Raw genomic sequence first — 144,179 nt, 5'->3', positions numbered from 1 at the left:
CTATTATAATATCACAGTTTGGCTTTCTTTCCGATCTATTTTTCCCTTGGTATACTCATTTTATTTTTTTATATGAACTTTAGTGCCTTTTGTTCAATTCAAGCAAGATAGTCTTGTCCCAGATTTATTTTTTAAAGGAAAATAAGTACCTTTACAAACTTATCTTCCCATCTTACATAATGGAACCTCCATTAAAAACCTAAACAAAGGGGTTGGAGAGCTTCCAGGTTGGTGAACACATGGAGGTGCTGGGAAGGTCATGTGTCCAGAGAGGTCATGGAAGGTCCACACTCCTTCCCCATACCTTGCCCTTTGTACCTCTTTATCCAGCTATTTATTTACATCTCTTATTATATCCTTTATAATAAACTGGCAAAGGTAAGCGAATGTTTCCTTGAGTTTTGTGTGCTATTCTAGCAAATTACTAGACCTAAGGAGGGGTCATGGGAAACCCCGATTTATAGCCAGTTGATCAAAAGCACAGGAGGCCCAAATTGGCAGTAGGGGGAGGTCTTGTGGGACTGAGCACTTACCCCATGGGGTATTTGCTAACTCTGGGTAGTTAGTATCAGAACTGAATTACATTATAGGACACCCAGTTGGTGTCCACAGAAAAGTGATAATTGCTTGATGTGGAAAACTAACACATTTGGTGTCAGAGAAGCATTAGTGTAAATAGAAGAAAAACTTTGCTTTGACTCTGACTCTGGGGTTGAATGAGCTCCAGAGCTGACCCCTTCTGCAGCAGCCTTGACCTGTGTTCATTTTGGTTACATTTTCCTCCACCAATATGAATGTATCTGCATTTTTTTGTCAGGATCCCTGACTGCACTCATTCATGTTTTCCAGGATGATTATAAATTTATTTTTCGTATATATTTCATGAGATTTTGAATAGGAGGAGAAATAGGTATATATCCTCCTTTCCTACTATCTTGATCCATTCTCTGGGAATTGATAAAATAAGGACACCAAATCATTCCCAGTCCCTCCACTTTTACATAAGTATTTTTATTTTCACATACTCCCTTATGGTCTTTGTCCACATACATAGTTTCATATTGTTGTAATCAAAGTGTACTTAAAATTTTGCATTCTTTTCCACTTAATATGCCTTAAACATTTTTCCATGTAATCACCATAATTGCCATTTTAATGGTTGCATAATTGTATGTTAAGGTGGTCTGGTATCATTTGCTTAAGTACTCCCCAGTTTTTCACTATTACAAACAAGTGGAAATGAGCATTTTCAAACATACACTTTCTTTTCTTCTGATGGACTATTTCCATAGGATATATACCCAGGGATGAGCTTACAGGTAAGAGGATAGGAATAGTTTTAAAGCTTAAGTGCTATTGTGTCATATTGCATTTCAAAAGGATTTTACCAATGTACTCTTTTAATTATAATTTTTTTTGCTATCATTAATGTACAATTACATGAACAACATTATGGTTACTAGACTCCCCCTATTATCAAGTCCCCACCACATACCCCATAACAGTCACTGTCCATCAGCGTAATAAGATGCTATAGAATCACTACTCGTCTTCTCTGTGTTATACTGCCTTCCCCATGTTCCCTCCACTACATTATACGTGCTAACTTTAACTATTTTATCAGCACTGGACACTATCATTTTTCTTCATTAAAAAGTATAAAAATTTACCGTGTTCTAATGATAGTTTAGTTTTCATTTCTTTAATGAATAGACAGATTGAACATTTTGTTAAATAGTTATTGGCTCTCCTTCATCTACAAATTGTTACATATCTCATAAATTAAATGAGCTCTTTATTCCTAATATTTGAATAAGTTTTTAAATAAAGTATAGGTATTCATTAAAGCCTGACTCATAATAAATTCAAATATCTTCCTCAATCTATTGAATGTCATTTTTAATAATTTTTATTTTTTCATTATCTAAAAGTCTTACATTTTAATAGTAGCAAATCTACCAAGCTTTTCCTTTGTAACTTATTTTCTTTTCAAAATTAAGAAAACCATCATTTGTACAAATTCTTCAGGTAAATATTTTAATTTTTTTAGATTATATGTAGTCGATTTTGTACAGGTAGCCCACCCCATATACTTTGGAAATACATCCTGAGGTACAGAATTGAACTCAGGCAGTGCCACTTTTCAAAGGGGGAAGAAAATTCGGTGGTGTCCACTACAGTGACCACCAGAAACATGTGGCTGCTGATCTTAGAATGCAGCTAGTCTGAATTGAGATGCACTGACAAGGTAAAATATACATCAGATTTTGAAGACCAGGTATGAAAAGAAGAATGTAAAATATCTCATCAATAGTGTTCATACTGATTACATATACTGGGTTAACAAAATACATGTTAAAATAATTTCATCAGATTTGTTTTTACTTTTTAAATGTGGCTGAAGTTGCAGATGTGGCTTGCATACATGGCTTACCTTGTGTTACTATGGGACAGCACTGCTCTAGCAGATACTCCTTCTGTCCAAGTTCCTGCAAGGAGCAGAGCTGAGCCCAGAGGATGCCGGCAATTATCACAGACCTTTTGAAAGGCAGACTACTCGCCTTACAATTTAATGAGACTGAGAGGGGAGCAAAGTTTCATTGTCCGCTGCTGACATCTCCTGTGTCAACACTACGATTGAACTCATTTTTAGTTAAGATCCCACTTGATTCATTGTTGAAAACTCCTTGGGGGCCCAGAGGAAGGGCAAGGATACAGCACTTTTAGACCAGCCCAACTTTTAGAACAATACATTTCCAGGCACCATCTTTGACTAGTTTCTCAAAACACTATGAGACCTGGAATCTGTCTTACTGTTCCTCCCACTTAAATTCCTCCAATTCTTTAAGGTCTTCATGTAGCTCCCTGATTACTCCACTCCTCGCTGATTGCCCCACATCACTGGGTTCCTATGCACTTGGTATCTGTAACACAATTAGGCAATTGTGCTCTTTGCTAATTATTTCAGGTGAAACCAGAATCCAAATGAGGCATTGTGAGGCCTATCCTAACTTTAAGACTGATTTATCTGGCAATATTTCCAACATATGTGGCTAATAGTGTCCATTGCATTCTTTGTCCTAAATTATCTAAAAATTTAAAGTAATAATAATTTCATATTTCACCGGTATTCTCCCAAATTATTTTCATTCTAATGATCTCATTTAAGCCCAAATAGGATCCCAGTCTAGCTTACCAATTTTATGCCTCTATGTTCCACAACATGTAATAATCTAAGAACAACGGGGTTCCAATCACTGCTTCTCTACAAGGTATATGCCACAAGGAGTCTTGGTTCAATCATGGAACTGTCTGGAATGGCGCTCTCCCTTTACAGGAGACGACCATCATTATACAATTGCCATTTTATGCCATTACTAACTTTTCATCACTTTGCATGGGAATACATACTTGTATGACAGTAAAAGTGATTAAATAACTAAGCAGACCTTGTAGTAAATGAGTTATTTCTTTGCTGCCATTATGTCTAATTCATCCTACATTATTCAGCCTGAAGGCTTTTCAGAATCTTAAGTAACCAAGATCATTTTTTACCTCATCATCCCATTATCCAAAATGAGAAAATAATTCTAAATGTGAAGATTACTCTTTCCGAAGATCTTTGGTGAACACTCCTATAGACATCAGTGAAATCTATTAACTGTTTTTTTTCATAGCAGAAAGAAGATGCTGAGAGGTGCCCATGTGGTCCTTCCAGCAACTCCCAAAAGTCAGGTTCCTTCAAGACTATAAATGGGCTCTTCAGGATGATCTGACTGAGGTGGTGACTAGCCACTTCATCACCTCTAATTGCATGAGACATCATTATCTGGCTTTGGATTCATAGCCAAGGTTTTCCAGAGTAAGGCAAGCCTAGATCTAGCATGAAATTTCCTAGGGAATGTCTGTGATCTAATCATACTCGGTTTGATTCCACAGCTCCAGTAACTTCTCCATGTGCTGTACAGTTTATAAAGGGCTTCCAAACATACTGTCCCATTTAACCCAATACAACCTAAAAGGTATTATTATCCACATTTTTCAGATGGTGAAATGAGTTTCAGTGACAATCAGTGATTTGCCCAAGATCACAGAGGCAGTTAATGATCGAGCCAGACCCAGGCCCAAGTCTTCTGAATTCAGGTGCCAGGGGAAAAGGAACTCAGAGAACAGCTCAGGGGGAAAAGACTCTAACATCTGCTTGGCCAGTAGCAGTTTTGCGACTTTGGTTAAATCACCTCACCAGATTATCACCAGATAATCTCTACAATTCCATGCTACCTAATATTCTAAAGGTTCGAGGGACCTAAATGTAATTTCTACTTATATTGTATCTGCTCATCCTGTTGACACTGGTTCCAAAGTTGGGTAGCTTCTTTGGGTTTCTGTCTCATTTTCTCCTACATTCAGCAGGATCCCAGAACCTTCATTTGCCCCAACCCTACCAAAAGTTTCCATACAGGCCAAAAATCCACTCATAGCAAAGAGTCTCTGTGTCTGAGGGGAGGGAGTAGCGGAAGAAGAGCTCTTCTTCTGCTGGGGAATTTCCAGAGCCCTGTGGTTAAAAGGTAAAGCCAAGTTCATTCTGCCTTATTTCATAAATTAGATTTGGAAGAGATTGAAGTTGCTTCAGTAATAATCTTTATTGTTATAGATTTAATAAGTAATTATAGAGATTATTTAATAATTCATAATTATAGAGATTTCATTAAATACTTGCACGGTGGGAAGTTCATGCCTTCTTTTGGAAACTAAGCTCAGGAATATCGCAGTCCTGCATCAGATGATGTAAGATGGGTATCTAAGCACCTCCACTTGTGTTGAAAAGTGAATGCTCGGGTCAAGATAGATGTCTGTCCTTGGTTATTTTGAACACAATAAATTTATTTGTTATAGAGTTTAAAAAGTCTTTATCCTCATTTGTCTCTGCAAAACTGTAACCAATAATTCAAGGAATTGCTTGTCTCCCAAAAACATACTATATCACCTTAAATACAAACTCATAAAAAATTTAGGTGATAGATAAACACCAGTGGCAATATCCTTCCTCTCTCTCCAAGCTGAAGAGAAGTTTTAGTATCTTGAATGCAGTCTGAAAAAGAACAAACGGCTTTGTGGTACTGAATCTACACCTGCTTGCTTTGTTGACTTTTCTTCTGTAGCACTCCAGGCGCAAGAAGGAAGCCAAATGTGCTCAGAATTCTGAGTTGAGTTTAGATACCATTCCAGGCACTAGAATTAGCGTGAAAATTTTTAATTGTACCCTTAAAAATGAATGCAACCCAGAACTTGAGGCAAAACATTTTTTTTGAATAATCATTTGGTATGGCCCTATGCCTCTAAACAAAATGGAGCAGTCTTCCTAAAAGAGATGAATATATCTCTTGTGCCAAGGGATGGTACACTTATTTTTCTGCTGATTAATAATGCAATGTCTGGAAAGGCAACATGCTACAGAAAGCATATAGGACTTGATTTTATAAAACACAGGTTCCAGGTCTGCCTACAACTTTTACTAACAAGCTGTGTTATTTTAGAAAAGTCACTTAACCTCTCTGAGCTTCATTTTGCTTATTTTCATTACAGAACCTTCATTACAGATTTTTACTATAATCTTCATTACAGTAAAAAAAAAAGGGAAGGGGTGTTTTAAAAAGTCCTAGTGAACTAATAGAGCTAGGAAGTGAACATCAATGACTGATAACATCACACACACAAAAAGAAATATCCAGATTATGAATTATCAAGAAAAATAAATGTGATTCTGATAAAGCCTCAAGATCTAACTGTCAATTTATAGGAAACATGAGGAACAGAGGACCATATTAAATCATGCCACAGGAATGCAATCAGCAAAATTCAGACTGTGAGAAACTCTATATGATAGACAATCCCAGTGTCTGACAACAATAACAGAAAAAAATTAACAAGGGAAAACAAAAAGACAGAAAAAGAGGAAGAAAATATAGATCAAAAGAGACTTAAGGGACATAAACTTCAACTTCATGTTGTATAAATCTGATTTGGATTCTGACTCAAACAAATAATTGTGGGGGAAAAAATTGTGGAGGCTCCAGTTTCCACTCAGGGATATATAGAGAGCTGGACAAAGCATTGCTGTTACCCTAAAAACAACCAAAAAAAAATACAGACAACTGCAACTGCAAAGCTCATGACTTTTTTTCAAACCTATTTGAGAACTAAGGTCTCAGGGCAATCAACTGGTCCAAAATATAAGGAGAGACAGACACTGTAGGGAGAGAAAAGGTTTGACAATTCACTTACCTGGCATGGAGACCATTGGATAGACTCCTGTAGGAAGAGTTCTGCTAGAATAGTTAACATTAACAAATCAAATCAAGCTTTATATAAAAAGTGTGATTCTCACCAAGTGGGGTTTATCCCAAGATGTTGATTTAAAAATCAATCAATGTAATTCACAATGTTAACAGAAAAAAGAAGAAAAAAATCATACTTAATGGTAAAAGATCGAATGTTTTCCCATTAAGATCAAGCCAGGAATGTCCTCTCTTACGGCTCCTATTTAACATCATTCTAGATGCATCATAGTGGGTACATTGTAGCCAATGCAGCAAGACAAGAAAAAGGAATCAAAGGCATATGGATTGGAGAGGAAGGAATGAAATGGTCTCCATTCATAGATGACATGATTGTCTACACAGAAAATCCCAAAATATATGCCAGAAATACCTCTTAGAACTAGTATGTGAGCTTGGCAAATTTTCAGGATACAAAGTCAATTTTTCTACATGTGATAGTAACAAATTAGAATTCAAAAAAATTTTAAGTGCCATTTACAATAGCACTCCAAAATTGAAATTTAGTTTCATATATGTTGTATATAGAGCAGAACATGTGAAAAATGTGCATGGTGAAAACTGTAAAACAATGAAGAAAGAAACTGAAGAAGACCCAAAGTCATGTTCATGGATTGGAACTGTCAGTATTACTAAGATGTCAGTTCTTCCTAATATGATCTATAGATTTAACAGAACCCTCTGTCATAACCCTCTGCATTGCTTTTGAAATTTTTCTGTAAGCCTAAAATTATCTCAAGACAAAAAGCATTTAAAAATGTAAGATGATTTGGACAATTACAAAATCATTGTTGCTTTTAGGGAGATGAAGGTATGTACTGGGGTTATGTTTTTTAAATCCTGCCTCATAGAGGCATAAATGAAGATTTTAAATAATTAGAAAATCATTAAATGGCAACCACCATAGAATTACTTGTTTCTGGAAAGATTCATGGATGTTAAAACTAGGGAGTGAAAGTATTATGAGAAACAAGACACTTGTATTGTCTCAAAATATCACCCCACAAGATATTTATTAACTATAAAGGAAATGATAGTAACTTTACAGTGAAATAAACTGGTAAATGTTACCTTAAACAAGTGCCTCCTGATATGATGCCCAGAGAAGGACACAGCACCATTTCTATGTGTTTCTGCCAAAAATGCATAACCTGAATCTTAATCACACAGAAGTATTACACAAACCCAAACTGAGGGACATTCTATAAAATGAGCTGTATTCTTTTAAAATGTGGGGATCATGAAAGACAGAGACAGACTGAACTACTGCTCCAGATTAAAGGAGACAAATGATATGCGATCCAAATGCAACGTAATCCTGGGTTAGACCCTGCATCAGAAAAAAATGCTCTCTTTGCTGGAAAGCACACTAATGGGACAATTGGCAATATTTATTATTATAGGCCTTTAGAGTGGCTAATGGTATTGGGTCATTTTTAATTTCCTATTTTTGATCATTGTACTATGGCTATGTTTTTTTAAGAATCATACAATTGAGTATTTGTGGGAAAAGAGGCATCATACCTGCAGTTTACTCCCACAGTTCAAAAAGAAAATTATATATACATACATAATACATAAGCATACATATATTGCATGTGTATATATATATACATATATTTATAGACATGCATGCAGAGTGAAATATATGAGCTATAATATTTATATGTTATAATACTATATATCATATTTATAAAATCTATTTACAGAGAGAAAATATAAAGCAAATGCATTAAAATGTTAACATTTACCCCCATGTGAAGGGTACACAGGAATTCTTTGCTCTATTTTTGTAACTTTTCTAAAACTCTGAAATTATCCCAAAATAAAATTTTTCTTTAATCAACAAGAGAGAGGTAATGATAATACCTTGAGCCCCTGGCTCCCCCAATTCCACCTAGTTCTGTCTATCCCAGAATCAGACCAGCTCTGTGTCTATTATTCGTTAGATCATCCCAGCCACTGCTTTGCTTCCTGTGGCTGCTGTAACATATTACCACAGATTTAGTGGCTTAAACAACACAAATTCATTATACTACAGTTCTGAGGGTCAGAGCCCAAAATGACTCTTCCTGGGTTAGCCAAGGTGTCAGGAGAGCTGGAGCCTTCCTTTCTGCAGCTCCAGGGGAAATCTCCTCGCCGTTTCCCATCCCTAGAGACTGCCTGCTTTCCTTGGTTCACGGTCTCTACCTTCATCTTGAAAACTAGCTGCACAGTACCTCCAAATCTTTCTCTGACTTCTACCTTCTTCCACTTTAAAAAGTCCTTATGATTTAAAATGAGGCCCATCGGGATAACCCAGAATAATCTCCCTATGTTAAAGTCAACTGATTAACAAACTTAATTTCATCTGCAACCTAAATTCTTCCTTGCCATGTAACATAATATTCTCACAGGATCTGAGAATCAGGATGTGGACATCTTTGAGGAGCCATTATTCTGACTACCACAGCTACCATCTGTCAGGAACGCATGGAAAGTGTGCCCTATCCACAAACACTTCTGGCTAATCAGATAACCAAATCATAACTGCCCTAGAAACATGTCCATAGCTTGTTGGACATGTTATGGTGGTTGCTCCAGATGTAACTTCCTCAACTCTCCCATCCCCAGTAAACCCACCGATTTCACTTATTTCTGGTTTTTATTTGTTTATTGCAGACTTCCTTTCTTTAACTGTTATTATCATTGTCAGACTGAGCCTGTAAAATGGAAGGCTGATGAAGACGAGTAAGACGAATGTTGCTGATAAGAAAACACTTCCTAACACCCAATTTAAATTGCCTTTATTGAAATATAATCATATTTCTTCCTGTCCTCTCTTTGAAAGTAGCAGAAAGCAACTAGTCAATATTCACCTTATAAAAACCTTTTAGACTTAGAGTCCTTCTTTCTAATGTCAAAAACAAAAATAAAAAACAGATAATATGTCAACCAACCGGCCAATCCAGTATAAAAGCCAGTCAAGTCCGTTTTTGAAGTGATAGAGTGGTACAGCGAAGCCCTGAAATAAACAGCCATCCAGAGATGTGACCTGTGTGGTACCTCCAGCTTTCCCCCCTCGGCCAGCATACCTCGCTCAGTCCTGGCCTATTTCTGACTTCTCACAGGTCAGGTCGCCCTCCTTCAGTTCTGATTCCTGCCTGGATCTCTTATGCAAGTTCAGTTTGGACCTGGAACTTTATCCTTCTCCAATGGGCAAGATCTTGTTCATCTTTCAAGACTCTCCTCACATAATCCCTCTCACCACAAGAATAGTTAGCCATTCTCCTCTGCATACCCCCTTATACCTGTGGATGTGCGGGGGGTCATACCTCTAATACAACACTTAACTCGTGGGGTCAGAGTTATCTACATCACCATCAGCTTTGAACTCAGGTCTGGTCACCAGACTGTGAATTTCAAGGAGGCAGCTATTGTGAGCCACATTTGATTGTTTATTAAATGAGTCCTCCAGGATTTCTTCCTACGTCTCTGGCTACTCCTTCTTCTACCTTCAGATTAATTCTCCTTTCCCTAGAATTCCAACTCCATATTGGAAGCCCTCAGTACTTGATGCTTGGTCCTTTTCTCTTCTCAGTGTATATTCCTCTCCCTACTTTATCTGTGCCCTCAGTTTCAGTGGCTACTTTTATGCAAATTACTCCCAAGATACACCCAGCCCAGAACTCTCCTCTGAGATTAAACTCATTCATCTACTGTCTCTTGAAGTTCTTAGAGGCACCTCAAACACATGTTCAAAACAAAACTCAGGAACTTTCTTCCTGGTAATGAAAGCTTTCAGTTACTTTTCCAGAACCCGTTTCCCCTTCTCACAGCGGCAATACCCTAATTTTCTTCAAGGACTTCACTCCTCCCACTCCTGGCCAATCTCATTTCCGAGAGGCTGACCCAACCCTCATCCACAACTCTAGGGGTAGGCAGTGATTAACCTGAACCACTCTATATATCCCATCCCCCTAGGCAGGGCAGCTCTTGGACTGTGGGCATGTAACGCAATCCAGGGCTCCTGGAGAGAAAAGCCCTCCTCTTGAACTTGGTGGTATTAGTATGTGGCCATCTTGCTACCCAAAGTGGGCAAATGTACCGGAGGAAAACAGAACGAAAAGACTGATCCTTGTCACATTTTTGGCCCCTAAACAATTCATACCTAATGCCAAGTTAGCTACATATTGTGTGTGTGTGTGTGTGTGTGTGTGTGTGTGTGTGTGTGTGTGTGTGTGTGTGTGTGTGTGTGGTGTGTGGCAGGGGGCAAGGGGGGCTCATTTGTCGTAGCCAAAAAATTCCTCTTCGCTTAGGCCAGCTCATATTGGTGTTTCTATCATCTGGATCATAAGGAGCCCTGATACCCTCCATCCCTACACCCAACCCTCCAGAGTCCCCCAGCTCAGTGAAGAGCAGCAGCATCCATCCAGCTAATGAAGTCAGATACTTAAGGACCATTTCAAATATCTCCTTCTCCGTTGCCTGCCGTATCCAATCTATCACCAAGTCCTGTCAATTAGAGGCCCCAAATATGTCTCCATTATTATTGTTCCCACTCTAGCCCAAATATTTGCCTGGACTACTACAACCAATGAACTGCTCTACACTCACCTACCCTGTCTTCCTCCATTCTGTCTTCCACATTGTACCCAAATCATCTCTTTGACATGCTAACACGCTAATTTCACCATCTTGTTTAAAACAATCATTTTCCATTAATTTTAAGACAAAGACAAAACTCCAAACTCCTTAGCATGGTGTCTCTACCTGGCTTCCCCCAAAACAGCAGTACACAAAAGCTTGCCTGCATACAGTTTCATTTGGGAAGTGGCCCCCGGGAAAAGACATTTTGGATTAGGGAATGTGAGTGAAATCAGAGAAGGGGGAAGCAAATGAGAAGTCGACCACCTGGTATGTCAAGCAACTGTCATTAATCCCGTGGTGGACTCCTGAAGGACTGTGGGAATGCATTTCAGAACTGTTGACCCAACACAAAGGGGAGAAGCATAGTCTCATAAACATTCATCTACCATGCTTGAGAATTGTCCTGTTGATGCTAACTCCATAGCACTTCTGAGTTGCTGACATGTGACCATCAGTGGTCTCCTGCAAGGGCTCCAGGCCTGAGACCCAGAGAAACTCAGGCACACTTGGAATAGTGTCAGCACAGAATCAGCGGAAGCTGGTACGGCACCGTCCACCACAGTTTTGGCTGGAATCAGACTGATGTAGTACAGGCGTCTGATGCCATACGTGGTCAGGCCTCTACCTTCCAACTTCCTCTCACCCTCTGGCTTCATTCAAAACACACTGGTCTTACAGCCCCTGGATTCTACACGTTCCTGCCCACCACAGGGCCTTTGAGCATGTTCTTTCCTCTGTCTAGAATGTTCTTTCCTTCTGTCTTTCTCTAGTTCCCTCTACTTATTCACCAGAATTCAACTCAAGCATCTTTTTCTCTGGGAAGCCTTCCCTGACTGTGCTTCTCCTTTAAGGCACAAATAAAAGTTGCAAGTGTCTGCATGTGTGATTACTTCAGATTGGCTGACTCCCCTTAACTATAAGCAACATGAGGAAAACTACAGAATCCCCAGAATCACCATGGTATTGGGCACATTTCAGGCACTCAGTAAATCCTTCTGGTATGTGGAACAAATAGGTGCTCAAATATTTTCAACATCAATTAACTAATGGACGTAATACTTTAAGAAACAGAAGTGTTACTTCCTGGTGTGATTTATTTAACTTCCGCTGAATTGCATTCTATTTCTTAAAATTGCTATAGTGAGACTCTTCTCTCAGACACCCTAGGAAAAACATTGTATTATATTTTAATGTGTAATACCTGTAAACAGCAACTGAATTCCCCTAGAGAGAATAGTTGAGAAAGAGAAAAGAGAAATCATCAATGTAGATAAGAAAGCTCCTTTGTGGACTAAGACAAGGATGCTATCTAAAACAAATGGCTATAGGTTATTGACCACAGGAAGAATAAAATTCATTGGTATGTGAAGACAAACTCCCCAGAATCTCTCTGAGCTCTCCCTTTCAGCCAGCACCATCCATTATGATTATTAAGTGCCTGCTCTGCTGCTGTGCAGTGCAAGAGGCAGGGAGGTTTGGTAGCTAGGCAACGGCCTGGGAACTCACATGGTAGGAGTTGTGATTCTGGTCCTCGGTAAAAGTGATAAGTGGCCTTGGGTAAACTTCCCCTGCCTTCTTTTCTTCATCTGAAAAGTAGCATCACCAGTCTGCCTTTCTGCACTGAGGGGGGAAAAACAGAGGGAGCAGTACATTGCAATTGTAGAAAAGTGAGCTCATGGGACCGGGGGTGTGAAGAACTCATCAAGGGATCAACTTTTCAACTGAAATCACCACTTTATTATTAATGGTTTGAGCCTAAGTAATCTGTGCCTCAGTTTATCTATCTGCAATGATTCAGATAACTGTCAGGCCCTGACTTAAAACACAAATTAACATGTATGGTCTTTATTTTTGTAGGATCTAGGGTACCCTCTCCACCAAAGTGCCCTCAGAATTTCTCAAGTGCCCCTAGACTACAAGCACCTCAAAGGCAATGGTCACATCTGCCTGATTCACTACACAAGCCCCAGCACCTGGCCCAATGTCCAGTACACAGTTGGTGCTCAATTTTGTTTACTGTATGAGTACATTAATTATTTAAATAATATCTCCTCTTTAAATAGGGACAAGACAATATGTAGCCTTAAGAGAAGCATAACTAGTCTTAGGAAAAAAAGTCCACTAAACAACTTTGGAGGAAGTGGCTTTAATCTATACTCCATAAAGGTAAGTCCATGACAGGTCAGGAATAGCACTGAAATAACATCACCCTTTGACTGATTCTCTTTTATTATTCTTACTATTATTTAGAACAGTCCCCAAAAATATAGTTATGGCCCAAGAGCATTCCTCTTTCCAATATAACTGTCATTCTGTAGAGTAAGTTTCAAAAATGTTTATGTATTATCAAAATTAAGTTTCAAAATGAGCTACAGTATCTGGAAAAAGGGGATAATAATATTTCACAGAAACTAATTGGAAACTTGTTTTGAAATAAAGTAGTTATTATTTCCATCATGGAGAGATGAAAGTACAGAGATTTCCTTTTATTTCACCCAGCCTAGTATCTTACATTATTTATTCAAACTAAAATTAAAACCTGGCCAAATCCTACTGAGGCATTGCATATCAGTTAGAGATTATTCTCCTGGAAATGAACTTTTGTTCACAAATTTCATTATGCAGTTTCAAATGGCCATTATTAAAATGTAACGTGTAAAACTAAATTGTCTTTTTTTCCTATAGCCATGCACAAGGTTCACTTTCCCATACCATATTGTGCTTTTTCTGGACTTAGCAACATGCTGTCCCTCTTCCCATTGCCTCAGCAACCAGACACTCTCACAGCACCCACTCCACCTGCCTGGAGCCCCTCCAATACCACTTCTTATTGCTCATCCCTTGCACCTAGGAACAGAAACCAAGGGACATTTTCCACCTGGTAACCTTGCCAAGGGCCATTTAATTTTTCCTGCAGACTCATACCTCGGGCAGAGTGACTACCCGAAGAGCTGACCCACTTGCAGGTTTCTGAATGCCAAGTTCTGAAGCTTCTCCCTGTCTGTCCCCAGGCCTTGCCACAGCCTCCTCCACATGACCTGGGTGCTCTTCCTTGCTTGCTTAACCCTGACTTAGCCTTCAGGTCTCAGCTTAGGCAGAGCTTCCTCCAGAAAGATTTCCCTGACCTATCTCCCAACTACTGGGCCAGGCACAGCCTCTGGGTTGCCATGGCACCCTGCACCATGTAGCACTGGCAACTTTTCCTTTTTAATTGGCTTTACCTCTCACTAGATTATAAGCCCAATGAAAGCAAGAATTACATTATATTAGCTCACCATCTCTCACTACTGCCCAGCACAGTGACAAACATAACAACTGACCGATAAATATTTCACGAATTTTGAATTCAGCTTCAACTCTGTTATCAGACCCTAGGAAACCAACCTCCCATCCAAATACCAAAGAATACTCCCTATATTCGGGCTTGCCTGGCATTGACTTGGTGGTTCACCAAGGTTCTCCTTGGCTCTTCATCTTGAGAACTCAAATTTCTCCTCTGCTCATTTCCTTCCACTCCCGGAAGGTCCTGCCTAATGCGTCCTAGGTCTTCTTTTCTGTTTAATCTGTTCAAATCATGCTTATCAACTATAAACATGGTCCTACTTCTTGGGTTCTTCACATTCATGTTCCATCTCCCGTCTATCCAGGCCACCTTTGACTTCCTTTCCACCCTCTAGTCTACTCTTTAGCTGTCTCGGCAAGGATGAAGATGATAAGCAATTGTTAAGGGAGACACTGAAAATGTATCCAGAAATTGCATTGTACAAAACAATAACTTAAAGAAATTTCAAATCTTAGTTTCTGTGTCTCTACATGACCTCAGCTCTTAATCCTACTCAAACTTTCCCTTTTCCCCTGGGGTGGTCACACTCCTCCACCTCCTATTCTAAAAGAACAGCCTCCTACCCTACCCCGGAAAGTCATTTTCCAAGCAGCTCAATCTAGCTTTTCCCTCTGCCTATGTACTGCCAGGAGCTCCTTTTTCATCATGCTTTTCTAGAATTATTCATTTGACCCTGATGAAAGAAATAAGAATAGGCTTTTTGAGGGGAAAGTCAAACAGGCCATTTTTTCATAGGTTGCCTAAAGGTTGTCTTGGTTCACATCTTGGTTACACATAAAGAAAGGAGCGAATGAATATTGCTTACATTCACTTTTATTGTTCACATCATTTGAGGTATAAAAGGATATAAACAACATCCTTCTCTCCCCTTCTCAAGTTAAGAATCCATTGAGAAACAAGATGTAAGAGACAGACAAATAGCGATCAAAACATCAGCTTTATTATTATTACTGATAAAAATGCTTTGAGAAACTGACTTGGGGTTTGGGCACAAACGTACTTGTAATGTTGCTTCTCAAAATGGCAGACTTTTGCACCAGACATAGATAGGCATCAGTTCACCGCTGTAGGACCCTCGTCACCCAGGCAGTGGCTGCTTCTGCCAGTTTCCAACCTGTGTCAGTATCTTGTAGAAAGGAGAGCTCCAAGAGAGAAGCATCTAAATGTAGGTCTGGTTCTTTCTCCAGTCAGAGAAGGCCAGGAATGTGACGTTTGTTATGCAAAAGAATTCATCGCGAAAACATAAAGGCAGGGGGCTGGAGAGTCCCTCCATACAGAAACCAGTTAAATCCTATCAAAGTTTCCACCAGCAGCCCTAATATGGTCCAAAGATCTGATAGGCCCAGGATTCCCTTGAGAATTTTTATTTTTTCATACATTATGAAACAGTATTTGAGGATTCCCATGAGTGTTACGGATTTGTCTGCCCTCATGTAGGACCAAGGTAAGTTTTTCTTTTGCACTCAAACTAAGCCAGACCTCTTGGAAATGGGTACACTGATTAGTTGGATTCTCTAGTTAAGAAGAAAGTCCTTTTTTAATTTCAAACCAGACTCAAATGAAAGTCTTTATAAAAATGTATCCATTTACTTTGATGCTGTCATGAGCACACTGAATGTAATATAATCTTCCCTTTTTGATCCATGGTCTTTGAAAGCCTCACAGCATTATTTATATCAACTCTCACTGTTTGGAAATGGATACACAGAGATACAGGACACATAAAATTGGATTGGATGTGCCCTAACCACAAGACAAACTGTGGCTGACCAGGAAGCTCTCTGATGAGGTCAGACTTTTAAAAATATATTTGAAAGATGATAAGAATACATTCGGAACCCTGACAGTAGTAATGGTAATAAGGACTGACTTCGCGCCGGACACTATTTTAAGCCCTGTATGTATACCAAATCATTTACTCTCAAATCCTAGGAGGTAAGCATTATTATCTCCATTTTACACACAAGGCAACTCAGGTTCAGAGAAGTTAACCGACCTGTCCATGGTCTCACTGCTATAGGAAGTGGAACAGTCAGGATTTGCCCTTGGACTGTTTGGTTCCAGAGCCCTCACTCATATGTGCTGATACAAGAGAAAATGTGCATAGAGTATTGAACTGAAAGAATATGATAGGAGGGCCAATTCCTCAATGTGTTGTAGTAGTGAAATAATACATGCTACAGAAAGTATGCTTAAGCCTTTCGTCCACAAACTCAGAAACATACAATATACCCCTTAACAGCTACAATCAAAGTAAAAAAGATGAACCTGAAAAACACACTCACTGCTGGCAGCAGATGGTCTGACATCAACAAACCACAAGGGGAAAGTCATACATCACAACTTCTGTTGTAGTTCCATCGTCTTTATCAAGGAGAATGATCTTTAAACTCGGGGTGGAGGGGGAGGGGTGGAATAAATGTAATTTAGAAGGAATCGAAGTATGAGATAAGTAAGGTGATAGCGGGAAACCATCTCCCTGTTTTGAATGAGTTCAAGTCTCCAGGCCTACACAGATTACATCCCTGGGTATGGACAGACCTGCAGATGTGATCTAAGAGTCGCTGTCAGTAATCTGTAAGGGATCACAAGGAATAGAAAAGGTACCAGCGCAATGGAGCTAGAAAAATAGTACTTTAATTTATCAACATGGAGGGAAAAAAAAGTATAGTCTATGATCTACAGATCAACAAGCTTGATTTTGAAACATAGTAATAGTCTAAAATAATTAGATAATTTCTGAGCCCTTAGAAAAGGAAGTGATGATCACCAGGAAACAGGAAGGATTCACTGGAGGGAAATAATAAAGGTCCTGCGTGCCTCTTTTTTGCAGGATTAAGGACTGGTGGAAGTGAGGATGCCATGTACACAGTGAGGGATGTGAGAGCAACCTGGCTGAGGCTCCTGCCACCCTGTGGTTCAGAGTTGATTCAGAAGAGCTGGCTGGCTGATGGGGATCCCCTTTGCTTTATGCCCCATGAAGTTACACATTTGCTCAGAGAGAAAAAGCCTTTGATGCCTGAAGGAATACAAATGCTGTACCTCCCCAAAGCCCCCAAACAACCTCAGATCCATCTGAGGTTTATGTTAATTAAGGCAAGCGTATTTAAAAGTCTCCCAATATTCTTGGGACCTGCTGGATAAGTAAGACAGTGTTTTTCAGAGAATACATTTCTGGTTGACAATTCAAACCAAAAAATGCTCTGTGAATATCCTTCTAAGCAGAACCTTTACCTTCAGAGTTGCCTAGCTCACTTCTTCCTGTGTCAAGACTCTCCCCGCCTCCTCAAAGAGGTTCGTGCTAACCCATAGGATATAAGATAGCATCTGCCCCACCATATTCTGAGTACCTTGTTTCATTTTTCTAAACAATTGATGCCATTATATGACATATAGACTAGCTTTTACCACTGACACTGTATCATATACACTGAGACCTGTCTGTCTATCCATGTGAGCCTCTGTATGCACATATGTATGTATGTCTTCTCCTCTTGCAAAGCTCACAAATTCTATGTGAATGATGTCCCTACATTATGAAGCAGCCCTGCTTTTTGAATGTCAGCTCCGTGAAAGCAGGGACTTTGCTGTCTTTTACCACTGTGACCCTAATCTCTAGAATAATACTGAAACACAATTGTCCTCAGTAATATTTATTGCTCAATAACATTTGTCTAATTAATGGCTGCCAACCTGGAGAATGGTCTCTAGAGGCTACATGGTTTTTGTCCTTGGCCCTATCCAAAATATTAACCAAGACCCAAATGAGGAGAAAGAAAATAAGATAATTGATTCTGAATCCATGTCAATAAAACATTTATTATTACCATCACCATCAGCTACTGTGCAATAGGCACTTATATTAATGTGAATGCTCACACAAACCTAAGAGGTAGAAATTATCATTTTCATTTTCATATGTACAAAATGGGCTTAGGGAGTTTAAACAACATGCCAGCATCAGACAGCAGATACATGGAGTTGGAATTCAAAACCAAGACCTGTCTCATTGCAAGTGCATGCTTTTTTACAATACTATGATGACACTTATAAAAACATGGAAAACCTACTTAAATTTGCAGTTGACAGGAAAACCAGTACATTAGATAAAGAATCAAGATTTTACAAAAATTTGACAGATTGAATGGCCAGTCAGAATTCAAAAAACATATATATAAAGCATAAAGGTAAAGTCCCATATGCCAATTTTAAGAATCAAATGCACATGAGAACATGAGAGTGGGAGAAAGGGATAGGAGGGGGGAAAGTTATTTATTTGAAATAGAGGTATCAACTGACCACACAAGCTCAGTATTAACCAACATTAAAATGTGGTTGTCAAATGAACTAAAATGACGTTAAGCTGCATTTTAAAAGGGAGAGTAGATCCAGTTCTATTCTGCAGAAGCTAGCAGGAAACCACAGCCTAAATACAGTGTGAATTCTCCTATAATGGTGAAAATCTTGTTATGAATGATATGATTAAAATGCTTAATAAAGTTTGGTCTGGAAGAGAGGAGATTTGACAGATTTGAATGGCAGGGCAGAATTCAAAAAACATATATATAAAATATAAAGGTAAAGTCCCATATGCCAATTTTAAGAATCAAATGCACAGGAACATGAGCATGCATTGGGTGCTCACTGCACTGGGTACATACTAAAGTATCTGGGTCAGGTTGTCATGCAGCCTCTGCTTGAACATCACCCCTGATAAATAGGGAGCTCACACCTCAGAAGGCATTTAATCATTAGTAAGCTTCATGTCTTTAGGCAAACCTGTTTCCTAAAGTTTCATCAGGAGCAGCAGAGAATGTCCTCCACTTTGTTGTGATGGTCATCTCTTCTCTTCCAGACCAAAATTCAAAAAACATTTATAAAAAGTATAAAGGTAAAAGATGCAGTGAGAAACTAGGGTGATTTTGTGTATTTTTTTTCAGTCCAACTTCCTTCTGCATACAGTGACCTTACTTTCTGAACCCCAAACCAAGACCTGTGGCCCTAAAAAAGACCTTTGTATTGCTTCTGGGTTTGAAAGACTAGCAGATACAGTGCTACTAGCCACCAAAATATTGCATTTCTGGGAGGTGTCAATGATTGAAAAAATGGGGAAAGCATTTTCAGTTGGGACTCCCCTGTAAAGGGGAAGATGCGAAACCACTCTACAGCAGTGATTTCTCTCTCTGAGTACTAGTGTTTTAACCAAATAGACAGAAACTCCTGGTTAAAGTCCACTTGTTCTTTTATAGCACAGCAAGTTTACTTGAACTATGGCTCTCTTCCTCCAAGAGCTAGTACCAAAATATAAGTACCTATGCCTGTTCTTTGGATTGAGAAAAATCAAGAAGCCCTTGGAAAAGTGTTTGGGAGCACAGAAAAATTCCAGGCCCTCCTGCAGAAGCTGTGCCAAGCGTTCTCTCATGACATCACATCCATCTCTGTGTGAATGCTCCAGTCTTCTGCAGTTTATCAAAGTCCCAAACTACCCTCGTTCCTCCAGCCTGGGCCAGAGTGCCTCCCCAACAGCTCCCCACCTTGGGGACCTTGCACCAAGAAGTGGGTGAGGCAAAAAACCCCTTTCACCCTTGGCCAAGCCTAGATGCTCTCCTTGGTCCATATGAAGCAATCAGAATGATTGAGATATGGTAATTCCAGATCATCATTCATATCAGCTGTTCCCTAGTAGACACAATGTTCTTTTCAATAGACTACTTTGTTTCACACTGACACTCATTTTTCACCAAGCATGGCAGAATTTCAAAGCCAAGAATCCTGTATTACACAGTAAAGAAACAAAATTAGACTCAAAATTGCCTTTTTTTGATTTTGATATATCAATCAACTGTTCAGGAAAACTTCTAAACATTTTCAATTACATTACAGGCTGGCAACATTTTCTAACTTCAAAAAAAAACCAGGCTTAGTTAAAAGTTTGTTATCTATTCTACTGATACTCTATATTACATATTTGCAATTGTTGCTGTTTTAAGACAGATTGATTAATAGCATCAGTTCTAAAATCTCAGCATGTCCACAAGAGAAAAAAAGGTTTTCCATCTGTGATTTTCATTAACCAAGGCAGATCTATCTATTTTGGTGTGTTTGCTTGTTCCCTCAGCTGCAGCCTTCGGTCCCTACATACCTCTGAGACTGTGGGCCTCACGGCTGCCATGAAATCTAATTGTAGGTCAGGCGTGCACTCTAGAGACAGAAGGCGTATCATGATCAAATGAACCAAGAGGAAAGAAAAGTCTCAACACCCCAAAGACCCAGCCTCCCTTTTGTACTTTACATCTTACTTGACTGGGTAGGAAAAGTGGCATTTAACTAAAAATGAAGATACTGGAAAACTGAAGAAGAAGTAAGGTATGGTTGACAGGGGTGTAGAAGAAACATATACACTGGAAATTACGTGCTTAGTAGATTAGATGGTGACAGTAGCTCAAGTGCTTAAATTATGTCTATTGTCACATTCTTTAAGAAGTGGAAATCATAGGAAGAATGCTATCAAGAAAACTTAAATATTTATACATCCTTTCCTAAATGGGTTCCTTAAGAAAAGAGGTTAAGACTGCTCCTGCTTCTGTTAAAGTTTTTTATAAGCTTTAAAGAACTATCTGATTTACTAGTTAAAATTGGCAAGTTATCAGAATTTACTGAATCCCTGCAATTTGCAGTATGTGTCATGTGCAAGAATACAAAAGAATTAGAATACAAAAAATCTCATGCAAAGGTTTACAATAAATGGTACAAATCAGACAAAAACACTTGGAAAACATTTGAGAATACTCTGAAATATGAAAATAAATGTGACCTATTATATAATCAGATGAGGCTGTATGAGTCACTATATTGGAATTCCACCTCACTTATTAAAATAAAACACAGAACTTGAAAGCTTTCAGTACGTGACAGAGCTTCTTCTGAAGGACAGAGAGGCTGACCAAGTGACCATAGCTCTGCCCGACCCTATTATTTTCACAAACACACACACACACACACAATTTTCTTAGCATTCTTTAATGCAAATAAGACATACTAAAATTTTCAAAAACACTTATTTCATTTTGTATAGGATGAATAAAAGCAGTCAAGCTTACAGAGTCCAGCACAATAGCTACATAAGCCCCTTGGCCCTCACAAAATATTCACATTTTTATTCCACAAAGAAGCTAGTAGTTCAACACTAATCTGAACTGTAGGCCTCGTGGATGCCATTAAAGACAGAATTTTTAGGGCCTGTCTTAGGATTCTCTGAAGTGAGGGATGCCTCTCATCTCCAGCATAAAGTGTACTTTAATTCTTTATATCATGATGGGGAGGAAATTTCAGGATGCCAGAAGATAAAGACTCATAAAAGGACCTCACACACTTTTAATTTCCTACCAAATGCAATACCAAACAATATCTCATTATTATTCGTACTGATTTCAGCATCTGCCTGAAAATGAGAATTTTTTATCATCCAAACCTGGCATTGCTCGGTTAGAGAGTGGAGAGTAGAAAGGAGTTTGCCCTCTACATGTGAGTTTCTGTAGGGACTGAGCTGGAGAAAGGTTTCCCAGAAAGTAGGTAAGAGTCCTGCAAAAGGTTTTACTTGTCTATAGCAGAAACTGAAAAGCCATAGTGACATCGGTCACACCTTTGTTGTGCCTTCTATGGGACAGGAAAGAACGGGTTTGTTCCCAATCTCTCTCTACAGACATACCTACTAGAAAGTGCTAGCAGGAAAGTATTCTAAATTAATACGATTTAAGTGGGTACTTCTTAAGCTTTAGGCAGATACACCTTACTTTCCAACTCAGTGTAGATAATACTGCAGCCTGTTTACCACAAAAGTGAATGGGGTCTTGTTCTTTGATTAAGAACAATGATCATTGTCTTTAGTTTATTCACTACCAAGAGAGGAAGAAATCACTACATAGCAATGCTCAGCCTTACCTGGGGATCCAAAGGGTCTCTCTGAACAGGCCCCATCTGTTCAGTTCACTCACAGTTTGCTTTGCCTGGATGACTGATTAAAAGTACCTGACTGCAGTGTCACCTTTTTTTGAGACCCCAACCCCTACAGTCATGGTTTGGTCCCTAAAGGGTCTGATAACAAATCTCTTGGTGAAACCACAACATTCAAAGTAGAGTTACTCACATAGTACAGAGGGATACTATTCTGTCAGTAGCTGAGCACGGTAAGAGCATATCAAGGGGTGGTAGCCAAGATAGAACAATTTATCTGGAGGGATATTTTCTAAAGATCATTAAGACCTCCCTATAGACTTGATCTTTAGCCAATTGCATTTATTTTATAAGGCTCCCATAAAACTATAACTCTGGTGATTTACATGAATCAGTTAACATCTTTGTCTAGTAATCATCCAGCAGAAAAGTTAAATATATCCAAAATTTATGTGAAATTAATTTTTTGTTTCATTTATCACAACACTAATCCCAATTCACATATGCTCAGTCTTCTGAGTCTACAGCTGCTATTGCATGATTCTGAGCTCATGACTTAAAAAAAATAAGAAGGAAAGTTGGTTTTAAGACATCAAAATTAACCATTATTATTAGGAAATCAGTATGTCAGCTCAAAGGCTGTGCTAATGTAACAAAAGATCTACAGTAGTCCTTGCACTGAGGTAATCTCCCACTCAGGTTGGCCTCCTTACGTGTGCTGTGCTCCGGAATGATGATACCTGAGGAGCTTAAAAGAAGTAAAAGAAACTGCAACAAAAATGGGACCCTATGAAAATAATTTCATAGTTTGATATTTACATGTTCGTACCTGAAACACTAACTCAAGGTATAAAGAAATGTCACTGGTTAAAATGAGTTTAAATACTTACAATTATCAAGACAGTGCTCATTGGCAAATGACATCATCCGACTGAAGAGGCACGTGCTATGCCTGGTCCTACTGAGCAGTTTTCAGACTTCAGCTCATTCTGGCAACTACAATAAAAGATTACAAAGAGACCAGAATTATAATACGTGAGTTTACATTTATCAGTTAGCGTGTTTCTGTTGAAAACAGAAGGCTGAGTAAAACCAGCTTGAGCAATTATTTTTATTATATCACAAAAGAGGTCCAGAGGTATAGCAGCTCCAGGGTGAGTTCACTTGGCAATTCACCAATATCAGGAAGGATCTAGGTCCTTCCCGTCTGCCTGCTCTGCCAACGTAAGCATGTTGGCTTGCCCCTTGAGGCTGGCGCTCCTCCAGCTCCTAAGATGGCTTCTGCTCTTGCAATTGCAGGCACCATATAAAGATGACAACAGTCAGAGGCAAAAGTGTTCCCTTCTACACATAAATTGGTCCCACAAACACCCTGCTCCCCAGAGTCCCCCTCAGTTCTCATTGGCCAAAATTATGTCATATATACCCATGCCTAAATCAATCACTCTCAAGGTAATAATTAGAATTAGAATGTCTGGTTTAGATATTCAAGATTCACCTCCACTCAAAACTGAACGAAACCCCAATTTCTGCTAAAGCACATGGCCACCCAATATTTGAGGAAAGTTAGGGTTTGACTAGCAAGAAACAACACTAGTGAGAATGACAGTGGAGTAGGCTAGTTCCTAAAGTGTCTGTCACAATATCTAATAAGAATAGAAATAGAGCTTAACTCACTACACATGGCTCAATGCATAGAGCTGACACTAACAGTTTAACTGGTGGACAGTATCACATATCTAAGATAGCCACTGTTGCTATAGCACTCCATCTTCACAGAGAGCTGCAAAGACATGAATCTCTCTTTAAAAGGCAGTAAGTGATTATAATTGAAGAACAAATCATTGCCAAATCCATACCATCTACATAGGCCCAAAACAGATATTTCTTCTTTTATTGAAAAATCAAGGGTTCCCTTTACTGGAAATTTCAGTTCCAGTGAGTTTCCAGTAACAGTTTCACATTCCAGATGTACATTTGTTTTGGTTACTGGGGCTCAATTTATCTAATGAGCCACTAGAGTGGACAATTGTTTATACAAATTAGGAATTGTGGCTGTATTAAAAAATAATTTATTATATGACACATTACCTGAATATATTCAAACATATATCATTTAATTTTTTCATTTCATTCCATATTTTTCATTTATTACATGGCCATTTCTCATGTGAAAAAAATGGGTGGATATTTGTTAAATGATTGCTCTTTTCTTAAATATTTAATCACTTCAATGAGAAATGTTACTGAAATATTTTACTATATTTAAGGTAGGTCAAGACAGACAATGCAATACAACTATAAAGCAATCCACCGAGGTAGGAGACATGTATTCTAATTCTACCTGCATTTACTCAGCATTCACTATGTACCAGGCACTGTGCTAAGTGTTTAACTTATATTCATTTATTTAATCCTCAAAATAGCTCAGTAAACTATGTACGATGATCATGCCATTTTCAAATGCAGAAACTTAGGCACAGTGAAGTGATGTAACTTGTACAACCTCACACAAGTGATATATGGCAGGAGCAGGATTTAAACCCAGACTATGGGACTTCCGACCCAAAGCACTTAACCACTGGTACACCACAACCTCTCTAGTTCTGGAATTGTCACACTTAACCTTGTTGGAGTCACAGTTGTCTATTAAGTTAACTAAATAGTTAAGTTGAGATCTTTCAGAAAATTTCCATCCCAAATACTTAAAATGTCATGAAAGCCATGACTTTAAAGACATTCTCGTCTGCCAGAGGTTATATTAAGGTTCCATTTATCACACAACCAAACACTCACATCTGGACACTTGCTTTGTAATAACAACAACCGCAAGATGATTCAAAAGAAGAAATAACTAAAAAGCCAACCATGGTGTATAAGTTACAGGAAAAATACATCTTGGAGGAACAGGGTTGCAAATCAACTACATTAATGAAGTGCCCTAGACTCCAGTGTGAGACCTACCTAGAAACCAATTTACCCAATTTACCCAAAGAAACAAAACCGCTAATTCAAAAATATATATGCACTTCTATGTTTATCACATTATTTTCAATAGCCAAAATATGGAAACAACCTAAATGTCTATCAATAAACGAATGGGTGAAGATGTGGTACATATATACAATGAATATTAGGCATAAAAAAGAACCAAATCTTGCCATTTGCAACAATATGGATGGGCCTAGAGGGTATTATTCTAAGTGAAATAAGTCAGAAAGAAACAAATACCATGACTTCACTTACATGTGAAATCTAAAGAACAAAACAAACAAAAAAGAAAGACTCATAAACAAAGACAACAAATTATTGGTTACCATAGGGAGACAAGGTGATGGGTGAAACAGATGACGGAGAAACAAGGAGGTACAAACTTCAAATTGAAAAATAAATTAGTCACAGTAATGGAAGTACAGCATAGGGAATAGAGCCAATAATACTGTAATATTTTCATATAATGACAGAGGATAACTGCCCTTACTGTGGTGAGCATTTAGTAATGTACCTAATTGTCAAATCACTATGTTGTACATATGAAACCAATATAATATTGTATATCAACTATATTACAATTTTTAAAAAATTTCTTTGGGGTATCTAAACTCAGAGGTACAGGGTAAAGCTATACATTTGTAATTAATATTTAGTTTATTACTCCAAACACTGTGAATTACCCACTAGAGTGACTACTACTCAACTTATCTGAAGGGCAAGATTTTTAATCTAAGTAATTAAAGCCTCAAATCTTATTTTAATACAGGCAAGATTGGACAGTATCTTCCTGTGGTCTGTGCAGTTCATACTTGCTGTACTTTTTCATTGTGTGTAAAGAGGGACATCAAGTGGCCTAAGTTCCCGAAGACTCTCTCATCAGGGCCATTTTCTCAATCCAGGCTGTGAAGCTCCTATGACCCTGCTGGGATGGCCAGAGCAAGAGTGCAAAGGATGGAAAACTTCAAACTACTCATCTCTTAAGGAATCACTTAATTTCTGCAAATTTTTGTAGGAATCAATTTTCTTTGGGTTAAAGACAGTTTTCTTTTGGGTACACAGTAATATCTCAATTACCCCCAATAAATGAGAGATATAATGTTTTAAATACAAAGACAATTTATGTATATTACAGTGTTTGTGTGTAGGTATATTGTTTATAGACTAATTTGCTTTCCTGTTGCATTATTTGTTAAATAATAAAGTTATATTAAGCAACAAAAATGACCCCAAAAAGCCCAAAATATAGTGATGCTAAGGTGAAGTTGAAAAAACAAACTTGCTACAGTGAGCAAGGACTAATCCATGAAGACTTTAGAAAAAAGTAGGTACAGCTGGTTTACGTCTATGATTTGGAATGTAGTCCAGATAAAAGTGCTGGAAACTTGTATTCTCAAACATTTGTAATCTTTGCACTGTACTTATGAAATAGATAAATTAAGAATGCTGTATGACATTTTCCGCCCCCCAAAAAAAGGTTAGGCAGGTGGAGAACTGCACCAAAACCCGCTAATGTGAGGAACCATTTGCCTGTTATTTAAATGTTTCTCAAATCAGAAAAGCATTAAGTTTTGGGGGAATTGTTTCTCTCCTTATTCCTTTAGGACAGTCAGATTCTAGGAACAAGGGGTAAAATGAGAGGAATTATACTTTGTTTTGCCTAAGTCATTGAGTTTATAGCAAAATAGTTAAAGCTAATTTGAAAGTTAAACAACAAGAGTCAAACAAGGACAAACAGACATACAAACTTTATTCTGTAACAGTGACACTGTCAGAAGAGGGAAGGGGAATGACCAGTGAAGTGAGTACAGCATGGTAAGGGGGTCCAGCACCTTAGTTCCGAAGTCCTGGCAAGTTATTTAACTATGGTAGGTTGTGTGTCTTCATCTGTGAAATGGGAATACCCATGTCAAAGGGTTATGGTGAGAAATCATCAGATCGAAAGCACCTGTCAAAGTGCCTGGCACACAGCCGACACTCTAGACAAGCCAAGTGCTACCCTTATTAACCTGGGAGTAATATTATCCAACTGAGGGACTACTCTTGGACAGGATATCCTGATCTGAGAAGGTCTCTCATTTCACATGTTGCCATGGTTTCTTTAAGTTCTCCTTTCATGAATTCTTTTTTGAAAATTGAATTCCAAAACTAATATACATATTTTTAAAATAAAAAATACTGAAAAATATGTTAAAAAGTGAGTCCTTTCTGCAGCCCAATACCAGCAGTGATTATTCTCACTGTAACAACTATTCTTGGTTTAACATATCTTTCTAGTCTTTTTACATGGTTAAACAAAAATATATGTAGATATTTATAACTTTTAAGAGAGAAATTGAACCATGTTATAAAACTTATTCTACTAATTGCTCTTTCACTTAACGACATATCCTGGATATCTTTCAGGGTATGTATGTGTAGATTTATATTGTTGACATAAATTTAATATTAAATTTTAAATGAGACAAGATAAATGAAGAAAATAAAGACAGTGTTCCTTCATCATGAACTTGTAAATGTAATTACAGTTCTACCAAATGGTTATGATTGTTATTTTTTTTTAAGTCCTTACCATTTAGAGATATATACTGAAATATTTACAAATAAATTATGTGATGCATAGGATTGGCTTCAAAATAACTGGAGAGAGAGAAACTAGGAGACATACGTTAAACAAGATTGGCCATGAATTGATAATTACACTGGTTGCCAAGTATATGGGTGTTAGATAATTCTTCTCTATACTTTTGAATTTTTTTGAAAATTTCCATAATAAAAAATTTAAAAAATTTTTAATCCTTAAATTTTATCTACTAAATGCCAGTTATACATTTAACTTACAGCAACTAATTTCTGATTAATCAACAGAATTAATCATTCCTAACACCCATCCTCTAAGCAGCACAAATAAACAAAAAGCAATTTAGCTTCCTTCTAGTTTAAATATTGCTATAAAAATTCAAATAACCAGTCCAGAGAAGCAATGTTCACTAATGTTAGAAGAGGTGTTTTATCAATAAATGTAAATTATAAACTATTATAATTATTGCTTTTTAGAATTAACGAAGTGTTTTCCTTTTTCTCTTATATTGGAATTTGTCTTGTCAATGGTTTTCAGCTCTGGGCAAGTTCACTATGGATTCAGTGTGACCAAAGAAATTACAGTAAAACGTTCTTGGGGTGAAAGGGTTATACCCAACTTTATTTCCATGGTAGCAGGTCAATCACTAGAATCCCATCCACTCAGAGTGAGTCTGCACGCAGCAAGCTGGTCTCTGCCTCTGGGCCTCTCCACCCACACAGCCGTCCCAGTCTCTGTCCTCGGTGCTGCCACCACTCCAGCCTCCGCTCTGCTCTCCTGCAACCTTGCAGCCATGCCACCATGTCACCCAGAGCACTGGGCAGAGCTCTTTATATAGAGTCAGTAACGAAGTATTGCCCACATGTGTGTAGTAAGCAACCCGACCAGAGCCAGGTGAGAATCCTGGCCACAGGAACTTTCATTTTATCTACAAATTATTGCAGCTCAATGAAAAAAAGAACAGTTCTTTAGACTATGTATGGTCAAGAAATCAGAAGATAATGTGCTTTTTTCACCCAGAGAGATCACACACGACCTGGAATGCCCTCACCAATACACTCTGCCCTGCTGAAACCAAGAGGCGGCCTTTGTTATGCCATTCAAGCAGAATAGTTTCTTGAGTCTTCGGTTTGTGTTTTGTTCTATGTACACCTCAACAGTTCCAGAAGGCGGCCAAGCCCTTAGCATGTTACAGGGAACAGAGCAGAAGCTGCTTGGGATCTGCAGCTCTTTCTGACTCCTGTCAAATCCTATGCTCACTGAAGAGGTATGTCCATGCGGCCTGGAGGCAGATGGGACTGTCATTGTACCTCCCAGGACAGCCAAAAGGAAGAGGAAGTTTTTCTCGATATGGAAAGAAATCAGGATTCAGAAGGTCTAGTGAAATAGAGAATCTGGCAAGACAACAGAGTATCTGCGGGGCTCACCCAAAGAGGTCGGATACCTGGCCCTGAGTCCTTTCAAAGATTCCTGAACACCAAGCATGGACTAGAAGCAGTGGAGGAGCAGAATCAGCAAGGACCAAGCTAGCTGCACAATGGCCATCTCCACAGCATCCGGTGAGAGCTGCAGATCAGTCGCCAGAGGGGTCTTCCCCTTGGCACCGTGTAAGATCCCGAACCTTCGTGCAATGTTTGGAACAGGAGAGCACTAATAAATATTTAGACTTAATTACTGCCAGACCAGAAGTACGATGAGATCTTAGATATGGGTTTAGGTGAGTTTAAAGAAAATAAAGATGTGCAATCTGGGTTTGTGTTCGTTAATTCACACAGACTACTCCATTTAAAAAGCAACCGTGCCAATAAAAGTGGCTATGAAAGCACCCTGCTTCCATGCTGTAATACCCATCCTTCACAGCCACACAGCTCTGTACATTTGGTAAGGTGTTTTCACATATGTTATCCCATTTGATCTTCACGGAGCCAGGAGGACTCAGTGGCTCTCTAGCTATTCAGAGTAGACGGGCAGGGGCAAAATGGCTCAATGGAAGAGAAGATTTTCTCCCAGACATCTGTCTACTCACTAGGAATTTCCTTTGCTTGGTTGTGTTCTCTCTTTCTCTCTCTCTCCCTCTGCCTCTTTCCTTCTCTCTCCCTCATTCTTGTTAGGAACAAGAGGAAAATTTTATTCAATACTTCATTTTTAAAAATCTGTGCAAAGTTGTCATTTGTAAGATGAATTTCACAAAATAGAACCCAATGCCCAGGATAAATTCACTTCTTAGGGGGTTGCAATTTGGGCTGCCACCCAATGGTGGTATTACGTCATGGCCAAACCTTCTCATGAGACAGAAAAACAAAAGAAACAGACAAACACCTGTGGGCATATTTGAGAAAAAAGAGATCATAACACTTTGTGATGCCTTCTTACTATCAGAAACAGGTATCTTTCTTAAAACAACTCAATAGACATATAGTTTTCTGAAAGAGTTTTTGTTTACCACAGACTTTTAAAGCCAGAGGATTTAACAGATGTTGCCCCTGAGGAACAGAAGCTGGGGAAGTGAAGTATAGGTAAGACTTTGATTTTTTACCTAGTACATTTCTATATTTTTAACTGGTTACAATGAAATGCATTACTTTTATAACACACTGTAATTTGAAAATCTAGTAATTGTTTTAATCAAACAAATCGAACACCTAACTAGATTTGTTTCCTCTTTATCACAAAACATCACCGCTAGTTCTCTTTCACTTTTATACCTTACAGGGAGGAAGTCGACAAGAGAACTTCATTTAATCGTTCACTTGCTTCCTGGAAGCCCCTGTCCTGGCTGGCTGGTCAGCATCCTCTAGGTCAGGAATTTCCGACTGTGGCAGGAACACCGGAGAACTCAGAAACAGAATCAGAATTAGGAATCCACTCTCCATCAGCCTACACCACCCGGCGAGTGTGCAGGGCTGAACGCACATGCCACTGATTTTTCAGGCACACTCAGAGCAAGCAGGCAGTGATCTAGGAGAGTAGTTTTGCATTTCTTTCTTGTAGTTGTAATAGGAAATATTTCTCCAAAAGACAAAATGCATTTTTATGTCTACAAAACATACTACTAACGTAACTGTCCTTGTAAAAAAAAAGGGGGGGAGGCTTTTTATTTTTGTAATGGTGGGACTCATATGCATAAGACTGATGGTAGAAGGATATAAAACAGCGAGTGCTACTGCTGTACGCTTGGTTCAAAGTCACAAGGCCTCCTTTTCAACTATTAGGCTTTGACTTCTATGACCTGATCTCTACTTTTTTGAGTAAAAACTTGTCATAGGTAAAGAGAAGACTGTTTAGTCTCTCTAGCCCTCTGATGTGAAAACATTTCTTTTGTTCCTCCTTATTAGTAGTAAACATACAATTTCCTCTTGGGGAAAATAAACACCCATCTTAGCTGTGGCTTGACTTGCACCATCATAACACATGCCTAACACTTCATTTCCACATTCTTTTTCTTTCTGAGAACCTCCTCCATCCCTCATCAACGTCTTCCAGGTTTAGACATGGTGGCTTCATTTGTATAAATTGGCCGTACTTTTTAATTTTTTCATTTCATAATCCCCATAGCAACTCACTTCTTTAGAAATTTCCACAGAAATTCCAAAGATATTGTATCTTTTTAACTGAAAGAACATTTTGAATAGAATCAGTAAAGGAAAATAAGTGGTTTTCATTACCATGTCCTTGGCCTTTAATTTTTTTCACTGTAAGATTAAAAAAATGTTTAAATACCAATTCAACTAGATAGAATTGGCTAGGTATTCTGGGGCTTATAAATTATCTTAAAATACACATAATTTTAAAAGATGCTGCCTCAACCACTTTAAGAAGAAGTTTTTCACTTATTCATTCAACAAGTATTTATTGAGTATATGAAAAAATGCTTGAAGCTGTGTAAGATTCAGGTAATGAGAAAATTCAGGACTGCCCTTCTGCACCTGCAACATTAGGTAAAAATAAAAGGCAGTGTGTAATTAAACACTGAAACTATAAAACAACACTACCAGCATATAAAAAAATTATTTTCAGAGATGTAAAAGAAAGATAAAATTTGAATTGGATTCTGAAAGATAGGCAGGAATTGAAAAATTGGAAAAAGAGGAAACATTCCAGGCATCATTCCGGAAATAGAAGGCAGTATGAATATTTACAGGGAAGGCAAATCTGGAATGTTTGGAGGAGTCTAAATTGAAGCATACAAGACAAGATAAAAAAGCTAGGAGATTAAGACAGGTATGGAAAACTCTGACCATCAACCTTGATTTTATCTCACAGGTGGTGATAGGATTAATTGGTTAGAATAGAAAAGTAATCTAAAAGAAATTAGTAAGAGTATTCTAAAAGAATGCTTGAGATGACTTGAGAGTTAGCCTTTCTCTCTGCCTTCTTCTGTTTTTCTTTCCTCTATTTTCCTACTCTACTTTCAGACAGTGATCTTAAGAATGAAACAATTCTAGTCTGCAATTTTTAAATATCATTCTCTCACTTAAAGCATTTCAGTAGCTTTTCAGCATCTTTCAAAATCCTACCAACCTAACCAACCTAACATACGGCCTTTGAGATCTAGCCTTACTTGTCTCTCCAGACTTGTCACTTACACAATAGGCGTCATTCAAACCCCTTTGCATCTGAGTGAAACATGCCTTCACTCCTCCTGGCCCTTTCCCTTTTTTATCTGGCATACCCTTCACTCATCGTGAAGTCTCTGCTTAGATGTCACTTGCCCAAGAAAGGCTCCAAGCTCCTCAAATCCCTATTAGGTTCTCTGCTGTAACTCTCACCTCTATAACAGCACTTAGGATCTCTATCTTTGTCTGTGGCATATTCTCAAGGGAAGGGTAATTTCCCTAGCATCTACCAATGGACCAGGAACATAAGAGATGCCCAAAAATATTTGTTAAAGAATGAAAAGGGCAGGATGCAGGAAAAAAGTCTTTGGCTGTCAGACAGTCATAAAGTAGTAAAATTTAGTCATTAAATTCAGGAACAGTCTTACAGTAACGGAAAAGAAACAATGAATGGGGACACAATAAAAAGAAAGCTAAATGGAAGGTTCACAAATCTGAATTCTGATTGAGTTGATGCAACTTGGATTATATCATCATTTACCTCAGTAGTTTCCAAATCCCGGCTGATCATCAGAATCATCCAGAAATCAGGAATTATTTTTGTTTTTGATGTGCTTTTATTTCCCCTGGTCATGCTGTTATAACCACTGTCTGATGTTTTAGGAATTATTTACCTGGTTGTCCTGTAAGGACACCTCCAGCACTAAGCTCTAATTTAACCAAGATCACCATGAACAAGTAACTGGAAGGACTTGATAGATTACTGAATGTAAGAGCAGAAGGGATGTACTAACACTTTCAGGTTTTTTAGGCTGGTTGACCTAGTCACATTTGCATATAACAAGCAGTCAATAAATGCTTGCTTATTGAATGAAGCAGAGAACAGGAAAAAGGAGCACGTTTTCTAAGAGAGGGTAGATTTGATGTTGGATGTGACTTTCCCAGCTGACACTAATTATTTGTCCTTCAGGGCTCTGTCAACAGAACTGTCTTCCTCCCTGGAAGAGGTATTTGTTCTTGGGGTTGCTATTTCAGCTAGTATAAAGGCATACATTGGAGACACTGTGGACTGAGTTCCAGACTACCGCAGTGAAGCAATATCTCAATAAAGTGAGTCAAATTACTTTACTGGTCTCCCAGAGCATACAGAAGTTATGTTTACAATATACAGTAGTCTATTAAGTGTGCAATAGCATGACTCAAAAAATGTAGTTCATTAATTTAAAATACTTTATTGCTACAGTATTTATCATCTGAGCTTTCAGTGAATCATAATCTTTTAACTGGCAGAGGGTCTTCCCTTGATGTTGATGGCTGTTGACTCATCAGGGTGGTGGTTGCTGAAGGTTGGGGTGGCTGGAGCAATTTCTTAAAATAACACAATGAGTTTGCAGCAACAGTTGACACTCCACAAAATTGAAGTTAATCCTCTCAAAGAGTGCTGCTTTATCAAGTAATTCTTAAGAGCCCTGGGATTTTCTGAGTAGTAAAGTAACACTGGCTTCAACTTAAAGTCACCAGATGCATTAGCCCCTCCCAAGAGAATCAGCCTGTCCATTAAAGCTTTGAAGCTATGCATTGCCTTCTCCTCTCTAGCTATGAGAAGTCCTAGATGGCATCTTCTTCCACTGTAAGGCCATTCATCTACATTGACGATCTGTTGTTTAGTGCAGCCTTCATTAATTACCTTCAGATCTGCTGGGCAACTTGCTGCAGCATCTCCATCAGCACTTGCTACCACCTGCACTTTTACATCACAGAGACGGCTTCTTTCCTTAAATCTCATGAACCAAGCTCTGCCAGCTTCAGACTTTTCTGCAGCTTCCTCACCTCTGCCAGCCTCCATTGAACTGAAGAGTTAGGGCCTTACTCTCAATTAGGCCTTGGCTTAAGGGAATATTGTGGCTGGCTTGATCTTCTATCTGGACCATTAAAACTTTATCCCTGTGAGCAATAAGGCGGTTTTGCTTTCCTATCATTAGTGTTCACTGAAGTAGCACTTTTAATTTCCTTCAAAAATGTTTCCTTTGCATTCACATCTTGGCTGTTTAAACCCCTAGCTTTCAGTGCATCTTGGCTTTGACAGGCCTTCCTTACTAAGTTTAATCATTTCTAGCTTTTGATTTAAAGTGAGAAATGTAGGACACTTCCTTTCACTTGAACATTTAGAGGCCATTGTAGAGTTACTAATTGGCCTAATTTCAGTATTGTTTCTCATGAAATAGGGAGGCCTGAGGAGAGGGAGACAGGGTAATGGCCAGTAGACGGAGTGTCAGAACACATACACTTATCAATTAAGTTTGCTGTCTAATACGGGCAGTTTGTGGCACTCCAAAACAATCACAATAGTAACATCAAAACATCACTATCACAAATCACCACAAAAAATAATGAAAAAGTATCAAGTACTGCAAGAATTACCAAAATGTAACAAAGTGAGCAAATGCTGTTGGAAAAATGGCCTGACTTGCTTGACACAGAGTTGTCATAAATCTTCAATCTGTAAAAATCACAGTATCTGCGAAGCACCTTAAAGCAAAGCACAATAAAACAAGATGTGCCTGTGATTCCCTTCTCTGTGGGTTAAGCATCAGAGAATTACCCTCCCCCATTCTGTACAGTCCTACAGGGACTCTGAAGGCCGAAGGCTCAAGGAGACTCTCTCCCAAACAAATTTGAGTAGTGTCCTAAGAGCAGAGAAATCAGTTGGCGCCCATCATTCTTGCAGTGGCACTGTTAATTCCTGCTTCCTAGATCCCTGGGCTGCGCTGCTTTCTATCATCTTACCTTGGCCTTGTTCTCAGGTCTTTTTATTATTTCTATGAACTACTCAGAATCCTTCTACTAAACCCCCACTTCATTTAATAAGCCATGGTAAATTTTTGGTACTTGCAAAACAAGCAAAAGAAAAAAAGCTAACAGAGAAAAGGAAGGAGGGAGGGAGGGAAGGAGGGAGGGAAGGAAGGAAGGAAGGAGGGAGGGAAGGAGGGAGGGAGGAGGGAGGGAGGAGGGAGGGAAGGAGGGAAGGAAGGAAGGAGGGAGGGAGGGAAGGAGGGAGGGAAGGAGGGATGAAGGAGGGAGGGAGGAGGGAGGGAGGGAGGAAGGAGGGAGGGAGGAGGGAGGGAAGGAGGGAGGGAAGGAGGGAGGAAGGAGGGAGGGAGGAGGGAGGGAGGGAGGGAGGAAGGAAGGAGGGAAGGAGGGAAGGAGGGAGGGAGGGAGGAGGGAGGGAAGGAGGGAGGAAGGAGGAAGGAGGGAGGGAGAAGGGAGGGAAGGAGGGAGGGAGGGGGAAGAAATGCAAGGCATATACGTAATTTTTAGTTTTCTAGGAGCCTCACGGAAGTAAAAAGAAACAGATGAAATCAGTTTTAATGCTAGGCTTTAAACCAATACATCCACACTACCATTATTTAAGTATGCAATCAATATGAAAAAAGAGATATCTTACTTTTCTCATTCTGAGACTTTAAAATATGGTATTTTACACTTACAGCCCATCTCAGCTCAGACACTAAGTTCACTAAAATGTGAAATGTGGTCCTTACAAAAGAATAAAATGTGGATAATGGGAAATGTTTTACACTGCCTTTTTAGGTTTAACTAAAATTAAGTATTTAGTTCCTCAGTCACATCAGCTGCCCTTCAAGCGCCCAGCAGTGCGTGCGAGCAGGCTGACTGTGCTGGCCGGGCAGCCTTAGAAGTGACTGGCTGCAAGACTGACACGACGCAGGAGACTTTTTCTTGATGGATCTAGTAATCGGAAGGAATTGGAGGTTTTCATACTTCCAACAAATTCCATTACAGAAGGATTCAAAACTGTGTAAAGACCTATAAAAATATGTCTTCCCCAAAATGTGTCCTTGGCTGTGTAACTGAAACAGGTCAACACTTCATTGAGTGTGAGATCTATCCTCTGTGTTCCACAATTTAGTAGCATAGAGATCAAGGAGTTGTCTCCCCTGTCAGGGAGTTTAATTCAAAATCAAAATTACTATTACTCTTAAATCACTTCTCATTTATTGCATTTTTGAAGGGTGGGAAGAGACTTTCGGGATGTTTTAACTTTATTTTACTGTCAAATAAAAATGTAGGAATCTGAGGAGCAGGCCGAGGAAGCCGACCTTTACCCCTCAGACACCAACAAGCGCTGTAAGTTTTGGAATAGAAGAGTGACGCAACGAAGCCGGTGTTTCAGGAAAACGGATCCGAATCCAGTGTGCAAGCGGACTGGTTGCAACAGTCCCGCAGGAAAGGTGTGGAGCTTCTAGCATCCTCAGCTGGCACGCGTGAGCTCTTTTTTTCTGCCAGGAATTGTTTTCCTCTTAATCAGACAAGACCTAGCTCATAGTCAACTCTGTTTCCTGGACGCAGATGGCAGCTGGGTCACTCCACCCACCTCTGCTCCCACAGAACTTCAAAATCCTGAGCGGAAGTCAAGTTCATAGACAGAAAATAGACTAGTGCTTTTCTGGTAGGAGGGAATGGGGAGTTACTGTTTCATAAGTACAGTTTCTGTTTTGCAAGATGGAACGTGTTCTGGGGTGCATGGGAGAGATGGTAGAACAAAACTGGATGACTGGAGGCCGTTTCCACAGGCTGATTCCTCCCTGGTGACAGTACCGTCAGATTTCAACTTAAACGCCACACCTTTCAGTGCCCTTCCCTCCGCCGGGCCAGAAGGTACCCTCGGGAACTCCATGCTTGTCTTACAGGGTTCTTCTTTCTTCCATGGCACCCGCCAGACTGTCAACTCCAGGACACGGTGATCACGCATTTCTATGCCCCTCCGTGGCCCGGCGATCAGTCCAGTGTCACATTCGCTAGTGTCTCACATAGTTAGGAAGGAGTTTTTTTTATAACTACTGACCATTTTAGACTGACTTCATCTTCTCCACTGAAAACGAGTGCGGGGACAGGGCCACGTTTCTATCCAGTTTCCCAGATCTCAGCTCTAACACTGACTAGCTGTGTGAACTCTGCCAAGTCCTCGGCCTCTCTGGGCCTCAGATTCCCTGACTACATGCTGACAGTACTTTCAGAGTTTCGATGAGGATTCAATAATACACTTTTTTGCTTTTCAGGAAAAAAAATAAGTAATTACTATTATTTAATACACGAAAAGATTATTAATACACATAAATATTAATTATTAAATACTAATACACATAAGGTACCCAGCATCAGAATTGGGCATTTAGTGCACCGCTGTCAGGTGAAACGCTACTCCGTTGGGGGTCTTCCAAAGCGGAGCCCCTGTGAATAACGTCTTTAGGTGGCACACGGGGCACCGAAGCCATCATCTTTTCAATTCTTTGGATTAAAATGAGGTTGTCTTCTCCTCCTTAGGTATCTTTGCCTAATGACAGCACCGCCCCATGACGTCATGCAACGCGGAGTAACGACAGCACCGCCCCCATGACGTCATCCTGACCAGAAAACCGTCATCGCACGTACAGTGACGCAGGACACAGGAAGCCCGCCATCCACCTTAGAAGCGTGAAACGGTCCGGGCGGGAGGGTGCAGCAACCTTCTCAAAGGTCTCACCGGGACTCCCGGGTCCGCCATGCGCGACAGGCCCGGGTCCGCGAGGCTGGGCGGCCCTGCCCGGCGCGCGACCTGAGGGGGCCGGGACGCCCTCGGGGAAGGCGGCCAGGGCGCGGGCCTCCCGACGGCGGCCTCTTCGGGGTCTCCCTCCCGGCGTTAGGTGACTCTCGCTTCGGCCGCCGAGCCCTTACCTCGTGAGGGGAGCGCTCCCTGGAGGCGACGTGCGCGCCGAGCCCGGCACGCTTTCCCGCGCGAGACACGGAGGCGGAGCCACCAAGCACTAGGCGACGAGCTGCGTAAGGCGACGCCGCCACGTACGCAGCAGCGCGCATGCGCTACGAGACTAGCGGTGGAACGCGGACCCAAGGAGAGCCAGCATGGCGGCGGAGCGCAAGACTAAGTTGTCCAAGAACCTTCTGCGCATGAAGGTGCGGGGACGCGGGGAGGGCAGGCTGAGCGGCAGAGATTCCTGGTCTCCCTGACCTGTCCGGAGCCGAGGCAGCGGGAGTGCGAGGGCACTGGAGAGGCCGCCGGGGGCCTCCAGCTCTTGCAGCCATTCATTCACTTAGCGCCTGCTCTGCGTTAGGCACCGGGAACCGGATTACAAATCCGACAGATTCTCCCTTAAAGCCCGCGGTCGTGTAGGAGAGACACACGTAAGCAAGCGTTAGAAGTCAGCGTACTGAGTGTGGCGATGCTACAAGCGCCGGGAGTCCTGGGAACTTACTTGGGCTTCTGCGGGAAGTGACCCTTAAGTAGGTCGGAGCGGGGGGCGGGGGGCTTGCGACATCAATTGAGGGAAAAGTTAGTTCAGAAGTCTGAGGGACAAAAGCCAAAATTTAGTTGAGATTTCTAAAAACTAAAGACAATTCAAAATATCCAAAAGGTAAGTAGGAAGAAATGGATCTGGGAAAGTAGCCAGTGGTCACGACATGCAAGGAATTTTAGACCAGATTTAAGGATTTTCATTTTTCTCTGTTTTGTGAGCATTGGAAAGCTGTTGAGCACAGGGAACAGTAATCATTATTTCTGCTTTTTACTTTCCAAGTTATTGTAACCACCCTGCGGTGAATACATTGGTGACAGACTCCACAGGGGAGAAAATTGCAGTCAGAAAGACCAACTAGAAGTTCTGATGATCTGGTGAGGGCTGCAATGGCAGCAGGAAGAGAGAAAATTATAGCATTTAAAGTGACAGTTATGTCACCCAAGTTTAAGAAAAATTGATTTTTTGAAGTGAAATTAAATCAGTTTAGATTGGGAAGTTTAAAGGGGGACAAAAAAAGTTTGATAAAATGAATACAGGAATTAAAACGGAAATACCAAAGCCTTAAAACTTAAATAATAACAGTAGCTAACATTTATCTTTCTTGTATGTGTCAGGTTCTGTTCTAAGAGCTTTGCATATGTTAACCTGTGAAATCCATAAAATAATCTTTTGAGGTGGGTATGGTTATTCTTTTTCATTTGCAGCCACCGAAACAGTATCTTACCCACAGTTAGACAACTAATATGTAGTGTAGACAGGAATCAAACTCAGGCAGTCTGGCTCCAAAGCCCCTGATCTTAATTAGTACCCTGTACTACTTGTCAGTAAACACTACTTATAGGTAAGTAGTTAGATATCATGTTTAGAGTATAGTGGAATTTCCAGGAAAGGACATAAATAATGTTTTGAAAGATTGGAAAATAAACGTTGCTTGTACAAGATCTGAATGGAGTTGAGCTAGATTGTAACTGGGGATGAATAGGGTGAATGAGGGCAGAGAGTAAATGTAGCATGATTTACAAAGTACTTCTTTCATACATATTAGCAAAGTTTGAGTCTTCACTGAGCAGAGTTTTCTTTGGCTTACAGTTTGTGATGTAGATTTCAGAGTGGAGTGGATTGGCAAAGCAGACATTGAAAAGACTTTAGCAGTGCTTTTTACTCTTGGAATAAGTCAAGTGAAGATGTGCTGGGTGATTAGGGGTCAGACCAAAGATCTGACTCGAGTTAGGAAGGAAAAAGTTAGCTTTAAAAATATATCTCCCCATACCCAAGTGATTGTTGGAAACTAAACTGGACATTGGAAACAAAGGAGGAGGGGAGGATTACTCAGATTCTCTAGTTGGGTTAGCAACTTCAGTTGTTAGTGAGAAAGAACTTACTGGCAGGATAGCAGGAGACACTATGCGCATAGAATGACATGTCCAGTCCGGTGAAAAGGAATGGAGCAGCGGCATTAGGTCGTAGTACCCAGTGCAGCTGTCACCCAGAGCTAAGTACAGAACAGGAAGGAATGGGCTGATTGACGACCTAATACTGACTCACATGTTTTCAAATATACTTGAAAGTCTCTGACTTAGCTATTGAAGCCTAGAGGGTAATACTGATGGCACGTAGAAAGTGAAGGATGTAGGTGGAAGGCCTGTCAGTGCAATGAAATTGTTGTAGAGAGGGCACTTATCCATGAATTTAGCTCTTTTGGACACTTAGACAGGAGTTGAAGAACTTTTCCTGTAAAGGGACAGATACATAGGCTTGTGGGCCAGTCACTATTGCAACTACTCCCCTCTGCCACTGTGGCTCAGAACTAAATGAGCATGGCTTTATTTCAATAAAACTTTATTAAACAGTGGAAGTCCAGCCTCGGGACTGTAGTTTGTCATACCTGCTTTAGGCCCTTAGTTGTGAGTAAAGCTAATCACTAGCTTTAGAGTGTGTTCTTAGATGTTGTAGAATCAGGAGAATTGGTTTGCAACTCAAATCTGGAGTTTTTTATTCATATTCACAGGATGTTCTATCCTTTCCATGTGTACAGAATATATATATATATAGAGAGAGAGAGAGAGAGAAAGAGAGAGAATTATTTTGTATACCACAGATAATATCTACTTGACTAAAAATGGCAGATTAAAAGGCAGTTGGGCAAGATTAGTGAATTTCACAAAAAAAAAAATCTATAAGTGATGAAATGAGGCATCTGGGTTTAAAGACAACCATCCAAGAAAGGGAGTCTGGGAAAAATAAGACAAGTCTGGACTCACATTCAGAGAACTTTATTATTGAACTCGTGTACCGGGTGCAGCCTGGGTGCCAATGTTCAAAGATGAACACGAGCCATGGTCTGCTGTACAGAATCACTCTCTTTCCTCTGCTGGCCTGTTTTGAATTGAGCCTCTGCACGTTTTAGAATAAAGAGTAGCCATAGAGGCGATCAGCATTTCAGAGGATAAATGTTAAGTGGGGAGCGGGCTTACAGATACAGCTTTGCGTCAGTCTGTGTTTATAGGGCCCTTATACGCATTCATTATCATACTGGTACTGGTGAGGGAGATAACCCAGATACAGGCCCTACCCTGAAGGTCTCCAGAAATGCTTAAGATAGTCAGCAAATTAAAAGTGTGGTGAGACTATTTGAAGGGGCCATGTGAAGCATCCAAGAGAGATACCAATCTTGCTTGCAGTTGTCAGAAATTCTTTCAATGAGGTGGAGCAGGTTTACCTGTGTCACGAGGGCCAGGAGTTGGCCGAGTGGAAGAGGGTAAGCAGGACATTGCAGACCACGGTCAGCAGGTGCAGAGAATCCCTGGGCTCCGCGGGGCAGGGACAGAGTCAGGAAGTCCTGCCTCTCGTCCTCTTACTGCCCCTCGCACTCTCTCTCTCGGCCTGACTGTCCTGATTTTAGTCTTGTCTCGGCTCTTCTTCACTGGCGATTACGCCAAACTGGAATATTTACTGTGATACTTACTGAATAGTTTTTTGTGTCCTGCTTCATTAAATCAGACAAACTAAAATGTGGTAAAGATCTTTTTGAAGTCTTCTAAAAGAAGTACACATGTCACTTTTTTGTGTCATCTGGCAGGCTCGCTGCTATTCTAGTGTGATGCTGAGCTGTTTGGTCGCTCCCCCCGCCCCCTGCGGCCTCACCCATGAGGTGGGATCCCTGGAGAAATGAGGGAGAACAAGTGGAAGAGTAAAGTTATTTGAGTTTTACTCAAGTCTACGTTGGGGAAATTAGTTGCTGACACTGATTTTGGTTTTTGTTTTGTTTTGACAGTTCATGCAAAGGGGACTGGACTCGGAAACCAAGAAACGGCTAGAAGAGGAAGAAAAGAAAATCATTAGTGAAGAGCATTGGTACTTGGATCTGCCAGAGCTGAAAGAGAAAGAGTAGGTTTATTAGACATTATATTGGTGATGCTTTGGGCACTCAGAGGGAAATTACTGTAAATGTGACATCATTCCAGTGACTTAAAGCCTGTAAAATAGTATCTGTTCAGTTTCTGGAGTCAGCTTTACAAATAGTTTTCTAAAATTATTAAACCTGTAAGAGTTCTACTTGGATCTATACATTTTTAGTGGCCCAGCCATTTTTTATGACACTGTTCTTTTTTTACATTGAATAAAGGATTCTAGTAATAACTGGGGACTTTGATGAGAATCTAGAATGCGATCCTTGTCATATGAAGTCCCACAGATCAGCCCTACCCAGTTTTGTTTGAGTAACAGAGTTCTTCCTGAGGCTAAGCTTTAAATGCAGGTCAAGAGTTTTTTGTTTCTTTCTTTTTTAAAAAAAAAATTTTACTACTTTTAGTACTAGTCATGTTAGCTATTTATTGAGTCTGCAGTATGTGTGCCAGGAACTGGGCCAAGTGCATCCCATCTCAATTATTTAATCCTCTTAGCAGTTTTCAGAGCTGACTGCTACCATTCCATCGATTTTATAGTTGAGAAAACTGAGGCCTAAGAGAAAGTAGCTAGCACAGAGCCATTGCTGAAGCTGGGATGACGCAGCAGACCATTCCTCTCCCGCCTCTGAGCTTGGTTGGTACCTGATAATGTCGTTTTGAATGAAAGAGTAATGGATTCACATCATCCATTAATATATCTAAATTCTTCAGGAAGCTGTTTATCATTTTCCCTTGATGTGTTCTTTCATAAGCTCTGTGGTGTGGTAGTTTTACTTAAACGTCAAATGGCTGAAGAGGCTGCTTATTATCTTCAGGCACATTTACATTTTTCCTTTTTGTACCTTAGAATTTATTTCTTGTTTTTAACATGTTATATGCCTGTGTTGATTTGGTGGACTTTCTCTGGATCTTTCTGGAAGGTCAGATATCCTCTAAAGACAGCAAGTATGTCTCACCAGGAGGGGTGGGGGAAGGCACTTCATGCGTTTGCTCCTCTCCTTGCTTTTCTCTGCTGCTTCTCAGAAGCACGATGTCGGCAAGGAAGGGGAAGGTAATGCCCGAAATGGCGTGGATTTGGGAGCAGGGTGGTGTGGGAAGGGACCACTGATTGCTGACTGGTAAGAAGCTATAAATTAGCTTTATGCCTTGACTAAACTTGCTCAAAATATTGTTACTTTTATTGAAGGCAAGACAGTTTCTATCTTCTTTTCAGTATTTTTCTTTCCCCCTCCCAGGAAAATGTCCTTTGGGTTCTTTTCCTAGGAGGTAAATATCTCAGTCCATTTGAGCTGCTATGCAAAATACCACAAACTGGGTAACTTAGAAACAACAGAAATTTGCTTCTCACAGTTCCGGGGGCTGGAAGTCTGAGAGCAAGGTGCCGGCATGGTCCTGTTTGGTGAGGGCCCTCTTCTGGGTTCACAGCCAGCACCGCGCTGTGTCCTCAGCTGGTGGAAGGGGCTTAGGGGTCTCTGTGAGGACCCTTATGAGGCCCTAGCCCCATTGGTGAAGGCCCCACCCTCCGTACTGAGGCCGCCTCCCAGAGACCTCCTCACCTAATACCGTCATATCTCTGGAGCTTAGGATTTCAACATTCGAATTTTGTGGAGGGCACAGCATTCGGGCATAGCAGTAAGTAATCATCTTCAGTCATTCAGCATATTTTTTCGTATGGGTATGTGTATCAGTTTAGGGTGTTTGCAGGAAAAGATGACACCGTCATAGTGGGTAATTTGAGGAGAGTGTGACAGAGACCACCAAGTTGTGGGTAGGGCACAGGGGGGCCACGAGGGAGAGTGCATACCTCGTGGCTTGTGTGGTGAGAGGAATGACCACTCCAGGCTCAGAGGGTCAAGGGGATAGAGTGGTTCCTGAATCTGAAGATGGGCTGTGTGGAGAGAGCATCTTACAAGAGCTGCTGCCTTCATTGAGGACACAGCCGGCCTAAGGTGATCCTGCCAGGAGGGAGCCAGGCTCAGAGAGCAGAAGAGCCCCTCCGTGTATTACCCTGAAGTCAGCCTCCCAGGGCACGGAGTGGGGGAGACGATGGGCGGGATGATCTGGGAAGGTAGACAGGTATGTCTTGGGTTTTTTTTTTATAATCCCAACAGGGAGCCAGTGGATTGAATTAGTTGATCAAGCAGATGGGCTCTGGAGTCCGGCAGGCCTGGGATTGATGCCCATTTCTGCCACTTGATTACAGTTGTGACACTAGGCAAGTTGTTTAACCCATCTTTTGTCGTTTGTATATTGGGTATGATACCTGTCACGTAATACATTATGAGGAATAAATGAGGTAATATATGTGAAGCAGTCACCACAGTGTCAGGCATAAAGCACATTAAATGTTGGCAATACGTGTATTTCCTTATACTTGAATATTATAAAATTCACTCATTCTTTTTTGCTCATTTGTGTTTGTGCATCTTCCCTGGGTTATGTCGTCTGAATTATTCCAAAAGGTCACTGCGCTCTGTGCAATTGGAGATGTCACTGGGTGTACGCTCTGGCAGTCTAGCGGTTGCCATTTATAATGTCAGTTGTACCAGGCTATGAATCAGTGATGACGATTAGGGCTACTCAGTGTTCACACCTCCCCTTGGGGCCACCCCTAGCCAGTGACCAGTCTGTGTAGGGGAATGAGGATCTGACTGCTTTGCCTCAACTTGGAACAACTTCCTGGTTCTGCAGCTCCTCACAGGGGCTGAGGCCTTAGCGTGGCCACAGCTCAGGTCAGTTTCTCCCTCTGCCCAGTCATGCTGTCCTCACACCCTTACAGGGGCATCTCCCAGACAGCACTGCCCAATAAAACTTCTGCACGTAACTCAGGGAAACAGCCTGCTACAAGATGCTTAGTATACATTCCTGGGGGTAGAATTTACCAGGTGGAAAGTTGTGCTTTGTTGCTGCTGTGTGGTTTTCCTGCAGAGGACAAGCCCCACTGTAGAGGATGTGATAGAGCCGGTGTAACGACGCCTTTGCCATAGGATGTTTAGAAAATGTTTTTGCTGTTGTGCTTCCTATGCTCATGACCTATGTCCTGGTGATGTTAGGAGCTGTGAGATCCAAGGCTGTATCCTACTTGCAGACTAACAACTCAGCCTGCCACAGTTCCATGGATGCTGGTAGAAGGTACAAGGCTCCCGGGTCGAAGTCAGAGGACTTTATTACTCACAGCACAGCAAGAGCATCATATTTGTGTCATATCCCCTTTTTTGGAGTGATGCTATCACAAGCCAAGGCAGGCCTGCTGCCAGCAGAAGCTAGAGAGACAAGGAATGAGTTCTCCCCTGCAGCCTCTGGAGGGAGCACAGCCCTGCCAGTACCTTGACTTTGGTGCAGCAGAATTGATTTCAGACTTGCAGAATATAAGGTCATAAATTTCTGTTGCTTTACCCCACCAATTTTGTAGTTATTTCTTACAGCAGCCCAGCAAACTAATGCACCAAGTAATTGTTTTCCTACTGGAAGCTGATATTTACCCCTGACACCATGTACAGCCTAGTATTTGGCCAGAGAGTCAAGGGGACTCAATATGCAGATTCCAGAATTCCTTTCTGTATCTCCCTTTCTCTGGTATCTTGACCCACATAGTTCAGCCACCTCTGTAGCCCCAGATTTCAGTTTGTGGCTGCAGTGAAAATGCTCTGGGCTTCTGCTCCCTGCTCCAAAGTCACGAAGTCACCTCCAGTCCGAGGGTGGGCGTTCATAGAGCTCACTTCATTTGGCTTTCTTCTTGCAAGCATCACAGCCCTGTGCTTTGCTCATTCATTGTTTCCTATTTTGTCTTGTTTTATAACTGGTTATAGTAGGAATACTAGTTTGGTACCAGTTACAGCCAGGAGTAGAATGACCTGTTTCATTCTTATCCATTGTATGATATAAGCCTCTTTTTTATTATCTGGCACCTCTGAAGTGTATCCTCCATGAGAGCAGAGACTCTTTTACTCATTCTTGCAGCTTCTAGAATAGTGCCTAGACCACAGTTTGGTTTAGTAAGTGTTTGTTGAGTGAGTGAATGAGTGTGCCTTAACAAGAAGCAGGGAGTACTTCCTGCCAAAGAACCCATGGAGGCCAAGTATTTGCTCTCCTAGCATGCTTTATGGCTGATAGCCGGAATGTAGTCAGATATGCTCCCCTGGGATTGGGGTCATCAGCTGGTGACTCGGAGGAGAATCCCTTTTGGAGACTGAAGCACCCATTCCTCCCTCCTGTTTCCAGGGCAACAGTGGCCTCCCTGGTGCCTTCCGTGATGTCCAGTGTTTACACATAAGCGACATTTTTACTAGGGTAGTTTTGAAGGATGATTTAGGTTTTGGGTTGATCACCCAGCTACCCTTATTTCTGTGCATTTTCTAGTTCTGCTCATCTGGCTTTCCCATTGATGCTGTGACATACCCAGTGTGCTTACTCCAAATTCTCTCCTTAAGTCACCCAGGATCAGTCACTGTTGTTCACAGCTAAGAGGTCCAACTAATACACTCTCTTTAAAGCTGCCCAGGACCCTGATTTCTGGGTATTTAATAAGGGGTGTAAATGTCAAGGAAGTGTTGCTTCAAATTTGGAAAATTCAGGTTTATTGCAAACACTGTAGGTCTCTACATTATGTAGGTATTTATGCAAATTAAATGTAGTGTTTACAAGAGGCTGTGCCTCCAGCCTGCAGCTCTCATCTCTTCAATTTTTTCTTTCCTGGCCAGATTCATCAGTTTTTATTTCAAGCCCTATGTTAAAGTCTTACTGTATTTTTCCTTGATTCTGCTGAGAGCCAAAAGATCAGTTTTTCATTTGAAACCTTGACTTTTATTTGCTGTGCTTTGTTATAAGTAGACATGCTATTAATACAGGTTTATTTCCTGTTTAGGAGTTTCATAATAGAAGAGCAGAGTTTCTTGTTATGTGAAGATCTTCTCTATGGAAGAATGTCATTCAGAGGATTTAATCCTGAGGTTGAGGTATTAAATATAATTGCTTCAAATTTTTAAATTTTCCAATTGAATTCTTTTCTGCTAATAATTGGGTTTAGGTCTTTCCCCGGCAGGTACCATTTCTCCTCATTATATAGAAAATAATAAGTCTTGAAATCTCGCCATAGCTATTTAAAGAAATTGCAGGCGTTGCAGTCTATTTTATGGTAGAATTGAGTAGATAATTTAATATAGCAGTATACATTGCCACTGTGAATGTTAGAATTTCAGCTCAAGTCTTTTACAGGAAAGTCAAGATTTTATTCAAATGGTGCTATTATGAAAAATTATTTTCTGCCATCTATAAATGTATTTTTTCTAATGGAAAATGTTACTTAAAAATTGAATAATTGGACGTTTTAATGGATAGGTTTTAATCCAAGCTTATAAATAGATTTTTTAATGAATCCTTTGGAAAGTTTGTTTGAAAAGTAAATATTCACCTTATATAAATGAGGTATTCATTTGAATTTTCCTGCCTCAGGTTTGTAGAGAAGCACAGACCTTCATTCAACAAATATTTATTAGAACTCTGGCTGGTGCGTTAAAAACCATCCTCTCAGGTACTCAGCCAACCAAGTGGAGGTTTGTGATATGAAGCTTTAGTAGTGTAACTATCACTTGCAGAAGGGTTTCTTGGTGCTGGCACTCCTGACGTTTGGAGATAGATCATTCTCATCGTCGGCACCCTCCCATGGGTCGTGGAGTGTTTCAGCATCCCTGGTCCCTACCCGCTAGGTGCCGGCAGTGTGCGCACCCACATACCCCGGTTATGACAACCAAAAATGCATCCAGATATTCCAGGCATTGCCAAAGGTCTCTTCCTGAGCCTTGGAGGGACCAAGGTTGAAAAGCACATGTGTAAGGATGTGTGGAGAGGACCGCAGTTACCAAGCTAATTGCCAGTTTATTTAAAGATGACAGGTTGGGTTTTTTTCCCCCCTTTTTTTAAGGGAATATGATGACTAAGGTGTTCTATTAATTTATACAAAATCAGCACCAAAAAGTGTTTGTTTTTAATATATACTTCCCTTGTTTTGGCTGCTTAAAGCTTTAGATTAGGAAGGCGGTGAGGTAAAGGGATGGGGGGGAGCCGAGATTTTAAGTGTGTGATGCCCAGAGGCTAAGGTTGTGGGTAGACAGGCACTCCATGCTGATCGGGTTATGACGGGGAACAAGTTGATCCTGACCTCCGAGCCTGATGTGGGGGTTATCAGAAGACAACTTTAATCACTGGCACTCCATAGCACAGAGTACTCTCTCTGGGAAAAGGTTGTGAATTGTTTGGTTTGGAGATCTGAGCTGTCATGAAATGTGAGAAAAAAGGTCACTATACCTGCTTATGAAAAGGATGATAACAATTTGAGAACACTTATTTCATTATAAAAAGGATGTACTTAGAACACATTTTTAATATTGTGTGTGTCTCTAGGGCCTCCTAGCATGGAATTTACTTATTCAGTAAGTATTTCCTCTGTACCTGTGGTGCATCAGCCCTCTGGAAGCACTTAGAGGCAGTAGGGAACCAAAGTCTGCCCTCACAGAGCTCCTAATCCCCAAATTATTTTCTTTTCGGTCCTTTAAACCTCAGAAAAGCTAGTTGAAACAGATTTCTCTTCTTTCCCATCTTTGTCCTGCCTTTGCTATAAAGAAGGGATTGTACTTTTTTTTTAATCTGTCAGAGGGTAACTGTCAAAAAAACGTGGAAGAAAGAGGTGGAGGAGAGACTCAGGCCTAAGGACAGCACGTGGGAAGCGTCATCCACCCTCATGTCTGGGGGCTGGGCAAGTCCTCCCCGTTGTACCAGCGCCAGCCTTCCCGCTCTTCCATCCAGTAATTTGCTGCCCCCACCACCAACTGCACCTAAAATTACTCTTGACTGTGGCATGTCTTACATTTGGCTCAGAGGTGGAAGTTTGAAGGAAACCTGAAAGTTTACTTCTTATTTTCCCCTGCTCTCTGGAGTGTGTTAGCAGTGTGCCCCCAGTAAGTGTAAGTAATTAATGAGATTTATAATGTGAAATACAATTTCAGTTCATTAACAGTAAGTCTGATCTAGTTCGGCTTTGTCTTAATTCAGAGCTGGCTTCTCTTGGCACCTGGTAGAATCAAGTTTCACAGAAAAATCCCTTATAAGTTTTGGCGAGTCCTGTAGATTCTGCAACTTCTGCTCGCTACCTTCAAGTACATGTGGTACCAGTTCCCTTAACAAGCCTTTCCCAGCCCCTATAGTCAGCATTGTATTTTTTCAGAAATTAATGCTTCAGATGAATGCTAAGAACAAAGCAGAGGAAGCTGAAGATGAAACAGTGGAGCTTGACGTGTCAGATGAAGAAATGGCTAGAAGGTAACCGTTACCTTGGGGCACGTTGTAATCTGGGCCCAGCAGTCACTGGCTGGCTCCTGGACCCCCCTCTTCCCCCCGGGCACCATAGCTTTGAAGGGTGTGCGCCTGCCGGAAGGCGATCCCTGCACTCTAACAGGGCCAGGACGGCTTCAGACCTGTCACAGGCTGGCCATTGAAGACCCATGTCCAACACCTCTCCTAATACACATTTTAAAATGCACGTCTCAATTTATTTAGGATAATGCAAAAACAAAAAATAGCAAGAACTTAGTTATTTGTAGAGAAGTTCATAAATGTTTAAATCAGATTGTTTCTTTTGGTCAGTTTTGGGTTTCTTATTTGTTGCATATTTGGTTTGATATTCTTGACAAGACTTGATTCCTGTCTTTTTTATTTGAAATTAAACTTAGACTCTGTGTCATCTTAACAGATATGAGACCTTGGTGGGGACAATTGGAAAAAAGTTCACCAGAAAAAGAGACCGTGCCAATTATGAAGAAGATGAAAACGGAGACATAAAACCAGTTACAGCAAAGAAGATGTTCTTAAAGCCCCAAGATTAAAATGGGTGGCCTTACAGTGTGGCTCAGGGACTCTTTGTGAGAGTTAGCACATTTTGAAATGCCTTCTGATGCTTTCTCTATAGTTGCTAATATTATAATGTTTATTTGTACAGAAATGTATAATATTGGAAACATGCTGTTTTGAAACAGATATGTAATGGATGTTATACATCCTTTCCTTTAGTATTCATCAAGAATGGATTTTTAGCCCTGATCTTCAAATGTAGATAGGCACCTGATTGCTTCCTAAAGATTTTTTTTATCTCAAATTTTTTTTAATAGAGCTCTGCAGTCACTAACCTTGAATTGATGCATAAATATGAAGAGCTATTATTTAAGTTGCCCTTATGTGTATAGTTTATTTTCAATTATTTATCATGTCTAGCCAATTTATACATATGTTTGGGAATAAAATGTCAGAAGAATTTATTATATGTAAATTCATCAAGAACAAACATGCCTGTCCAGCCTGAAGTTTTAGCATGCTAGCAAGTCATTGTCCATTGTGGAATTAGGGCTTTTTGTTTAAAGACTTTAATTTTGTTTTAATTTCCTTAATAAACATGTTTTCATATACTTTTCCTATTCTCTTTTACTTTAAAATAACAATTCTGCTCTAATTCACTTTTGGAAGTCTTACCCAAATAGTAACTTTTAAAAACCCAGCCATTAATTTAGAATATTGTGATATAATTGGTTGAAACATAAGAAATTATCTCTTGTGGGTCAAAACAACCATCAGTCTCTTCTGGTACAGCCCCGTAGGGTACACCTAGGCCCACCATCTAGTCTGAACCTTGGTCTAAATAGTGCAGAAGTGTGTATATGTGTGTCTGTCTGGGGAAAGTACCTAGAACTTCTAAAAATAATGATTTTGTTTAATTTGTTCTAGCAACTATATGATGTGCATGTCTCCTCTCTCTCTGAATCTCCGTAGATTTTGATTGCTCTGTGACCTCAGCTCTTTGGTGAGTTAATGAGAAAAATTGTGAATTTGACGTTAATCTGGCACCTATCTTCGTGAAGGTAGGAGCAGTTGATCTTCCAGTTCTGCATCCTGGGGCAGGAGCCCCAGTTCTTCCCAGAGCGTTACCAGCACTGCAGTCCATAGATTTGTGGTATGGCTGTCCACCCTCACACTCTGCGCAATAATACTTCTGGTAGGAAAACCTATTTCACAGTAAAAGAAGTGGGGTGGTGGGCTTGTGGCTCTGGAATTCACTGCTCTTAGCACATAGCCCATCACCCAGGATTATCAGACAAAACAGAATGGTGGAATGGTCTACTGAGGACTCAGTTTTGGCCCTAGGTGGGGTACAACACTCCATCTTACAAAGTGTAACTTATGCTTGAGTCGGTGACCACTCAGTCGGGCTGTTGCTCTCATCACAGTCAGAACGTGTGGTCTAGAATCACACAGGTAGGCAGGGCAGCTCCTCTCCATCACCGCCGGTCGCCCACTGGGACACTTTGCCCCCTGCCCCTCAGCTCTGACCTCTGCAGGTCTGGGTTTTCAAGGAAGGAGTGCTTCACCAGGGAACACAGCAGTGGTTCCATTATGACAGAAACTGGAACAGTCTGGTCACTTTACCGCAAAACCAACGGTTTACTCTCCTGGCTGATGCACATGTTCTTGGGCACAAAGAGGCGTTTGTGTTACTGCCACACAAAGGGTGTTGGAGAAGAGTGCCTGGGAGCCAGAGCATTCTGTAGGGCTTCTTTCATGTCCAAAGACAAATAGCAATGGGAAACTATAGCCACAGAGGTGGGTATGACTTCAAGCCTTTAGGCAGTGAAGTTTGGGTCACCCTACCAGGTGTCACCCCCGAGCAGTTGAGATGCAGCTGGGTTAAAAGGAAACGTGGAATGTGTAGGGAAAGAATGAAGTTTATGAACTATGGCCTTGTGACCAATCGGAGAAACACATTACCGAGAGGTTAGGCGTGTTGTCCTCCTCGGTTGCGTGTGTCCTAAGTTCCCTCACATCCTTCCTCTTTATTATCGTGCACATTTTTAGAGGATTAAGTCTGCTGTTGAGTCACGAGGTAACTAACAGGAGATGAGATGAATAGTGGGACTGCCTCCTAGAAACTGACACAGTGCGCTGGGATTCTACCTCCTCGTTTTGGAGAGTGAGTGAGAATGTCTGTGCAAATGGAGGCCGGCCCGCAGCACAGGCAGCTCTGCTAATGGCTGGAGCCACAAACATCCCCGGCTCCGTTCTTAAAATGGGGGCCACTGCGGACTCTTTGCTTCCTAGTCCTTCATCACCCCCAGAACACCTCTTCACCATAGCAAAGGCTGGTGTTTCAGTCACAGTCGTTGATACCCCCGCCCCTGGCCCACAGGGCCCCCCACTCAGCTCAGAGACACTGGTTTTAATTAAGCAGCAACTTATTAGAGGTCTTGAGTTAGCCCTCCCTGGTGCCCTCCCTGCTTTTAAAATTGAATGATTTCAGCCTCTTCCCTCAGAGCAGCTTCCTGCACGATCCCTTTAGTGTTCCCTTTTCACCTCTGTACTTGTCCCATCCCAATTAGCAGTTCTTTATATGAATTTCCCCTCTTAAAATAAGGGTAGCTTTTATCTCCTGACTAGTTTTTGACTAAGACAGACTCATCCTAAAGCGGTAATACCTGTGAAATCATAGGTTTGGTGGGCTTGAAATGCTTCCTCTTCTGATGTGCAGTCAGGTTTAGAGCTAGTAAAGTAAAAATGTTCAGCCATTTACCATCCTGGAAGTTACCTCACATGCCCAGTAGCTAGCATACCCCTTTCTGGGAAACACTGCCCCGGCGCAGTGATGCCCATCAGCGTGGTTGCTGAGGCGTTCACGTTCATCTTGGCTGTCCAGCTGCTGTCCTCTGGGGTAGGGACTATATCTTAACCTTTTTTTTTTTAACTTGCCCTGCACCTAGCAAGGGATGTGGCTCATATTAAAGCTTTTAGTAAATGTCTCTTCAGTGAATGGAAAAATGAGTAAATATTAGATGGATTATGTGGAAGCTAATTGGCCTACAAATCCTATCTAGACCACAGTGCTATGGAAATCAACCAAGTGAGAAGACAAAGACCGTTTATTCTGTACTTGCTATATGGCAAGGGATTCAGCCACCATCATAGGTGTTTGGGCAAGACTCAAAGGCAGGGAGAGGAGTGGGAAGGCTTCATAATGGAAAAAGGAATGGCTTCAAGCATGCCCAGATTGGAAGCTGTTGGCACAGGGAAGCTGTAGGCTGCTAACCAGAAGGGGGGCATCCTGTGTGATTGGGTAGGAATGCATATTCTGACTTTTCTCTAGTTGGTACTAAATTGGAAGCCGGGACAAAAATTAGGGAAGCTGTCAGTTATTAATCAGGTCCTGACCATTCTGGACCGGTTGTTATGGAAGTTTACGGTTCAGCCTCCTGGACTGTCCCTGCGGACAACCGTCTGGCCTCCTGCCAGGTCTGCCTTCTCACAGGCTGGCTTCCTCAGTTCACTGTGAATAAAGGATTTATTTGGGGATCAGGCTGCTGTAGATTCTGGATCACAGTCCTGTTTGTGTGTGTGGTCTGGCCATGGTAGAGTCAGTCTCAGGGCTTAGGTTTATTTCTGATCATACTATAACACACGTTCGATCATGGTGTTGTGGAAATGGGCACCTGTTTTAAGAATCGAGCCGGGCATGTTTGTGGCTCCAGCCATTAGCAGAGCTGCCTGTGCTGCAGGCCGGCCTTCAGCAGTGAGTATCGCAGAGACAAGGCCACCAAGTCAGGCAATTGAGACCTTTGCCATCCCAGATCTTGGAGAAGAAAATTGAATACAATTGGCTAGTGCATATAAAATTCAATTAAAAAAATAATCTTCATTTCAGTCATGGATATACTTGATCAAAGTAGACTCTTTGGGGACAGCATGTGGATACAGTTGCAATAGTAGTTTCAAGAAAATCCCTAGAGAATTTCACTTTTTAATAGGCCTTTTATGAAGATACCCATTTCCCCACTTGCTTGGGGGTAAGTTTTCTCAAACCTGGCTTTAGAGAGCACACGCGTATCTTATTTGAGTACAGGGTGTGTTGGCAGCTTCACAGAGAGTCTGTGGTCTGACCTGCCCTCTCCCTGTAGGAATAGCCTGACATAAACAGTTTATTAGAATTACTTAATGGCTCTGTAAGCTCTTGTAGAACAATAAGCTCACAACACAGTAATTTAGCATTTTAATTTCAATATGCGTTACATTCAACCCACACATGTACTCTCCTGAGCTGTTTGGACAAAGAGGATTCCACAAACCAACAGCTCAATTTTATATCCTACCGTTGCCTTCCAACATACTTGGCTTGTTTTCCATGTGGCCCTGTGTTTTCATTTTCCCCAGGAAAAAAGATTCACTGGGTTTCAGGATATTTGTTGTAAAGATGAGGAGTCCCTCGACCAGCTTATACAAAATCACACTGTTCTCCTTAAGGAATATTTAACCTGGATGAAGTCTCTTGCTAATATCTATTCCATCAACATTGGATGGATGGGAGAGAATTCTGCCTGCACGTGAGTAGCAGTGCTAACACTGTTACTGCAAAATTGAAGCAAGATCAAACAAGACCACTGAGGTAATGATGATGACAGTCTGAGAAACATTGGCAGACCCTGGCTTCCAGGCTTCTCTCCCTCTTCTCCCGTGGCAGGTACAGCCACATCCGCCTCAGACCTCTGCCCTGATCATGGTCCCTGATGGTCACTTCGCCATGTTATACACCTGCATCAAATGGATTCTGTCCTTGAACCTGACCCTTCCCTGCTCCCACCTCGGATTCTTATATAACCTCACTGGGAGGGCCACAAGTCAAAAATGGGGAATAACATAAGAACAAATCTGCAGTTCGAACAGATACCACAGTAACACAAAACCTGAGCCACACCAGGAGTGTGGGCCACAAACCCACACTTTATCATTGGAGATCCTATCAGGTGTTTAATCTAGAAGGGGGCTAATAAGTGTGGGAACAAGATGTTAGCTGGAGGAAAACAGCAATCATTGTTTGCTCTGATGATTGTTCCCCAAAAGAATAACAACTGTGATGTCCCTGTGAATGAATCGGTCTGTCATCAAATGCCAACCGTGTGTCAGAAACAATTCTGACATTCATTTGTTTAACAAATACTGAGTTCTGACACTTGGCCAGGCACTGACCTATGGGCTGGGGATGCAGTAAATTATCTCTGTTTTCCCATGAAGATACTGAGGAACAGAGACATTGAGTAACTTGCCCAATGTCACACAACTTTGAAGGGCTATGTCAGGGTTTGAACCCAGATCTGACCTCAAAGCCCACACTCTTTTTCATATGTTACGCTGTAGGGGAAAGCAAAAGAATAAAATTGGGAAACAGACGAAATAGCCTGGCCCTATAAGACCCTAAGTTTTTTCTAAACAGTCTGTCAGAAACATACTATACTCCCTGGCATTTTTAATTCTCCTTTTTTTATAAACATACTTTTTATAGATGATGGCAATTAAATTCACACCAACAGCCAGTTTTCAATACAAGTGATGATTGATTTTGTAAGTAGGGTATTCTCCATATTAGTGATCCCATATTAAGAAAATTTGTATATGTGCATCTATGGTAACAAAAAATAAATAGGAACACAATGATTCGATGAGTACTCACTTGAAGTACAGCCATATGTCCTCACATACTCCTGTGGGTCATATTCTGTAAAATATCCAGTGAGGGATTATGCCTCACTCTTTGTCTGGTTCCAACCCCAACTCCTCATGCAGGGATTTGTAAAGAGTGTATGTATAGTAGATAATAGTGAACTGAATGAAATTTTTTTCCTATTTACCCAACTTTACATAAATATTGTTAGTCACTCTCGTCTGAGAATTCACCTAACAAATATTGCACTACCCAGAGATTTTGCATACTTCACTGTGTTGCAAGATATTTCTATAGGCAGGCATATATTCACAACTCAAACTCAAAACTGAACTCCTCAGCTGTTACAGCCTCAAGAGTAATGGAGTAGAAGTCAGTCTTTTCCCCAAAAGGTCAGAATGATAAATTACTAGTCTGGAATGGACCGTTCACTTCTAATTTAATCCAGGAACCAAACTGTACTCTCTTCTGTCAAGTGGAAGATGCAGGGAGGACATCTGAGAGTGCTGCTTCCTAGACATTAACTCCAGGTCCAGCAGCAACCGGTAAGGATGAGCCGGCGAAAGTCCCGGGCAGAATGTTAAAAGTGACAGTTGTCTTCCTCTAACTGCATTTGGTAAAATACAAGATACATAGACTCCAGAAGGAACTGTCTTAGTTTTGCAGCAGATTTAGAGAAAATTTGAGGGCCCAAGCTGGTCCTAGTAAGCAGAAGCTTTCAAAGTAAGAAAAGGCAAAGATCAAACATGGAGTGTTGTCAATAAAATTGGTCTTAGGATAAATTTTGAGGTAAATCCTCAAAGTCAAGTATACCTGGCTTTTGCTCAACATAATATATTGGAATTGATCCATGTTGCATGTTTCTGTAGTTTGATCCTTTTTGTGCTGAACAGTATTCTATACTATGACTATACCAACATTTATTTTATCCATCTGTTAAGACCATTTTCTGATTTTGAGATGTCAGAAAGATTTAAGGGTTTCTCTCCTAGACCCTCTTCATTCCACAAGAGAGATTCTAAGGATCTTAAGGGCACTGTCAGTCCTGGGGGTAGTTTGTTATGTAGCAATATGTAATAGAAATATCAACTTTAAAACGTTTGCCAATCTTACATGTACAAGGTGTGACATCTCAGTAGGGCTTCTTTTATGTGCATTTCTCTGGCTACTATGAGTTTGAAAAGCTTTATTTGAATCCCTATGAATCCCTCATGGCCCAGGTAAATTGGATGACAAGGTTTGGAAGGAGGAGAGAAAAATATATTTCTCTGAATCATCCAGGAGAAATCACCTGTATGGGATAAACTATGGTGCAGATACTGCTGAGAGAAATTTCAAGGAAGAAAATAAACCGAGAATGTTAAGTTGCAGGCTGGAGTTCTTCCACTGGACTGTGGTAACACCATAGCTGCTTTCAGAAGAATCGCCTGGCACATTACAGCTTTTCTCTCTTTGATTCTGGGCAAATTGGCATCTGGATTTTTAGAAATTACAATCCGCATGGTCAAATGTGTGATTCTGACATTGCTCCCGTCATCTGTAGCAGAAGTGGCCGAAGCATCAAAGAGCCCACGTCAGGAATCGAGCAGGAAACCACTGGATTAGAACCCTCTAATGGGAAGAGAAAGGCTGAAATCATTTATCCTTCTGTTGAGGCGGAGACAGCTGGACGATGGCAGAGGGCTTCAGTACACCCTCCAGCACCCGTGGGTTGGAAGGTAACAATTTGCAAATCAGAAATTGGGTATTTCCTTTGGGTATACCAGGGAGCAGAAGAGCAAAATTAACGAACACCTGAAGTCGTCCTGAGCTTACTTCTCAAAAGTGAAGAGATTACAAAAAACAAGCCCACTAAGTAGATGCCACTGATTGCAGAGGAGGGAGAAAGTAGTCATTAGGAACTCAGAAAAGCTCTCTGGGGAATGAATTACGCACACTTGGAGTTTATGGACTTTCATACTTAAAAGTGTTAGAATTAGTGCTGACTTATTCCAGAAAGTCATGTTTATGTAAATTCTGATTATTAAAAACCCAAATATAAACTCTAAGTAAAAAATTATTAGTTTCCTTCATGAAGAACATGCACCTTCATTCTTAAGAAAGAAAGAAAGGGAGGGAGGAAGAAAAACGGAAAAGCTCTTTCTTCATCAAACTTCCCTGAGATGGGTTCAAGGAAAAAGTTAAGATTAGCTTCAAGTTGAAGATTAAATTTTTAAAAAACCCCTTTAAAAGGTTGGGACCAAATCTTCAGCTTGTAGGTGGTTTATTTTGATGCTCTGTCAACTGGTAAAATGAACTGTTATTAGTAAACCTTAAAGGACAGCCGTCCCCCTTATCCATGGTTTTAGTTTTCACAGTTTCAATTACCCCAAAGAAGATGATCGTCCCATAGGACATGATGACTACGCCATTCCCCTCCCTCAACTCATCACGCTGGCATTTTTCATCCTACGTCATCACAGGAAGGGTAAGTACGGTGCAATAAGATTTTGAGAGAGACCCCACATAACTTCTATTACAGTATATTGTTACAATTCTATTTTTAGTTACTGTTAGTCTCCCATTATGTCTAGTTTATAAATTAAACTCTGTCATAGGCATGTATATATAGCAAAAGCAGAATATATGGGGTTTGCTACTATGTGGTTTGAGCATCCAATGGAGTCTTGGAATACATCCCTTGTGGATAAGGGGGACTGCTGTATAATGTACATACAATAAGATGCACCCATTTTAAGTGTAATTTTGATGAGTTTTGACAAGTATATTCACCTAGGTAACCATTGCCACCCTAGAAAGTTCCCTCCTGCCTGTCCTGAGTCAATTTCCAGTCCCCTATCTTCAGCAACCACTGATCTGTTTCTGTCATATTAGTTTCCTGTTCTGAAATATCCTAAAAATGAAATCTTAACAGTCTGTATTTTTTATACCTGACTTCACTTGCTCAACGTAATGTTTTGAAATTTATCCATGTTGCATGTTTCTGTAGTTTGATCCTTTTTGTGCTGACTTAGTATTCTATACTATGACTATACCAACATTTATTTTATACATCTGTTAATGGTCTTGTGGCTCTCAAGTTTTTGTGCTATCGTAAATAAAGATGTTATAAACATTTGTGTAAGTGTTTGTGAAAATATATTTCCATTTATCTTGGCTTAATGCCTAGAATGCAATTGCTGGATCTTGTAGGGTGTGCTTCTTTTGATAAAGAAGGTTTTCCAAAGTGAGTATGCCATTTTAGCTTCTATCTTCAAATGAGAGGTCCATTTGCCCCTTATCTTCATCATGACTTGTTATTGTCAGTCTTTTTGTTGTTAGCTATTCAGCTATTTCAGTGGGTGTATGGTGGTGCCTCAGCAGTAATTTAATTTGTACTTCCCAGCTGAGCAATACTGTTGCACATGTCCTCACGTGCTCATTGGTTACTCTCTCTTCTATTGTGAAGTCTGTTCAACAATTTTGCTCCTTTTAAAAATCTGATTGTCTTCTTACTGAGTAGCAAATACTTAAATATTTTGGATACAGGTCCTCTGCCAGACATGTGTTTCCAGTAGATCTTTCTAGGTTTTATTTCTCATAATCTCAATGCTGTTTTTTTTTTTTCAAAGAGCAGATGGTTTTAGTAGAAGTCCTACTAATTAAATTCTCTTCTTGGTGTGTTTGTGTTTTATCCTTGCCTACCTGAACATTAAGATGATTTTCTTCTTAAAAGTATATAGTCTTAACTATTATGTCTGTAATTCATTTTGCAGTTGTTTGTGTTTATTGTATAAGGAAGGGGCTGAGATTCTTTTCTCTTTCTTTCCCAAACAGATGTCCAGTTTCTCCACCACTCCTTGTTAAAAGATTGTCCTTTCCCCTACTGAAATCCTTGGCACTAATGCTGTTATTATAGGGTGTTGGGTTTTTGGGTCTTTTTGTTCTCTGTTCTTTGCCATGTATCCATATGCTTATCTTATTGGCCCTTCTTCATGACTACAGCTTTAAGTCTTGAAGTCCTGTAGTGTGTTTGTCCATCTTTGTTCTTCCTTTTCAAATTGTTTTGGCTCTTCTAGGCCTTTACAATTATATTAAGCTTCAGAGTCAATATGTCAGTTTCTACAAGCAAAGCCTTTTGTGAATTTCTTTGAGATACCATTGACTCTGTAGGTCAATATGGAGAATTGACATTGTAAAAATTATTGAGTGTTCCAATCCATGAACCTGGTATTTTTCTCCATTTGTTTAATTCTTTAATTTCTCTGAGCAAATTTTCTTGTAGTTTTTCGTGTATGTTGTTATTGATCTTTCACATGTTAAATTTATTCTTATGTACCTCAAAATTTGGGGTGCTTTTGTAAGTAACAATTAAAATTTAGTTTTTTAATTGTTTATTACTAGTATTCAGAAATACAATAGATATTTGTAATACTGTATCTTACAATTTTGCTAAATACACTTAATAGTACTTGTGGGTTTGAATTTGGGGGATTTTTTTGTAGATTATTTGGATTTCCTGTGAGCATCATCATGTTTCTATGAATAGGCAATTTTACTTATTTCCAATCTGTATGCCTTTTATTTCCTTTTCTTGCTTTATTGAACTTGTTAGTTCTTCCAGTTCAATGTTAAATGGAAGTGGTAGGAGTGGACATTCTTGCCTTAGTTTCAGTCTTAGAAACCTTTCTTCTGAAATAGCTAGGACATGTCATCAATGAGGGTTGGATAAACCAGAGAACAAACAGAAAATTTCAGGAAACAAAGTCATGCCAGAATGTTGGGTTAGTCGCTGCACCATTCCTGCCAGAACTGCAACAGCTTTGGGGTTGGTGACCGGAGAGATGTCGGTCAAGGGTTTATGGCTCCTTGCCCTTTATTCTGGGGACATTGACATCAAGATTTTTTGAACTGCCAAATTTAAAAGTCTGAAGTTGCTTCTCTCATTCCAAACCAGTGTGGACATAGGCACCTGAGGTGTCCAGCATTGAACTCAGAAAGCTTGTTGGTGAAATTTGTCCTGATGATAGAGGCAGAGACACCTGGGATGTTAGCAGCGCAGATGACAGATGGCCTGAAAACCAGCACCCATTCATCACTGGCAGACAGCAACTTTCAAATCAGAAATTGGATCATTTCTGAGTTTTAATACATAGCAGCTGGAGAGCAAAATTGAGGAAAGCTGGAAGTCTCCCTGACTTACTCCTCCTCAGAGGTAATCAGATCCAGAAGTTTTTTGGTTATTTTTTTAATCATTAAATAGATTCCAGTGGTTTCAAATACACAAGATGATAATTATAAAGCAAAGAAGAACTTTGTTGAATATGAATTATGTAGGTCGGCAACATATTGACTTAAAAGTTAAATTGCTAGAATTAGTACGATCTTCATTCAGAAATTCTAATTCTAAAGTACTTTCAGTTCACAGAATCTAGTGTAGCCTAGCTTACTCTTGCTCTCTTGTTAAAGAGTAAACGAAAATAACGGAAAGTGAGGGGAGGAAGGAAGGAGAGAGGAGAGAAGGGGGAATAAAGGAAGTAAATAAGGAAACAAGAAAAGGAAGCAAGGGAGGAGGGGGCCATCGAGAGGACAAAGAGCTTTCAGTCCTTCTGTGCTTTGTCTAAATATCTGATCCACACGGTCGTAAGAAATACTGCAGTTCTAAGGTTTAGGGCAGTTTGTAAGCAGGCAACAAATATCTGAGAAAGTAGACAAACTGGGAAATGGGCCTACAAACGTAGTAGTACTGATTAACTTTCCATCAGCTGTTTTCCGTCAAACAACTGCTGATTTAGTTGCTGCACATTGAAGTTTCAGTCCCAACCACTGCTTCCGGGGGACTCAGATTGAGATGGCAACCCTGAACCAGGCACTTGAACAGTCGTTATTGATACTATAAGGACAGATAGACAGATGATAGACAAGAATGAGAGGTACACTGATAGACAAAAGGATGAGTGGATGGATAGGTGGGTGGATAGTTAATATATAAAATGAACAGGAGAAAGGAGCACAGAAATTTTTATCTGGAAAGTTCATATTGATTAAGTTCATATTTTCTTGACGAATGTATAAAAATTGCAGATTGCTTTTATTTTCTTTAAAAGATCTTTAATGTGAAAAATTTCAAACCTGTGCAAAAGGAGACAGAATAGTATCATAAATTTCCATGTGCCCATTTTTTATCTTCAACAGTTATCTATTTATAACTGCCTTATGACATTTCCACCCACTTATCCTACTCTATATTAATTGGATCTCAAATGTGATACCATTTCATGAAAATATTTTAGTATATATGTCTAAAAGATAAGGGCTTTTAAAATAACCATTATCACATGTAAAGTAATTAACAATTTCTTAATATCATAAAATATCCAGTGTTTAATTTTCCAAGTGTCTAATAAATGTCATTTTTTATAGTTTGTTTACTTAAATTGAGATTAAAATAAGGTTTCTACATTGTGACACATTAATGTTTCTTTTAATTATCTTCTTACCTGTAGTTTCCATATTGTTTCCCTCTTTTCCTTGCAGTGTATTTGTTGCAATAATTACTTGATATATTTTAATTTAAAAGTACTTGGCCAAATCTAATGCAAATTATATTTTGCTTCCTATGAATCATGCAATTTATAGCCTGGAGTTAAGCCAGTGCTTTGATATGATTTATTCTTTTCTGCAGAGCAGTGTCAGAAACTTTCACTTATATTGTGGAAGGCATTCTCAAAATATAAATACTTGGAGGCTATGGAAACAGGCATACGTATATGAAAGTAAAATCAAGACCTCTCAGAAGCTGGATAAGCAAAGAGAATGAGAAAGGCAGCAATAAATGCCAAGTTAATGTTTAAATGTGGAAATTGATCATGTTTGAATTGAAAATGCTTCTATGGTTTTCCATCACAGAGAATAACCCCCAGACTCCTTACCCTGGCCCTGTGTGACCTCGACCTGCCTTTGCATCTCACCTTACAAGCTTTCCCTCACCCTTACAAGGCTGCAGTCCCAGGGCCTTCCCTCCAAACCTTTCACCACAGTAGGTTTCTGCAAATGCTCTTTTCTCTGCCTAGCTAGTGTTCCTGACTAAACATGTCTGCTCAAGGTAGAGGCCTACCTAGATACAGGACTACTCCCCAAACCAAAACACAAACAACGAAATGTTCAGTGGCCACCAAGGACACTTAGCCACAGTAATAAGCAGAAATCAAAACTCTGTGTGGCCTGGGAACACAACATGGCACAGCCACATGGAAGACAGTTTGGCAATTTTTTACAAAATTAAACATGCTCTTATCATATGACCCAGCAATTAATTGCCCTCCTTGATATTTCCCAAAGGAGCTGAAAACTTATGTTCAACATGAAAACCTGCACATGCTGTTCACAGCAATTTATTCATAATTGCCAAATCTCAGAAGCAACTTCAACAGGTGAATGGATAAATAGACGGTGGTATGTGTAGACACTGGAATACTATTCAGCACTAAAAAGGAATGAGCTGTCAAGCCATAAAAAGACATGGAGGAAACTTAAATGCATACTACTAAGTAAAAGAAGGCTACTGATTCCAACTTCATGACATTCTGGAAAAGGCAAAATCATGTAAACAGTTAAAAGATCAATGGTTTCCAGAAGTTGGGGGAAGGGAAATGAAGCAGAAGGGATTTAGGGGGCAGTAAATATACTCAGTAATGATGCTGTGACACTACTATATGCTATTATATATTTGTATAATGTATAGAGTGTACAACACCAAGAGTGAAGCCTAAGGTAAACTGTGGACTTTAGGTGATGGTGTTGTGTCAGTGTAGGTTCATCAACTGTAGTGAACTTCAGCATGTGGGGGGGATGCTGATAACGTGGGAGGCTCTGCATGTGTTGGGGAGGGGCCATATGGGGAATCTCTACTTTCCCCTCATTTTTGCTCTAAACCAAAAACTGCTCTATAAAAAATTGCCTAAAAACAAAAAACTGCTTCATGTGTGGATCTAGACAAGATAAATTCTTTGGGAGCTAGACCTTGAATTCATGTTTAAAATGGAATCACTTTTGATGATAGTTCATTTGAGTGCAGAATTCTGGAAGGAAATTTGTGTTCACAGATCCAGAAATCAACAAGAGCTATTCTTCACAGACCCTCCCTGAAAAAAATATTAAAGAATGGACTTAGGAAAATGCAGAGTTGTGTCATGCAAGAGTTAGTGGGCATCTGTGGGCTTCTCTCCCTAAGCCCCTGCCTGTCTGCCAGCCTCCAGCTTTCCTGACACCAACTTACTACCTGAAACTGTATTGCACCATGTTGGTTTGGGGCAGGATGGGGGCCTGCCCTGGATATAGGGGCTCTGTTGAACAGTGCCTGACCCCAGGCACCTGTTGCCTGACCAGATCCCCCCAGTGCTGCTGCTCACCCCACACCACCCAGGCCTCCAAAAGCCTTGACCCTGTACCCCCACCTCCAAATGAACCATTCTCAAGCCTTGCAAATACTGCCCATGAAAGGTCCAGCCTGCTGGTGAGGGACAGGAGAGAGCCCAGAGGGGTTTCTGCAAGAACTGAGGCCCCTGTCAGCTCTGCTTATTCCTACGTCCCCAGGACAGAGCTGGATCTGGAGCCCCGCCATAGCTGCTTAGGCTGGGCCTGACCTGCTTACCCATTTGGCCTTACTTCCTGTCCCTCTGTTTGTCTGTTGGTCTATTCCTGGGAAGCTCATCTGGGCCCTGCCACCTTCCCAGTTTTTCCCATGCTATTATCCATAAACTGATCTCTTATTTTTTTTAAAAAATCAAAGATTAGAACTAGGGGAAAAAGGTAGCATCAAAGCTGGATGACTGCCTTCTCCAGTTGCTACTTGCTTATCCCCTTGAATCTGCTGCTAACAGGACATTGCAGTATGCATCCTAAGAAGGGGATGACAAAGTGTACTTGGAGATCACAGAACTGGGCAAGCCTGACATGCATCGTTGTACAGGTTGTGCATTTCACAGCATACCCTGCTGAGGCAGTAAGAGGCCTGAAATCCTGCCTTTAGTCCCCTTACCAAGCCATGCATTCTTGTGACTGTATCCATCTGGCAGACTATTGGTTAAACTGTTTACTGATTTGCAGAAGGTGCCATCAAGGATAGCATCTATGCTAAAACTTGGCCTCGGGAAGATCAGAGGGGACATTGACTTTGGATGGACTCAGAAGCCCTACAGTGTTCAGGACCTTGAAGTCCCAGAAGGCCAGAGTGAAGCATTTCACAGGCTTCTCTAAGTAGGTATGAAAGAAGGCAGCCTCCAGGCACGAGCCAGCTTTCACTAAGGCCCGCTTCTGAAGTTCAGCCAGCTAAATGGCATAAAATCAGCTATAACCCCCGCCTGGCAAGTTCCATCTATCCATTCAGCTTTGGCCTGAGATATTCCCTCTCAGTCCTCTGCTACCTGGCTTGGATTCAGGTATTTCAAAACAAATTATCAGATCAAACTGATTCTGTGACTTGTCATCTCAGACCAGAACACATGCTCCAACTTGTGGTCCAGGGCCTGTGGACCTGGGTGCTGAGCCCTAGGTTAGGGCTGACTTTATGATCAGGTCTGGTCAGAACTGTGTGTCCCCCACAGATGTCAGATGGGGGATTAGAGTCACTTCTTTTGAGAGCCTAGGATTAAAATAACTTGAGCAGCCTGAAGTGTCAAGCAGTGACGTTCAGAGGAGAGCTGTCACCCTCATGACAGCTCCTGGGGCCGGTTGCCAAGGGTTTCATCCTTCATTGGCTTCTTTTCAGAAGAACCAGTGGCCGTTGGCTTGGTGGTTGTAGACCTGGTGTGAAACAGCTAAAATTAAGAACCCCTTGTTATGGGCAAATAAGTCTCCCTCGAACTTAATAGCACTGAGGAAATTTCCATCAAACGTTTCCACCAAACAACTATTTATTTAGTGGCTGCATGTTTATCTTCCCCGGTATACTGTCGATTCCCAGGAGAGCAGGGATCCATCTGACTTGTTCCCAGATATGCCCCCAGTGCCTAGCACCACACCTGGCACTTGGTAGGAACTCAAGAAAAACTTGTTCGGGCGGAGGAGTTGCTAATGCAGTGGCTGTGCAGGGAAAGAAAACCTAAGGTGTGGGGTTGAAGCAGGCCTACTTCCTTTGAACAGTGTGGGTTGGGTGGGCAAAGGGGACAGCCATGATCTAGTTTGGCATTTGTACCCCCAGGGCAGATCAGAGAGAGCGGAGTGGCCAGGAATCACAGAGCAGAAACATCCAGGCTCCAGTTGGGGTGTGTGAGGTACACACTGTACAAAATGCTGTTTCTTGCCTTACAGTTGACTTTGTCCGGCATTGGTAGGGCCATACCAACTTCCTTATGAATAGTGTTTGCATAGTATCTCTTTTTTATCTTCTCACTTTCGATCTTAGGATGTTTTACTTGATGACATTCTCATTTTCAAAGTCTTTGTGGACAAAGGCCGTCAGAAGTCTGAGGAAGGGAAGGTCTTGGTACAGCTCTGTGTCCTACATGGTGAGTCCTGGAGGGACAGGGGCTTCTTTATGTCGGCCCCACTCCTGCCTCCCACAGCTTCTCTTCAGAGGCTCCCAAGGTGGGGTTGTCTCCCATCTCTCAACAAGGCAGGAATTTCACCCCCAGTTAACAGTGAAGCAGAAGCCACAGAACACAAGACAGAAATGGGCTGCATCTTCCGCTTTCCCTCTGCTGCGTATGCATCCCGGTGTCGAGCGCTACCCGCTCGGCTTCCAGCCTCTGCCTCCTTGTGCTTTCGGGTGTCCATTCACAGCTGCCCCAAGAGGGAGAATGTTCTGTCCCCTCTTATCATTTCATTCAAGACAGAAACGAACACCCATGTAACACTGGATTAGTGTTCTTTTACCTTCTCTGAAACATTGATGCACCATCTCTTCCCCAGTCTTGCATAGAAATATAATTGTCAAGTGCAGTTTTTAAGCAGGAAATGTTGATGATTTAAACCCTTCATAATTATAATAAAGAACATTTCAACAAAGGACATTGACACACTGCTTAAGTCTCTCTTATTGCAGAAGGATATGCCTTTATTGGATGAGGCCCATAGGCTTTGGTGTAGCTCGCTTAGGAAACTTGTAACAGTGATACCAGAAGGTCTCATGATCCTTCTAGAGGAGAGACTGTCTGGCAGCTTCCAATGGGCTTCTGCAAAACTGAACATACAATAGATGACAATGGATACCTGGGAATGAATGAAGGATGATTGCCTCCCCTCCTGGGTCCTAATCTTACCATTTCTGTTGATCACAACAATTCCATTTCCTGAATGGGTAGACCATACACCTAAGGGCACTAAGGGCGTTAGCAGCACCCAACATAACTAAGAACCAATCTCCACCCCTTCTAAGCTCCTTACCCATTTAACACAACTTTTGACCCTTCAGTTCCATCACATGCTAGCCATGTGACTTTGGGAAAGTTAACTTTCTAAGCCAGGCTTCTTATCTAAAAATGGAGATGATTATAGTACCCACAGGATGGAGTCATTGTAAGGACTGAATTGGTTAATCCAAGTAAATTGCCCAGTGTAGTTTCCTAGCATGTAGGAAGCCTTAAATAATTGTTAGTTTTAGTGGGGGAAAAGCAGTAGTGTTTCTTATCAGGACGAGTAGGAGATGTAAACGTTGTTTGTCCATGATAAAATCCCCATGTGCTCGTGAGTGTGAGAGCACTAGCCAATCAGCAGTGAACACCCCCAGTTGAATCCAGGAGTTCCTCAAGTCCTGGCTGCAAAAATTCAGAATGGCACTGGCCTTCCCACCATCTGACCTCAACCTAGAAAAGACACCAAATGTGACTTCTCTCCACAGTAAGCGTGCTCAGATACAGAAGAAGAAAATAACTATTACTCTATGTTTATGGGCCCTTACTAAGTTCTGGCAGTAGCTGAATCCTTTGCATTATTACCCTGTTTAATCATTACAACAACTTTATGAGACTAGCATTACCACTGCCCCTGTTTTTAGAGGAAAAAGAAAAAAGATGCAGAGACATTAAACAACTTGCTTAAGGTCACCCAACTGTTGAACAGCTGACTCAAGATTTGAGCCCAAGTCTATGTGTCTTAAGTCAGTTCCAACTGCTTTAACAAATTACCGTAGATTGGACAGCTTAAACAACAAACATTTATTTCTCACAATTCTGGAGGCTGAGGAGTCTAAGGTCAAGTTGCTGGCAGATTCAGTGTCTAGAGAAGACTGCCTCCTGGTTTGTGTATGCTCATCTCCTCATGTCCTTACATGATAGAGAAAAGCAAGCTCTCCTTTCTCTTCTTATAAAGGCACAGATCACATTATGAGGGGCCAACCCTCGTGACCTGATCACCTCCCAAATGCTCCACCTCCTAATGATATCACACTGTGGTTAGGATGTCAGCATATGAATTTGGCAGGGACACATTCAGTCCATAACACTGTGTATCTTCAAAATGCCCACAGCGTTACCACCTTGCTGTTCTGCCACCAAGACTGTGACGTCTTTGGAGCAATATTAACCAGAATTCAAACCCAAAATGGAAACAAATCACTGTCAGAGGAGAGGAGGGTGGTCCTTTGCCCTTAAAGCAGGGAGAGACTAGTAGAGTCCCATTCTTCTGTAGAAGCCTCCCTGGAAAGGTGCTCCCTCAAACCTTCTTTCTTTTCTCATGCTGCCCAGGTCAAACCTAAGTCTCACCCCTTATAGCCCAAAGCCTTCTGTCTGGGGGACACCACTTCAGGACTTGGGGTTCTGAAGAAGTGTCTCAGCAGAAACCAGAAAGAAAAGAGAGGAATGCAGGGCCTGCCTGGGGCCCCATCCTATTGTGTCCCTGCAGGTGGGTCGGGGCCCGAGAGAGCAGGAGAGGAGGAGAGGGCTACTGGGATGGTGCACAAGGGCAAATGCACACACCACCCCTCTTTGTAAAAGGACCCGTTCACCCTGAGGATCCATGAAGGTGTGGGCTCTGTGCTGGGAGCGAGCCTTTGAAAACACTGGTGGTGGTGATGATGAAAAGGAAGAGACGTCAGTTAGAATGCTTGTGGTTGCAAGTGACAGAAACTGAGTTCTGACTGTCTTTTAACAAAATGGGAGTTATTTGAACATATAGACACACGTGTGTGTGTGTGTGTGTGTGTGTGTGTGTGTCAAGGCAAGTCTGGAAGACCAGGATCAACAGGAGGAAATGCCTCTGAAGAGCCCAGCAACAGGAAACACAGCTGTCATTGTGAGAGACTGCCACCATCATTCTTCATATTGCTCGACTGACACTCCAGGCCCCAGGAGGATCCTAAGTGTGCTCATTATGCTCAAGCTCTAGAGGCTACGATGCTGGGAAAGGCAGCATTAACCCTCTGAGGATTTTTCAGACCTGTTCACTACTCACCACGGGGTAAGTTTCATGTTTATCAATGAAAATTTCTTGTGCAAACATGTAAGTCTTACCTAAAAATCACACCCAGACCAAAGAATAGTATGGTTCAAGTTAGGACCCGCTCTACATAGAATTAGTTCTTCTTGGATAGTCAGGAGAGTGCCAAAGAGAGAAGTTACATTATATCCGGCAGTGAATCATTTCCTATTATCAACATAGAAGAAGAGCAAGTGGAACTAAACAAAATTATCTGTATGGTGAAATTCCCAGGGCAATTACCCCCAGATAGATGGAACAACCTGAGAAGAGCAAATAATTTAGGACAAAAGCCTTGGGTTTGCTTGTCTCCCTTCCTGTTTCCCATGGTAAGTTTGGCTTCTCACTTTAGTCATCTCCACATTTTGCAATATGGTAAATAAGTTTTGTGATGATTGAGAGCAGGATATCTTCTCATGCCAGACAGAGTGTACCTTACACTGTTGTCCTAACCAAGCGTGATTCCAACAGGCTAGAATTACCAGTAACCTGCTGAAATCTTTGGTTTCCACCATAGGGTTTTGTTGCAGCAAGGATTTTGTTTCACTTTGTTCCAGAGGGACCATGCTTGCAGACTTTGAGGCTAAAATTCCAAAAGAAATTTTAACAAAAGAATTGTTTTTCTGTGGGAGAGGGCCACTGAATAGTAATGTCACCCGCCATAACCTCTCTTTCTTTAGTCTCGTCTCTTTTCTTTCTCCCCAAGGACATTGCAGCCTTCCCTGTTTTCTCTGTCAAGAATTATTTTATTCCTCATTCTTCACCAAACCCTTCCCTAGAGTGTGTATTTGTCAGAAATTAATTCTGTTGCAAAAGACAGAAGCCTAACTTGAAATCATTTCAAGGAAATGCATTAGCTCATACAACTTGGAAATCAACCCAAATTGTGGATCTGCAGGTACAACTAGATCAAGGGACTCAAAACTATGTCATCACACCTTGGTTTTTCTTCATCATTCTGCTCTGTTCTTCTCTATCTTGGCATCATTCTGTACTGGACGCTCCTCTTGGTGGGCTCTAGAAGCTTCAGTCTAATGTGGGCAACACAGTAGAAAAGGATACCCTTTTTCTCGCAGCATCCACTAGCAGTCCTTCCATCAATGGGAACCGTGACTGGCTCTTCTTGATTGGCCAGCCTGGGTCACATGCCCACCCCATTGGTGAGGAGCTGGGGTCCCTTCAGTGTCAGTCTCACTAAAAATCCCCCCAAAAAAGGAATGCTGGGCAGGCAAAAGAGTAAACAACTTCAGACTACAAACATATTGAGGTCTCCCTATCTTCAGACTTCAAATTCGTTCCTAATATCTCTTCCTTCCCGTTGTTTGTTGTTTCTTGATGTGGAATTCTGAGCAGGGTATTGAGCTGGGACTCAGAAACACCCATCTAGTCCCGCCATGGCCACCCCTACACTTGAGATCCTGGAGGGAAATATTGGCTTGCTGATCAGTAGAGAAACACTTGGAGACACTCCAGAGCAGGTGTGCAGGGGGTCCCAAGCCGTTGAGTGAACCACTATGTGTGAGCTGGGCTGGAGGCACCCCCACCCCCATCAGAGCTGTTTGCATGGAATTACTCCTAGAGTTACATCATCCAGAGTAGCATTCCAAAACGTGGTCTTTATCACCAGTATAATGAAACTGATGAAAATTCATGTTCCATTCAAATAATGTAGTAAATTTTATTTGTAGGATTTTATCAGCTCTCTATGTAATAAAAGAAATCATTGAAACCAATATAATGTTCTATATCAACTACACTTTAATTTTTTTTGTTTTAAATCATATTTTCCCTGGAAGCTTTTCCTAATTCCTCCTTCTTATCCTGGCTCTGCTGTGAGAATGACCCACTTTCCTGCTGCCAACACTGGGGAGAGAAAGAAAGAGGGGAGACAGAGGGCACGAAGGTGTCTAGTCTGCAATACTTGTCCCTCTCGTTTTCTGAGAAACTATAGGTTTTGTGCTACAAATGAAACGCTGAACACCTTTTGGAAAGATAGTCTCTTCTGGTTTAAAATGGGGTTTTCCAGATAAATGTGCAGTGGAATTCAAGATTCTCCCCACTTCTCTTTTCCTGGCCCTTTTCCTGAGAATGTGGGCTCCTGAGGGCCGGCTGGTGTATTTCCCGGAACGGGGAGGCAGCACTGGCTCAGGGCTGCCCGCCCTTCGGCCTCTGCTCCCGGCTCCTCCTGGCCACCCGGGACACCCTGGTTCTTCATGCCCAGCTCCGTGCCCTCCAGGAGCCCCCATGACTTGTCCAGACCTCCCCACTCCCACCCAGCCCACGGGAGCTGTGAAGGGAGTGCCCGTGAGAGGTTGTCATTCTTCCTCCTGCTAAACAGGCAGAGAAAGGTGTCCCTAAGTAGGTTTCCCTCCCAGGTTACCCCTGGGCAGGGTGGAAGCCCTCCTGCGGGAGACCAGTCAGGAGCTTCTCTGATCCGGGGTTCTCGGACACATCTGCGTCTCTATTCAGCACCTTCCCACTGTGCCTTCTGGGGTGTTCAACTGTCCCAGTGGAGCTTTCTGTGGCCTGTCCACATGTCCCACAGCCTGCTTACTTTATGGCTTCCAGCAGTGGTCCTTGAACTCAGGTGTGCATCACCTAGAGGTCTCATTACAAGTTGCCGGGCCCACCCCTAGAAGTTCTGATGCAGTAGGTGTGGTCGCTCAAGTAATGGTCCCAGTAATGATAATGGCACCCAAATCCCCAGAACCCGTGAATATGTGACCTCTTGTGGCAAAAGGGAGTTTGCAGAAGTGATTAAGTTACGGATCTTGACTTGAAATGATCAAGAAATGTGACCACACCTTCCCACGATCTAACATTGCCCCTCCAGCAGGCTTTTCCATCCTGGAATGCTCGGGTGGAGGTGACACGGATGGTTGCCGTGGACACAGAACCTACCAGTCACATGCCCCGGGGCTGCATAAAGGCCTGTGGGGCCCTGCTTGAGATGGGACACCTTGTCCTATCATCTCCAGGGCCCCTGGTAGGGGAAGGGAAAGGAGGTACATGGAGAGCTGATTACATATGAGGAATCCAGTACTTTGGATGCAGTTGCGGTGGGATATCAAGCCCCAGTGAGCAACTCAGCCTGAATGTGGTCCTTGCCATTTATTCCTCCCCTTCTCCTTTCTTCTCCCTTCCCTCTCTCCTTTTTTTCTCTTCATCTCATTCTCTCCCTCCTCTCTTGGCAGGCAGTGGAATCCAAACTGGACTTCAATCCTATTTCTGCCTTTTGGTACTTGTGTGACAGTGAACTAGGAACTTAACCTCTCTGATCCTTAATTCCCTTACCTGCTAAATAGGGGTGAAGATACCTAACAGAGGTAGGTCTCTGATGAGAACGAGGAGAGAGGGTATCAGTGCAGAGAAGTCGCTCGATCAGTGCCCTCCATGGTGGTCATCTATCCTCCAGCCTTCTCACCACTAAATCCTATTCAATCAGCAGAGCGCACAGGGAATGCAAGGTAGGAAACTACAACTTTAATGAAAAGCTCAAGTTTCCCTTTCATTCCAAGACTGACATTTCCCATTTATTTAACTACATGGCCTTATTCTTCAGTTACGCATGCTTAGTGCTCTGGGTACAGCCTTTTGAGAGAAAAGGAATTTTTTGCTAAAATAATCAAATATGCCAGTAGGGCTAATAGCAAAAAAAAAGAGCTCCAGATAAACCAATTTCCCTGGTGTGTAAAAAGCGAAGGGTCTTTTAGCAGAGACAGCGTGCCGGAGGTCCGAAAGCACAGGAGTGACATCTGGGGAGGAATACTTGTCCGCTGACTCGAGAAAAACCCTTTGCATACTGATATAGTGCTCGCCGTAGTCCTCCTGCACATGACCGGGGAGGTTGTCCAGGAGGTTCTTCTCCAGCCGGGCCCTCATTTCAGTTGTGCCTGTGATATCTGGGCGGGAGAGCAAAAGGGGAGGTTCAGAAGCTGGGAAGGCCAGATCAGGCATGCCCGACCCCGAACAGGGGAGCAGGCCCTTGTGAACTGGCTACTGTTGGGAAGGGTAGGCATTCCCAAATGCCTCTTTAAAACGTGCCTTATGAGTTACATTTTCTAAACATACAGACAGAGGAGTGTACAGAGGACTGCTTCTCCACAAACTGAATAGCCCACACAACCAGCAGCCAGATTAAGAGAAGGGTAAATTAAATTGGCCTCAAAGTCCTCTCCCAAACCCCCTTTCCAAGAGCCACTGTCCTAATTAACAGAACAGTTTTCCCTGGCTTTGGACATATAAATGGAATCATACATTATATTGTGAGATTCATCCACATATTTATTGTGTAGTCTCTTTTATTGCTGCATAGTTTTCCATTGTGAAAATATGCCATAAATTATTCATCTATTATACTGCAATGAGCATTTGGGTTGTTTTCAATTTGGGGCTCTCACAAATAGTGCTGTCACCAACATTCTATTACATACCTTTTCATGACTATTATATCCAATGTAAAATATAATGTATACAATATATAAAATCTATAATACATACATAAATACACATATAATTTTTTTACTTAAAAGTAATGCCTGCTTCTATGTATAAAGTTAAAAAATACATAATGTTGAATATCATTTATCTAGTTATAATTTTAATTAAATTTTAAACAACATAAAACATTTAAATTTAATATGTAAATTATATCTGATTAAGTACACAAATACATATTTAATATAAAAGTAATGCTTATTACATAAAATTTAATTAGATGTATATTTACTTTAAAATATAGTAGCAATGTCTGCTCATTATATCAAGTGAACATTAAGGAGATGTATGTCTTTTAAATTAATCTCCTCTGGAAAAACTTAAAAGTATTGTGCATCTTTCTACATTCCCTCCTTGTTCATATGAATATGTGTACACATAGAAGGCTTCGGTTTAATTTTATTTTACCAAGAACAAACAAAACCCAAAAAAGGATCATGCCATATGTATTTTCCAGGAATTTGCTTTTTTGCTTGTTCATCCATTTTGCTGAGTAATAAACCATGAATGTGCCTCCTGGTCGGTGGCTATAGATTTGAACCAGAGCAGCAGAAATCCCCACTGAACAGCTTTTGGTCAACCACTTTTCTATCAAAGGACTTTCTAGTTGTTTCTTAAGTTTTACAATTTCAGGTGATAAACAGCCTTGCACAATATATCCTTTCATCTTCAGCATTTACTTCTGTCACCTACACTCCCTAATCTGTGTCTGCCTGGTCAAAAGGCACATGCATTTTGAATTTCAATAGCTACTGCCAGATTACTTTCCAGAAAGGTTGCAGCAACCCACACATTCCCCCTGCAAAGGCGTGACTGCTCAGGGATTTTAGTGGGGAGTAGTCTTTGTCTGCTAACTTGGGCTGCTGCTGGATACAGGGTCTGCAGGGAGCTTCACTGAGAAGGACATAAGCCAGTCACATCCAATAACAGTCATGGATATGCAAATGGCCTTTCAGCTGCTCGTTTCTTTTCAAGAAGGCCCAGCAGCCTACCTACATGATTACCCTGACAATTCCTCTGGAGGCTTCTGGGCCTTGAAAAATATGTTTGCATGCACTCTACCACTTCTTCCCCAGTCTCTGCTTTCACAGGCTGGGGATTCCATTTCCTCTCCACTTCCTCCCTCTTTAAACACCTCCTAGACCTTCTAACCACTCTTGTGGGTACCCTGTCCAGAGTTCCCGAAGGTCTTTTTGTTGGTGAGAAAGCCACGGGCATTTTGACACACCCACCCATCCCCTGCCACTTTGGGACTACACACTAAGAAACTGTTAAAATGACCTGGATCTAAATTCCATCTCTGCCTCATACCAGCTCCATGGTTTGGGAAATTCCTTAACTTCTCTGAGCCTTAGCTTTCTCCCTACAAGATGGGAATTTTATGATGCCTACTTCACACGTGACGATTGAGATTGTGCATGTAAAGTGCTTAAAATCTGCTAACCATGCAATACATTTTAGCTATTTGTTTTCAGGGCACTAGAAAATATGATGTGTCTCCATGAATGTCTTCAGAAGCCCTTTGTGTCCCTGAAGATTTCTTTTCTTGTCCTCCCTTCAAGCATCATTCTCCAAACTTGAGATCTTGGCCCTCCACTGTCTAGCCTCTCATCTTCAGAAAGCCCATCAAATATTACCTTTAAACCGAGGGCAGTCAAGTATAAAATAAATAACTGGTCCCTGTGCCTAGGAATTGGGTTTGAGATTCCCCACCATCATTGTGTGCCAGACACCCACACTGGGGTGTATTACTCACACCACCTTAGTGTCCTCACCTGGCAAAAAATGTCAATTAAACTTACCCATCAGGGCTGCAGTTAATTAAGAACTGGGACCAGGTGGGAATATAAATTGGGACAATAGTTTAGAAAACAGTTCAGCATTGTCCAGTAAAGTTGGAGGTAATTAAACTGTATGATCTAGTCATCCCACTCTAGGGTGTGTGTCCTAGAAAGAATTCACATACATATATACACCACAGCTGAATTGTTCATAGTTGTCCAAAAGTGACCCAAATAGCCCACCAATAGTAGAAAAAGTACGGCATATTTGCAGAATACTATACAGCAATGAAAATGAAATGATCTGCAGCTACATACAACGCAGATGAATTGTGCAAACATGATGTGAGTGAAAGATGCCAGATGCAAAAGAAAACGTGAATGTTGATTCCATTCAAAGTCCAAAAGCTGGTAAAGCCAAACTCTGTAGTTTGGGGTTTCAAATATGGATGAGACACTGTAAGGAAAAACAAACAATTGTCACAAAACATAAGTGAGTGGTTCTGTGTTGGGGATGGCAGAGGGCTGACTGGAGAGGGTCACATGAGGGCTTTGGGAGCTGACAATGTTTTATTTTTTGATCGTGATGTTAAGTGCATGAGTTTTTATAATTGTTAAAGTATGTGTGTATATATTTCTCAATTTAAAAAAGACTGTCAGCAACATTAGAAAAGAATGTATGGGTGGGTATTGGCCAGTGCCTGATAAGAGCAGCTCCCCAACATGTTAGCTGAAACAACTTCAGTGAATCCTCAGAACTGTAACTTAACTGCATGCAGGGTTGCTGTCCGGTCCAATGGAGTCTGTGCATTGGAAGTTTTCTTTAGCTGTGTCACAAAATCCTTAATCCTTCTGCCAGGTTCAAAATATCAAATTCATCATTTCCCCACACTAGCTGTCAGCCAGGTTTCCCCTCTCTGTGTTGCGCCTTCTCCCCAAGTCTCTCGGTCTGTCACATGTGGCATCATCTTTGACCCACACGCTTCATCAACTCGCCTCAATTCTCCTCCCCACCCAGGGGAGGGGTCCCCAGGTGGAAAGCTCCTCTCAAGACTTCACTTCACTCCCTTCCTCCTGTCCTGGTCTGGCCTCCCAGCCTGGGTGACCCTCATCTCTCTCTCTCTCAGTCGCCCTTCCGGAAGAGCCCTTGCCGGGAGTGGGGCCTCCAGGACGACTCAGTGAGACCCACCCCCCGACCCGCCAAGTGCTTCAAGACAAAAGTTCAGTTTTTCTTCTTATATCTTAGCTTTGAGCTTTGTTAATATCCAAACCTCCAAAATTTGTTTCCAGTATGTTAGCAGTCCCTCCCAGTTTGTGGTCTTTTATTAGGCGTGCATTTTAATATTTTCGCTTAAATCACCAATTATATGTGTGATGGCCCAAACTAAGGCCTGAGCTATGGGGGTGGTCTCCGTCTTCCCAGAGTTCAGAAATTCAGGGAAGGGAGGGGAGAAGAGAGGATGGCCATCACCTACCAGGGTAGAAGGGAAGTGGGTCATATTCTTCAGAGGCGGGGAGGTGGTGTTTGAAAAATACGTGACATCCAAACTTAATCCCCTCACGGGAGGATGCAGGAGAGCAGCCATACATTGAAGAACCCGGCAACTGCCCCTCTATTCTTAAAAGAGGCCCACCCCTTCCAGCCCCTCTTTGATCAAACACTGATGGAGGGTCAGTCTGAGCTCTGTCAGAACAAAGGGCCCTCAGCATCTCTTGAAGGATGAACACTGCAGGGCCATGAGCTCAGATACCTACTCGTTTGGAAGCCTCCGGGCTGGATGGTAGAGACTTTAACTCCCCATTTGGAAAGCTCTTGTCTCATAATTGCTGAAAACATGGTCAGAGCCGCCTTCGATGAGCCGTAGGACGCCAGGTGTACCATTGGGAGTCCTCCTATGGGAATAGTTGGGGAAAAAAATCAGGCCTGATGTTTTGCTTTTTCATCCATTAAGTATTTAAACAGCGCGGCGTACTGCATGCCAGGAGCTGGTATTAGGGGTAATACCACCAGGGCGGGCGAAGGCAGACAAGGGCCCCCCGTATGCAGGTGAGTCTGTCACAGCCACCATCGCGGCTTCCCTTCTTTGCCTTCAACAGCTGCTCCATCGCAGCCGGTCCAATAACAAACCAAGGGTAAGGTTCACTCTCTGCAAGCTTCTGAGCTATGATTTCGGTGGGATAAAGAGCACATGCCCCTGCCTCTGATCTACATCCTGAGGTTCCAGGTGGATGTATCTTTGGGGAAGGGGCACTGTTCAGCCCATTTCAGCACATGCAAAGAGACTGGGTTTAATAATTGTTGCAATAATGAGTAATTCCCACCATGGGGAGCTGTGGGACATCTCCCATAAGAAGAAGTGAGAAAGGACTTGTTGCAGGAGGGCTAACCAGGGCTGGGCGCAGATGCTCTGTATCCCACGTTAATCCACATGTAGTTTAGAAGGCAGGGGAGACTGAGCCTTGAGCTGGGCCTATGTTCGGATGAGGAGATATGGAGGAGCTATGGGAGGCAGAAGCAAGCGAAGCCAGAAAAGCAAAGTCACCGTCTTTGGAAGAAGGGTCTCTGCAGATGTCATCAAAGTACAAATGTCAAGATGAGACCATCCCCGACTGGGATGGGCCTAAATCCAAGGATGGATATCCTTGTAAGAGACAAAAACAGGAGAAGACACGCAGAAAGACAGGGACCAGCTCACGTGAAGACAGAGGTAGGGCTGGGAGTGACACTGGCACGAGCCAAGCAATACCTGAAGCTGGGAAGGTCAAGAAGGCATTCTCCTGGGGAGCCTTCAGAGGGAGGTGGTCCTGCCAACGCCTTGATTTCAGACTTCTGGCCTCCAGAGCCATGACAGAACCAACTCCTGTTGTATTAACACCGTACTTTGTCACAGCAGCCCTAGGAGACGGATGCAGGGATGCTCTGCCTCTCTACGTGGAAGACACTGAGGCCGTGAAGGGCTGAAGACAGTGAAGGCTCACGGCACCCAGGGGGGCTCATGGGGAGACAGGATGACTGGACCCATGACATTAGGGCCCCCAGCATTGCCAAAGATTCCCCTGGTCAGAGAAGCATCCACTGGTGAGTGGGTGAACTTGTGATACAGTCATATGATGGAATACAACTCAGCCGTTAAAGGGAATGAACTTGATACACGCAATGGCATGGTGGAGTCCTAAAATAGTCACGGTAAATGAGCCAGATGAAAATGAGTGCATACCGTATGATTCCATTTATTAAAAATTCTGGAAAACACAAACAGATCCATAGTGATGGAATCACAGTGGTCACCTGCTGTTGGGGAGGGAAAGAGGTGAGAAGGGGAGTAAAGGGGATTTTGGAGATAGTGGACACAGTCAGTATCCTGATTGTGGTGATGGTTTCCTGGGTACATCATATGTCAAAATTGTGTGCTTTAAATAGGAGCAGTTTATGGTATGTCAATTTTATCTAAATTATTGTTAAAATTTCCTTTAAAAAGGAAAAGCTACCACCTGGCTTCAAAAGACCATAGACGTTTCAGCAAATGCTAGAGATGACTTCATGGGCATTTCTCTGCCTAAAACCCCCAGGACATTTGCACCACTACTACCTGGGTGGTAGGGGTTGGGGAAGGAGGATCTCCAGCGTTCCCCGGTCTTACCTTACCATGCACCCTGGTTCCACCAGCTTTCCCGCTTCAGTGATTCTCACCAAACAAACATGGGTCTAGTTTTAAACATGTGTTTGTCTTTGTTCTCCTCGCTTCAGAATTTTGCGGGTAATTCCTTTTCCCTGCCAAAGTCTCTTTTATTCTTCTGGTTGGGCATGCTTCATCCATGGGAGAACATCTTGCTAACCCTTAGTTCTCTTGTCTGAGTCCTACCTCTATCCAATAAAGTTTTCAGCATATTTGAGACCATAAAACATAGCTTATGTCTGCACCTAACAAGTATTAAGGATCATTTTTGGAGGGATACTTAAGTCATCACATTACTGTGGTGCATAGGAAAAACCCTTGTTTCTAGACAGGCTTTCTGCCACCTCTTCCTGGGCTGCCGTGAAGCCCTGGGCTAATTTCTGCACACAGAGAAAACAGGACAGCAATGACCATTTTCCTTAAATGATTTCTTAAAGGGCAATCTCAGTAGAGACATTGGCCATTTCCAGCCACATAATGAAACCATGGCTTGAATTTCATTATCTAACCTCCATCTGAAAGCCATCCAATGCAATCAAAAAGAAAATGAAATAATAAACTGTATGAAAACAAACACACACCCAAGTACTGGTAAAACTGGGGAGTCTGAATACAATTGGTAGATTATATCATGATCAGTATGCTGGCCATAATACTGCACTATAGTTCTGCAACATTTTAGCATTGGAGGAAACTGGGTGTGGAGACAAGTGCTGCCCGCTTGTAGGCTTTTGTCCCAGAATAACCCTGTGTCCACATGGCCCCCTCCTCCAACATACCATGCTGGTAGGTATATACTGTGTTGATGGCCTGAAGTTCGCCAAATCCAGGCCCACCTTATCTATGGAAACGTCTTGTTGGAATGCAGACCCCTTTGAGGAAGGTTTCATTCCTTGGGGCGCTGGTTGCACCAGACTGATACCTTCTTGTGAAATAAACATAGTATGGTCATAAATCACCTTCTTTGGCACGCATGTAGTCTCGGTCCCTCTACCCTAACACACACGCAGTCTTTGTCTCCTCACCTTGCATAAGCAGTTCCGTCTTTGTCCACAATAGCAGTACACAGCCTAGTCCAGCTGCTCCTGGACTCCCCATAACTCCCAATAAAATGTCATGTTTCCTACCCTCTCTCCAGGACTTTTCCTCAGTCTCTCAAGCACTTTGCTGTAACTACTCACCCAGTTGGGTTACAACTGGACTTGTGACCATACATCCGGTAAAGGTAAACACAATCTTTATTCTTCCTTACGACTTTAGGTAAATATACAATGATGTCCATAAAAATTTCAATTTGAAAAAGAGTATAGTATATGTGCCTCCATGCTCATTGCAACATTATTCACAATAGCCAAGACATAGAAACAGCCTTAGTGTCCATCAACAGAGGAATGGATAAAGCAAATGTGAGCTATATATATGAATATAAAATATATATATGAATATAAAATATATATATGAATATATAAAAAAGAAGGATCATTTCATTTGTGACTATGTGGATAGATGTTCAGGCAAGCCTTGAGGGCATAATGCCAAGTGATACAAGTCAGAGAGCAAAATACAAACACTGTATGATCTCACTTATATGTGGAATCTAGAAAAACTGAACTCATAGATACAGAGAACAGATTGGTGGTTACCAGAGGTGGCAGGGTGGGGGTGTGTGTGGGTGAAATAGATAAAACTGTTCAAAAGGCACTAACTTTCAGTTATAAGATAAATAAACCCTGGGTATATAATGTGTAGCAGGGTAACAGGTTAATAATACTTTCAAAGTATATTGGAAAGTTGCTAAGAGAGTAACTCTTGAAAGTTTTCATCACAAAAATAAAAAGATTGTAATTACGTGAGGTAGTCATATTAACTAACCTTGTGGTAATCCATTTTGTAATATATACATATATTACATTATTAGTTACATTATTATGATAACTAACACAATGTTAAATGTCAATTGTATCTCAATAAAACAGAGTGAGAACATAGGCATTGAAGTATAGATACCTAGAATAGTTAATGCCAATTATCATCATTCTTCTTACATTATTATTAAAGCTTTGGTCTGGCTCAAATAATCTCCTTGGGAAACACTCATCTTTACTTCCCTCTCTTTGTAAGAAGGCTGTCAGTCAATGGTTCTGTCCCGGCAGAACCGGCCGATCAAAATACCCCAGTCCCTGGACCTGGAGATTGGGCTGGGGCTGGGTGCGTGAGCCACAGAGTCCTGATACAGCCCATGGAAGAGAGATGGTTTTTACTGGTTATTCCTGGACACTTGAGTGTGACGGTGGAGAAACACAGGACTTCTCAGGGGCCATTTTTGCTACCTTCTCCTGAAGGTAAGCAAAGGAAAGCAGAGACTCGCAAGGGGAGAGGGGACACTTGGAAATGGGGGTTGAGGAGGGAAATGGGAGAGGAGGTGGGGGAGAGTTGCGGTGATCCCAAGTTACAGCGTGGTTCCAGCCAGTTGGTGAACGAACACATTCCTTTTCTCTCCTTTGTTTGAGCTAGTTTGAGGTGTGGCTGTCTCTTAAAAGGAAAAGTCCTGAGGCTTAACTGGAAATTTCAATACAGCATCTGGCAGCAAACATTAAACAATTCTCGTTCCTGTCTTGCCAGCTGATTTTTGTTAAGAGATTTTTAGCTTCACGGATTCTTGGAGGAGTTTGAAATCCAACTCTTTCCTTTTACTGGTGAAAAATGACAAACAAGTTAAAGCAACTTGCTTGGAGTTGCAACCCCGTGTGCAGGGTAAAACCCTTCTCCTTTCTCGAGGTGAGCTTGGCCAGCAAAGGAGCAGATGAGTAGAGGGCAGCGGTGATGAGCTGGGTTTTGGAGCCAGCACTGCCTGGGTTCAAATCTAACGCTAATTAGTAAAGTCAGTTAAAATCAGCAAAGTCATTTTGTGTGTATGTACCTCTGTCTTTTCTTCAGGAAACTAACAATAATGATAGTCCATGCATCACAGGGTCGTTGTGAAAGTTAAAGGAATTAATCTGTTAGAACAGATTCTACATATTAGAGCTTTCTATTATTGCTACTCAGGGTTTTCACATTATCTCAATAGCCCAAAAGGCTCTGTGTGTTCAGTGTTTTTTAAGAGTAATTAGTGCACCTGCCTCAGGATCTTCCCCAATACTTGTTTATTTGTGGATTATTAGGACCCACCCCAGACATACCGAATCAGAATCTGCCTTCAAAACCAATCTGAGCGATTTCTTGAATACTAAACCCTGAACTATTACATTAGGGTTTTTTCTCACATATTTCTGAATGTGTGTTTTCATGGTGATATGTTGCCCTGTGGATATAAGAGGTGGGGAGAATTTATCACATCCCACATTGTCAATCTAAACTGAAAACATGCTTTGCACTAAACATTTAAGACACATTTGTCTTTTGTATTAATGTGGGAGAAATTGCAGATATGTTACCATTTTTTATCTACAAAATGGCAGTTCTGTAGGGTTCAACTTCATAGGTTCAACCTCGTGTTAGTATTTCATATTAGTGTCTAAGATCCCTGGTGGCATTAGATGAAATAAATGCAGGCATCCAAGGCTCACTGACCAAGAGCACAAGGTCTCAGGGCCTTCTCCCTTGCTGACCATATGGACCCTTCATCAGCTGTCCCGTAAGGGTCTCTGATTTCTACCTTTATTCAACTCAGGTTAAAATGGTATTGCCAGAAGGCACCAAGGCCAAAGGCTGCCAGAAATGTGGTAAGTTTATTTCCATTTCTACCATGAAAACGTGACACCTCTAAACTAAAGGGCTCATCTACTAGATAACTCACTGGACAACTGGTAAGGGATGCACAACCCTGGGCACAAATGCGGGTTGTAATCTGAATAACCATATAGCATGCTGATGTAATTCCAAAGAGGCTGTCTGGAAAATTTACATGTTTATCCACTAGCTGACATGAAATGAAACCAGAATGCCCAGAGAGAGGTATATGCACTGTGTCTGTTTTTAAATTCCGGATCAGTGGTACATAACTCAGTAGGCATAGTAGAATCACCTTGGTAATATTAACAAAAACAAATAGCTAAAAGAAAAATGTCTGGCCCTAGACCAATGAGATTAAAAAAAAAAAAAACTGACTCTAGCAATGGTACCAGAACATCAGTATGTCAATAAAACTCCGCAGGTGATTTTAATGTGAAAATACCATTCCGGTTCAGTAGTCCGCACACCTGAATGAGTTTCAGAATCACCTCGGGAACTAATGAAGCGCCCAGAGATCCCAGGCTGTCACAGAGGACAGAGCCTGGGCTTTTAGTAGTGTTACCAAATTCCCCAGTGAATCTGATTATCCCCCCACCCTGTGACCCAAAGTTTGAGAATCTCTGTTATAGCTAATTGTTTTAGAACAGTAGTTTCAAACTTGGAAGCTTATTGGAATTCTCTGGGAGCTGTTAAAAAGTCAATTCCTGTCCCCCACCCCATATGATTTAATTGGCTAAGGGTTCATCACAAGCAATGTGATGTTTAAAAGCTTCTACAGGTGATTCTAATGAGCATGTGGGTTTGTTAAACACTCCTAGAGAATGTCTCTGAAATTTTTCCATATATTTCTGTCCTCCAGACATGTCAAGCTTGGAATCTGGAAAACTGAGATCTCTATTTTGACTATAGAAGGGCTTACATGATCCCAGAAATTACATAGCAACCTGGCAGTGACATATTTTTCTTCATTTAATTCTTAACAGATGTAAGGGATAAGTTATGTTCTATTTCAGGAGACTGAAATTAAAGAAACTTTCTAATGCTGGGCTAGAAGGGGTTTTTGTGAGTTGCATAAGCCTGAGTCACAATATATTCCCTTCAAATTATGTTGCATGAAAGCCAGTATCAAAAGGTGGCATACTGTACCATTCCATTGACATAACATTCTTGAAATAAAATTGTAAGGATGGAGAACAGTCATGGTTGCCCAGGGGGTAGGGATGCAGGGTGCCGAGAGGGTGTGGAATATAAAGGGTTATCTTGGGGTTGGGGGGTAGATCCTTGTGGTGTTGGAACAGTTGTGTATCTTGACTATGTTAGCCATTGATGTGATAAAATTGCACAGAACTATAAACACACACACACAAATGATGTAAGTAGTGAAATGAGTAATCTCTGCATTGTCTTGACTTCCATTACATGGTTTTGATATTGTATTATAGTTACACAAGATGTTATCATTAGGGGAGGCTGGTGTAGGGGAAATGGGACTTCCTGGTGCATGTCCTTGCAACTTCCTGTGAATCTATATGTATTTCCAAATAAAAAAGTTAAAAAAAAATAACATGCTCCCTTTGAGCTTGTTATTGCTTAAGGGAGAATAGCCTAGCTCCTAGGTAGGTTTCTCATATACGAAGTCATAAGCTCTCCTAAAGTTTTAGTAAATAAAACCAAAAACGTAAGCTCTTTTGAAATTTGGTATGAAAGGCCAAACAAGGCCTGACATACTTGAAATTTTATAAGATGACACAAGCTACCTGGACAAGCTAGAGCTTTAGGAATGTCTTCTGCCAAGGCTGCAGCCAAATTTAAAGTGAGGCTATACCTCCTTCCCACTCCATCCCACACATACCCCATCACAGGTGTGGCTCATATTATAGCAGAACTTTGCACTTAGCACAGTACTTGCTCAGGGAGATGTCAAAATTGAATGTTGGGTTTCCCCACAATAGATGTTAAATAGCCAATGCTGGTAAACGGCTGGGAACTTGGGGTGACCTGTTAGTGGCGACTCAACAGAACACGTAGTCAACAATGGGACTTGTTTTAAGCAACCATGTATAGACTTATGGACTCTTTCCACCCTTCCTAACTGCAGATTTTCCGTCCTTACTTCGTGTAGCCACGATGAATATGGCATCCTAGCCCCCTGCTAGAAGATACCAGCTTCCCCTGCCCAGCTTTCCTGTCTCAGGGAACTCCTTGGTGACTTCATTCCCTGGCAAGCGAATCAGCTCCCCATCCACTGTTGATCCCTCTGGTGGTCCCTGGCTTTCCTTTAATGTTACAGTATACTGTTGGCCATGGAATAAAACTGAGGGAGAGTTGAAGTTACAATTTTGGAACTTACAAGGGAATTGTGGAGACCCCCTTTCTTCCCTGAATGGGCTCAGACACAGTCTTTGCCTGACTCCCTTGGTGTAGCATAAGCAGTAAACTAGCAACATTTCCTGAGCTTCAACCAACCAACTGGTCTTGATGTCCTTTCAGGTTAAGGACCTCAAAAACTCATCACCATCCTTTCTCTCCCGGAAATCTAATCTCTAGCTACATAGGAATTATGGAAGGCAAAGGGCTTTGCAAGTGAATGTCCTATCAACACAGCAGGGGGAAGGCGGGCAATATTGCAATGTGATATTGTGATTTATAATAAGAAATAAATATTTAGTGTTTGTCCCCTTTTCTGGCACAGAGCTTCTAAAACGCTTGGAATTTCCTAAATGATGAGAGGAAAGGTGTCTTTTATTATGTTAATGAGGCAACTGGGGAACAACCTCAGATTGGAGGGTGGGAGCTTCTGGGTTGACCCATCCCCCTACCTCAGGGGAAGGGAGAGAGGCTGGGGATTGAGATCTCTCACCTGGAGCCAGTGATTTGATCAGTCATGTCTGTGTAAAGAAGCCACCCTAAAAAACCAAAAGAAGGAAGTGTGGAGAGCTCCCGGGTTGGTGAACATGTGCAGATTCGGGGAGAACAGCGCACTCAGAGAGCATGGAAGCTCCAGGGCCTGTGCCCATGCCTTGCCCTTTGTATCCCTGCATCTGGCTCACGATTTGTATCCTTTAATGTCTTCTGTAAAAAATTGTTAACCCAGTGAGCAAACAGGTTTCCTGAGTTCTGAGGGCCACCCTAGCAACTTAATCAAACCCGAGGAGAGGGTGGTTGGAACCTCCGATCTATAGCGGGTTGGCCACAGCACAGATGATGACCTGGGTTTGCGACTGGCATCTGAAGTGGGAGTGGGAAGGACAGTCGTGTAGGACTGAACCCTTAACCTGTGGGGTTTGCTGCCATCACCAGGTAGTGTCAGAATTGAGTTAAATTGGAAGACACCCCTTGCTGGAATTGAGTGTAGGACACTTTCATAGGGGTGCCAAGGTCCCATGCCCACAGCCGCTTTCTCCTTCTCTACTACCTTCCCAAACCAGAACCCAATTTGTCTTAGAGGAATGTGACAAGGTCTCCCAGCCAGTTTGTACTTCCCCCAAGGTCAACTGGGGTCAACTCAGGTAACAAAGTCCATTCCATTACTGTACATTCCTAAACTGAAAACAGACCAACCACATGCACCCAGGAGAGGTAAATTTGCTAATCTCCTTTAGGCATGGTTAGAAGAAATATGGGACTGATTTAATCTATTCCCTTGTAATCTCGCAATCTCTGGAGATGCCACAAACTGTTGAGTATCGAAATCAAAGTCTTGGACCTTGTTACTCAAAGTGTGGTTGATAACCAGCAGCAGCTGAGAATCTGTTAGAAGTGCAAATCCTCAGGTGCTACTCCCAGACCTGTTGAATCAGATATTCCGGGGATGGGTGCAGATTTTTTTTCTTATTGTGGTAAAATATATAATAACATTGAAATTCACCATTTAACTATTTTAAGGTATAGAATTCAGTGGCATTTAGTACATTCACAACATTGTGCAACCATGTCTTATGTGAGGGTTTCAGCCCCTGGCAAGTGGATTCAGTGAGACTGAGAAATGACAATGGAACAATCTTAGGGTAAAAGGGTTTAATACCCAGCTTTATTCTCCTGGCAATAAGTGGAGCACTAGAATCACATCTGCATCCAGCAGTCTGCAGGTCTATAATCCACCTCCATCTCTGCCTCTGCCCAGAGCCCTGGGCAGAGCTCTTTATATGGTAACTCAGTCAATAATAGCTTATGCCTATGGCAGTGGAAGCAGTAGCCTAGCAGTAGGCCAATTACATCAACAAGTAGTTTATGGTCTGGTGAGGATTCTGGACACAGGAACTTCTATTTTCCCCACACTCCACCCCTCCAAGATTCTCACCTTACAGTCTACATGCCCTTAATCTCCCATGATGAACCCTGCATGAGAAATCTGGAGCATTGTAACCAGATTGCACAACAGCAACGGAGGATAACAACAACATACAGATAATAACAAAAATTGATGCAACAATGATACAGGTAACAAAAATTGTAATAATCCTCAAGACTGAAGAGGTTATTCCAGCTGTATTCAAAACCAATTCTACTCAGATGAGTTCATGACTCACACTTTCCATGGGAAGCCAGTAGCGGTACTGATAGAGAGCTCCTTGAACCCCAGCAAGTAGAAGTTATTTGCTAGGGTGTGTGCCCAATCCAAAAAGCCGTTAGAGGAGATTAACCTTAAAGGCAATAAGACACATGTTTTAATGCTACCAACATAGGCAAATGTTGTCCATCAGGTAGAATGCATGCAAGAGAGTGGACCTATGATAGGACCATAGCAGGAAGGGAGTCTCATCAGGGTCTAATATATCATATCTTTACCCCTCTCCCTGTGGGGGGTTACTGAGGGGTCTGTATATAGTGCTACAGGAGGTGCATGCACTGGCCCTAATGATAAAACAAAACTCCCTGGTAAGATGCTCCCACCTTCTGGCCGTTTAGGATATACTACTGAGATCTTTGGAAGCTACTCTGCTGTTACTCTAGGAATTCACAAGAGGATAGCTTTCCCATTTCTGAATCAGACAGAGCAATTCCACCCCACCTACATCTCAAAGATTCAGGAGACAAACTGATATTGACTCCTGGGGTTTCTGCCAAAACCATGAATCCAAATCCGCCAGCTCAGCCTGAGTATAGGAGCAGAGCATAGAGTGCTCCATGACCTGGGGAGGGGCCTGTACCTCTCCCAGAGAAACCCACAGTTTATGTGTCTTTATTTTCTTTACTACAACTGGACAGGCTTTCAATAGAGGAGCAGTTTTGATGCCTCTGGCACCACCCCTTCGTCCATCCCCAGCTCCTCCTCCATTTCTGGGGCTGATGGCACCTTTCTCTCCACTCCCCTGAGTGCCTCCTGTGCTACAGCCCTTACCTTTTCCACAGTGCCTCACAGCAATGCTAGCTCAGTCTTTAACAGCTCTCTTACCTTCACCTCAATACCTCACAGCTGGCATTCTCATGCGGCCTCTTCCTGTGCTTTCTTGCAGGAATACAACCTTCTCCTCCATGGCCTTTGTGTCCTTCAAAGCACCTTGCAGCACCACTATCTCATTCTGCAAAGAATCTTTTACCTTCTCCCCAGCACCTTGCAGTTTGCATTCTCATAGTGCCTCTCCTGTGCTTTTCACAGGGGTTCTTCTCCTTCATGGCCTTTAGTTCTTCCACAGTGCCTCACAGAAATGCCATCTCATTTTTTAACAAATCTTTAATTTTCTCCATAGCACCTCACAGTGTGCTTTCTCATGTGGCCTCCTCTTATATCAATGCCATTTCATTCTTCAACGAATCCACAGCACTTCACAACTCATGTTCTCATGCTGCCATTTCTCATGTCTCTCACAGGAGCAAGTTCTACTCGTCTGTAGACTTTTTTAATTCTGTAAGAAACAGCCAATCCACCGTTCCCACTGCCTCATGGGCAGTCTCTTTCTCAAAGGATCTCCTTATAATGCCGAGGGCCACCTCTACTGCTCAGGTGTCACCTCCACCTGCCTCCAGTCCTGGGATGGGACCCAGCCCTCTAGGAGGCAAGCCGCCTCAGACCACATGCCCACTGAGGGGTACTCGAATGTCTCCCCATTCATAGGGGCAGCCCACTGAAGCACCCCTCCCATGAGGACAGCCTGTTCCAGTCTTTGGTCTACGATGAATCCTGCTGGCTATGCCAGTTGTCTTGCCTGAGAGTTTCAGCCCCAAGCAAGTTCACTGTGGATTCGTGAGACCGAGAAATGACAATAGAACATTCTTTGGGTAAAAGGGCTTTTACCCAGCTTTATTCTCCTGACAATAGGTCAAGCACTGGAATTATATCTGCATCCAACAGGCTGCAGGTCCGTAATCCTCCTCCATCTCTGCCTCCGCCCAGAGTACTGGGCAGAACTCTTTATATAGTGACTCTGTCAATAATAGCTTATTGCCATGGGTGTGGAAGCAGTAACCTAGCAACAGGCCAATTACATCATCAAGTAGTCTAGGGTCAGGGGAGGATAATGGCCATAGGAACTTCCATTTTCCCCACATACAGGTTTGCCTTTTTTGGGCTTTTCATATAAACAGAATGCTCCAATGTGTGACCTTTTGTGTCTGGCTTCTATTATTGTGATCTTTTCAAGATCCATCCATTCTATACATGTTATACCATGTGTCAGTGCTTCATTTCTTTTTATGGGTTAATAATATTTTCGTGTGGCTAGACTACATTTTGATTATCATTTCATTAATTGATGGACATTTGGGTTGTTTCCACTTGTGGCTATAATGAATAATGATGCAAACATCCATGTACAAGCTTCTGTTTGAACACCTGTTTTCTGTTCTCGTGAGTATATACTTAGGAGTGGAATTGCTAGGTCATATGGTAACTTTATGTTTGACTTATTGAAAAACCACCCAATGTTTTCCAAAGAGGCTGTGCTGTTTTATATTCCAACAGTTCATGAGGGTTCTGATTTCTCTACACCATGGCCATCAAATGGTGTTTCCTGGTTTTTTGATTCCAGCCATTCCAGTGGGTGTGAAATGTTATTTCATCATAGTTTTGGTTTCCTACAGTAATGTTTAAGTAGCCCTGTTGGTGATTCCAATGCATATGAAGTTCAAAAAAGTTGTTCAGGAACCAGTAGCGTCCATTTTAGAAACTAGTTAAAGAAATGCAGAATATTAGGCCAATCAGGCCACCTCAGTCCAATTCTACATTTTAATAAGATCCTGGGTGCTCGTTACACACTCCAGTGTTTGAGAAGTGCTGGTGTAGGAGGCATCCCTCAGCGCTAGCACTTCCTAATTATCATCCAGACATCCTAGAGTCAGCGTCTGTGACTGATACCCCTGTTTGTCTGGTACGTTCTTGTTTGACAGTCTGGAAAAGTGAGAGGAACAAAGAATGTGAAGTCAAATAAACCCAGTTTGCAAGCCTGACTCCTTCACTTATCAGCTAGATGATGCTGGGCTAGAGTATCCTCGCTTAGAAAGATTGACCTCTGCATTCTGCAGACATGAGAATTAAATGACGTAGGGGGATAAGCGTTCAGTACCACTCGGCATGGGCAAGTGTACTGACTCTTGCTCTACCTTCTTCCCCTTAGCCCTGGACGTTGTTGAGAGCTTTAGGGAGGCAGGTCTCAGCTTGGCTTCCTCGCACATCGCTGAGCAGCTGAGGGACTAGCTGAATGATTTGACAGATGGTTCCCTCAAGGCAGCCAAGTCAGCAAGACAAAGCCCAGTAATGATCTCACACAGTTAACTTCTCTGGACAAAGTAAGACTAAGCGTAAGGCTGGAACCATGAACTCTGTCATTTGTAGACTTGGAAGAACATCTAAGGCTGCTTACTTTGACGTGAAGTAATTTCAATGCATATTAAAGTAGCTTCATGTGGTGGGTAGCTATTACTGTCTCTCAGTAGAGAGGCCCCTTTTACTAGGGCATTTTCTGTGTACCATTAACTGTGCTAAGTATTCAGAAGCACAGTCATTTAAAATCTACAGCAGAGACCAGAGGTTCTCAACCAGGGGCAATTTTAACCCCCCACTCCCTCCCAGCGGATGTGTAGCAGTGTCTGAAGACTTGTCAGCACTGGGGGTGGGTGCTATTTTCCTCCAGGGGGTCAAGAACACAGGTACACTGAAATATCCTGCAGTGCATCAGACAGCCCCCAAAAGGGAGAATTAGCCTCCCAGCAAATATCGATAATGCTGAGGTTGCGAAACGCTACCCTGGACTCAGGCACTGTACCACCGTGTCACTGACAGATGATCAAACGGGCAGGCAGACAAGTGAGGTGCGGTGCGTTGCCCAGGTTACCTGGCTAATAAAGGAAGAGCGGGTGCAAACCACACCTGGCTCAGAACCCTCGAGGCCTGAGTTGTTTCCTAAGGTTTGTTTTCAGTGTTCTCCCTCAAATACAGCTTGCAACTGTACACAGGTGCTTACTCTGTGATTTCTTAAGAGGAAACCGGCCAGAAAAGGCTTTTAGACCTTTCAAACAAAGATTTTTCAACTGTCCTTTGTACAGTCAGAGTCACCTCCCAATTCCATCATTAATCAGTCAACTTCCCTACTGGGATTTGGGTTAAAGAGCCAATTTTCATTTGTTGGAAGGGACAATAAAGGTGATGAAAGGGGGAAAAGTTCTCCTGGAGAAGGTGTGGTCCAGTCTGGAAGTAGTGACATGTTTTGCGGTTATCTGCCCAGGGGCGGGTGCATATTTGATGAAACAGCAGGATGTAGGGTCACTCAGTGTCACGGACAGAGGTGGTGATGCCAGGCAGGATAAAAAGTCACTGGTATAGTTACAGTCAGCCTCTTCCACAGAGTTCATGGCAGATGGCTTTTGAGTCTCTAACTCTGCGGCATGCCAGGTGTGAAGCTGATGGTTAAACACGTGTCATTTCATCTCATTTCAAGGCCCTAAGAAAAAGTAACTATTATCCCCATCGTAAAATGAAAAAGCAACAGTTCAGAGGCCCAGGACTTTGCCTGAGGTCACCCAGTTGCCAGCGGTAAACACAGGATCAAAGCCTGTGCAGTTTATCTCCACTTCACTTGACTGCTTCCTCTCCTTTTTGAGACCTGATTAGACCTGTATAGCTACACGATGTCTCTCTCACTCTTTCTGTTCCTTGTTCCTTTCTTTAGGGATGGGAGATACAGGAGGGAGGGGTGTATTCATAATGTGGTTGACTGTTCTGTGCATCTCCTAGAGAAGAAATTAAGCAATGTCTCTTCTGTGCCCCCAACCCTGGGCCTCCCCATCCATATGAGTGGATTTAGATGTGGATTATGTTGACCCTATTCCCACCTGGGAACAGTAAGAGCAGAGCAAGTATCTCACAGTTGAGCCTTGATATGGGTAGACAGTGTTGGGTATTGGAAAGGAAGCCAGGCCTACAAGTTTTTTTGTGGGATTTTTTTGGGAGGGGGGCTAGGGGAGGAGCTTAGGGGAGGCAAGGAGGAAGGGCAGACACACCATCCATCCACCTTTAAAGGAACCGGGATGGATCCAGCAGTATTTGACTGGATGTCCAGGTCAACCCAGGTATATTTTGCTTTCCTATGGCTGCTGTGACAAATTACCACAAACTTAGTGGCGTAAACAACACAGACTTATTGTCTTACAGTTCTGAAGATCAGAGGTCTCCCCAGGCTGAAATCAAGTTGTCAGCAGGGCTACATTCCTTCTGGGGTCTCCAAGGGAGGATCCAGTCCCCTGACTTTTCCGCATTTTAGAGCTGCCCGCAGTCCTTGGCTCATGGCCCCTTCCCCTGTCTTCCAACTTCCCTGTGACTCTGACCCTCCTGCCAGACCAGCCTAGACATCCCAGGATAAGCTCTGCATCTCAAGATGTTTACCTCAATCACATCTGCAAAGTCCCTTTTGCCAGGCAAGGTCACACATTCCAGGGTCCAGGGATTAGATCATGTACATATTGGAGGGACCCCTATTCTGTCTCCCAGAACAGTAAGCTACTTATAACTGCCTGAGACAGCTTATTTGGCATTATTTGCTATGCAGCAGTGGATAACTAGAATAGAAATTACTGGTTGCAGCTTAGCTTCTCCTGGCTGATGCCAACTTCCATGATCAATCGATACCACTGAAATTCTTGTCATGCAGAGGATGGCAGGGGTGCCAGGCTCAAGATAACCTGGTGAGTCAGGGTAATCATAGGCTGCTTTTGAGAACACTTACTAGTGACTGCCTGCCTGTCTCTCTTTCCATGCCTACTGCTTCAGAATGAGAAGGGCAGCCTGGGACAACCCCATGGGCATTACCCAAAGCTGAGTACGGCTCTGAGGAACCCCAGTTTGAAAATGCCTGTCCTAGAAGATATACATGGGCATTGTTATGGAAGGGAGATTGTTGAACCCTTGACCCAAGTGCTGACTCTCTGTTCTTTGAAATGCAGAGAGATGAGTCCTCACACATCACACTGTGAACTAGAGGCCTTGAGATTTGGAAAAACAATGGCAATAATCTTACAGAAATCACTAGTAGGCAGCCCTTTGAGTCATGGGGCTCTCTGATAGCGCCATGGAGCGAAGACAATTGCCTTCTCTTCATACAGGAAACCACAGCGTGTGCTGACTTTAAGGAGGGTCGAAAGCAGGTTACCTGTAATGCAGGTAATTAATTGTATGCAGGATTTCCTGTCCAAACAGAGGATTGCATTTGGCAGTCACGTGAAGATATGTAAGAACCCTAAATCCCTAGTGATGAATAGATGAGTGAGAAGGTAGGTAAAAGTCTGTACAGGAAAGGATTTAGGAGAGAAAGGTATTATTGTCTTAAGATCAACAGTAAACATGCCATTTGACTAATCTTGCCTGTGCCCTGCACGAGCGTGTCCTGCCCTCTCGCTCTGTTCACCAAGAATGCAGTGAGCTGCATCTTGCACTGCAGGCATCCCGGACCTTGTGGGGAAAGGCCAACTCACCGGCCATGCTGCTGATGTTCACCAGCCGCCCCTTGGATTTCCTAAGAAGAGGCAAAAACGCCTTCGTGACTTCCACGGCCCCAAAGAAGTTCACCGCCATGCATTGTTTGTAGTCGGTCATGGGAATGAGCTCCCCGTCAGCTGGAAAGCCGATGATCCCAGCATTGTTGACCACAGCCCACAGTCCTGAGGACAGAAGGGAACAACTCTGATGTCGGGCGAGACTGGAAAGCAGGAGGATTTTTAACACTTTAAGCTCTGGAGTCAAAAGGGCCCCTTTGAGATTTAGGATCTGAGCAGAACCCTCACACTCTGGAATCCGAGTGTCCTTGAGTACCTAAACCCACTTACCTTGGAGAGCTACATGGAGAGCAAACCAGTGATATATTAGGCAATGGGTTTTTTTTCTTGGAGGTATTTTCAAAGCCCTTCCCACATCCAGGTAGCTACATATTTGCTCTATCTGGGGAAGGAGGATGACACAGCACTTGAGAGGAGTCTACTCCATGTTTCTTCGTCAAAGGAGTGTGTAGAGACAGCACAATATCTTTAGGACAATGCAGGCAGATATAGGAAACCTTTTCCCAAGACTAGGAAAGATTCCCTAGCCCAGGGAACAGGAAAACTAGAGCAGAAATGCCAAGAGCCAAGACTGCAAATCCCAGAGTCCTATTCCCTTCCCCAACCAGCCTGAGGCCCTCAGTTGCATCAGAAACACCAGGGTTTGTTCGAACACAGATTGCCGGACCCCACCTCCAGAGACTCGGATTCGGCATATCTGGGAGTGGGGTGTGGGGGACTGAGAATCTGCATTTCTAACAAGTTCCCAGGTGCTGCTGATGCTTGGGAAACTGCTGTCCACAAGTGATATCCAAACTTGACTGCACATTAGGATCACTTGGGGGCTTTTTAAAACCCACGTGCCGAAGCCACATCCCAGCCATTTAGGTGAGAAATGAGAAACTCTGGGGTGAGAGAGAGAGGAGACCTTAGCATTCGTAGTCTTTAAAGTTCTCCAGTGTACAGTGCACAACCAAGCTGGGGAAGCACTGCCCTCAATGTAGAAAAGAAGTAATCAAAAAAAAAAAAAAAACCACCACCATCCTGTGTGTGGGAGAAGGATGTCTGGAGCAGATTCTCTGAGTTCCCTGAGCTGCAGCATCATTTACAACAGTGGGTCTCAAGGTGTGGTCCAGAAGCAGCACCAGCATCGACTGAGAACTTGTTAGAAACCCAGCTTCCAGAACCTCAACTCGACAGGCTGGATCAGAAATCATTGTCGAAGCTCAGCATCTGTGATAAAACACACCCTCCAGGCAACCTTGATGCCCGCTCAAGTGTGAGAACCTAACACCAGCCCTAAGTGCGCCTTTCTGATGGCATCAAGGAGGCAAGTAACAGCCGACCTGTAGGAGGACTGGACGGAGTGTTGGACATCTCAGCAGAGGCCAGCATTGACAACAAGACCAAATGTCCTAGCCCCAGGAATTCAGATGCTACCCCAGGAAAATGAGGTGAAGTTCAAAATGACTGAAATGGTTTTTGCTACATGCCATAAAGTTAACATTGCTTGCACACCTGAGCTGGTGTCTGACATTCCCATACAATAAGGATAAGAAGCATCAAGTGAGATGACACCTGGCACATAGCAAGAGTTCAGCTGTTAGTAACAAGCATAGTGATGGGTGGGGAGGATGGTTTTAATTCACTCAGCCTGAGCCTACCTTTGGCAAGTCAATGTGCCAGCAGAAGCTTGAAAATGCCTTAGACCAGGGTTGGCAGACTTTTTCTATCAAAGGCCAGATAATAAATATTTCAGCATTGCAGGTCCTACTGTCTCAACTCTGCTGTTACCACGTGTAGAAGCCACAGACTGTAAAGGAACGGCAATGGCGATGTTCCCATAAAACTTGATTGATGGACATCGACATTTGAATTCCATATAGTTTTCATGGGTCAAAAATATTCTTCTGATATAACCATTTAAAAATGTAGTAAACCATCCTTAGCTCATGGGCTTTTCAAAAATAGGTGGCAGATCTATATAAACTTCTTTAAAGGACAAAGTTAAAGAGAAAGGTAACAGATTAGTGATTGCCAGGAGTTAGCGATGAGAATATGGCTCTAAAAAGGTAGCACAAGAGAGCCTGGTGGTGGTGGTCCAGTTTTGTATCTTGATTGTGCTGATTTTTACACAGAGCTACACGTTATGAAATTGCACAGCTATACACACACATACACACACTTGCATGTGTAGCTGGTGAAATGTGAATGAACTGTGGATTATACCAATGCCAATTTCCTGGTTTTGATATTATACTATATTTATTCAACATGTTAACGCTGGCAGAGGCTTGGCAAAGGGAACAAAGGATCTCTCTGTACATTTCTTTGCAACTCCCTGTAAATCTACAATTACTTCTAAAAAAAATGTTTAAAGAAAAAACAGTCAGGGCCATAGTTTGCCAACTCCTGCCATAGAATTCCAAGCTGGCTAATAAGCTCATTATGCTTGTAGGACTTACTAATATGATTTTTTTAAGTAATGAATAACATGTTGATACTAATTTAATAAATTCTGTGTAGGAACACAGCACAATTGCTGGACTTTTCTTAAAATAAGGTATCATTGATATACAATCTTATGAAGGTTTCACATGAGCAACATTGTGATTACTACATTCACCCACATTGTCAAGTCTCCCCCCAACCCCATTGCAGTCACTGTCCATCAGCTTGGTAAGATGCCACACAGTCACTACTTGTCTTCTCTGTGCTACATTGTCTTCCCTGTGACCGCTCCCCCCACCATGTGTGCCAATCATAATACCCCTCAGTCCCCTTCTCCCTTCCTCCCAATCCAGCCTTCCCCACCCTTCCCCTTTGGTAACCACTAGTCCCTTCTTGAAGACTGAATCTGCTATTTTTGTTCCTTCAGTTTTGCTTAGTTGTTATACTCCACAAATGAGTGAAATCACTTGGTACTTGTCTTTCTCCACCTGGATTATTTCACTAAGCATAATACCCTCTAACTCCAATCCATGTTGTTGCAATGGTAGGATTTGTTTTCCCCTTATGGCTGAATAATATTCCATTGTATATATGTACCATATCTTCTTTACCCATTCATCTACTGATGGACACTTAGGTTGCTTCCATATCTTGGCTATTGTAAATAGTGCTGTGATAAACATAGGGGTGCATATGTCTTTTTGAATCTGGGATCTTGTTTTCTTTGGGTAAATTCCTAGGAGTGGAATTCCTGGGTCAAATGATATTTCTATTTTTAGTTTTCTGTGGACCCTCCATAATGCTTTCCACAATGGTTTAAGTAATTTACATCCCCACCAACAGAGAGGTTCCCCTTTCTCCACATCCTCACCAGCATTTGTTGTTCCTTGTCTTTTTGATGTTGGCCATCCTAAGTAGTGTGAGGTTATATCTCACTGTGGTTTTAATTTGCATTTAATTAAATGTGGAGCATCTTTTCATGTACCTATTGGCCATGAATTTCTTCTTTGGAGAAGTGTCTGTTGATATCCTCTGCCCATTTTTTAATCGGGTTATTACCTTTTTGGTTTTTGAGGCTTGTGAGTTCTTTATATATTTTGGGTGTTAACCCCTTGTCAGAAATGTCATTTACAAATATATTCTCCCATACTGTAGCATGTCTTTTTGTTCTACTGATGGTGTCCTTTGCTGTATAAAAGCTTTCTAGTATAATGTATTCCCATTTGTTCATTTTTGCTCTTGTTTCCCTTGCCCAAGGAGATGTATTCAGAAAAAAGTTGCTCATGTTTATGTTCAAGAGAGTTTTGCCTGTTTTCTTCTAAGAGTTTTATGGTTTCATGACTTATATTCAGGTCTTTGATCCATTTTGAGTTTACTTTATATATGGAGTTAGACAATAATCCAGTTTCATTCTCTTATATACAGCTGTCCAGTTTTGCCAACACCAGTTTTTGAAGAGGCTGTCATTTCCCCTTTGTATATCCATGTCTCCTTTATCATATATTAATTGGCCATACACATGTGGGTTTATATCTGGGCTCTTTATTCTGTTCCATTGATCTATGGGTCTGTTCTTGTGCCAGTACCAAATTGTCTTGATTACTATAGCTTTGTAGTAGAGCTTGAAGTTAGGGATCATAATCCCCCCAGCTTTATTCTTCCTTCTCAGGAATGCTTTGGCTATTCGGAGTCTTTTGTGGTTCCATATGAATTTTAGAACTATTTGTTGTAGTTCATTGAAGAATGCCATTGGTATTTTGATAGGGATTGCATTGAATCTGTAGATTGCTTTAAACAGGATGGCCATTTTGACAAATCAATTCTTCCTATCCATGAGCATGGGATGTATTTCCATTTATTGGTGTCCTCTTTAATTTCTCTCATGAGTGTCTTGTAGTTTTCAGGCTTTAGGTCTTTAACCTCCTTGGTTAGGTTTATTCCTAGGTATTTTATTATTTTTGAAGCAATTGTGAATAGAATTGTTTTCCTGATTTCTCTTTCTGCTAGTTCATCGTTAGTGTATAGGAATCCAACAGGTTTCTATGTATTGATCTTGTATCCCACAACTTTGCTGAATTCAGATATTAGTTCTAGTAGTTTTGGTGTGGATTCTTTAGGATTTTCTATGTATAATGTCATGTTATCCGCAAACAGTTACAGTTTAATTTCTTTCTTACCAAGCTGGATGCCCTTTATTTCTTTGTGTTGTCTTACTGCTATGGCGAGGACCTCCAGTACTATGTTGAATAAAAGTGGGGAGAGTACGCATCCTTGTCTTGTTCCCAATCTTAAAGGAAAAGCTTTCAGCTTTTTGCTGTTAAGTATGATGTTGGCTGTGGGTTTGTCATATATGGCCTTTATTATGTTGAGGTACTTGCCCTCCATACCTGTTTTGTTGAGAGTTTTTACCATGAATGGATGTTGAATTTTGTCAATTGCTTTTTCAGCATCTGTGGAGATGATCATGTCATTTTTGTCCTTTTTGTTGATGTGGTGGATGATGTTGATGAATTTTCGAATGTTGTACCATCCTTGCATCCCTGGAATAAATCCTACTTGATCATGATGGATGATCTTCTTTATGTATTTTTGAATTCAGTTTGCTAATATTTTGTTGAGTATTTTTGCATCTATCTTTATTGGGGATATTGGTCTGTAATTTTCTTTCTTGTGGTGTCTTTGCCTGGTTTTGGTGTTAGAGTGATGCTGGCCTCATAGAATGAGTTTGGAAGTATTCCCTCCTCTTCTACTTTTTGGAAAACTTAAAGCAGGATGGGTATTAGGTCTTCACCAAATGATAAAATTCATCAGTGAAGCCATCTGGTCTAGGGGTTTTGTTCTTAGGTAGTTTTTTTATTACCAATTCAATTTCATTGCTGGTAGTTGGTCTGGTCAGATTTTCTCTTTCTTCCCAGGTCAGTCTTAGAAAGTTGTATTTTTCTAGAAAGATGTCCATTTCTCCTAGGTTATCCAATATGTTAGCATATAATTCTTCATAGTATTCTCTAAAAATTCTTTGTATTTCTGTGGTGTCAGTAGTGATTTTTCCTTACTCATTTCTGATTATGTTTATGTGTGTACACTCTCTGTTTTTCTTGATAAGTCTGTCTAGGGGTGTATCTATTTTGTTCATTTTCTTGAAGAACTAACCCCTGCTTTCATTGATTCTTTCTATTATTTTACTCTTCTCAATTTTATTTATTTCTGCTCTGATCTTTATTATGTCCCTCCTTCTACTGACTTAGGGCCTCCTTTGTTGTCCTTTTTCTAGTTTCATTAATTGTGAGTTCAGACTATTCATATGGGATTGTTCTTCTTTCCTGAGGTAAGCCTGTATTACAGTATCCTTCCTTCTTAGCATGGCCTTTGCTACATCCCACAGATTTTGCAGTGTTGAGTTACTGTTGTCATTTGTCTCCATATATTGCTTGATCTCTGTTTTATTTGGTCATTGATCCATTGATTATTTAGGAGCATGTTGTTAATCCTCCATGTGTTTTGGGGCTTTTTTGTTATCTTTGCATAATTTATTTCTAGTTTCATACCTTTGTGGTCTGAGAAGCTGGTTGGTACAATTTCAATCCTTCTGAATTTACTGAGGGTCTTTTTGTGGCCTAGTATATGATCTATTCTTGAAAATGTTCCATGTGCACTTGAGAAGAATGTGTATCCAGCTGCTTTTGGGTGGAATGTTCCATAGATGTCTGTTAGGTCCACCTATTCTAGTGTGTTGTTCAGGGCCTCTGACTCCTTACTTATTGTCTGTCTGGTAGATCTGTCTTTTGGAGTGAGTAGTGTGTTTAAGTCTCCTAAAATGAATGCATGGCATTATATTTCTCCCTTTAATTCTGTTAGTATTTGTTTCACATATGTAGGTGCTCCTATATTGGGTGCATAGATGTTTATAATGGTTATGTCCTCCTGTTGGACTGAGCCCTTTATCATATGTAATGTCCTTCTTTGTCTCTTGTTACTTTCTTTGTTTTGAAGTCTATTTTGTCTGATGTAAGTCCTGCTACTCCTGCTTTTCTCTCCCTATTATTTGCATGAAATATCTTTTTCCATTCCCTTCACTTTTAGTCTGTGTATGTCTTTGGGTTTGAGGTGAGTCTCTTGTAAGCAGCATATTAGATGGGTCTTGCTCTTATCCATTCAGTGACTCTTGATTGGTGCATTCAGACCATTTACATTTAGGGTGATTATCGATAGATACATACTTACTACCATTGCAGGCTTTAGATTCGTGGTTACCAAAGGTTCAAGGGTACCTTCTTTACTATCTAACGGTCTAAATTAACTCACTTATTATGCTATTTCAAATACACTCTGAAGGTTCTTTTTTTCCTCCCTTCTTTTTCTTCCTTTTCCACTCTTTTTTATATATTAGGTGTCATATTTTGTACTCTTCGTGTATCCCTTGACTGATTTTGGGGGTAGTTGATTTGATTTTGCAGTTGCTTAATAATTTATTAATTAATTGGTCTACTTCCTTTACTGTGGTTTTATTTTCTCTGGTAACAGCTATTTAGCCTTAGGAGCATGCATCTAGAGCAGTCCCTCCAAAATACATCATAGAGATGGTTTGTGGGAGGTAAATTCCCTCAACTTTTGCTTATTTGGAAAGAGTTTAATCTCTGCTTCAAATTTAAATGATAATCTTGCCTTGTAGAGTATTCTTGATTCAAGGCCCTTCTGTTTCATTGCATTAAATATATCATGCCACTCCCTTCTGGCCTGTAAGTTTTCTGATGACAAGTCTGATGGTAGCCTGATGGGTTTTCCTTTGTAGTGTGTGATCTTTTTTCTCTTTCTGGCTGCTTTTAATACTGTGTCCTTGTCCTTGATCTTTGCCATTTTAATTATTATATGTGTTGGTGTTGTCTTCTTGGGTCCTTTGTTTTGAGAGATCTTTGCACTTCCATGGCCTGAGAGACTATTTCCTTCCCCAGATTGGGGAAGGTTTCAGCAGTTAGTTTCTCAAAGACACTTTCTTCCCCTTTTTCTCTCTCTTCTTCTGGTATCCCTATAATGCAAATATTGTTCCATTTGGATTGGTCACACAGTTCTCTTAATATTCTTTCATTCCTAGAGATCCTTTTTTCTCTCTCTGCCTCAACTTCTTTGTATTCCTGTTCTCTAATTTCTATTTCATTTACCATCTTCTCTACCTCATCTAATCTGCTTTTAAAGCCCTCCATTATGTGTTTCATTTCAGATACTGTATTTTTCAAAGTTTCTATCTCTTTCTTGAAATCCTCCCTGACATCTTGAATACTTTTCTGTAGCTCCATGAGCATGTTTATAATTTTTATTTTGAAATCTTTATCAGGAACATTGGTGATTTCAGTTTCACTTGGCCCTCCTTCTGGTAATTGTGGGATTTGGGTTTGTACCAAGTTCTTTTGCCATTTCATATTTGTAATAAATAATATGGAATAATAACTTTGTGTAGGTGACACCCTCTAGTGCCCAGAAGCTCTACTCTCTGGACCTGCACAGCACCTGGAGCGATGGTGGGGGTCACAGGTGAGCAGAACCAGTGCCTGCTGGGAGGAAAGAGTTCTTTCCTGTTTCCAGACTGCAGTGCCTGCCTCCACTGCCAGGGCCAGTGCACCAAGCACACAAGGAGGAGCCTCTGTGTCACACCCCTGTAGCTGCCATAGGCGGGGCTGCCCTCAGGATGGCCTGGCACAATGATGGGGGCAGCAGGTTTGCAAATAGATGCCAGCCGGATACAAGGAGCTGCAGGCTGTGTATCATGGTGGGAGCCTCAGCAGGCATTGCCAGCAGGGGGATGGTGCACCTGAAGCTCCTGAAAGTTCCCAACTTGCTAGGCTGAGTGCACTGGGATGATTTTGTCCCCCTGTCCTTTCTCCTGAGCAGCAAGTTGTGTAATCCTTGACCCATTAGCAGCTCTCTCACTATTAGAAAGTTTTTCACAGTGCCCACCTTTCTTTTGTCCCAGAGTGGCTAGTTCTGGGTATCTGTTCTCCACAAGTGGATGGAATCTCAGTCTCTCCAAGTGTTCTGCCTGTCTTTACTTTCTAACCTCACTAATCTCCAGAACATCATGTAATGTAGGTTCGTGCTCCCAGAGCAGACCTCCAGGGCTGGGTGTTCAGCAGTCCCAGGCCTCCACCCTCTCCCCGCTCTTCCTCCTGCTGGGGAGCTGGGGTTGGAGAATGGCTTGGGTCCCACCAGATCACAGCTTCTCTACTTTTCCCTTTTCTGTGAGGTCTCCTCTTTCCCCAGATGTAGGCAGTCTGTCGCAGTCTTCTTTCCAGTTGCTCTTTCAGGATTAGTTGTATTTGCTAAATTTTCATATTATATGTGGTTTTGGGAGGAGGTTTCTGTCTCACTTCTCATGCTGCCATCCTTCAGCCTCTCTGATTGCTGGCCTTCTAATAGGGCCTGAGGTTTTCTGGTTTATCTACACGTTCCAGATGGCTGATCTTTTTTGATGACTTTAAACTCCCTGTATCAGGTCCTCATTATTTTATAATTCACTGTTTATTGTAAATAGTTATACCTCATTGCCTGTATAATAAAATGTACACATGAGGTTCAAAAAATAAACTACATATCTATTGAAAATAAACTTCCCTGCTTCACTGTTCCATGTTGTCTTTGACTTGAGAGGTTAAAGTTGAGAGAGATCTCAAGGGGAGCAAGCAAAACATGTATTGGGCATTCTGTTTCAGGAGAGCACTAGTCTCTAGAATGCTGGCCCCAAACAGCATGGGCTCACACCTTGAAAGCAGACTTGCCACACCCCTTCCTCCCTGCACACTGCCATGGTATTTCCGTGTCTGGAACCCACTGCTTTATCATTCCTGATGGTCAACACTGCCGCCCCTGGGCCTCACTGGCCAGTGGGGGGGGGGGAGGTCTTTATTGAATATCTCCTTGAGAAAAACACTATGTAGTCACCCTTATAAGAGAGCCAGATCAACCTATCAGACAGCAAAAGACCAGACTAAGAAAGCTACTTTTCTAGAAAATGACTATGCATTGCTAAGCTTGCTGAAAATTAATCCCTAATAAGCAACTATCTATTTTTTGCTCATCCTCTCATTTCTTAGGTGTTTATTAAGTTTTGACTATATGCCAGGAACTGTGCTTCATGTTGAATGAAGGGAGGTAAGAGCCTTACTAAACGCCTGCTTCATGCGAGGGACTCTTCTAAGTGCTTTCTATACAATGACTACTCTTCAACTAGCAAGTGAAGCAGAGAGCATTGTTCTCTTTTTGTTGGGATTGTCAGCTGTAAAGAGGATGTAAGCAGGAAGTGCTTGAGGCCTCCACTGCCTCCAGAAAGGTCCAGCACAGAAGAAAGCAGAGCTTAGAAATGGACAGTAGGTCCTGATGCCATTGCTGAAGTATCTGGATCCAGAAACGCCTGAAGTCAACTGATTCCTTCAGTTACATAAGCAGATACATTCCCTTTATGCTTAGCAGTTTTGAATTGGGCTGTGTCACTTGTATCTGAAAGAATCCTGATGGAAACATGGTTCCGGTTCTCAAGAAGCCTAGTGGTGGGGAGTGTGGGGTGGACAGATATTTATAATAATGCAGTAGTACTAGTGTGTGCAAGGTGTTAACGGGTGAGGATCCAGAAGAAGTGAATGATGGAACCTGGATTACCGGGAACATCACACAAGAGATTATGTTTGGACCAGGTCTCCCATGGGAGTACAGTCTGCAGCCAGATGAAGTGGGGTCTCAATGAAAGGGAACAGAGGCCAGAGGGAAATTTTGGTAAGAAGATGCTGGATATGCAAAGATGTGACCTAAAACATTGTGTTCTAGAAACAATCCACAATCTACTGAGTGGATCAGTAGGTTTTGCAGATAAAGATTTGCTGGGCTGATATCCTGAGAGGCCTTCAAACCTTTATTAAAAGGTTTAGGTTTTGTATGTTGGCAGACAGAGAATCACTGAACCAGCCAATGAGACAAAGCAAAACACCTACCACTGGCCTGGCTCATAGGAGGTGCCCATGGCATGGAGGCTGTTTGTCAAGGTTTTTAGGAGATGGATGACATGGTAAGATGTGCACCTTGTAGTGATTACTCTCTGTTTGGAAAGTATTGGGGAAGGAGGCCACTGCAGGACTCAGGTGGGAGATGAGGGCCTGCCCCGAGCCATAGCTGCTGGAGATGGTAGGGAGGGGCTGAGACGATAAAGATCTAGAGGCAGAATTGACAGGATTCAGGACCAATAGGATGCAGGCATGTAGGTAGGATGCAGGGATGTAGGGCCAGCTGTGGAAATCAGTGACCTCCGGGTTGCCGGCTTGAATATTAGGTGGCAGTGCCAGTATCTGAGTTGTGGGATACAGGAGGGTAAGCTGACTTGTAGACTGGCAGCTGGGGAGAAGAGAATGTGGTCAGTTTTTGAGAAAATGAGGTATAAAATGTTACATATAATAACCCTGGACATTGGCAAGAGAGTTAGGTTGATAATACATTATTTGAAATTACTGGCATAAATTTCAGTGTTTCTCCACTCTGATGGAACATCAACATCACCGGGAAGCTTTAAAATATACTGACATCTGGGACCCTAAGTAGGATCTTCTTTGCCTCTGATGCCCAGCAACGGAGGAGCGACAGCGCCGACCTCATTGTTGAAGAACTAGCTGAGTCATTGTTGGTAGGTACTAACTTAATTGGTTGGCGACGGGTACCCAGGCTGGGTTGGCCTTAATCATTCCTTAAGGGGCCCCACATAACTTCCCTTTTGCACTGGGCCCTCCAAGTTATGCAGCCCACCCTGCGCCCAAGCATGGGCATTTTCAGACACTACCAGGTGATTCTAACGTGCAGCAGATTGAGAATTCCTAGTACAAGGAGAGAATAGCGTATCCCAGGAAGTGTAGAGTGGGAAGTTTGGGGGTGGAGCCCCTGGAAACATCCATGGGGAGTGGGAAAGACAGAGGGAGAGGTTCACGCAGGAGGAGCAGAAAGAATGACTATAGAACTAAGAAGGCGGTATCGGTCTGGATACCCTGAAGCTGAGGCACGGGAGGGTGAGCAACATGTTTAAATTCTGCAAAGAGGTGAGGAGCTTGGCATTCAGGATAATGCTGATGAGCTTGGCCAGACCAGTCAGAGAGGCATGCTGACAGCCAATGCCAGGCTGAAGGGGGAGAAGTGACAACTGAGGGCAGCAGGGCTCCAAAGAGCTTGGCCATGAAATAGCAGAAGAGAAAGGTCAGCAGCTAAGGGAGGACCTTAATCCCTGAGCTATGTTTTTTAAGACTGACATATTAATGTTGTTGAGAGGAAAGCAATGGGGCAGGGGTACGGAACAGGAGGGTAATAATGGGAGAGTGACCAAGCAGATGTTGGAAGGGATGGGATAAAGAATTCTGTATGTCCAGTGAGGATGGACCACCCCTGAGCCATTCCCAATGTCTTCATGTTTCCAAGAGGCCCCAGCATATTGTAGGTGCTTAGGACAGGTATCTTAAGGCACAGTCAGCCGCCAGGTTGGACTAGAGGGCAGTGGAAATTAGAGGCTGCAACCAGTGTTGGGTGTTTGCAAGGAGGGTGGAGGGCAATGGGGGGCACAGGTGGCTGAAGGCAATACCTCTGTTCTGCACCTTCTCCACCACCTTGCTGTAGGCGTCTTTTATCTGCTGCGGGTCCGTGATGTCCAGCTGGAGCACAGAGAGGCACTTGGAGCACGTTCTTCGCAGTTCCTCTGCCCCGGATCCCTTTTCATTCAGAACTCCAGCAAACACCGTGAAGCCCAGCGCATCCAGATACTTGGACAAAGCATGGCCGATCCCGGAATCACTACCTGCAATACAAAATAGGCTCTAACCGAGTGGCAGGAGAAATTATTTAATAAGGAAAGCACTACCTGCGATTTATGATTTATCGTTGTTCTCTGAAGAGAGTGGGTCTTGAGGAAGTTCATCCGCTAAGTAGAAAAATGGGCAGAGAAGCCAAAACAGATCAATTTCTCTGTATAAAATAAGGGCAGGGAGGTAAAATTTGGCGTGGGGCCTAAGTGGGAGGAGAAACACTGATGGAGGGATGGCCCCAGGAGGGGCTGGTGGCCAGAGAAATCCGGAGGGAAAAACTAAGACAGTTAATGGAACTTTTGTATGACTCTCTGCAGTGCAGTATTTGACGGAGTCACCATCACACCATGGAATCTGCAGTAAAATGTTCCTTACAAACTACTACTTTGGAGCTGGTTTTGCTTTTAGAGATGTGACAAAATGTTGGATCCTGCTTCAAGGTGGACACAGGGCAATAATGCAGGCTGTCCACTGGGGCCGTTCCTTCTGGATGCTGAGAGATGGAGGCTCATGGCCACCTGCCCTTCGCATCTCCCCAGAACCTTCTCCCTAGCCAGTGGATAGACATCAGCCCTAGAAAGAAACCTGCAACCGAACCAAACAGGAAGCACCAAGTGCATTGCTTTGTGGAAATAGGAAATTTTTAAAGGTAAAATATGTGCCAGGCCTTTCAGAATTTGAAATGGGAGTTGACCCAACCCAGTCTGGAGGAAATTAGGGATCCTAGAAAAATTGTCTGACACCCACAAGTGTAAAATGCAGACATCGGAAATTCTGAAGATGAGTACAACAGGGACAGAGTATCACCCTTTGAGCCATACCAGAATAAATGTGTAACTGTTAATATGTCTCTACAGCTCTAAAGATAAGAAATCAACTCCACAGTGGGTGTGTCACGTGGTCTTTCTGGTAACCCTTAAGAGCTCTCTCTTAGCATTGGCGTATAGTCAGGCATTCTGCTAAGAACTGAAAGACCTGGGAAATCAGCAAGGGTGCTGATAATCAATTCAAGGATCAGTATTTAAGTGACCAGAAAAGATGTCTGTTTCCAAGCTAACAAGACCTGCCTAGAACGTGGCCCAAAATGTTACTGTCCCCAGAGAGAGGGGGATCACCTTCAAAAGACAAAATGACAGAGAAACAGGTGTTCCCCTGCATTGTTGAGAAATGTGAAGAACTGAAACCCATGGCTGGTTTAAATGTGCAGATCCTTTGATCCAAAAAGCCTCAGCATCTGTCTTAGAGAACAAACTCACATACATCCAGAGACACACAAATGATGTTCTTTACAGCCGTGTGTATAACAGCACAAGAAGGAATCAGCCTAAATGTCATGGATGGGAGAATGGTCACATAAATGATGGTACCAGGATGCAATATGACACAGCAATTTTTTTTTCCATTTTTTTTTATTAAGGTATCATTGATATACACTCTTATGAATGTTTCACGTGAAAAACATTGTGGTTACTGCATTCACCCATATTATCAAAGTTGACACAGCAATTTTAAAAGATAGGGTAGAACCATATGAACTGACGTGGATATTGCTCTATGATACTTTGTTAAGTGAAATAAACTAAGATACAGTATAGTGCTCATTATATAGAATCCAATTTATGCCCCCCAAAAAAAGGAGGGAGCTAATTCTGTATTTACTGGGTACATGGAAATGTCAAAGAAAGGATCTGGAGGGAAAGACACAAAGACAGTAGCACTAGTTACAACTGTTGCCCCAGGCAGAATGGAGAGGAGCTTGTCTTGTAACGTTTCACATTTTTGCTACAAGGAAGTATTTATTTGTGTAATTTATCTTCTTTTAAAGGCCACGCCAATTAGAATGGAGATTGGCCAGCCCAGTGAGTGTCAGAAAAGGTACAACAGAAAGGCCAACGTGGGCTGGCCTCTACAAACACTGCCCGAGATAGTAGCAGCTTTAGCAAAAGGCATGGGCATTCTTATTCCCCAGATGCTCCTATTGTGAAATGCAGTTGCCATAGCTGATAGCGTTTAGCTTATGCTCCGTTTCCCTTCTTCTTGTATTTCCATGTGTGTCTGTGCCCAGGAAACAGCGCCCCTGTGTGTGCCTGCTTTCCCACCTGGGCCTGGCCAGAGGCAGGGATAGTACCATTTGAGGTAGACATAAGTATCTGGGCTATGTGATGGGTCTCTGCCTTGGTATAAATCAGCACATTAAAATTCTGATTTTAACATGTAGTAACATATATGTATAACAGTTTTGTGAGCCCAGCGAATGTGGCTTTGCTCTATAGACATGACATGCAGCTGGACAAACCCAAATGCTGGGTCTACAGCGATGGCACCAGATCCCAGACAGTGGCTAGTTCACCACATAGTGGGTGCAATGCATTCAGCCTCTCCCTGGTAACCCCCAAATGCCATGGTGGTCAACTCTGTCTTATAAAATTATACTCCAGTTGTCTATAGTCGAGATTACACTCCCATTTCACAGATGGGAAACTGAACCTGAGAGAGGTCAAGGTCACAGAGATGGTAGGGATGGACCTGGACTCTTTACCAGAGCCTAAATCCAAGACCATGACCCTTCATCCCAGACCAGCCACCTTCTCCTTTATCTGTGAAGTAGAGAAGGGAGGAATGGGAAAGCCAACCCCAGCAAGGAAGGCTCTGCATTAACCTGAAACTAACCAAATTATAACCAGACTGGAGTGAAGAGTGGATCTTGAGTCAGGTTATACACACTCTGCTGGGTGAGCCATGTGTTCACGGAGGGCGCCCCCCATTTGCAATACACTATATACCCTATGCTTCTGCTTCGTGATTGACGTGGCTGGACATACTGGGGCCATGGATTTTCACGTTCCCACTTCCCCTGACAGGTTTGTCATATAAGGATACCAGCACTTCCCTGGCACAGACAGGATCATTCTCTAGTGCAGAGCTGAAGGCCATGGCCCTCAGCTCCATGCAACAAATAAACACTCAGCAGGCGTCTGCCAGGGAAGGTATCTGCCCAAACAGCTGTCGTCTGATAAATGGATGAACCAAATATGATCTCTCCATACCATGGACTGTTTTGTTTTTTACTGAAGTACAGTTGATTTACAATCTTATATTGGTTTCAAGTATACAATACAGTTGGTCAACAGTTACCCACATTATTAAATCCTTACCCCAACTAGTGCAGTTACTTTCTGTCAACATAGGAAGATGTTACAGAATCATTGGCTGTATTCTCCATGCTGTCTACCAACCCTGTGACAAACTTATATTATGATTATGATTGAGAATTTTTTAGGCCCCTTTATCCCCCTCATCCTACCCCCCCACCAACCGCAACTCCTCCCCCCGTGGCAACCACCTGTCACTTCTCAGTGTCTATGAGTCTACTGCTATTTTGTTCATTTTGTTGTGTTTTGTGTTCAGATTCCACAAATAAGCAAAATCATGTGGTATTTGTCTTTCTCTGCCTGGCTTATTTCACTGAGCATAATATCCTCTGAGGCCATCGATGTTGTTACAAATGGAAGGATTTCTTTCTTTTTCATTCCATTGTGTATATGTACCACCTCTTCTTTATCCACTGATCTACTGATGGACACTTTGGTTGCTTTATATCTTGGCTATTGTAAATAAAGCAGCAGTGAGCATAGGGGTGCATATACATTTCAAATCAGGGATTTTGTTTTCTTCAGGTAAATTTCTAGATGTGGAATTACAGGGTCATATGGCATTTTTATGGTTTGCTTTTTGAGCAACCTCCATACTGTTTTCCATGGTGGCTGTGCCAATTCACATCCCCACCAACAGTGTAGGAGGCTCCCTTTTCTCTACATTCTTGCCAACACTTGTTATTTTTTGTCTTTTGGATGGTGGCCATTCTGACTGATGTGAGATGATATCTCATTGGGGTTTTAATTTGTATTTCCCTGAAGATTAGTGATGTGGAGTCTCTTTTCATGTGCCTGTTGGCCGTCTGTACTTTTTCTTAGGAAAAATGTTCAGGTCCTCTACCTATTTTTAATCACATTATTTGTTTTTTTGGTGTTGAGCTGTATGAGTTCTTTCTGTATTTTGGATAACCCCTTATCAGATAAATCATTTATGAATATATTCTCCCATACTGTAGGATGCCTTTTTGTTCTGCTGATGGTGTCCTTTGCTGTACAGAAGCTTTTTAGTTTGATGTAGTCCCGCTTGTTAATTTTTACAATGGACTATTATTCAACAATGGAAGGGAATGAAAGTCTGACATGTAAAGTACTATAAGAATGAATCTTAAAAACATTATGCTAAGTGAAGGAAGGAAGAGACACTTTGATCTGACTCCATTTCCTCTGAGTAGAAAATGATCTTTAAGACATTTTCAAGGTAGTGTCTTTGACCAGTTTCATAATTTCATAATTTCTTTTTGGAAAGTTCCTGGGAAGAGCCTGGCATATAGTAGATACAAGAACACCTTGGAGGTATTGATTCTAGACTGCAGCAATAAAGCAAATACTGCCATCAAGGGAGTCAAAAGAATTGTTTGGTTTCCCAGTGCATATAAAAGTTTTGTTTATACAATACTGTAGTCTAGTAAGTATGCAATAGCATATGTCTTTTAAAATGTTGTACCTTAATTAAAAATACCTTATTGCTAAAAAATGCTAACCATTATCTGAACTCTCAGCAAGTTATAATCCTTTTGTTATTGGAGGGTCTTCCTTGATGTTGATGGCTGCTGACCAATCAGAGAGATGATGGCAGAAGGTTGGGGTGGCTGTGGCAATTTCTTAAAATAACACAATTAAGTTTATTGCCTCAATTGACTCTTCCTTTCACAAATGATTTCTCTGTAGTGTGCAATACTGTTTGACAGCATTTTACCCACAGTACTTCTTTCAAAACTGGAGGCAATCTTCTCAAACCCTGCCACTGCTTTATCAACTACGTTTTCATAACCTTCTAAATCTGTTGCTGTCAATTCAACATTCTTCACAGCATCTTCACCAGGAGTAGATTGCATCTCAAAAAAAAAAAAAAAAACACCTTTTTTGTTCTTCCATAAGAAGCAACCCATCCATTCTCGTTTTATCATGAGATGTAGCGATTCAGTCGCGTCTTCAGGCTCCACTTGTCATCCTAGCTCTCTTGCTGTTTCTACGACATCTGCAGTGACTTCCTCTACTGAAGTCTTGAATCCCTCAAAATCATCCCTAAGGGTTGGAATTTACATCTTCCAAACTCCTGTTAATGTTGATATCTTGACCTCTGCCCATGAATCATGAATGTTCCTAATGGCATCTAGAATGGTGAATCCTTTCCAGAAGGTCTTCAATTTACTTTGTCAGATTTTTTACTTACTTTGTTAGAGAAATCACTATCTACGGCAGCTATCACCTTACAAATTGTATTTCTTAAATAATTAGACTTGAAAGTCAAAATTATCCCTTAATCTGTGGGCTACAGAATGGATGTTGTTGTTAACAGGCATAAAAACAATATTAATCTCATTGTCCATCTCCGTCAGAGCTCTTGGGTGACCAGGAACATTGTCAATGAGCAGTGATATTTTGAAAGGAATCTCTTTTCATGAGCAATAGGTCTCAACAGTGGGTTTAAAATACTCAGGAAACCATGTTGCAAAACAGATGTGCTGTCACCCAGGCTTTGTTGTTCCATGTTTGGAATAGACAGAGTAGATTTAGCATGATTCTTAGGGGTCCCAGGATTTCCAGGTAGTAAATAAGCATTGGTTTCAACTTAAAGTCACCCAGTATATTAATCCCTGACAAGAGAGTCAGCCTGTCCTTTGAAGCTTTGAAGCCAGGCATTGACTTCTCCTCTCTAGCTATGAAAAGTCCTAGATGGCATCTTCTTTCAATGTAAGGCTGTTTCATCTACTTTAAACATCTGTGGTTTAGTGTAGCAAAATTAATTATCTTCGGGAGATCTTCTGAGTGCCTCGCTGCGGCTTCTCCATCAGCACCTGCAGCTTCACCTGCACTTTTATGTTGCGGAGACGGCTTCTTTCCTTAAACCTCATGAGCCAACCTCTGCCAGCTTCAGACTTCTCTGCAGCTTCCTCACCTCTGTCAGCCTCCACTGAATTGAAGTGAGGGCCTTACTCTTGATTAGGCCTTGGCTTAAGGGAATATTGTGGCTGGCTTGATCTTCTATCCGGACCATTAAAAGTTTCTCCCTGTGAGCAATAAGGCAGTTTTGCTTTCCTATCCTCAGTGTGTTCGCTGGAGTGAAGCTTTTCATTTCCTTCAAGAACTTTTCCTTTGCTTCACAACCTGACTGACTGGTGCAGGAGGGAGAGATTTCAGCCTCTCTCAGCTTTTGACATACTTTTCTTACTACGCTTAATCATTTCTAGCTTTTGACTTAAAGTGAGAAACATATGACTCTTCTCTCCACTTGAACACTTAGGCGCCATTGTAGGGTTACTAATTAGCCTAATTTCATATTATTGTGTCCCAGGGATAGAGAGGCTTGAGGAGAGGGAGGGATATGGGGGAATATTAGTAGGTGCTCCCCCACAATTACAATAGTAACACCGAAGATCACTGATCACAAATCACCATAACAAATATAATAGCAATGAAAACGTATGAAATACTGCAAGAATTGCCAAAGTGTGACAGAGCCATGAAGTGAGCAGATGCTATTGGAAAAACGGTGCCAATAGACTTGCTTGACACAGGGTTGCCGCACACCTTCAATCTGTAAACACATACCTTATCTGCAAAGGGCAGTAAAGCACAGGGCAATGAAACAAGGTATGCCTGTACTAGCCACAAACTGAGTGATGACATGTTTAACTTTCTTGAGCACTGTGATCCTGGGAGACAGTGAAGGTTATGAAATGCCCCCAGTGCTAGTGTTCTGGGAAACAGCTGTTGCAAACAAGCCGCCTTCCCTGCATACAGCTTAGACAGGACCCATGGATGCCCCCTTTGTTTGCCTGTGACAAGGCCAGACCCAGGCCCTCCAAATTTCCATTCTGTGCTTCGTAAATGATTAGCTGACCTGCTTGTCCCCAGTGAGTCCCTGCAACAAAATGCTTGTTAACCCAGTTTGGGTACAGATTAGCTCCTTCCTGCAGGGCCTGGCCCACCCTCAGCTCGAGCCAGCAGGTAGCCCCTCCTGGACACAGCTGGTTTCCAGGGAGAAGGCCCCCCCTCCGCTGTCTGATCAGGCCATTCCGGTTCGGCCCAGTTCCTCTCACCTGGCTCTTTCCACAGTTGTTTACTCCCTGCTATAAAAGCAAAATTCTTTTTTGCCTAACCTTTGAGATACTTACTGACTTATGATCAGAGTATCACTCTTACTGTCATAGTCTCTTTTTGATCGAAGTCTATCAATTAAAGACTTTAATAGACTTTTTATTAAAGTCTCTCCTTCCTGGATCTGGATTTGGTTTTTATTTTAGTGCCTTACTAAAGCCAAAGTGCACAGGAGGCCGTATGCTTGTCCTTACCTGGGAGAACGCATAGCATAGAGGCCTGGGTGTGAGCCTGGACCCACCACCCTTACCTGTGTGGTCCTGGCCGGGTCATTTAACTTGTCTGTGTCTCAGCCTCATGTGTAAAATGGGCCTAATAATGGAGCTCACATCAGTTAATATTTGTGAAGTCCTTAACAGTGCCTGTTCCAAGTAATTACTATATAGGTCTTCTTTTTTTAAAAAAATAAATCTATGTCATCCTATCTGATTTTACACCTTTACATGCGCAATATTAGTAGGTGGGGAGTTTACCTCTGCTGACAGTCAGCTAAACATCTCCATCAAGACTCGGACTGCCTGAACCTGTCTCTTCCACGTATGACCCTGGGGAATGTTAAGTGTGGAGCCTCCATTTCCTTGTCTGGGAAGTAGGGTTATAACGTGCCTCCCTCCTAGGCTGACTTTGAAAGTCAAGGAGACAGAGGGTGTTTCGCACAAGGCCTGACATGTGGGAAGGGACTGTTATCGCTCTTGTGGCTCGAACCCAGACGCCGTTTCTGACTTACAGTGTTAGGTATCAGGCTGTGCTAGCCCTGGCGCTTAAAGCTGTGCGCAGGGATCAGAGGGCTGGGGAGCCACTCCCTGCTGAGATAGAATAACTCGTATACTTCAGAAGCCCAAAGACAAGGCCGAGGCCTGGAAGAAAAGGCAAAAGGTTTCCTAAGAGTTTCGCAATAGTGGCGTCTGAAAATAATCACACCTGGTATGAATTGCATGCTTACCAAGTTCCAGCCATGTGTGTGAACTCACTGAACCTCCCCAACAGCCCTGGAAAGAAAGTCATTTTACTATCGACTGTTTACAGAGGAGGAAATTGAGGCACAGATGGATTGAGACAGTCAGCTGGGATGTAGTAGAGGTAGGTTGGAACCCAGGCAGAGCTGAGGTTTATTGAGGGTATAAAATACTCAATTTGTCGAAGCACAGGGCTTAGCACATAGAAGATGGTCAATAAAAAGTATGTGTTGGCTAAATGGATACTTTAGAAGGCATTGGAATGTGAGTGCCTTGGGGACAGAAAGTCCTATGTCACTACGGTTGAGGTTACCTGACTCAACTGCTCGACAAAAGTTTGTTGAGTTAGATACTTACCCCAACAGAGGGAGGGGGAAATGCTGGGGATGGTTTTAAGCTCTGCCCCTTGAGATCATGCTATCTCTAGTGGCCCAGAAATCCTTCAACATGGAGCAATCAGGCACTGGAGTCCCATTTGTGCAAGACTGGAGTGAATTTGAAACAGTGATTCATTCTACAAATACCAGTAAAATCTCAAGTTATATGCAAAATGGAGACAATGTGAATCCTTCAATTCAAAAGATTTAAGAATTGGATAGTTTCAAAACTGGTGGACCAGTTGTAAGTGGGTTTACGCTATCGCCACATGGGGCACTGTATTAGCTCATGAACAAAACATATCCCATCATTTGTTGGGTCAAGACTTAAATTAGGCAAGTTGTGAATAATTTGAGTTCAGGAATTCTTTGGGGTCAGGTCCTTTGAGTGAAACAAAGCCATTCTGCAAAGATAAGACTGCATGTGCTTTTGGACAAAGCTGGGTCCTTTGGAACTTACTTTCAGAAAGACGGGTAACAGGGGAAGAATTTGAAAGCCTATAAATGATCTCTAGTCATTATTAAAACATCATATATGGAATAAAACTTTAAGAACAACAGTGAGATAGATAAAAGAAGAAATTATCCATAATCTCACCAATCTAGTATAACTTCTATAATTCTAGTATTTTTCTATGTACTGTTCTTTAATAATTACAGTTAGAACTGTAATTATATAACATGTATATTTTGACACCTAATTTTTAAATTAATATTATATAAACCAATTTTAGGTATTTCTACATAGCCTTCAAAACCGTAAAGCATGATTTTTCATTACTAGATAGAATTCTCCCTATTTGAAATGAAGCAGAGAGACATGGTGAGAGCCTGGATTCAAATACTGCTCTGCCACTCACCAGCTGTGCGGCTTTGGCCAGTCACTTAACCTCTCTGTGCCTGTTTCCTCACCTATAAAGTGGGGTAATACTAGGATCTGCCTCATAAAGTTATTAGGATTAAATTATTTGTTCTATTAAAGTAATTGAAACAGGGCGTGGCACATGCCCATTGCCATCCAAGTGTTTGGTAAGTAAATGCCAACTGATATTTTTTTAAGCCATGCTATTACTTTCATTGGCTACTTTTAGTTCCTGAACACCAAAAAGATTTTCAGTTTAATTCTTATCTCAGAAGGTCATCACAGCCGTTCTAACCGTGGTGACAAATCAGCCAAGGACCCTAGCTCTGCTTTCTGCCCGTAGTCCCTTCCCTCCCAGACCCTGTGCCTAAAACTCCTCGAAGTACCCCCTTTGCCAATGATATCTCCAACCAATGGCAGCTGAACACAGAGCTTCTCAAAGGGTGGGCTTCAGAGGTACCCAGGTCCTTTCTCACAGTGGAATTTCACTTCTAATAGTGGAATGGAAAAACCACAGATTGAAGACTTACTATGTGCCAATAAGAAGACATGGGCCAAATATATGTCTTGCCTGGTCCACCCAGTGAGTGTATTTTGTAAAAGTTTGAAAACATTTAAATGAGCACTTTGAATCAGCTGATTTCACTTGCAAATCCAGGTCAGTCGTTTTGGAGACAGACCAACTCCGCCTTTCTACAAGGAACCCATGAGCTGAAGGTGAGGATCCCAGTGGCTGTTCCCTTCCTCGGGCCATCCTCACAGCAAGATCCACCGCGCTGTGTGCGTTTCCGGCACCAGCATTTCTCGCTAGTGCAACCTGCCCCACCCCTGCAGCATTCTGAGTCCAAGATCCCTGACATACTTTGTCCCACTTACAAAGGTCGTCTGGTCTAGAGCTGTTTATCCAGAAACCTGTGGAAAACTAAGGATGAAAGGGCTTGTTAAGATGTAAGCAATCCATCAGATTGGCACCCTATGTTGACACTACCTGTTCCCTGTAAAACAGATTCAAGTATGACTAAATGGTAGGTAAATAAATTAAAACTCTAGTACACTGAAGGCTTCCCTGCCATACAAGGCTATTTCCTGATCCAGGAAGAGCGAACAGCTGACGGCCGGACCACTGACACCCACCTCCCTTGCTCAAGGCCCTCTTAAAGGGCGGTAAGATTGGATGGTGAGGACCTGGGAAATAGCTAGGTATTTCATGTCAACTTTTTAATGGAAAGAAATGTATTTTTCCTGGAACATAACCTTTTTTTAACAATTCTCCCATACTATTGTTAGTCTTATGTTAAGATGGGCAACAAAAACACCATGAGATTAAATACTTGTTCAAGGCCACGCAGCCGGGATGTCCTAGTGTCTTCTCTTGAACGCAGATTCTCTCTTTCTAAGGCATGTACATGTACTGCTGTGATTCACTGTCTCCTTGAGCACCTGGGCAGGGCGGGGCCGAGGGATGTCCAAACTGAGGACACCGGTGAGGGGAGCTCTCTGCCAGAAAAGGGTCCCCATCATTGGTGCCAGCTCCCCTCACAGAGGACGGAGCCCCATCATCTGGCAACAGCGCAAACTCCTTGCAGCTGCTCTTCCAGAAGGGAAAGTGCAACGGGTCTGTTCTCAGAGGGGCACAGAGTCTCCAGGCCTTGCGGCGACATGAGCAACGGATCCACACAGCCCCACTGGGCTTGAGGAAATGGCTGGGTTCCCAGACCATCTCCAGTCCTGACCCTCTCCTGACCTCCACCTGCTGCCACGCCACATTCAAACAGTTCATCACCCACTGCCCCCAGTTGCTTCACCTTCTGGAACTCTTTATTCTCCTAAACGGCATTACCCTCCTTCCAGTCACCCAGGACAGATGCCTTCTTTCCAGTCCTCCCTGCCACTCGGTACCCACGCGTTCCAACCTGAGGTTTTGGTATCTGTCTCCATGTCTCCTTTACGGCCTTTCATGGCAAAAAACTTCAGCTCAACTTGTTACCAAGTTCAAGCTCATGCCTCTCACCACACAGCACGCCAGTAAGTCCAGAGACAAGGTGTTGGGACAAGGAAAGCAACTTTATGCAGAAAGCCAGCAGACCGAGAAGATGGCAGACTAATGTCCTAAAGCACTATCTTAAGGTGAATTTCATGCTTTTGTGCTAGGGAAGTGGGGAGCAGAAGGGGGTCACACTCAGCAGGTGACGATTGGCCACAGACACCTGGACATCAGCAAGTCTGAGGAGGGTGACACTCCTTGCCCTTAGCTAGTTGATTCCAGTCATTTTTTTGACACTGGTCTGGCCATGATGTTCCCATAAGCCCTTGACAATCCAGTCGTCGCTGTTGCACACACCTCTTTATCTGTCTCCTCAAGGGGAGGCGAGTTCCTGGTAAGGGGCTGGTTGCATCAGGCTTAAGCCGTGAACAAAAGTCCTTTTAATGACTAACAAGCCTACAAGCAGGCCTGCAGGGCTGAGCCGAAGCTTTCTGACCCAGAGATTACGGCAGCAAAGGAGACAGAGACAATATGAAGGCAAAAGGCCAATTTTTCATTCTGTTACAAAGTCAGTTCAGCCTGCCGTCAGATTGCCTCCACGCTGAGGATGCACTTGCTCAGGTGCAGCAAAAAGATATCCTAATTTTCCAAAATTTCACAGTACATCTGTTGAGGATATACCAGTTAAGAAACACTGGGCATGACTCTTGATACTGGTACCCCTGAAACTGATGCTGATGGGCTGTGTCGCCTGAAATGGCCAGAATTGGAGAGGTCCTTGGCCAAGACAGAGGCTGTTAGAAAGAGCTGAGTTAAGTATTCAGATAAGAGTAGAAAAACTGCCCCCTAGCAGTACTTAGGGGACTCAGCCAAGACTTCCCAGCCCCATGTCCTCTAAGGGCATCATTGCAGAGTCTGAAGAAATACCTTCTTTTTTTTTTTTTAATCTATTAAGTGCCCACCTTCCTAAAAAGAAAGAAAATAGGAAGTCTATTTAAGTTGGTATCCATGACCATAAAAAATGTGTTGCTCTGGCTTTCCCTAAATGCCACTTTTAACTTCTGACACTTCCTCCTGCCTCTCTTCACCTTTATTCGTTCATTCATTCTTCATTCAGGCATCACTGTGTTAGGTCCTGGAAATACCACTATAAAAGAGACATCTCCCCACCTCCATGGAACTTACTGACTAAGACGGAGGTTCTGCATCCCAAGTCCCACTAGAATCCCCCCATGTTCTAAAAATTGTCGATGCCGAGCCCCATCCCCAGAGAGTCTTAGCTAGTTGGTGTGGGATGGGCCCAAGTAGTGGTGACAGCTTTTGAAGCTCTCCAGGGCATTCCAGTGTGCAGCCAGGGCTCTGAAACACTAATCTAAGGCAGAGATCTCAGCCAAGGGTGCTGCACTCCTGGGTGTTTGACAACATTTGGAGCATTTTGGTTGTCACACTCTGAGAGTGTTACTGGCATCCAGTGGTACATGCCAGAGATGCTGCTCAACATGCTGCCACGCATGGGTCAGCCCGCTGCCGACAAAGAATGACCTGGCCTCAGTGGCAACAGTGCAGAAATGGAGGCACCCTGGTCTATGGGAACACAGACGTTAGGTGAATGATTACAATAGACAGTGATGGATGTTATAAATAGAAAAGTTCTAGGAGCTATGGGCCAAAGCTTATGATTTTTTATCTTTCTCTAATTGAAGTATCATTGATATACAATCTTATATTAGTGTCAAGTATACAACTCAGTGGTTCAACAGTTGCCTACATTATTAAATCCTCACCTCAACTAGTGCAATTACTGTCTGTCAACATAGGAAGATGTTATAGAATCATTGGCTGTATTCTGCCTGCTCTACTACCACCCTTGTGACACACTTATATTGTGATTGAGAATTTTTGTGCCCCTTTATCCCCCTCAACCTCCCCACCCACCCATCCCAACCCCTCCCCCATGGTAACCACCAGTCACTTCTCAGTGTTTGTGAGTCTACTGATACTTTGTTCATTTTGTTGTGTTTTGTTTTTAGACTCCACAAATCAGTGAGATCATATGATATTTGTCTTTCTCCACCTGGCTTATTTCACTGAGCATAATACCCTCTAGCTCCATCCATGTTGTTGCGAATGGTAGGATTTGTTTTCTTCTTATGGCTGAATAATATTCCATTGTGTATATGTACCACATCTTCTTTATCCATTCATCTACTGATGGACACTTAGGTTGCTTCCATATCATGGCCATTGTAAATAATGTGGTAATAAGGGCCATAGCTTGTGTCTGCAGAGAACTCAAGGTCCTTCCTTTAGTGACGGCTCCACCAGAGAAGAACACAGGCAGGAAGAGAAGGAGCTAGGTCACCTCCAGCAGGGCAGGGACCGTACTAGGTCATCGAGTTCACTGTTCTATCCCCTGGGCCTAACACAGTCTGGGCACATTGCAATTGCTCGGTAAATACTTGCCAAAGACAAAATGAGCAGCTGATTCAATGGAATCATTATCATCCAGGCGCCATCACGCTTCCCGTCCTCTCGTACCGCACTGGTCTCCCAGGCTCCCCTTCTCCCTGCTCCCCCAAGCCTGCCTGCCCCTGTCTGCCATTCATCTGGCCCACGGTGCCTGATTCTGATCCCAAGGGTTCCCTTGAGCCTACCTTTCCTCTGCTCCACAGCTTCAGAGGCTTCCACTACTGGTAGAATAAAATTCAAGTCCTCAAGTCTCGCATCAAAGGCTTCATGATCTGATTTGAATCTACATTTGCAGGCTTGTGTCCCCGCATACACCATGAACAGACGAGGACTTTTAACACATTGTTATTCTAAACTGATAAAATTAACATTTCTTCGTTAATGTCATGCAATGCTCAGCACATACTCCAATTTCCCTGCTCATTTCACAAAGGTCTTCTTGCAGTTAGTTTGGCTCAAGATAAAACAATACCAACACATCATATTTGGTTTTCATGTCTCTTCAAGCCTCATCTATTCGGGAAAGTTCTGTCCTTCCCTTGTATCATGCCACTTACTTTATTGAAGAAACCGTAACATTCTGTCCTCTAGCATATCCCACATCCTGAATGTGGTGCATTGCTTCCTGCTGCTGTCGTTTGATTTGCCTCTCTGTCTTCTGTACTTCCGGTAAAGCTAGATCTAGAGGTCTAATTAGATTTAAGTGTATTTGTTTTATTTCAAGACTGCCTGAAAGGTGGTGCTGGGTGCCTCCTGTTTCACTGGGCGATACAAACTTGCAGTGGTGCCGACTGGTCAGTGAATTCAGGTGCTGCGAGCCCAGCCATCTAATACAAGGTTCCCCTTCAACCTTTCACGCAAGCTTTAGCCTCCATTAATGGCATTAATGACTGTTGTCTCCATTAGTATTTCACTCACAATTTTAAAAGAATTATTTTTCCATTTCTTCTGCACTTACCAGCCAAAATCATAAAGACTGACAAAATTTTGAACTGCCCTCATTAGCCTTATTAGTAATCATAATATTATTATTGTTAATGTAATTATAGTTATTTTGAGCTGTCATATGTATATGGAGAAAAATGAAGTATTATGTTAATGCCACTAGGAACCAAGATTTTCAGCATAAAGGAAAAGAATGCAAGTCTCACATTGAAGAAGAGAAGTAAAAGTGCCATCATCTTAAATTTGAGCCAAAAGTATCAATAGAATTCATGATTTAGTTTCCTCTTAATAAACATCGCCTATTCCCTCATTCTGCATCCTGAAAAGGCCTAGAAGCAATGACAGTCCCCCAAATTCTTATGTCGAAACCCAAATCCTAGGAGCTGGGCCTTTGGGACGTGATCAGGTCATGAGGCTCATGGATGCGATCAGTGATCTTGTTTGGGACCGTAGAGCGAGCCTGCCCTCTTTCTGCCACGTGGGGCTCAGCGGCCGGGAGGAAGGCTCCCACCAGGGCCTGCCTGTGCTGGCTCCACAACCATGAGAAGCGCCTCTCCGTTGCTTGTAACCTGCCCAGGTAATGGTATTTTGGTGCAGCAGCCTGAGCTAAGACAACTTCTAAGCTGCCAAAGGTTTAACAATCAGCTCCCCAAATTCCTGACTATTTAACAACTGACTCCAAGAGTTTTTACAAGTCGACTCTGGTGCCCCACTGGCAATGCACGGCAGCCTGAGGAAATATGCAGTTAGTTATCAGGAACCAAGGAAAGACGCACCTCAGGAAGGAAAAAGAATATTCACTTAGTGCCAGGAATGTGCCCAGTGGCCATATCACAGAGATCAGTACCAAATTCTTTCCTACCTCAGGACCTTTGCATATACAGTACCTTATCTTTTCTCTGCCTTACTAGCTCTTTCCCATCCTCCAGGCCTTAGCCTAAATGCCACCACCTCAGAGGGAATCCTTCTGGCCATTGCATCTAAAATACATGTCTCCTGCCTCCCATGGTGGACACCCCTGTGATGTACCACCTCCACAGCCCCCTTCAAGAAAGGACTTGCCCAGGTGCTGGGAGAGCTGTTGGCAGACATACTTCAGAAGCGTGCGCTCTTCCAGGCATTGTTCCGGCTACAAAGAGCCGCCTTCCTCAGAGTGGTCTGCATCCAATAAATTAATCGATGCAGGAGCACAGAAGCCTGGTCAGCCCAACATGGGAGAAACCACACGGGTCCCTCTAGTTCCAGAGCTCCCCACGCTATCGGCCACCCTGCTCCCGCTCTGTCCTCTGTAGGTGTGCATTCCTGGGCAGTCCTTAAGAAACACCTTGCATGCTCTGCTGTGCCTCAGAGTCTGTTTCCCAAGGGATCTAACCTGCAGTGTTGCCTCCCAAAAGCCCACACCCCATTATTATTCGTTGTCTCAGCCATTTGATTGTTTCCTTCAATTCAAAAATGATTGCATTTGTTGATTGAATTCCTTTTTTCTTATGCCTACTAGAAGACTATAAAGTGATACTTTATGCACAGTGACTGCTTATTTTTGAATCCCTAAGCTATCACAGTGCTTGACATGGAATAGGTATTTAATAATTTTTTAAATAAAATAAATCCTCAAAGTTTAGCCAGTGGTGCACTGATGGGCCACAAACAGATCCCCCAAATTCAGATCTCTTTTTAATGACCACATCCATCCATTCTTTTTTACCTGTACCTAACTTATTAAAGGTTTCTCAAATTTTATATTCACAAACGTCACTATAGTCCACAGATGACTCATTCAGCATTCTGCTCAGATCTGGTCCCCACGAAAGTCTGCATCAGCCCTTGGACACGTAGGAACCAGCACAAAGCTGGAGTAGGTGGAGTAAGTGGGCCCTAATAAACTTTGCCCCGTCTATGGGAACTAGGTCCCCCAAATCTGAGAGCCTTGTATTTATGTATGTTACCTCATTTCAAGCCTGAGATCTCAAGGCAAAGTGGGTCTTTTTAAAAAAATAGATTTTAATTTTTTAGAGCAGTTTTAGACTTCCAAAAAAATTGGGAAAACAGTATAGAGTTTCCATACACCCTGCATACAGTTTCCCCTATTACTAATATCTTACACTATTGAGTTATATTTTCTGTACTTAATGAACCAATACTGATACTTTATTATTAACTAAATTCCATCCTGTACTCAGATTTCCTTATCTTTTATTTACTGTCCTTATTCTGTCCCAGGATCCCCTCCGCGACACCACATGACATCCAGTTGTCACGCCTCCTTACGCTCCTCTTGGTTCTGACGGTTTCTTGTTTTTGATCTCTTTGATGGTTTTAAAGAGTTCTGATCAGGTATGTTATAGGACGCCCCTCTACTGGAATTTGTCTGATACCTTCCTTAAGATTAGCCCGGGGTTATGAGCTTGTGGAGCAGAGATCACAGAGGTAAAGTACCATTTTCATCCCGTCATATTGAGAGTACATGCTATCAACATGATTTATGACCATTGATGTCACCCGTGCTCACTTGGATGAAGTGATGATGTCAGGTTTCTCCACTGTAAAATTACTCTTCTGCCCCCTTCCATGCTGTACTCGTTGGAAGGAAGTCTCCACGCAGAGCTCGCGCTTAAGAAACGAGGAGTTATCATCCTCTACATAAATTATTTAGACTGGAGTACTTACATTAATTATCTGGAATTCTTGTGCATGGGAGATGTGTGTTTTCTCCCTCATTTATTAATTTATTCTATCATTTATTTGTACATTAGTGGACTCGTGGATATTAGCTTTGTATGTTGGGTTATAATCCAACACTACTTTATTGTTTAAATTGCTCCAGCTTTGGCCATTTCAAGCTCTTTCACTTGGCTCCTGTGAAAGTCTATCTTTTTAATCCCACTTTGCAGATGAGGAAACCAATGTTCAAAGAATAAAAGTTTCCACCATCATTCAACTAACGGGAGCAGAAGTATGATTAGAATCCTAAGATTCGAATACACATGTTTTTGGTGGGGGTTTTTTTTTCCCCCATTTACCATGTTCCATCTGAATATAGTTAACCTTTGTAAATCAATGACTGGTGTATATATCACCTGATGTAGTTATTTAAGGCGATAACCATTTGAGACTACCTGTCTGCCATGTTCATGACAGAGAAACTTCTCCAGATATCTTTTGACTTGTGTGCACCTTGGTGAATTTTTGGAGTGAATCCATGCATGCAACCAGCATTCAGATGAAGAAACAGAACATAACCAGCTCCCCAGAGAGCTCCCCTGTGCCTCCGTCCAGTCATCGCCAATCCATAAGTCACCACTATCCTGACTTCTAATAGCACAGATCAGTTGTGCCTGATTTTTACTTTAAATAAATGGAATCATTCATTAGTCCTTTTTGAGGCTGGATTCTTTTCTTCCTCCTACATTCTCATGTGGCTTAGTAAGTGGAATTTTTCTTTTAAAGGTCCCAACCATGAATTTCACAAGAAAGTTAGGAGCAGTTATACTTGTAAAAACATGTCAAACAACTACATAAAAAATACCACGCTACCACATAAAAAGTAAATTTACTTAAGATTAACATAACACAAAGAAGGGAAAACTACCCAGAGATGTACTTAAATTGCCCCATTATCCCGGGGTGGCTTAGTTCCCCCTCCCTGTCATTATCTGTGGTCTCATCTGCAAAGGGCTGCCTTAATTACGGCTCTGTGGGTCTATTTCACAGGAAAGGTGTCTCCTGGCTGATGGGATGTCATTCTTGCCAGCACAGAGCCAGAAATTCACTTGGCTGCTTCTAACATACAAAGGCGCATGACGCTACCTGCCAGATTTGGCCAAAATACTGCCCAGAAATCCCAGAGATCTCTGATTTACAGACGGTCTTCATTTTCCATTTCATTAACGATCACTGCGATCAACCTAGTTCCTTCCAAACTGGAATGTCTCCATCACCACAACCTCCTGAGGCCACCACGGACACTGTTCTATCAAAGCACCCCCTCTCTTAGAACCTGCTTACCCCGAACTTCCTAACGAAGCAGAGACAGCGCAAGAAAGATGGGTTTGCCATCCCCACTCACACACAGAACATTGTGTTATTTCCTTATTGGATCCAGGCTTCAGCTGCGTTGTTTTCTCGTTGGATTCTGGTTTCTAATTTCCACTCATTCCTTAGCTCACCTCTCCCTACTCATGAACCTACTCTGGCCCCTGCTTGTCTGATAGGTAATAGATCAAGTATTTCATCCATGGATGGATGATTTTCACACCCAACCAAGCCCACCCTCAGGACCCACTTTTCCATCGGGCTGGTTTATTCATCATCTCACACAAGCCCCCCATTTTCCATCTTCTGGGTTCCTCCTTATCCTTGCTGTAAGATTGAATGGCTTAATGGATGTTTTATTGCCCTTGTCTAGCTCTGATTAGCACATAGTCTACAGGCACGCACCTGATCATCTACATTTGCTCTCTTACAACACTAAACTATGTTTTCTACCTTTATCTTGCATCTACCTACCACTTCAGCAGTTTATTAAAAATAAAAATAATAATAATAATAAAGAGAGAAATGTGGGATCCACATATAAATCAAGTATAAAAATCAAACGAATATTCATATTTGACCTGATTGTTTATAGTTCATAATGCATGATCAGAACCGAAAGTTTCTGTGATGAATGCCCTGTACTGTTCACCATGTAAGAACTTATTCACTATGTAAGAATTCGTTCACCATAAGAACTTGTTCGTTATGCTTCAGAAGATTGGAGACTGACGAGAACTAGGCTTGAGATGGATTAATGATTGTGCATTGAGCATTGACCCCCCATACAGAATTTTATTGTTGTTAACAACCATTTGAGCAATAAATATGAGAGATGCCCTCTCAAAAAAAAAAAAAAAGATTGAATGGCTTAAATAATAGAAATCCGTTCTCCCACAGTTCTGGAGGCCAGAAATCAGAGAGCACGTCGCCAGCACGGTCAGGTTCTGGTGAGAGCTATCTTTCTGGCCTTACTGTGCCCTCGCACGGCAGAGAGAGAGCTCCAGTACCTCCTCGTATAAGGACACTGACCCCAGCATGAGAGCCCCACTCTCATGACCTCATCTAAACCTAATTGCCTCCCAAAGGCCCCACTTCCAAATACTGACACATGGGGGTTTAGAACTTCAACGTTCGAATTTTGGAGGGGAGACCATTCCAACACGAGTCCATTGCACCATCCTCCCAAAGTTCACAGTCCAGGGTAGGATACAGACAATACATGCATGATATGAAAAAGAAAATCATGAATGGTGCTAAGTGCTACAAAGGAACTCACGTGAGTGCTGTGTTGAATAACTGACATGGAAGGAAGAGACTTGCCTTGAGGAGACACACCGTGGAAGGCTTCTCTAAGAAGCAACATGCAAACAAAGCATCCAAGATATGGTACAATGAAAAATACCTCCTTAGTCACCTTTACACTGATCACAGGTTGAAGTGATAATATTTTAGATATATTGCATTAAATAAAATACATTATTAACATTAACGTTACCTACTTCTTCTTTACTTTTTTTAAATGCGACCACTAGAAAACTTCAAATAATTTATGTGACTCACATGATATTTCTATATGCACTGTTGAATAGTCTTCATTCCACCCAAGGTGAATGGGAAAGGAGAAAGAGTGGTACCCCAGAGAGATGAAGCAGGGGTAGGGATGGAAAGCAGCATGGCAGGAGGTTGGGCTGTTGACTTGGCAGAAATGATAAGTAACATTTTAAGACTAGGGCAGTCTGCTAAGGGTCTTTTTGGGGTGATGGAAACTTGGAATTAGGTAGTGGTGACAGCTGCACAACCTTACAGATATACTAAAAACCAGGCTTGTACACTCTAAAGGCTGAATTTCATGGTATGTGAATTATATAGGTCAATAAAAAGTAGATACAGAAAAGAATAAGGCAGTCTGATGCCTACCGTGTTGCCATAATTGAAAACCCCCTGAATTTTCTGGAAAGCTTACTACTTTCAGCTGATCTGTGTGTGTGTGGCTTCTTTTTTTTTTTTTTTTTTTTTGGTGTGTGAGTTGAGGGTGAGTAATCAAGGAAAAGGTGCACTTGCATATTTTCGCTGAAAGCAGGTATAGAACTTGAGTTCACCTTCACTGGGAATCAGACCAAGAAGTGACTTGGAGAAAGATGAGCCTGGGAATTTGCAAACATATTTGGAGGGCATAGCTGGCCCTCTCACAGGGCAGAGTATAGGGATTTGAGTGGATGATACCTGGGGGTCTGTTGGGGAAGGGTGACCCTCTCTGTTATGTGAGTCACTTTGATTATCAGAAGCAACAGCTTAATTAAATCAACACAGGAACTTCCATCTACGGTCAGGTTAAAACCTCCCTTGCATAATGCAAAGGGGATGCCCTGCCCATCAGGCACTGTCCACACCTACTAGCAACTGGAGAGAAAACTTCCTTTCCAAGGGCAACAGCGAATAAGGGCTGGTTTTCTCTATGCAGAGTCCCAGGGTTCACTTGCAGCATCTTCAGAAGCCAGCCCCATCCGGAGTGTCTCACTCATGAACTCACTCAGCTTCTCTGCACCCCACCCTGGGCTTGGTGCTGGGGCGACCAGGATGGACCCAATCCTGCCCTCAGGGGGCTGATAGACTGGTGGGGAACCCAGGGTCCATGGCTGGCACCATGGAGGTTTCCCAATCCTGCAAAACTTATCATTGGTTATTCGTTGTCTTAGGTCGCAGTCCCTGTCATTGTTTTTTAACTCAGGAGAACGAAAAATAAAAACTGGCAATGATTTCAACGATGTCCTCGTGTCTCCATAGCCTCCGCACCAGGGCTGTGCCGACCTCAGCTCGTTGGGAGTGTGGGCCTCTTCCGAATCCCCCTTGCTGCCCCTGCTCCGGGGCTTTGCGGTTTGGCTTCTCTTTGCGGCCCGGGCCACTGACTCCGTGACCTGCATGGGGCTCTGTGGCCTCCTCCTACTGATTTTTGTACCTGGTATGCAGGCCAAACCTGTGCTACCAGGGAAAAAAATTCTTAGAAAGCACCTGCAGTTAATGAGTTACAACTTGGTTCAGCACCAAAGGAACACCAAGAACACGAATTCTGACCAAGATCTGTCCCTGAGCAAAACGTCTGTGCCGTCAGAAAACAACAGTGGAATGAACCTTTCTTCAAAGTGCAATGGACATGTTGTTTCTGCTGTTGCATCGGTTAGGATCCCTAGAGTAAAGAAATGGCAAATGGGGTGATTGGAAAGAAAACTCAATAAAGGATACAGAAAGGGTCATGTAAAACAACTTAAAACAGCTGTTCTATTGTTTTAAGCCGCCCCGTCAGGGGTGCTCTGTCACAGCAGCCCCAGGACACTGAGGGGCTACCTCTGCCCTCCACGTGTGGTCGCAGGTGGACAGGCAAACCCTGCCCAGGCTGGGGGAAAGGGTGCTCTTCCCCTCGAATGTGGATTCTGAGCAGGACAATAGAAATAGACAGGACCTAGATTCACATCCCAGCTTTGTGGCTTACCGGCCTACGGAGACTGGCATGAGCGTGAGCCGGGCCCGGGGCAAGTGCACACCCCTGAGCTCAGACTCCGGAGGGTTTCTGAGCAGAGAGGACACCTCAAAAGGGTGCCTCCTGAAGACGCTTATGCTGTGAGCAAACCACAACTCAATGGCAACGCTACTCACGAGAACTCTGCTAGAACCATCTTGGGGACACAAAGATTCCCTTTTCTGGCCGAGGAGAAAGAGGGGAGTGTTGCTGCTCACGCTCCGTTCCCTGGGTCTAAGAGACAGCTGGACAACATTACCATCAAAGCCATTGTTGGCAAAGTTCAGAGAAGAAAGAGGAAACAGAAAGGTAGGAAGACCCAGGCCCTAGCGTCCCAGGTTTCTGCTAGAAGCCAGACTGCCCACTGAACACACACAAGAGAGAGGCACGGCCAGGGCTGTCATTAAAGCATGGATACAACCTGACCCCTGGACACACTGCACAGAGGCCAGTGGCCGAGCACCTGTGATAGGCCTGGCCCTGCGTACGGCACTGAGGTTGCAGCATTGATTCCTGTCCCGGGCAGTGGTGACAGAGATGTGCACGGACTGCCGAGAGAGCATCAAGATCACCTGGGACCCGGGACAGAGCAGGAAGGGCAACACAGCTGATCAGACCTCAAGAACAGTTTCCCCATTTGGCAAACGACTAAACTGAGCCTCTGGGATGTTACTCAGCTGTCCCAGGTCCTGCAGAGCTACGAAGCCAGAACTGGATGACTCCAAAGTCCATGCTCTTTCTGCGGATCGCCTCTCTCCCTGGGACACGGTGCTTGCACACCCAGAAATCCCAGCTTGCTCACGCACTCGTTCATTAATGCGTGCATTTGTTCAGGGCGTGCTTGCTGAGTTTCTGCTGTGCCAGCATGTGGGTCAGATGCCAGTTACACAGAACTGAGTAGTCACGGCAGTCAGGTGGGAGGAGGGGGCTACAGTACTTACTCGGTGAACCAGTGTGTACCTAATTTCAAGGTGAGAAAAGAGCTGTGAAAGTCGCAAGATGTGGAGAATAACAGCTGGAGACATAAAGCCTGGACACCAGGGAACACCTGCTCAAAAAAGTTATATTTAAACAGGTAGTGTTTCAACTGGCCAGTAGTTTTGCCTTGTGGGACATTTGGCAGAGTCTGGAGATATCTGCGGTTGTCACAACTTGGGAGCAGGTGCCAGGAGCCTCTGGTGGGTGAGCTGGGGCCTTACAAGCCTCTAAACACCCATAATGCACGTGGCCGCCCCAACAACAAAGGATTTGGGGGCCTGCAATGTCAGCAGTGCCAAGACAGAGCAGCTCCGATTTAGATTAAGATCCGAAGATGGAGAACAAGCCAGCCTTGTAAAGGGACCACCCACTCATTGACTCCAGGTGGATGGAGCAGTACGGGCCCAGGCTACAATGCTGGGAAAAGCTCCGTGTTCCAAGCGAATGAGGAGACGAGAAGGGCGAGAGCTGAGAGGTGCCAGGGGCCTGTGGTCTTGTGCAGAAGCTTGGGTTTTTACTGACAGTGGAAAGCCCTGAAGGGTGTTAAGCCAGAGAGAGGGCACTCCGGTCACTTGGCAGAGAATGGGCTGGAGGGACCAGAGTGGAACGACCCCAGAGGCCAGGAGCAGCCCAGGAAGAGAGGAGGAAGGGGGTGGGGAAGGAGCAGCGGGTCAACCAAGATGTGTTCTGAAGGGAGCAGTTGCAGCGCTGGGAATGAACTGGGTACGATGGTGAGAGAAAGAGAAGAAATGGGGATTAAGGGTGACTCTCAGATTCTGGTCTCTAGAACCAGGAGGGAGGGAACCAGGTAGTGTAGCTCACCGGGTGGGGAAGGCTGAGCCAGGGCCAGGTAGGAGGGGGTCCCACATCAAGAGCTCGGTTTCAGACATCTACAGTCTGAGACCCCCCAGTGGAACTGGGTACAGAAGGCGTGGGAGAGAGAAAGTGCCTATACAAGGCTTTGAGCTGCGGTTCATTCTCAGTGTAGGACAACACATTAGCTTCACCGGAGGGGAGCGAAACAACACCACTGTCCTGAGGGCACACCTCCGATCAGGTAAACCAGAGCTCTGGGAGCCAGTGCCTGAGCATCAGTGTGCTTTAAGGCCCCAGGGGCGAGTCTAATGCACAGGGATCGTTGACACTGCCCCCCGGGAGTCCTCTGAGAGCACAGCCCACCATGGGCTGAGACACTCACCTTGAGCATTACCAAAGAAACTCTAGTTTGGTTCAACTTGGACTTCTATCTCTGCTGGAGATTTTCAGTGGCTGGCTGAATTCTATCTGCCAACACAACGAACTGCTCATCGGCTTGGGCGTTACCTGCAGTTCCAGACCTTTTGTTCTGCGATACTCTTGTTTCTAGTAATGTCAGTCTCCAGGTGGAGCCCCAGGGCGGCGCCATCTCTTCCATCCCTTTGGGGATAGAATATCTTTAGTCTCCCTTATCATTTCTTTCCAAGCAACTCCCCCACACCCTAGGGCACTGTGTTCTCAGGGCAGAAGAAAATACATGTAGATCTGGCCTAGTCTTCAAGCTCCTGTTCAATCTCCATTTCCTTTGCTTATTATTGAACCCCCACCTTGTGACGGGCTGTGTACCTGGCACTTGGGGATATCATGATCAATGAGAATGGAATGGCCTCTGATCTGGGGAGTTCACACTCTAGGACAGGGTGTCTCAACCTCAGCTCTACTGACGTTTGAGATCAATCACTTCTTCGTTGTGGGGGCCTGTCCTGTGCCGTGTGCGGTGTGCAGCGGCCTCCCCAGCTCCTACCCACTGGGTGCCAGTAGCACGTGCCTATGCTGCAGAGTTGGGACAAACAAAAACATCCTCAGACATTGCCAAAATGTTCCCTGCGGAGCAAAATTATTCCCGGTCAAGAACTACTACTGCTTTAGGAGGAAGAAGACGTTAAACAAATACTTTAAAGGTTAATAGAAGTGATGAAAGGGGGCATAAACAAGAGAGATCTAATTGAACTTGGCAGGGTAGGGAGAGAAGAATCCCACGCAAAGACTACCTGTTCCAGCCCAGAAAATAGCTGGCATTCTCTCCACCGTGATGCCCTCTCCAATTGCTTTATTGTCTGTTTTCTCCAGTTTCCTCCAGCAGTATTTACCACAGTTGGACCCTGTGGCCAGGCACAGTACTAAGCACTTGGCATATGCTTTCTTTCACCTTATTCTCATAACTATCCTGTAACCATAAACAGCACCATAAACCATTGGAGATTTGCTACATATGTAAGCTTCCCTTTTAACCAATCACTTTTCATATCCGCCTTGTAAACTAAATCGGACGAGGGCTGAGACATGCATGGCTGTTCTATTTTTCTTTATCCGTTGGACAACCATCTCTTATTTCATCAAGTACCATGATCCTTTCTGCACATCAATTACCACGATCCTGTCTGCACTGTCAGTGTCTTCTCCCTTGAAGCTGGGACTTCATCTACACTCCCTTCCTTTGGGGCCCTCAAAATCATTCCTCAAAATTTCTCTCTCTCCCAAATTTCTTCTTCCGATCTTACTATCCCTGGGAGCTCATCCCCATCTCTCATCCTTCCTTTTTTCACCAGTGTTCCCGAAACTTCAGAGGTGCCCATCTCCTTGCTGTCTTTGCATTGGGGCCCCTACTCTTTACTAAAACAATTCTCTCTAATCAGTATGCCCAAGGCACTGAATCCAGAGGTATCTTGTCACTCCATTCAGTCTCTCCTCCACACTGGGTGTTATTTATAACTCTCTTCATTGGAATATGACACCACCCAGGTGTACCTCTACCTGCTACCCTGCAGACGTAGGTGGACCCCACTGCCCATGTACTTGTCCTAATCTCTATCTATGCCCTTCTCTCCAATGTCATTTCAGCTTCCAGAGCTCCATTTATCCTACCTATGGGGAAGACGAACCTAACTGTATCTCCATTCTTGGGCTCTTTCTTGGATTTTAGTCTCAATTCTCTAAATTCATCTGGACCTCTCTACCTGGATGTAACCCTGGCACCTCAGATTCAACATGTCTCTATCAAAAGGCTTTAGCTGTCCTTCAAAGTCAACCGCTTCCCCTCTGTCTCTTAAAATCCATCGTTTCTCTTAGCAGTGAGACTCAGTCTCAGTTCCTCGCAGTCATTCTCTGCACTCATTTGTTCGTGAATTCATACCTGCGGCCTAGTGCGGTCACCATGCTGACACACTGCCTGCCCTCCTGGAGCTCCGGGTCCCCTGGCAAGACAGACAGTCAAAAGGGATGACAAAGGGCTTTGATGAGGGTTACAGTAAGGAAAGTCCAATGCGCAGTGGGTCTTTCTCTGCTCTGTCTAGGTTCAAAGCCAGCAAGTCCTCTGATTGTTGCATCACGAAGTCCCGCCAATCAGTCACTTGCTCTCTGAACGCGTGGCCTTGCCCAGACTCCCAGGTGGTCTCAGCTCCTCTCACCTCTTCCCACCTCTTCCCACCTCTGACCTCACACACTGCAGTGCCTTGTAATGTCCTGGTTTCATCTCCGTCTTCCCCACTACGCTCTAAATGAATGAACTCTCATCTCCGTGCCACACTGCCAAAAACGTTACAAAACTTAACAGTACACAGAGTAGGTTTGAAGTGATAACCCATTGCCCTCAAGCCTCCCTCTCTAATAGAAGAACTGAAAAGACAACTTAGAGTAAACGATCAAGACCAAGAAGAATGATGGGCGATAACCCAAGAGGCTGGAGTGGCCACACAGGGAACTCTCGGAGGAGGCCAAGCCTGCAGAGGGCAGGGACCCACAGCAGACACAGGGCAGAGCCACAGGTCTGCAAGGGACAGCCCTTCGTACCTGTAAGACAGGCATCTGTGAGTGAAAACCGAGGTTAGACTGAGGCCTTCAGAAGCAAGTCAGTTACAGAAAGAGGGCTTGCCAGTCAAGGGATGATCATGATGCAAAAGAACGAAGGGGCAGGGGACACGGGCGGAGGCCAGTGGGCGGCATTCGTGAGGGGGCCAGAGGCGGAACCACCAGGTTCCTATTTTGCTTTTGTCTCCCTATTAGACAGAGCAAGATAAAGAAACGGTAAACATCATTCTATTTCATGAAGGAACTACTATGTGCTGTGCAGCATATCTATATTCATAATTTTATATAATCGTGCAAACAGGCATCAATCATGATTCCCATTTTTTATATGAAGAAAATTAATGTCAGGCTTATGAAGCACCTTGTTTAAGGGCCCAGAGCTGGTGAGGGTCTAATACCTTCAGTTAGAGACTGTGCATCCTAAGAGTGACGCTGTGCATATGTGTTTATGTTGGAGGGGTAGGCAGACAGCCCACCATTGACTCCTTTAAGTTCACAGTCAAATCTCCCTGGACCTTTCACACAAGCTATCCTTTAGGTATAATATCCTCCACCCAGACAGCGGGTTGTCTCGGCCCAGTGTTAGAAGGAGCACTTCCCACGCCCCCTTCCATGTGGAAGGGCAGCCCTTGGCGTGGCGCCTCTGGGCCTGCTCCATCTCGTGCCCTCTCCTCCCTTGGGGAGACAGAGCAGGGTACCTGACTGGAGAGTCTGACAGAACGGCCTTGTCTTCGCACACAAAAGGCATCCAACACAAGGTTCCTAATGGTTTCTGTTCTTGAATTGTAGCACTGTTTTCCAGCGGACACCTATCTTTTCAATGTCCCGTTTATGGCAGAAAGGCCATGGAAGCTGGCCAGTTCTGAGCACACAGGAAGGACCTCCTGGTGTCTGCAAGTGGTCACGGGGGAGTCAGGGAACTCCAGAGTGTTACGTGTACTGTACTGGACCCTGTGCTAGTCCTACAGCGGATGAGACGGAAGCCGCAGGAGTCCCTGGGTCACCCAGGCTGGGCGTGTCACTCCACTCCACTCCACTCTGCTCCCTGTTATGTTGACCCCATCTTGTCCTCTTTGGCACCTGGATGTTACTGATTTCTCTTATTCACCATCACCTGTTTATCTCCATTTGGTTTAGTACAACAGAACTGTGTGAACCATCTACCCATTCACTTGATGTCTCTGGCCTTGCCTCAGAACTTTGTCCACACCATGTTCTAGCATTGACGCCCTATGTTCTGGTCTAATCCCTGACCCTGAGCACCCAGGCTCAAACACCAAAATCAGGAAGGTGCTGGACGGGGTGACGGAGCAGCGCCTGAGAATGATTCATCTTTAGGAGCATAAATGTGGGATACTACAATCCACAGGGTAATTAAGGCTCAGATACCAACATAAATACATGTATATAAAACAACAATATAGATAATATATATAACGGGCAAGGCAGCTATGTCCATGAGGGTGTGGACAAGGATAATTTTTTATCATTTTCTGAGTTAAGAACTTGTTTGTACCAGGGACCCTTCTGAAAACCTCAGATTTTACCTCCCTGGCAACTCCTGACCTGTCTTAAAGGTAATCATATTTTTTAGTACAGAGCCTTGATAGCATACAACTTTTTGAATGGCTAATAGGTATCCAGAACCTTCCTGGGATTTGGGGCCCATGTAAAGGAAGTATATGGCATGACTTCTATTGTCAGGGACCTTTGCACACACGTTTGAACCTTACAGGGATGAGAGACTACAGAAGGATTTTATAAACAAGGAAGTGGGGGTTGGTTGGTTTTCTTCTTTAGAACAACATCGTCCTGGCTACAGGGTGAGGATGGAGTGATGAGAGGCAGGGCTAACGGCAAAGACGTGATCACAATAGTCCAAACGAGGAACAAGAAAGCTTTGAACCCAGAGGATAGGAGGAGAGACTCCAGAGGTTGAGAAAGGCCATTGAGTTACAAATAAATGGCCGGCTGGATATATGGGTGTGTGGGTAGGAGGATTCGAAGATGACTGTGAATTCTCTGACTTGAGGAGATGGGGAGATGGTGACAGTGCCGTCAACAGAATAGAGCATATCGGACAGGTGGCAAGACTTGGGGGAGGTCAGCACGTGCGCTCAGGGACACATGGACCCTTGAACATTTAGGGAGAGAGATTTGGGAAGCAGGGGCTGTGTGACTCCAGAGGGCAGGGAACAGATCTGGGCAAGGCTTAGAGGCCGCTGGTCAGCAGAATACCAGATCAGAGGCTGATCGTACCAGAATACGCCAGAATACAGGGGAAGCCACATGTGAAGACTGCAGGAGAGTGTGGGGTACAAGTACATCCAGAAGGAAAATGCAGGGAATTTGGGGGTATGGGGAATGCTGGCACTTAGGAAGGGCAGACAGAGAAAGATGAGCCAACAAACAAACGATCAATGGGGGAGAAAAAGAACCCGTAGAAGGTGACTGATGGAAAGGAGTAGAAACAGGGATGGCAGCGTGGTGGAACAGACAGAACCGGGGAGATGGTGGGAGCCAGAGAACCTAAGAAAATGAAAAGGATTAGAAGAGGAGACAAGCTTGTTTTAGAACATGCCAAGTTTTAAGTTTCAGCCCAAAATCCTGGCCATATGAGTTAAGAGGTCACAATAGTGCCGGGTGCACAAAACGACAGATTTCCCAGTCCTCCCAGAGACTGTTGATAGCACAGGAGCAGGTGGACTTAGGTGGCAGAGGACGCAGCGAGATGAGAGGGCTGAGGACAGAGCGTCAAGGGCCACCTCAGGGGAGGGGGAGGGAGAAGAATGTGGAGGAGTCAGGAGACAGAGACGCCGGCGAGAAGCATGGAATCGCGATGACCGGGCAGGCAAAGGAGGCCGTGTCAAGAAGGAGAACATGGTCAGCAGTGCCGGGCTGGAAGCCCAGCTCTGGTGAGACCCCAGGGACGTGGGAGGGCAGGGGCGGCGACCTGGTGGCAGCCGGAGGAGGTCCTGCCTGTGCCAGACCCCGGGGAGGCAGGAGCCCACATAGAACCAGTTCATCACAAAGGCCCATCCAAAGCAAGCCAACAATTAAGTCACTGCAGAAGAAGAACGGGGCCCCCACACCTCAGCCACGTCACTCTGCCCTTTCCACGCAGGTGACCCCAGCAAGAAGAACTGGCCGCGGTAAGTACCAAAGCATGGGGGCGGACTGGGACAGTCCCACCGAAGCCAGCCAGTGAACGCAAGAGGGAAGGACATTTCACAAGCATGTTTTGTCCCGCCGCAGCTCATTCACTCATTAATATTGTGTCGCGTCTAAAGCGTTCGGATGGAGACGGTGGACACGGTCATCTGAGAGACAGGGTCCCTGCCTCCAGACGGCTCACGGGGCGTCAGGGCCACCTTCGCACCATGAGAACATCCTCCGGCCAACACACCCCATTCAGAATGCCTGATAAAATCACAACTCCAACCTTTATGAAATTCCCCAGGTTCGCAATACCTTTTTATGCTTCTCTGCAGAGGGCTAAGGTAAAGCTTAAATTGAATGATAAAAAAGGAGGCACAGTCATATTTTTAAAAATCTGACAGACTGGACTTTAGGTTCATGGAGGACTGCACTGATTCCTTACCATGTGCTTAAGTGACCTCTTCCCTTGCAGCACTAACCATCTCGTCATTGCTCATGTTTGTCCAGTCTCCTACAAACCTAACGAAGGTCGCATTCTGTACTTCCGACTGTCAGTGACTTTCCACCCACGTTGTCCCCCATTGCCCTCAGACTCAAAGCTGAAGTCACATTCATCTTATGGCATCTCTCAAAGCATCAGCCTTTCCAAAAATCCCTCACACTGTCCTCGGCACCTTCACTTTATCTTCTCTCATCTGCATTTCTTGCTTCATCCAGCCAGTTGCCAAGCTCTGTATCAAGCAGACACTTGTGCACGTAATAGATGTTCAACATTTACTTGCTGATCGACTGGACGCCTATAGCCTGGAAACCCTTAGAGGCTATTAGTAACCGTGGCCATAACAGTGATAAGGATAGCGGTGAAGAGCATGGCTTGGAGTGGCAGATGGGTCTGATCTCTGCTACTCGGTAACTCAGCGACTTTGGGCTCATAGTCTCCTCATTGTCAGGGTTGTGAGAATCAACTATAAAATGTATGTAAAGCTCTGAGCATTGACATTTCCCTTAGTTCATGGCCCACCATCAATGTTTATCCATTTCAATAAACTAACGTTAAATCCGAAGAAGCCCAGATCCTGAACCACTGCCAACAGTATTCAATCTGAACCTGAATTGAACTATTGAGTAAGTCCCAGAAGGGGTCCCCATCCACCAAGGACCTTTTGTTTGGAGCATAAAAATAGTGCCCTCTGCATGAAACAGACCCTTCTTCCCCACCATGAGCCTTCATTGTATCCGTTTTGAAAATTCCAATTAAAAATTATCCAACTCAGCCAGTTTTAACAGCACTAGCTGTGTGCGTGGTAGCTGCTTTCCCAGTTAGCCTGGAAGACCTTCCTAGTTTCCCTCTAGAAAGCTACTTTTTAATTCCTAACGAGTCCCCTCCTTTGTTAACCCCCATCCCGGGCTCCATGGCCTTGTGGGACTCCCCTGCAGGTGCCCCCGGTCCCATTGCACGGCTCTAGTTAGGTGTGCCTGTACCTCCCCCCTTGGGGTGTGAAGCCCTCCGCATGTGTGCCCTGCCCACAGTAGATGCCGAACACTCGAAGAGGGTGAGGAAGACCAGCAGTGCCAGGGTGAAAGGTCCGGGGGCAGAGCATCAAAGCGCCCTCTGCCTCTTTTACCAAGTGCAAAGGGTCAGCTGAGAAGGACGCACAGCCTCAGAAGAGGAGGGAGGGACCCCAGTGCAAGGCGTCCAAGGTCAAGGAAAACTAGGAACTTTGGTCCGTCATTTGACAGCATACTAACTCCATGGTCTGTTATTGCTTCTGGACAGCATGCGGCCCATGCTGAGGACTCTGTAAATGGTTGTTGAGTGAATAAATGAATGTTCTTCTATTTCTTTGTCAGCCTTTTCTTTTTGGTTTCTTCTCCTAACCCCACTCCTCAACCTTTCCCCTCATCACCCAGTACACAAAACCAGCTCTCTTGCCCTCTCCCTTCCTCCCTCCTGTCTTACCTCTCCTTTGCTCTCTCTTAACCACTAATTCCAACTTTAAGAGTATGGGTATGTATACTATCCTTTTCAGTTCACAGAGGAGAAAACGGAAGTTCAAAAGCGCTAAAGTGGGTACCGATAAGCATACAGCTAGTGAGGTGTGTGTGCAGCAGATGAGGCCATGCTGCCCGGTCCCTGGGCCAGTTCTGTGGGCTCTGATCCGTGGTGCACTTCCCGCCCAGCAGTCAGCCCTGGCAACTGTGTCCGAGGGCTGCCCCAGGGGCCAGAGTTCACTCTCCAGGGGCTCAGGGGAGCAGAGTGCCTGGAGTTACAGCCTCCCCCGCTCCCCACCCCTGGAGTGGGAGTGTGAAGGGGGCAGTGACAGCCCTTAGCTAATGATTGACAGGTATGAGGGCATCCGGACCGAGCATTCAAGCCTGCAGTGGGCACGGCCCCCCTGTGTGACCCCCTCTGCCTCCATGTCAGCCTGGGACAAGTAAGCCAACGTGACACTCAGACGTCCCTTGATTGCCGCACACCATTTGACCCCTTCCCCTTCCCTGAACGTCTTCCCTGCTGCAGAACCAGGATTCCTTGGAAACCTTCCTTATAAATCCCTTCCACCCAAACCCTCATCTCAAGCCCCGCCTCTGGAGAACCAGACTAAAGCAACGGAAGTAAGGGCAGGGTCCAAACCTGGGCCTGTCAGACTTCAACACGTGTCCACGCTGTTGACCTTGAGATGCTGTCGCAGTGACATGGGCCTGCTCCACAGTAACTCTACCACCACCTAAAAAACGAATGGCCACGGCTGCTGTAGCTCCAGGCTGCATGTACTGAAGACAAATACACGTTCAAATACTCTATGCTTGCTTATTTTTTCTTTTCCCATAATTCCATTCTGAAGCAAAAGACCTTTGATGAGCTGAGCAAGATGAAATAAGGGACTCAAAGAAAAACAGTTTTTAGAACTTATCCTGGCAATTGTCCTACCCCTGGGTCCATAATTAAATAGGCACTAAAATAGCCTTTGTCTTTTAACATGATCTCTTTTTTAAATGGTTTTATTCTGTAAGTAATATATTAGAGAGATTCTAAGGGAAAAACTAATCCAAGTACTCTGATCCAACCACTCACAAACTATTTTCTTCCAGGGTTTTTCCTATTCAAGTGATACGGAGTCTCATCCATGCACCTGCTGCATGTGTCCCCTTAGCCCAGTTTTCCATGTGGTAACACAGACCTGTGGCTGTCGTTTATACGCTCAGTGGCGGCCCACTGTTACACTCAGAGGATATACCGTTAAGTTGTCACCATTTTGATTGCTTTTGGGATTTCACAATTTTAAATACAATTGTGTTGAACGACTTTGTGAATGTGCTGTTTCATGCTGCGTCTAGCCTTTTTCCATATATCAGGTTATTTAGTTAAGAGAAATTTCCAAATTTTGAATTATTGATGGATGGACACTGCCACATTTCCCCCTGCATACCCATGCCCCAATGCCACCCCTCAACCCACACACGCTAAAATGTTGATAACATAAACTAACCTGAAACAAAGGTTATTCCAACTCATGGTGACTTACTTTTTAGTGAGTTCTAGTCTAACAAATGAATTCATTTTAAATTTCACCATTTAGGACAAAGATCTTGAAACCTTCTCTAGAACTAAGGTTGAACCTCATGAAAAGGACAGAACCTGAAAGGGACATTTCAGTTGCCTGTAAATGTAGGTAGTTCCTCTCTCATTTCTAAACTTTCTTAATTGCTGAGCATTTCATTGAGGGATTAGTCACTGGGCTTAAATTGCCCAATTGAATCAATCATTTTTTACGCCACAAACACAAGTCAGGACATTTCAATGGCTATGTGAGCTAACTGGCTTGGGTGTGTATTTTGCACATTTCTGCATGCATGCCTACGTCTTCAAAAGCCGAGGACTGAAGAACGCTGACGAGATAAGCAAGAGAGGCTTCCTGTTTTCTCAGTTACCTTGAAGTTTGTCCAGTTCATCTAAAGTATTAATTAGTATTATAGTATAAATGATTATTCTTATTTATTAGCCTTAGAAGTGCAGCCCCCTGAAACTGATTTCCCAAGAATATCTGGGCCTCCAGGGGACCATGTCCCATTCATGTCAACCGCAGCCACCATGGCTATTTTTTTTTTAACATGCTTAATTGTTCTTGCTCCTTTCACACAAGTGGAAAAATACAAACAAATTCGACCTGGAATTAATTCTGAGGACCATGGGAACTTGCTAGCACACACAGCACAGAAGGATTCAGGCTGTTATAACAGCTTTTCACCCAGCCCAGTCAGAGAATTCTAGGCAAAAAGTAGAAAAACCCAACCAGTCTTCTGGGCATGTGATTCCCTGTGATCCAGAAATTCATGTAGATAAACAACCCCTTGATCAACTGAGTTTTCTACCTTTGAACTGTTTTTCTTTTTTCTTAAAGAAGCTTGTGTTCCATAGCACTTCAAAACTCTCATGCATGACAACTTGCATTTCAAGAGAGAATTTAGTTACTGTGTTAAACACAAAAGAGACAAGTCACTTTAGAGTCCATTTCTCAGTAAATTGAGAAACCCCTTGATTTGCTTCTGTCGGCATCCTGTGTTTGCCCTCATCCCCGCAGGTCACGGCCTCACGGTAGGGGGCAGGGCAGTGACCTCCCCAAGGATTCTGCAGCTGGTGTCCATACCGCGGCCGGGCGATCCTAACGCAAGCCCTATCCGGGTTTGGACTTCGCTACCAAACCAACCAGTTTTACAACACACAGGAATTTCATTTGGCCTCACACTTGCGGTAGAAAAAGAAACACAATAGAAGAAAAAAGCTGGCAGCTCAGCTCACCGCCAGCTGCCTTCTGGACGTCCTGCCAGCTTGATCCAATTAAGAAATATTAGCGGTCTGATGAAGATAAGAAGACAAAAGGTTCAGACGACATGCATGCCTCCTGGCAGCAGTCACGCAAACCGCAAAATTCCCAGCCCAGGTGAGAGTCCTTCCAATATTTAAAAAAACACAGCAAAGCACACAGCAAAGCACACAGCAAACCTGGCTTTTCTTTGTAAGCTTTCTAGCACATCGAGGGTATAAGAGCCCAAGTCTAGAACAAGCCAAATATTAATCTCAGAATGAAATTCCGTTTAAGCCTCAAGAAACCTAAGGGACTTGGCTGGGCACAGCGGAGCACACAGAGTCCCGCAGATTTGTTATTCCTCTTTGTCCCGGGAAATTAACAAAATCATGGCTTAGGTGCCCTTCCCCTTCCCACTCACCACCAGCCCCTTCAAGTGTACCTCCTGAAGAAAGCAAACATAACAATGGAGTGAAAGACACGTGCCAGCGTGCTTTCATTTATTCCATGCTACCTATTTTATTTTTAAACCTGAAAAAGTCCCACTAAGGCAAAGCAGCCGCCCAGAGTGAGCGTCACAGTGCCCTCTGCTTACCTGTGATCAGCACCGCCTTTTGGTCCACAGGTAACAACTCTTGGCCAGATAAGTAAGTGTACAGGAGAGAGCATGACAGGGAGAAGAGGATCAACACCCCGAAGACGGATGGGCCGAGCAGGCAAGCCCCTCCCCAGAGGCCCACCAGGCAGACCACCTTTACTTCCACCTGCCCCGGGCTCTTCCGGAGTTTGCAAAGCACTGCTCCTCCCAGCACTGCAGCGACAGCCAGGCAGAGCCATGCCGTCTCAGAGAAGAAAGTGCTCATTCTCAGAGCCTCACTGCACCCGTTGTGTGCTCAGGGCCAGCAAGTCAAATGGGCAAAGGCTGGCTGGAGGCTGCCTGGGTTATATGAACGGAGAGGCAAGAAGGGAGGGGGAGAAAACAGCTCTCACACGCTCTAAATGAGGGTGGATTAAGCACAACTCCACAGGCACATATTTCCTATGCATAACTAAAACCCGGTATGCGGTTTAATATAAATGCCAGAGCACGTCCTATCTGATGGCTCCCCCACAAGCCTGCGCTCATGACACATGCACTAACACTCACCGACAACAAACACACAGGCACTGTTTTTTTAACGACCTCTGGAGAGATAACTAGTTGGATAATAATCAACAGGAGTCAATCTGGAGAGTAAATAAAGCCTCTAGCTCAAGGGAAAACTGCTCCCCCTTTAGGAGCCTGTGGTGTGTCTGCAGAGTTCTTTTTCTGATCCAGGGTGTGTGTGTGTGTAAATCTAGGCAACCAGTGAGGTTTGGGAGAGGGACGCTGGAAGGGAAGGCATCATTGATTTTGTCCATGTCCGTAGGACTCCTGCCAACTCCCACTTGACGCAGACTAAGAGCTGGAGGCAGAGGAAATGCAGAACCGGAGGAAGACATTCTTGGCAGATGAAAAGTGCTTTGGTCTGGCCAGGGAGGAGATTGTGCCAGGGAGAGGGAATAAGAATGATAATACAACTATAATGGCTGGTATCGATTGGTACTTATTTGTGCCAGGGACCATGATCAGCCACTTATTTTTTCATTCTCTTTATTGAGACCCTATTATTCTTTGCCAAGCTGCATGCGAGGCACTAGACTCAGCAGTCAATATGCTCAGCCTCTTTGAATGCAATAACCTTGTAAGGTAGTTCTCTTTTTGTAGTAATTTTACAGGTGAGGCCACTGGAGCACAGAGAAGTCAAGACACTTGCCCAAGATCACACAGCCATGGAGTCAAGTAGGCTTGTGTCAGAGTCAGAGCTTTATGCTCTTAGCCATTCTACTTCCTGCTTTAGGTAAAAAATAAAAGATAATCAGTATGTTATATACTAGCTCTTCCCTACGTAGCCTCATCTGAACCTACAAAACACTTCAGCATGGATATTATGATGCTCATTTTGCAGAAAGGAAAACAGACTGGATGTAGATAGGTTACTAATGTAAAAGTGGTGGTCTGAACCCACACCCATGACTCACCCACTCAAAAGCTAGCACCCTGGGGCCCTGACACCTTACTGACTACCAGCGACAGTGCTGATGGCCCCATGAGGCCTCCGCTACCTGGGCTGACAGGTGTCTGTGTGTGAATCTCGGTGTATCTGGAGAGACAAGGAAAGATCTCACTGTGAGGTCGGATTACCTGTATTCAAATCCAATCCGAGTTCGTCCACTTACTAACTACATAGTCTTGGGTGGGTGACTCCAATCCCTAGAACCCCTTTCCTCAGCTATAACATAATAAACATAGCAAGGTAAAGCCCTTGGCACACCTGCCTGGCACACCAGAAGGAGCCTCATAAATGCTGGCAATTAGTGTTCTTTTAAAACAGGAAAGGAAGAACTAGAGGGATAAAGTGCCCAGTGAGTACACACGTGGCACAGCACTGTCCCCAGGCATGGCTGAAGCTGCCTGTGCTGGGGGCCTGGGCGGAGGAGGCAGAGGACTTCAGTTGGGGATGACTGGGGGTGGACAGGACATCCAAGGAAATGTCTGCAACAGCCTGTCATGTAAGGAGATAGAGCGTTCTGGGCATGGGGAACCGGCTCTGATGAGCCCCAGGTGAATCGCTGCCCCCGGCCAGCTGTGGAGGGAGCCCACCTGGGTTCAGGGCTATTTCAAGACCCAAGAGAGACCAGGTGGGAAGCAGTGACTTGTGGGCCACACTATGCTGTGGGACTGCAGGAGCGACAGCAGAACCATCATGCAAGTCTCATGTGAAGCAGTGGCACCTCTCTGCCCTCCCAGCCTCCTGAGGTGCAGAAATGTTGCCAGTTCCAGGCCAGGAGACTTACGGGTGAGGATCTGCAAGTCCCTTTGGCTAGACCTAAGGTCTCCCATTCCTTCCTGCCAGCCATGTGCACACCTGTCACAGGTGCGGATACCTCTGGCAGGCCTCCCAGCTCCACTAGCCAGGAAGAGTCTGTTGGGCTAGCGCTGGTGTCAGGTGGCTTTCTAGATGAGGGTGCA

General features: G+C 42.9%; 2 protein-coding genes and 2 long non-coding RNA genes across 7 annotated transcripts; 2 read left to right on the top strand and 2 right to left on the bottom strand.

Moving 5' to 3' along the window:
- Positions 1–36,386: 36,386 nt before the first annotated feature.
- Positions 36,387–38,197, bottom strand: LOC140846946 (uncharacterized). Its single transcript, XR_012126504.1, has 2 exons — positions 38,125–38,197; positions 36,387–37,461 (listed from the first exon to the last, which is right to left on the bottom strand). It is a non-coding gene; the product is annotated as an uncharacterized lncRNA (long non-coding RNA).
- MPHOSPH6 (M-phase phosphoprotein 6) lies at positions 38,174–50,562 on the top strand. Of its 2 annotated transcripts, none has more exons than XM_017665847.3 (5): positions 38,174–38,361; positions 41,977–42,089; positions 46,974–47,064; positions 49,329–49,423; positions 49,854–50,562. In XM_017665847.3, the coding sequence occupies exons 1-5, from the start codon at positions 38,311–38,313 to the stop codon at positions 49,984–49,986; spliced, it is 483 nt and encodes a 160-aa protein (XP_017521336.1). In that variant the 5' UTR covers positions 38,174–38,310; the 3' UTR covers positions 49,987–50,562. The 2 variants fall into 2 exon arrangements, with proteins under 2 accessions (XP_017521336.1, XP_073081545.1); XM_073225444.1 differs by lacking the exon at positions 38,174–38,361 and adding an exon at positions 38,419–38,589.
- Positions 50,563–70,730: 20,168 nt separating this feature from the next.
- On the top strand, positions 70,731–87,356 carry LOC140846966 (uncharacterized). Of its 3 annotated transcripts, none has more exons than XR_012126547.1 (4): positions 70,731–72,100; positions 72,329–72,490; positions 80,117–80,203; positions 81,132–87,356. It is a non-coding gene; the product is annotated as an uncharacterized lncRNA (long non-coding RNA). The 3 variants fall into 3 exon arrangements; XR_012126548.1 differs by having other exon boundaries at positions 80,117–82,703; positions 85,204–87,356; XR_012126546.1 differs by having other exon boundaries at positions 80,117–87,356.
- HSD17B2 (hydroxysteroid 17-beta dehydrogenase 2) lies at positions 72,485–142,279 on the bottom strand. Its single transcript, XM_017665858.3, has 5 exons — positions 141,723–142,279; positions 105,722–105,934; positions 93,616–93,801; positions 77,057–77,194; positions 72,485–72,925 (listed from the first exon to the last, which is right to left on the bottom strand). The coding sequence occupies exons 1-5, from the start codon at positions 141,988–141,990 to the stop codon at positions 72,582–72,584; spliced, it is 1,149 nt and encodes a 382-aa protein (XP_017521347.1). The 5' UTR covers positions 141,991–142,279; the 3' UTR covers positions 72,485–72,581.
- Between the last annotated feature and the right edge of the window lie 1,900 nt (positions 142,280–144,179).

Source organism: Manis javanica, chromosome 17 (genome assembly GCF_040802235.1).
Source record: "Manis javanica isolate MJ-LG chromosome 17, MJ_LKY, whole genome shotgun sequence".
Classification (NCBI taxonomy): domain Eukaryota; kingdom Metazoa; phylum Chordata; class Mammalia; order Pholidota; family Manidae; genus Manis; species Manis javanica.
The sequence above is the reverse complement of the archived record's forward strand: the minus strand, read 5'-3'. Positions and strand labels throughout refer to the sequence as shown.

Excerpts from the sequence above, each read along its gene's own strand:
- MPHOSPH6 (XM_017665847.3), top strand. The coding sequence starts at position 38,311 with ATGGCGGCGGAGCGCAAGACTAAGTTGTCCAAGAACCTTCTGCGCATG. Across the intron at positions 38,362-41,976 it reads AGAACCTTCTGCGCATGAAG|TTCATGCAAAGGGGACTGGA; the intron begins GTGCGGGGACGC and ends TTGTTTTGACAG. Across the intron at positions 49,424-49,853 it reads GATGAAGAAATGGCTAGAAG|ATATGAGACCTTGGTGGGGA; the intron begins GTAACCGTTACC and ends TCATCTTAACAG.
- HSD17B2 (XM_017665858.3), bottom strand. The coding sequence starts at position 141,990 with ATGAGCACTTTCTTCTCTGAGACGGCATGGCTCTGCCTGGCTGTCGCT. Across the intron at positions 93,802-105,721 it reads GGAGAAGGTGCAGAACAGAG|GACTGTGGGCTGTGGTCAAC; the intron begins GTATTGCCTTCA and ends TTCTGTCCTCAG. Across the intron at positions 77,195-93,615 it reads GAACATCAGCAGCATGGCCG|GAGGACTCCCAATGGTACAC; the intron begins GTGAGTTGGCCT and ends CTATTCCCATAG.